This window comes from Vipera berus (assembly GCF_964194415.1).
Source record: "Vipera berus genome assembly, chromosome: 2".
Lineage (NCBI taxonomy): Eukaryota > Metazoa > Chordata > Lepidosauria > Squamata > Viperidae > Vipera > Vipera berus.
Genome location: NC_138203.1, coordinates 275,494,076 through 275,638,254, shown reverse-complemented (window position 1 = coordinate 275,638,254; position 144,179 = coordinate 275,494,076). Strand labels below are relative to the sequence as shown.

Sequence of the window (144,179 nt, the reverse complement as noted above, 5' to 3'; positions counted from 1 at the left end):
CAGGAGAGAAACCGTACGAAAGGATTGTGGGAAAGATTTCAGTACTAGGTCTAGTCTTTTTAAGTCATTTAGGTTTACGCAGGGAGAAACCTTTCTGATGTCCGGTCTGTAGACATTATTTCAGGCGTAATTCATCCCTTATTGCACATAAGGAAATCCACGAGGCAAAAATCAGATGAGTTTAGAAAAACGTTGAATTTCATTTCTGATCTCCCATTTCTGATCTCCCAATGAGAAATTGACTGTTTGAAATTTGGCGTGATTGTTTCTAGTGAAAGATGTCACTGGGTTAGACTTGTACGTGGAGAGAGAAAAATGGAAAATTTATTGATTGATTGATAAAGGCTAGCTACCTGTTTTTGATTATTAGCAGTAGTTACTGGATATTTCCTTCTGTAGAAGCTGTGGAGTTTCGCAAAAAGACATTTGTGTGGTGTTTTTTGTACATTGATTGTGGAAATCCAACATCTGGAGTTTCAGATTTCTACCTTGGTGTCCTCTAGATTTTGAGCGCAAAATTCCTGAGCCAACGTACAAGTAGTCCTTGAGATATAACTGCAATGAGGCCTGGCAACTACAGCTGCATATTGCAACAATTGTTAAGCAAGTCTACCCCGACTCCCTACTCTCCGTTAAGCAATTAAAAGAAATGTGTGAGCTGGTAAGCAGAACCCAGGGTTGAGGGCATAGCCCAGGCCTAGGCTTGCCTTTCGAAGGCCTCCCCTATCCCAACCTTTTCCAACAGGGACCCCTCAGGCTTTTCTCCACTCCCACTAGATCCCTGCAGTCCTTAGGCCTGAATTCCACCCCATCAGGCCTCACAGCCTCCTCCGCCTTACCTTTTGAAATTTCTGAAGCTCATGTTGGAGAAGGAGGGCAGGACATGCATCCCTGGGCCGCATGACTGGGTCCTGGAAGCAGTGGTTATTTTCATTGTGCCCAGGATTCATCCCAGGGCCACGTGGTGGACTTCTGGAAGCGGCTGCCATTTTGCCATACCTGCCTCATGGCCAAAATGGTGGCTGCTTCTTGATCACTCTTGTGTGGGAATAGAATTAGAATAGAATAGAATAGAATAGAATAGAATAGAATAGAATAGAATAGAATAGAATAGAATAGAATAGAATAGAATAGAATAGAATAGAATAGAATAGAATAGAATAGAATAGAATAGAATAGAATAGAATAGAATAGAGCTGGAAGTGACCTTGGAGGTCTTCTAGTCCAGCCCCTTGCTCAAGCAGGACTACCTATACCATCTCAGACAAGTGACTGTCTCTAGCCTCTTCTTAAAAATCTCCAGTGATGGAGTGCCCATGATTTCTGAAGGCAAAGCTGTTCCACTGGTTAATTGTCCTCACTGTCAGGAAGTTTCTCCTTAAATTCCAGGTGGTTTCTCTCTTTGATCAGTTTCCAACCATTGTTTCCTGTCCTACCCTCTGGTGCTTTGGTGAATAACATGACCGCCTCTTCTCGGTGGCAGCCCCTCAAATACTGGAATACTACTATCATGTCTCCCCTATTTCTTCTTTTCTTTAGACTAGCCAAACCCAAGTCCTGCAGCCATTCTTTATATGTTTTAGTCTCCAGGCTTTTAATCATCTTAGTTGCTCTTCTCTGATTTTTTTCCAAACTCTCAACATCTTTTTCTGATATGGTGAACAAAATTGGCTGTCCAGGTGTAGTCTTACTAGGGTTCTATAAAGCGGTACTAATACTTCGCGTGATCTTGTATTAGCTTTTTTCGCTGCTGCTGCCATTACGGAAACGTTGGGATGAAACCCAGAAATGGAACACACAGCTAGAGGGATTTAAATTATTTAAAAGAAACAGACCAAATAAAAGAGGAAGTGGAGTTGCTCTCTAAATAAGAAATAACTACATCTCTACAGAAATAGAGCACAACAATGATGAAAACTGTCTTGAATGTATTTGGGTCAACATAAAAGGGGGACAAAATGACATTGGCATAGGTCCGTGGAGGTGAACCTATGGCATGCGTGCCACAGGTGGTACGCAAAGCCCTCTGGAGGCATGTGTGCCATCGCCCCAGTCCTAGGCCTTCAGCTGGGTTTTATAAAACCTTTTCGCTTTAGGCCTCCGCTGCCGTGTGCAAAAAAAAGGTTCAATCAATTTCAACTTCTTACGGGGAAAAAAGATCTCGCAAAGTTGGAATTGATTGAACTTTTTAGTCCTACCCAGTCTGCCATTACCACCGCAACCACGCCCACCCAGTGGGCCATGCCCACACGGCACCCAACAATACATAAGTGGGTTTTGGGTTGCAGTTTGGGCACCTAAAAGGTTTGTCATCACTGCCATAGGTGTATACTATAGGCCATCCAACCAACCAGAGGAAATAGATGAACTTTTTACTAGTCAGCTAACTAAGGTATATTGTTGTGATTCAGGATCAGCCTGTGGGTTCGGCAGTTGGGTCGGACGATTCAGAGGAGGAGGAGGGGGGTGTTGGAGAGCTTGCTGTGGATAGCCTTGAGGCTCCGCAGAGCCCTCAGCCAGGTTCCTCCCATCTGGTTACGATGCAGACCCAGCTGTGTGAGCCTGACAGCATGGATGAAGATGACCCACAGCTGGCCTTGTTCAAGGACGCCCGACGCAGGAGGTAGTCAATCAGGAGTAAACAGAGGAAGGCAATGGGGCACCTCGGAAAGAGGCAGAGAGAAGCCACGCCTTGAACTATTTAAAAGGGGAATGTGTGGGAGGGCTGGTTTGCTGAAGGCAACCTTTGAATAGCTCCTGTTTCATGGTTTGTGTTTTGTTTTGCTCTGTTTTCTGTCCATAAATTTGGCAGGCTTAGTTCCAGCCTCTTGCCTTCTTGTAAAGGGGTTGTCCCTGCCTTTTCTGCAGGGCCGGTAGTAGGCTGGTACAGAACATATATAGGAAGCACATCATAATCGTAATGGGGGACTTTAATTACCCTGACATCAACTGGGAGACAAACTGCACCAAGTGGAAGATCAAATAAATTCCTGACAAACCTAGCAGACAACTTTGTCTCCCAAAAAGTAGAGAAGGGAACTAGGGGATTAGCCATATTGGATCTAATCCTCACTAACAGAGATGAAATGATAGAAGGTGTTGAAGCCACAGGAACCTTGAAGGGAAGTGATCATGCAATTTTGGAATTCAACATTATGGAAGCACAAGCAATAGAACACAGTTAAACCAGAGTCTTGGACTTTAAAAGAGATAATTTCTATAAATTTGGGGGACTTGAGAAGGATACTATGGATGGGAATCCTCAAGAGGAAAACAACTCAATTTAGTCACTTTATCAAGGAATGAAATAAGATTGGTTTGGCAGGATCTGTTTTGCTACCTTAAGCCTGTGCAGACCATATTAAGGTGTGTGGGGAGTAGGCCCAAGCTCAGTGAAAAAAGCGGGGTAAAATTTCACATGTAAAGGCTGTTCTGCCTTGCAGATGAAGCTGATGGAGAAAAGCTGTAGGAATATTAATTTGAGGAGAAAAGGGATTGTGGCTTTGATCACAGGATCTCCAGGTTTGTTAGCAATTCGTTTTGTGATCTCGTTTTCTTAGAGCTGCTTGCTTGTTTCCCTTTGATGGTTGCTCCGTGATAGCAGCACTAAGATGCTAACGTATTCGTTGCATCCTCCTTGGTATTGGCGATGTGAGAAAAAATGCACATCTTGCAACTGCTTTAGGTAGAGACGGAGCAACGTGATTTTCAGCTTCACGACACTAGATGGCGCACTATAGATAAGCTCCAGGCAACTCGTCACTGCAAGTAGAGCATCGGCAATTGAGGCGAAAGGAAACATTCGAATATTAGATTGCTAGAGAGGATTTGGAGGAGAGGAGGTCAACAGTCCCTTTGGCTGGCCATTCCAGGTCGGCCCAGACCAAAGTCCAATGAAGAAGCAAAGCTAGCACACTGGCTGCCTTGGTCGGGTTGACTTTCCCCATCAGGGGACCCATGTTGCACTCCCGGACTGTGTCCGTCTATGACCACTGATATTCTTTAATTCTCAAGGACATCAAATGGTATAGGGCCTCCTGCTTGAGCAGGGGGTTGGACTAGAGGACCTCCAAGGTCCCTTCAGCTCCATCCTGATCGAATAGAAAGCAGACACTGTAATTCAGCAGGCAGCCTCTGGTTTATTTTAAAGGAGTTAAAACCATAGAGTACTGCATTTCTAGAAAGGATGAGAAGAGAAGGGCAAAGGAACTTCCTTTTCCGGATCACTGACGGGAGGAAGGTGGTGTGCAGAGCGGCTTTTGTGCTCTTCCAAGGATGGAAGCAGCAGCTGGGAGGTGAGTGGAGGGCAGGTCGGAGGAGAAGCCGGGAGCAAGAGGGGCTGTTTGGTTTCCTCCACTGCGTGGAAGCGGAGAAGCAACTCGGCTGAAGCAGGTCAGTTGCTGCTGCAAATCCTTTTCCTTCCCAACTTTTAAATCTACTGGTGCTGCACGCTGTTAAACTGGTGGCTGCAATTTTCTGCCCGTAGGAAGATTTTAAAAAGTCTCTTTCAAGTGAAGGTTGATTCTTTGGGAATGGCTTCCCTCCAGAGGTTGGGGGTACTCCGTCACTCGAGGCTTGTAACAGAGTTGGAAGGAACCTTACAGGTCTTCTGTTCCGACCCCCTGTTCAAGCAGGAGACCCTATACCATTTCAGACACATGGCTGTCCCGTCTCTTTAACAGCCACCACTGATCGTGCATCCACAACTTCGGAAAGCAAACTGGTCCACTTGCTAATTCTTCTCAGGGTCAGGGAATTTTCCCTTAGTTGTAGGTTACTTCTCTCCTTGATTAGTTTCCATCTACTGCTTGTCTTTCCTTCTGGTGCTTTGGAAAATGAGTTGACCCCCCTCTTCCTGCCCCCTCAAGTATTGGAACATGTCACCCCTAGTCCTTCCTTTCACTAACTAGACATACCCAACTCCTGCAGCCATTCTTTATGTTTTATCCTCCAGCCCCCTAATCATCCTTGCTGCTTTCTCTTTGCTCTTTATAGAATCTCAACACTTTTTTATATTGTGCTGACCAAAACTGGATGCAGTATTCCCAGTATGGTCTTACCATAGCATTATAAATTGGTGCTAACACTTCATGTGATCTTGATTCTGTGCCTCTCTTTAGGCAGCCTAGGATTGCGTTGGCTGTTTTGGCCACTGCATCACAGTGTTGGCTCACATCTAAGTGATTGTCCAGTAAAACCTCAAGATGTCATAAAACTGAGTTCAGGCCACTCAAGTGAAGTTTTCCAGTAGTTCTTTTATTCTTGTGTTATTTGGACAAAAAGCAAGACAGGCATGGTTAATTAGTTCCTTTATATTTATGCATATACTTGTCTAATTTTAAAGTTATTTTACTACAGTAAGTTATTCCCAACAAGGCTCTTCAGGTTACTATGCCCAACAAGGCTACTCAAGTTGCTGTAAGTATTGCTGCCCAACTAGGCTACTCAATCACACAATACTCACATATCCTTTCAAAACAGGTGATCAGGCTACGTTAGAGTGGGCTGGAAAGCTGATCCAGGGTGTCCCCTGCTCCAACAAAGCTGTCTCAAAATGTGGGGTCTGATTCATCCCAGTCTTCTCTTTATACCCAACTTGTTTACTCAGAATCTATGTGTATGACAATCTTGCCCCAGCCATATCAGGAACTTTACATCCTCATGCTTTGGTCCAAGACTCCATTAAAAAATGCAACCTCCTACACTCCTTATGCCCACTAATGTTTTACCTGCTTTCACCAATAATATATCGATCATACATGCACTCAGAATCTTTCCTTATCAGTAGTACACACATTCCAGCAACGTGAGTTTCCCCAATGCGATCTCAAGAAAAGGCTAACTATGGTTGCATTACGGGCCCTCTATATTCATAACTTACATTTGTGATATATTCATAACGTATGACATAAAATATGTAACAAAGATCCTTCTCCCATTTATTGCTATTGATCCATGTTCCACGTATTCTGTACCTTGATATTTGCTTTTTCTTGGCTAAGAGGAAAGCCTATTTTTTGTCCTCCATTGAATTTCAATTTTTTAGATGGGGTCCCAGAGTTCAAATATATAAAGATTCTACTGTATCTTGAGCTTGTCTCCTGGGTGTTGGCTATTTCTGCCAGCTTAGCGTCATCTCCAAATTTGATACATTCTTCTATTCCCTCATCTAAATTTTTTATGAAAATATTGAAGAATATTGAAGATAGAGCCTTGGGGTACCCTGCTACTTACAACGCTTCATATTGATGTAGTTCCATTAAGAACTAATCATTGGGTGTGGTTTGTCAGCCAATTACAAATCCATCTAATGGTGATTAAATCAAGTCCAAAGTCCGCAAGAAGCATCTGATGTTCTGAGTTGAAAAAAAACAGTTCAAAGTCCAAAAGATGGGATCTGGCACAGCTGGGAAGATGCACATCAGAAAAAGCACTGCCCTTCTGATGGGAGGGGGACCTTGGCAGCTCTCCTGTGATATCTTTAGCTTTGCTTTGGTTTGCTGTGTTCCTCTTTGCTTTGGTGTGCCTTTCTGGGGACTGTAAAGGGAAGGGAATCGCCTGAGGCCATCTGCTTCACTTCACCAAAGAAAAGAGGCCCGGGAACATCTTATCTGCAGTCTCTCCCCCCCCCCCCCCCCCCGGAGTTCTCACACAACGTGTTCGCACCTCTGAATTGGCTACTATGGACTTGGCAGTTGGGAGGGGTTTTAAACAATAGGTTTTAGCCTAACGATTTCATGCAGGAACTTCAGATCCTGCCTTCCTTCCCTTGCTTTCACGAACTCTCAATAAAAGTTCCTTTTCAAATGCTGCCAGTTTCAAGAGTTCTTCTTAATTCAGAGATTCAGCTGAGGCAGGGCCTTACACCTTCCATGTGTCAAATGAATTATAATTAATGTAAGAAGTTATTCTAGCACTGTGGCATGTTTGCTTTTTCGTTGTAATTATAGATTTTGCTTTCTTTCACATCTGCAATCATTTTATGCACCATTAAACTTTAAATTTAAACTTTGGGCTCAGTTGTGGTCGTACATTGAGGGCTATCTGTATTTAAACTTGGATCTTGGTAGTCTTCCATGTGTCAAATGAATCATGATTAATGTAAGAGGTTATTGTAACATCGTAGTATGGTTACTTTTTATTTTAATGTATACTTTTTCATATTTTCTACAACAATTTTATAAACAATTAACATTACACTTTTCTTTAAATCCCATAGGCAAAGAGGATGGCAATAAGAGCAACTGGAAACTCTGAATTAGAAGCAACGTTGAAAGAAAATCAATCCAGAAATCAAAATATTTTCCATTTCCTTCAGCAGCTAATAGACAAGAGAGAAAACTAAGAAATATTTCAAGCTGCAATAAGTAGAGCATATGGAACTCAAGAATACATTACGTGAAAAGGCAAGGGAGATTATTCTTTATTCAGTAACAATGAAATATCTGGAAGTCACTGAATAGGAAAAAGTCACTTGGAGAGCCACCTAGGGCAGACAGTGATGCAAGCTGTGCTCTGGGAGGAAAAAAAGAGCTTTAATTAAAAAAATCCACTAAAAACGGTATCACACGTTTTTGACCTCCAGAATATAATTGGTGGAAAAGCTCAATATATTTGCTTACTGTGGGAAAGATACAACTTGCAAATCACAGCTGATTTGCATGACAAGACCCATAAAGGAGAGAAGCCATAAACGTTCTCCCAATGTGGTAAATACTTCAGTGAGTGTGGCACTGTGGTGATGCATCAAAGGACTGACACCACGTATAACTGCCCGGATTATGTGAAAGTTTGATTGGAAATTCCCAATATCATGAGGCAAGAGAGCACTCACACAGCAGAGAAATCCTTTAAATGTGTTGATTGTGGTAAATGTTTCACTCAGAATTACTACCTTGTGAGACACCAGAGGATTCACACAGGAGAGAAAACCTTTGAATGTCCTGATTGCGGTAAAGGTTTTATTCACAATTCCAGGCTGGTAACACACCAGAGAACTCACACAGGAGAGAAACCCTTTGAATGTCCTGATTGTGGGAAAAGTTTCAGCCAGAATGCCCACCTTGTGATACACCAGAGGATTCACACAGGAGAGAAACCCTTTGAATGTCCTGATTGTGGGAAAAGTTTCAGCCAGAATGCCCACCTGGTGGTACACCAGAGGACTCACACAGGAGAGAAACCCTTTGAATGTCCTGATTGTGGGAAAAGTTTCAGTAACAATTCCCACCTGGTGATACACCAGAGGACTCACACAGGAGAGAAACCCTTTGAATGTCCTGATTGTGGTAAAGGTTTCAGTGACAGTTCCAGTCTGGTGAAACACCAGAGGACTCACACAGGAGAGAAACCCTTTGAATGTCCTTATTGTGGTAAATGTTTCAGTGAGAATTCCACCCTCATGACACACCAGAGGACTCACACAGGAGAGAAACCTTTTGAATGTCCTGATTGTGGGAAATGTTTCAATAACAATTCCAGCCTGGTAACACACCACAGGACTCACACAGGAGAGAAACCCTTTGAATGTCCTGATTGTGGGAAAAGTTTCAGTAAGAATGCCCACCTGGTGATACACCAGAGGACTCACACAGGAGAGAAACCCTTTGAATGTCCTGATTGTGGGAAAAGTTTCAGCCAGAATGCCCACCTGGTGGTACACCAGAGGACTCACACAGGAGAGAAACCCTTTGAATGTCCTGATTGTGGGAAAAGTTTCAGCCAGACTGCCCACCTGGTGCAACACAAGAGGACTCACACAGGAGAGATACCCTTTGAATGTCCTGATTGTGGTAAAGGTTTCAATTACAATTCCAGCCTGGTGCAACACAAGAGGACTTACACAGGAGAGAAATCCTTTGAATGTCCTGACTGTGGTAAAGGTTTCAGTAACAGTTCCACCCTGTTAACACAGCAGAGGACAGGAAAGAATCCTTTTTAATGTCCTGATTGTAGTAAAGGTTTCAGTCAGAATTCGAACCTAGTAGTACAACAGAGGACTCATATGAGGGAGAAACCTTTCAAATGTCCCTTTGAATGTGCAGATTGTGGAAAAAGGTTCATTAGAAAGTCCCATCTCATTAGACACCAGAGGATTCACACAGGGGAGAAACCTTTCAAATATCCAGTCTGTGCATGTAATTTCATTCATATATCATCCCTTATTGCTCACAAAGAAATCTGTATGAGGCAAAAGTAGAAGAGTTTTAGAGAAGGCTTGAGTTTCATTTTGATGTCCCATTGAAAGTGTAGGTGAGAAATTGAAATATTTCTCAGGATTGTAGGTGGAGAGGAAAGGAAAATGATTAATTACCTCTCTGATTATCAGTGGAACGTTCTGGATATTTCCTTTTGCAGTAGTACTGGAATTCATGAAATAGGCTTTTGCGTGGTGTTTTTGAATATTGATTATGCAATTCCAACATCTGAAATTTCAATCTTCTGTCTTGTTTTCCTCCAGATTTTGAGCCCCAGAATTCCTTAGCCACCGTACAAGAGGTCCTCAAGATACAAATGTCATGGCCTTGCAATTACATTTGCACGTTGCAGCGGATGTCAAGTGGTACTGCTTTCCGTAACTCCCCGCATTCTGCTGCTCTCCCTTGAGGCAGCCATTAATTGAATGTGTGAGTCGCTAAGCGGAACACTGGCTACCTCAGGTTTAGGGAAAACTCTTGGTCTAGCACAGGGCTTGCCTGCTGTAGATATCCCTAGGCCTCCCCCACAGTAGATAATGTTTTATTTTTAAAAATGTGTTTTGTTAAAATTGTCAGTAGCTTTTGACAAGGGAAAAAAATGGGTATTTTCAATGTTGCCATGAAAATTATGGCAAGGCAAGTCGCTCAAAGTTGTTTCAAACGGCGTCATGAGCAGCTATTATAGTTTAATAAATAAATGAATTTAATAATAAAAAGTAATGTAAAGCTCATTTCCCAATTCTTGTTCAGTGATGAGGACTCCACACATAACAGTGGGTTTCTAACACAGTACAATTGTTAACTTGTAATCTATCTCTTGTGCATTCTACCTCTCTATGACCAATCTATTTTCCTGCTTTCCTTCCCTCTTCATTATAAATTTAAAATTACAGTTTCAGTCATACATCAGTCCAGCCTCTCTGTGCCTCTGATGATGTGAGCTGAAAGTAGGCTTAATTTATTTGTTGCGTTTCTATCTGCCCGAGTCTTAAGTTCGATGGAAGTATGACATTTTATTAGGGTTGCGGACTGCTGCACACCCACGGCTATTTTTCATCCTTCCTGAGGACCCTAGTGGGTCCAAGCTGCCCCGGAGAGAGGGCAAAGAAAAGGATGCCTTGGTGACTCTGGAATGAGGGTGGGCGGTCATCTTGGGGAAAACCTAACCCAACAGGAGAAAGGCTGTATTTCACCTATCGGCCCAAGCTACTCGCAACTGAAGTCCAAAAGAACCAGCACAACAGTAAACAGCATGCTTGAAATTGGGTAAGGAATCTGATTTTCCCTTTTCCATTCCACACTTAATTTCCTGGAAAAGATCCCCAAGAAGCAAAATACCAGTATCTCCAAAAGTGAAGGAGGGGGACTTCTGCCCCACCTTTATACTAACAGAAGCCGCTAATTAAAATTTCCATGGAGGATATATGATAGTGAAATAAATGCATAAACTTGAAAGCCAAAATTTAATTTTGGACAAGTTTAAAATTGTTGAGTGGTTAAGACTCATTTTAAAAACCATTGTTCTATATTGAAAACTAAATAGATGGTGACACCTCGTGGTGGTTGAAGATTATGACAGTTATGATCTCCATAGAGAACTTGCCAAAACCTGGCAAAACCTAATCTGTGTTTGTGATCTTCAAAGCTTTAATAACAAAGAACATCTGTGACAAAAAAAATCTGTGACAAAAATCTGGGCTGCAGACAAAGAGAATTATAAACTTTAGGGAAAAAATTTTTTTGAACTCTTTGGATTACAAATATCTGTTTAACCGGGACTCTAAAGCTATTTGCAGATAAGAAGGAAAACTCCCAACTTTTGGCCATCATGGATCAGCCCCTGTGAAGGCTGTTCTGTCTTGCAGGTGACCTTCCTGCAGAAGAGCTGTAAGAATACTTAGTTGAGAAGAAATGGTTTGTGGTTTTGAGCACAGGATGTCCAGGTTTATTCGCATTCCTACTGTGATCTTTGTTTTTAGGGGCCTCCTTTTTAGGCTTTGATGGCTTGGGGGGTGAGAGCAGGACCAAGAGGCTGATAGTTTTGTAGTCTCCCCCTTGGTGGGGAGATGTGAGGAAAAAAAATGTATAGAAGAATTTGCGCTGATTACAAGTGCACCATAAATAGGGCACTTAAGCAGCATGCATACTGGTGCCAGTTGTTAGCCACATCTTGGCATCGCTGCAAGGGGGTACCGTTTTTGCTAAATTAGATTTGGCACAGGCCTATCAGCAGTTACCTGTGGACGAGGCCACAGTGGCTGCACAAACCATTGTGACACACGGGGGCTTTTAAAGTCAAACGCCTCCAATTCGGGGAGTTATGGAGTGTACACTCAAGAGCAATCCGGGCGTTTGCCCCTATTTCAATGATGTGCTCATCGCCGGTGAGTCTACTGAGGTGCTTGCAAGGAGGCTAAAAGCTGTCTTTCAATGGTTCCACGCAGTGGGACTTAAAAAAATGAGTGTAACATTGGGGTCCCTTCCACTGACTTCCTGGGATTCCGTATTGATGCTGAAGGCATCCACCCTACCAAGTCCAAGCTGAAGGCCATTCAGCTGGCTCCAAGCCCCAGGTCAAAAGGAGAGCTTCAGGCATTCCTGGGTCTCCTTAATTTTTTACCATGCATTCCTTCCTAACAAGGCTGCAGTGGCAGGGCAATTTCTCTGGCTCTTAGACAAAAACACCCCTTGGAAGTGGACCAAGGTTCACGAAAACAGTTTAAAGGCAGTAAAATCACTACTGTCCTCCAATTCAGTGCTTACTCACTTTAATGAATCATTGCCTGTATGCATTGCATGTGACGCATCCCCTTATGGGGTGGGGTCTGTTCTAAGCCATTTGTCAAGTGATGGGACTCAAGTTCCCATTGCCTATTATTCAAGGACATTGTCCTCAGCTGAGCGCAATTACGCTCAGATTGATAAAGAGGCCTTGGCCATTGTGGCCGGGGTAAAGAAATTCCATGATTACTTGTATGGCAAGGAATTCACAGTCTTCACTGACCACAAGCCACTGTTGGGATTATTTACTACAGATAGGCAGACGCCTCAAATACTGTCCCCTAGAATGTTAAGATGGTCCATTTTTATGTCAGCCTACAGCTACAGGCAGGTTCACAAACCCAGAAAAGACATGGGTCACACAGACGGCCTTAGCAGATTGCCATTGCCACAGGTAGAGCCAGATCCGGCTCCAGCAGCTCGCATTTTGTCAGTTCAGGATTTGCCTGAATTTCCCCTCCATGCTGGGGATGTGGCTGCAGAAACTGCTGCAGACAAGGTTTTAAGTACAGTTTTGTCAATGGATTCACACTGGGTGGCTGGAAAATAGCCCAGGACCCGAGTTCCAGAGCTACTTCACACGTAGACACGAGCTTTCAGCTCACAAGGGCTGCATCTTATGAGGGAGCAGGGTTATTGTCCCCAGTTCTTTAAGGCACTGTCTCTGCATGAGGGACATCCAGGCATAGTCCGGATGAAGGCATTGGCAGGTAGCTACCTATGGTAGCCAGGGTTAGATAAGGCTATCAAGGTCCAAGTACACGGGTGTTACACATGTCAACAGTTCAGACCAGAAATGCCACATGCTCATGTCCACATGGGAGGAAAATCATACACCATGGTCAAGAATTCATATTAACTTCGCTGGGCCCTTTCAGGGACAGATATTTTTGATAATGGTCGACTGCCACTCTAAATGGTTGGAAGTAATTCCTATTTCAACTATGACTACTGCTAGGACCACCCAGGTGTTTAGAAAGCTTTTTGCACACACAGGTTATCGGACGTCGTAGTCTCAGACAACGGGGCCCAATTCACAGCAGCAGAGTTTCAAGCCTTCTTGAGGACTAACCTCATAAGGCATGCAACATTGGCTCCCTTTCACCCCTCGACTAACGGGCAGGCTGAACGCATGGTGTACACAACAGGAGTCACCCAACCGCATAGTGACTGGAGAGTGGCACCATAGGCTGGCTGATTTCTTGCTTTGCCAGCACACTACGCCTTGCACAGCAACGAGCAAGAGCCCAGCAGAGCTTCGCTGGGGAAGAAGACTCATCATGAAACTGGATAGGTTGCATCCGGACCGGGTGGCAGCAGACACCTCTCGCCCAAAGACTCCCAGGGGGTTGCAAGTGGGTGATGGGGTGTGGGCCTGGAACTATGGGCCTGGGAACTTGTGGGTGCCGGGTAAAATTCTCAAAATCTTGGGTCCTCTTTTATATGAAGTGACTCTGGATGGGGGGGGGGCGAGTCGTTCGCCACCATATTGATCAGCTGCGGAAGCGTTTCGCAGAACAGCCACAAAGCCAGGACCTCACGACGGGTCCGCTCCTAGAGCCAGAAACCAGCAACGTAACAGAGCAGTTCACACGCTCTGAGGACTCATGCAGTCAGTACAATGGGGAGGTGGTCATAGACGGACACAGTCTGGGAGTGCAACATGGGTCCCCTGATGGGGAAAGTCAACCCGAACAAGTGCTAACTGTGCTAACTTTGCTTCTTCATTGGACTTTGGTCTGGGCCGACCTGGAATGGCCAGCCAAAGGGACTCGAGTCAATCTGACTCTCGGGAACTCATGAGTTCTGGTCTACCCAGCCCGGCGGGCAAACTGGTGGACTGGGAGTTGCTTGGATCCCCCAGGTGGTCTGCAAGATTGCGCAGACCGCCACCATATTTGCAAGAGTTTATTCTCAATAATAATGTGTGTACATTCTAGGGGGGAGGGGTGTAATGTATTGGGATTTTACTTGAACTACTTTCACATGTCTTTTGAATGCTGCTTAAGGTTGCTCAATTGGGGTGTCTGTGTAACAGTCACTGACTACCCAGTCATGCAGTCTCCAAGATTATCATTGGATGATTTGGGGTGAGAATGAGTTCCTTTAAACCTATTGGCCACCGCCTAGTAGCCAACCATATAATTAACTGCGCAGAAGCCTCTGTTCTAGTTCTGTTCCTGTTTGCCTCCATAAAGCAACGTTCCTGTTTGCAACCTCTGGTCTCACTTCCTGCCTCCAAAGAACTCACTGCACAACAATTGTTATTCAGCATATGCTTGACCACAAGCTGAGTCACATCGCATTTTATTATTGCGCTTGGCTCAGTTGCAAAGGTCGGTTGCTTAAAGCCGAAGACTCCTTGATAGCATGTAATCAGTGAAAACATCTTGCAAACGCCTTCGGTGGAGATGAGACAAGCTTGGTTTTTTTTCTGCTCCCTAGTGGGAGAAGGCAGTCAATAGGTTTTCTCAAAATAGGTTTCTAAGAAGAGACTGGACAACCACCTATCTGAAATGGTATAGGGCCTCCTGCATGAGCAGGGGGTTGGACTAGAGGACCTCCAAGGTCCCTTCAGCTCCATCCTGATCGAATAGGGAAAATCTGTGTCTAGAAAACAGACACTGTAATTCAGTAGGCAGCCTCTGGTTTATTTTAGTTAAAACCATAGAGTACTGCATTTCTAGAAAGGATGAGAAGAGAAGGGCAAAGGAACTTCCTTTTCCGGATCACTGACGGGAGGAAGGTGGTGTGCAGAGCGGCTTTTGTGCTGTTCCAAGGATGGAAGCAGCAGCTGGGAGGTGAGTGGAGGGCAGGTCGGAGGAGAAGCCGGGAGCAAGAGGGGCTGTTTGGTTTCCTCCACTGCGTGGAAGCGGAGAAGCAACTCGGCTGAAGCAGGTCAGTTGCTGCTGCAAAACCTTTCCCTCCCCAACTTTTAAATCTACTGGTGCTGCACGCTGTTAAACTGGTGGCTGCAATTTTCTGCCCGTAGGAAGATTTTAAAAAGTCTCTTTCAAGTGAAGGTTGATTCTTTGGGAATGGCTTCCCTCCAGAGGTTGGGGGTACTCCGTCACTCGAGGCTTGTAACAGAGTTGGAAGGAACCTTACAGGTCTTCTGTTCCCACTCCCTGCTCAAGCAGGAGATCCTATACCATTTCAGACACATGGCTGTCCCGTCTCTTTAAAAGCCACCACTGATGGAGCACCCACAACTGCGGAAAGCAAACCGGTCCACTTGCTAATTCTTCTCAGGGTCAGGGAATTTTCCCTTAGTTGTAGGTTACTCCTCTCCTTGATTAGTTTCCATCTACTGCTTGTTTTTCCTTCTGGTGCTTTGGAAAATGAGTTGACCCCCCTCTTCCTGCCCCCTCAAGTATTGGAACATGTCACCCCTAGTCCTTCCTTTCACTAACTAGACATACCCAACTCCTGCAGCCATTCTTTATGTTTTATCCTCCAGCCCCCTAATCATCCTTGCTGCTTTCTCTTTGCTCTTTATAGAATCTCAACACTTTTTTTTATATTGTGGTGACCAAAACTGGATGCAGTATTCCCAGTATGGTCTTACCATAGCATTATAAATTGGTGCTAACACTTCATGTGATTTTGATTCTGTGCCTCTCTTTAGGCAGCCTAGGATTGCATTGGCTATTTTGGCCACTGCATCACAGTGTTGGCTCACATCTAAGTGATTGTCCACTAAAACCTCAAGATGTCATAAAACTGAGTTCAGGCCACTCAAGTGGAACAACCTGCCTCCAGAGGTGGTGAATGCTCCAACACTGGAGGTTTTTAAGAAGAGACTGGACAGCCATTTGCCTGAAATGTTATAGGGTTTCCTGCCTGAGCAGGGGGTTGAACTAGATGACCTCCAAGGTCCCTTCCAACTTTATATATATTATTATTATAAGTGAAGTTTTCCAGTAGTTCTTTTATTCTTGTGTTATTTGGACAAAAAGCAAGACATGCATGGTTAATTAGTTCCTTTATATTTATATTTATACATATACTTGTCTAATTTTAAAGTTATTTTACTACAGTAAGTTATTCCCAACAAGGCTCTTCAGGTTACTATGCCCAACAAGGCTACTCAAGTTGCTGTAAGTATTGCTGCCCAACTAGGCTACTCAATCACACAATACTCACATATCCTCTCAACACAGGTGATCAGGCCATATCAGGAACTTTACATCCTCATGCTTTGGTCCAAGACTCCATAAAAAAAATGCAACCTCCTACACTCCTTATGCCCACTAATGTTTTACCTGCTTTCACCAATAATATATCGTTCATACATGCACTCAGAATCTTTCCTTATCAGTAGTACACACATTCCAGCAACGTGAGTTTCCCCAATGCGATCTCAAGAAAAGGCTAACTATGATTGCATTACGGGTCCTCTATATTCATAACTTACATTTGTGATATATTCATAACGTATGACATAAAATATGTAACAAAGATCCCTCTCACATTTATTGCTATTGATCCATGTTCCACTTATTCTGTACCTTGATATTTGCTTTTTCTTGGCTAAGAGGAAAGCCTATTTTTTTTCCTCCATTGAATTTCAATTTTTTAGATGGGGTCCCAGAGTTCAAATATATCAAGATTCTACTGTATCTTGGACTTCCTCATGGCAAGGCTCCGTTGACGGCAGCCATTTCGGCTGTCAGCCCCGTTGTTTCTGTAGAGCCGCCAAAAACAGCGACGATCAGCTGTTTGGCGGCTCGGAAGCCCGCTCCTCAGGAGAAGAGGAGGGGGTGAGCGCCCAGGCAGGGGTAGAGCTCTCCCAGACCGCCACAGTTGAAACTCTGGTGGTTGAAGGATTGAGCCCCCCCGAAGCCTGAGTTTGCTCCGGACTTCGGGACGCCTCTGCTCCAAGGCTTTGGAGCAGATCAGGACGCTGCAACCATCCCTGCCAGCGAGAGTGAACTTTGGATTACTTGGATGCAGGCAGAGCTGTACAGGAGAATGTTGTCAGAGCAAGTATATGAACTTTAACTCAGTAGATTTTGTGGAGACTTTTAAAAGTGAAAGTGCGCAACAGAATTAAGTGGGTGAAAATGGCTGCCAAATCATCTAAAGTTCCTAGAAGCGCGGGGGCTTCGCCAGTTCAGCAATCTTCATTACAGGCTTTAATGCCCTCCCCCCGGCACCTGCACCCGCACCAGCCTTGACAATAAAAGATCTGCAGGATGTTTTGCAAGAGGCTTTGAAAAAGCAATCCCAGCAATTAGCTGAACTTATTGGGGAGAAGAATACAGAAATAAGGGCAGACATCTTACTTGCACTTCAAGGCATGGCTGTTTGTATTGAACGTTTGGATGAGAGAGTGGAAGAACTTAGCCAAAATTTAGATGCCAAAATAACGGATGCTGAAACGGTGATGGAAAAGATTGATGACGATTTATTATTGGTTCAGCATAGAGAGATGGAATTTGCTGTGAGAATTAGAGGGATGAAGGAAGACCCTAAGGAAAATTTGACAAAAGTAGTTTCAGAAGCCCTCGAAGAGGTTTTGGGGCGCTCAGCAGAAGATATTATGGTGGATATAGATAAAATATTTCGTGTTAATTCCTGGATTGCAAGACAAAGGAAACTACCTAGAGATGTGGTGGTTTATTTCACAAAGAGAGCAATTAGAAATGAGGTTATTCAAGCCTTTTATAATAGCAAATTTGCAGTTGCAGAGCAAGAAGTTTTAATTTTAAAAGAGATCCCTCCAAGAATATGGTGGACTTGTAAAAAGGTTAAAGCTTTTTGGATTAAAATTTGGTGGAATATGCAAAAGATATTTAAGAAAAGGATAAAGTTTTCTCCGCAATTGTTTTATTGGGTTTTATTACAGATACTACTGTTATAGATACAAAGTTGATGTTGAATTTAATTACGGCAGCGAGACATTTAGTAGCACAACATTGGAAGAAGGAAGAACTGCCGACTATAGAAGAGTGGACTTTAAAAGTTTCTAATTTTGCGGAAATGGCAAAGATTTCAGCATATTTGACCATTCGCAACAGAGATACATTGTGGAATGGAGAAGATGGATTGAATATATTCAGAATAAATATGGGGGGTTGGGGAGGGGGAGGAGGGGTTTTTTTTGTACTCAAAAATGTATTGTAAAACTTTTCAATAAAAAGATTCTACTGTATCTTGAGCTTGTCTCCTGGGTGTTGGCTATTTCTGCCAGCTTAGCGTCATCTCCAAATTTGATACATTCTTCTATTCCCTCATCCAAATTGTTCATGAAAATATTGAAAAATATTGAAGATAGAGCCTTGGGATACCCTGCTACTTACAGCGCTCCATATAGATGTAGTTCCATTAAGAACTAATCATTGGGTGTGGTTTGTCAGCCAATTACAAATCCATCTAATGGGGATTAAATCAAGTCCAAAGTCCGCAAGAAGCATCTGATGTTCTGAGTTGAAAAAAAAACAGTTCAAAGTCCAAAAGATGGGATCTTGCACAGCTGGGAAGATGCACATCAGAAAAAGCAGGTGTTCCTGAAAAACACATCTTCACCAAGCAGCTAGTTAAATCATCCTTCCCCAGTTGTTCGTTTTGAGGATGGGAGGGGCTGCTGCTGACTCCTTTGTGCCTCCCATTGCTCTGCTGTCCTCACCTGTGAATCGAACTGGAGGCACAATTGACAAATGCCAATTGTGGTCAGTAAGTGAGGACTGCTTGAATTGGGGTGTTGTCAGAATGGTTATTGACAGTATTTTCTCTCCTTATTTGGACTTCCATGAGCAAAACGGGTGCTTCACATCTTGCAGAAGCTTTAGGTATCATTTCATTAATTAAGCCCCACATCTCTGAAATTAGCTCAGAAGGTTTGGGGGCATTTTTTCAGGCTTGAAAGACATCATTTCCCCACATTCTATAGTTTATGGGTGTATTTATATTTGTTTATGCATATATCTACAATTGTATAATCTATCCTCATCACTTCCCGGTATATTTGATGATACACCTTTGCAGTGCTAAGAATTTGTGATTGGCCCAAATCAACAAGAGAATTTCATGAATGAATGGATACGTGAACTTGGATCTGGGTAGTCTTCTGTCTACCATGATGATCCATGATGGTGCACTGCCCTTCTGATGGGAGAGGGACCTTGGCAGCACTCCTGTGATATCTTTAGCTTTGCTTTGGTTTGCTGTTTCCCCTTTGCTTTGGTGTGCCTTTCTGGGGACTGTTAGGGGGGGAGGGAATCGCCTGAGGCCATCTGCTTCACCTCACCAAAGAAAAGAGGCCTGGGAACATCTTATCCTGTAGTCTCTCTCCCCCCCCCTCCGAGTTCTCACACAACATCTTCGCACCTCTGAATCGGCTCCTATGGACTTGGCAGTTGGGAGGGCTTTTAAACAATGGGTTTTAGCCTAACGATTTCATGCAGGAACTTCAGATCCTGCCTGCCTTCTCTTGCTTTCACTAACTCTCAATAAAAGTTCCTTTTCAAATGCTGCCAGTTTCAAGAGTTCTTCTTTCTTCAGAGATTCAGCTGAGGCAGGGCCTTACATCTTCCATGTGTCAAATGAATTATAATTAATGTAAGAGGTTATTCTAGCATTGTGGCATGTTTGCTTTTTCGTTGTAATTATAGATTTTGCTTTCTTTCACATCTGCAATCATTTTATGCACCATTAAACTTTAAATTTAAACTTTGGGCTCAGTTGTGGTCGTACGTTGAGGGCTATCTGTATTTGAACTTCGATCTTGGTAGTCTTCCATGTGTCAAATGAATCATGATTAATGTAAGAGGTTATTGTAACATCATAGTATGGTTACTTTTTATTTTAATGTATACTTTTTCATATTTTCTACAACAATTTTATAAACAATTAACATTACACTTTTCTTTAAATCCCATAGGCAAAGAGGATGGCAATAAGAGCAACTGGAAACTCTGAATTAGAAGCAACGTTGAAAGAAAATCAATCCAGAAATCAAAATATTTTCTATTTCCTTCAGAAAGCCACACCATTCTCCTCCAGCAGCTAATAGACAAGAGAGAAAACAAAGAAAGATTTCAAGCTGCAATAAGTAGAGCATATGGAACTCAAGAATACATTACATGAAAAGGCAAGGGAGATTATTCTTTATTCAGTAACAGAGTGAAATATCTGGAAGTCACGGGATAGGAAAAAGTCACTTGGAGAGCCACCTAGGGCAGACAGTGATGCAAGCTGTGCTCTGGGAGGAAAAAAAAGAGCTTTAATTTAAAAAACCCACTAAAAAAGGGATCAAACATTTTTGACCTCAAGGATATAATTGGTGGAAAAGCTCAATATATGTGCTTATTGTAGGAAACATACGACTTGCAAATCACAGCTGATTTGCATGACAAGACCCATACAGGAGAGAAGCCATAAAAGTTCTCCCAATGTGGTAAATACCTCAGTGAGCGTGGCACTGTGGTGATACATCAAAGGACTGACACCATGTATGACTGCCCGGATTATGTGAAAGTTTCATTGGAAATTCCCAATGTGATGAGGCAAGAGAGCACTCACACAGCAGAGAAATCCTTTAAATGTGTTGATTGTGGTAAATGTTTCACTCAGAATTACTACCTTGTGAGACACCAGAGGATTCACACAGGAGAGAAACCCTTTGAATGTCCTGATTGCGGTAAAGGTTTTATTCACAATTCCAGGCTGGTAACACACCAGAGAACTCACACAGGAGAGAAACCCTTTGAATGTCCTGACTGTGGGAAAAGTTTCACTAACAGTTCCAGCCTGGTAACGCACCAGAGGACTCACACAGGAAACAAACCCTTTGAATGTCCTGATTGTGGAAAAGGGTTCAGCCAGAATTCCAGCCTGGTGAAACACCAGAGGACTCACACAGCAGAGAAACCCTTTGAATGTCCTGATTGTGGGAAACGTTTCAGTAAGAATGCCCACCTGGTCATACACGAGAGGATTCACACAGGAGAGAAACCTTTTGAATGTCCTGATTGTGGGAAATGTTTCAATAACAATTCCAGCCTGGTAACACACCACAGGACTCACACAGGAGAGAAACCCTTTGAATGTCCTGATTGTGGAAAAGGTTTCAGTAACAATTCCAACCTTATAACACACCAGAGGACTCATACAGGAGAGAAACCTTTTGAATGTCCTGATTGTGGGAAAAGTTTCAGTAACAATTCCAGCCTTATAACACACCAGAGGACTCACACAGGAGAGAAACCCTTTGAATGTCCTGATTGTGGGAAAAGTTTCAGTAACAATTCCCACCTGGTGATACACAAGAGGACTCACACAGGAGAGAAACCCTTTGAATGTCCTGATTGTGGTAAAGGATTCAGTGACAGTTCCAGTCTGGTGAAACACCAGAGGACTCACACAGGAGAGAAACCTTTTGAATGTCCTGATTGTGGTAAAGGATTCAGTGACAGTTCCAGTCTGGTGAAACACCAGAGGACTCACACAGGAGAGAAACCTTTTGAATGTCCTGATTGTGGGAAAAGTTTCAGTCGTATTTCCAGCCTGGTGACACACCAAAGGACTCACACAGGAGAGAGACCTTTTGAATGTCCTGATTGTGGGAAAAGTTTCAGTAACAATTCCAGCCTGGTAACACACCAGAGGACTCACACAGGAGAGAAACCCTTTGAATGTCGTGATTGTGGTAAATGTTTCAGTCAGAATTCCAACCTGGTGACACACCATAGGACTCACACAGGAGAGAAACCCTTTGAATGTCCTGATTGTGGTAAAGGTTTCAATTACAATTCCAGCCTGTTGCAACACAAGAGGACTCACACAGGAGAGAAACCCTTTGAATGTCCTGATTGTGGGAAAAGTTTCAGTAAGAATGCCCACCTGGTCATACACGAGAGGATTCACACAGGAGAGAAACCTTTTGAATGTCCTGATTGTGGGAAATGTTTCAATAACAATTCCAGCCTGGTAACACACCACAGGACTCACACAGGAGAGAAACCCTTTGAATGTCCTGATTGTGGAAAAGGTTTCAGTAACAATTCCAACTTTATAACACACCAGAGGACTCATACAGGAGAGAAACCTTTTGAATGTCCTGATTGTGGGAAAAGTTTCAGTAACAATTCCAGCCTTATAACACACCAGAGGACTCATACAGGAGAGAAACCTTTTGAATGTCCTGATTGTGGGAAAAGTTTCAGTAACAATTCCCACCTGGTGATACACAAGAGGACTCACACAGGAGAGAAACCCTTTGAATGTCCTGACTGCGGTAAAGGTTTCAGTTACAATTCCAACCTGGTGACACACCAGAGGACTCACACAAGAGAGAAACCCTTTGAATGTCCTGATTGTGGGAAAAGTTTCAGCCAGAATGCCCACCTGGTGATACACAAGAGGACTCACACAGGAGAGAAACCCTTTGAATGTCCTGATTGCGGTAAAGGTTTCAGTGACAGTTCCAGTCTGGTGAAACACCAGAGGACTCACACAGGAGAGAAACCCTTTGAATGTCCTTATTGTGGTAAAGGTTTCAGTGACAGTTCCAGTCTGGTAAGACACCAGAGGACTCACACAGGAGAAAAACCCTTTGAATGTCCTGATTGTGGGAAAAGTTTCAGTCATATTTCCAGCCTGGTGACACACCAAAGGACTCACACAGGAGAGAAACCTTTTGAATGTCCTGATTGTGGGAAAAGTTTCAGTAACAATTCCAGCCTGGTAACACACCAGAGGACTCACACAGGAGAGAAACCCTTTGAATGTCGTGATTGTGGTAAATGTTTCAGTCAGAATTCCAACCTGGTGACACACCATAGGACTCACACAGGAGAGAAACCCTTTGAATGTCCTGATTGTGAAAAAAGTTTCAGCCAGAATTCCTCCCTGGTGAAACACCAGAGGACTCACACAGGAGAGAAACCCTTTGAATGTCCTGATTGTGGGAAACGTTTCAGTTATAATTCCAAGCTTGTGAAACACCAGAGGACTCACACAGGAGAGAAACCCTTTGAATGTCCTGATTGTGGGAAAACTTTCAGCCAGAATTCCACCCTGGTGATACACCAGAGGACTCACTCAGGAGAGAAATCCTTTGAATGTCCTGACTGTGGTAAAGGTTTCAGTAACAGTTCCACCCTGTTAACACAGCAGAGGACAGGAAAGAATCCTTTTTAATGTCCTGATTGTAGTAAAGGTTTCAGTCAGAATTCCAACCTAGTAGTACAACAGAGTTCTCATACGAGGGAGAAACCTTTCAAATGTCCCTTTGAATGTGCAGATTGTGGAAAAAGTTTCATTAGAAAGTCTCATCTCATTAGACACCAGAGGATTCACACAGGGGAGAAACCTTTCAAATATCCAGTCCGTGCATGTAATTTCACTCATATATCCTCCCTTATTGCTCACAAAGAAATCTGTATGAGGCAAAAGTAGAAGAGTTTTAGAGAAGGCTTGAGTTTCATTTTGATGTCCCATTGAAAGTGTAGGTGAGAAATTGAAATATTTCTCAGGATTGTAGGTGGAGAGAAAAGGAAAATGATTAATTACCTCTCTGATTATCAGTAGAACGTTCTGGATATTTCCTTTTGCAGAAGTACTGGAATTCATGAAATAGGCTTTTGCGTGGTGTTTTTGAATATGTAATTCCAACATCTGAAATTTCAATCTTCTGTCTTGTTTTCCTCCAGATTTTGAGCCCCAGAATTCCTTAGCCACCATACAAGAGGTCCTCAAGATACAAATGTCATGGCCTTGCAATTACATTTGCATGTTGCAGCGGATGTCAAGTGGTACTGATTTCTGTAACTACCCGCATTCTGCTGCTCTCCCTTGAGGCAGCCATTAATTGAATAATTAAGCGGAACACTGGCTACCTCAGGTTTAGGGAAAACTCTTCGCCTAGCACAGGGCTTGGCTGCTGTAGATATCCCTAGGCCTCCCCCACACTAGATAATGTTTGATTTTTAAGGTTTTCTCAAAATAGGTTTTTAAGAAGAGACTGGACAACCACCTATCTGAAAAGCTATAGGGCATCCTGCTTGAGCAGGGGGTTTGACTAGAGGACCTCCAAGGTCCCTTCAGCTCTATCCTGATCGAATAGGGAAAATCTGTGTCTAGAAAGCAGACCCTGTAATTCAGCAGGCAGCCTCTGGTTTATTTTAAAGGAGTTAAAACCATAGAGTACTGCATTTCTAGAAAGGATGAGAAGAGAAGGGCAAAGGAACTTCCTTTTCCGGATCACTGACGGGAGGAAGGTGGTGTGCAGAGCGGCTTTTGTGCTCTTCCAAGGATGGAAGCAGCAGCTGGGAGGTGAGTGGAGGGCAGGTCGGAGGAGAAGCCGGGAGCAAGCGGGGCTGTTTGGCTTCCTCCACTGCGTGGAAGCGGAGAAGCAACTCGGCTGAAGCATGTCAGCTGTTACTGCAAATCCTTTCCCTCCCCAACTTTTAAATCTACTGGTGCTGCACGCTGTTAAACTGGTGGCTGCAATTTTCTGCCCGTGGGAAGATTTTAAAAAGTCTCTTTCAAGGGAAGGTTGATTCTTTGGGAATGGCTTCCCTGCAGAGGGTGGGGGTACTCCGTCACTCGAGGCTTGTAACAGAGTTGGAAGGAACCTTACAGGTCTTCTGTTCCGACCCCCTGCTCAAGCAGGAGACCCTATACCATTTCAGACAAATGGCTGTCCCGTCTCTTTAAAAGCCACCACTGATCGAGCACCCACAACTTCGGAAAGCAAACCGGTCCACTTGCTAATTCTTCTCAGGGTCAGGGAATTTTCCCTTAGTTGTAGGTTACTTCTCTCCTTGATTAGTTTCCATCTACTGCTTGTCTTTCCTTCTGGTGCTTTGGAAAATGAGTTGACCCCCCTCTTCCTGCCCCCTCAAGTATTGGAACATGTCACCCCTAGTCCTTCCTTTCACTAACTAGACATACCCAACTCCTGCAGCCATTCTTTATGTTTTATCCTCCAGCCCCCTAATCATCCTTGCTGCTTTCTCTTTGCTCTTTATAGAATCTCAACACTTTTTTTTTTATATTGTGGTGACCAAAACTGGATGCAGTATTCCCAGTATGGTCTTACCATAGCATTGTAAATTGGTGCTAACACTTCACGTGATCTTGATTCTATGCCTCTCTTTAGGCAGCCTAGGATTGCGCTGGCTGTTTTGGCCACTGCATCACAGTGTTGGCTCACATCTAAGTGATTGTCCACTAAAACCTCAAAATGTCATAAAACTGAGTTCAGGCCACTCAAGTGAAGTTTTCCAGTAGTTCTTTTATTCTTGTGTTATTTGGACAAAAAGCAAGACATGCATGGTTAATTAGTTCCTTTATATTTATACATATACTCGTCTAATTTTAAAGTTATTTTACTACAGTAAGTTATTCCCAACAAGGCTCTTCAGGTTACTATGCCCAACAAGGCTACTCAAGTTGCTGTAAGTATTGCTGCCCAACTAGGCTACTCATTCATACAATACTCACATATCCTCTCAACACAGGTGATCAGGCTATGTTAGAGTGGGCTGGAAAGCAGATTCAGGGTGTCCCCTGCTCCAACAAAGCTGTCTCGAAATGTGGGGTCTGATTCATCCCAGTCTTCTCTTTATACCCAACCCTCCATTGAATTTCAATTTTTTAGATGGGGTCCCAGAGTTCAAATGTATCAAGATTCTACTGTATCTTGAGCTTGTCTCCTGGGTGTTGGCTATTTCTGCCAGCTTAGCGTCATCTCCAAATTTGATACATTCTTCTATTCCCTCATCAACTTCCTCGTCAACTTCCCTCCGCCCAGTACGCTCCCACAGAGAGGGCCTCCTCAGGGTGCCACCGGTCAAAGAATGCCGACTGGTGGCCCCCAGGGGGAGGGCGTTCTCTGTGGGCGCGCCGGATTTATGGAACCATCTTCCGGTCAAGCTCCGGATGGTGCCTGATCTCCGCTCCTTCCGGCGCGATCTTAAAACCTACTTTTTTGAACAAGCTGGCCTGGCCTGATGGGATGGGGTTGGGTTTTATAAATTGATCTTAACTTTTAATCTGTATTAATTTATTACGGGCATTGCTGTTTAATTATTTTTTAATTTTTGTATCTTGTTTTTTATTATGTATTGCCCTGTTCACCGCCCTGAGTCCTTCGGGAGAAGGGCGGTATAGAAATTAAATTAATAATAATAATCTAAATTGTTTATGAAAATATTGAAGAATATTGAAGATAGAGCCTTGGGGTACCCTGCTACTTACAGCGCTCCATATAGATGTAGTTCCATTAAGAACTAATCATTGGGTGTGGTTTGTCAGCCAATTACAAATCCATCTAATGGTGATTAAATCAAGTCCAAAGTCCGCAAGAAGCATCTGATGTTCTGAGTTGAAAAAAAACAGTTCAAAGTCCAAAAGATGGGATCTGGCACAGCTGGGAAGATGCACATCAGAAAAAGCAGGTGTTCCTGAAAAACACATCTTCACCAAGCAGCTAGTTAAATCATCCTTCCCCAGTTGTTCGTTTTGAGGATGGGAGAGGCTGCTGCTGACTCCTTTGTGCCTCCCATTGTTCTGCTGTCCTCACCTGTGAATCGAACTGGAGGCACAATTGACAAATGCCAATTGTGGTCAGTAAGTGAGGACTGCTTGAATTGGGGTGTTGTCAGAATGGTTATTGACAGTATTTTCTCTCCTTATTTAGACTTCCATGAGCAAAACGGGTGCTTCAAATCTTGCAGAGGCTTTGGGTATCATTTCATTAATTAAGCCCCACATCTCTGAAATTAGCTCAGAAGGTTTGGGGGCATTTTTTCAGGCTTGAAAGACATCGTTTTTCCACATTCATATAGTTTACGGGTGTATTTATATTTGTGTATGCATATATCTACAATTGTATAATCTATCCCCATCACTTCCCTGTATATTTGATGATACACCTTTGCAGTGCTAAGAATTTGTGATTGGCCCAAATCAAGAGAATTTCATGAATGAATGGATACGTGAACTTGGATCTGGGTAGTCTTGTGTCTGGTCTCTGTAGATCCCTGATGGCGCACTGCCCTTCTGATGGGAGGGGGACCTTGGCAGCTCTCCTGTGATATCTTTAGCTTTGCTTTGGTTTGCTGTGTTCCTCTTTGCTTTGGTGTGCCTTTCTGGGGACTGTTAAAGGGGAGGGAATCGACTGAGGCCATCTGCTTCACCTCACCAAAGAAAAGAGGCCTGGGAACATCTTATCCACAGTCTCCCCCTGGAGTTCTCACACAACATCTTCGCACCTCTGAATTGGCTCCTATGGACTTGGCAGTTGGGAGGGGTTTTAAACAATATGTTTTAGCCTAACGATTTCATGCAGGAACTTCAGATCCTGCCTGCCTTCCCTTGCTTTCACTAACTCTCAATAAAAGTTCCTTTTCAAATGCTGCCAGTTTCAAGAGTTCTTCTTAATTCAGAGATTCAGCTGAGGCAGGGCCTTACACCTTCCATGTGTCAAATGAATTATAATTAATGTAAGAGGTTATTCTAGCATTGTGGCATGTTTGCTTTTTCGTTGTAATTATAGATTTTGCTTTCTTTCCAATCTGCAATGATTTTATGCACCATTAAACTTTAAAATTAAACTTTGGGCTCAGTTGTGGTCGTACGTTGAGGGCTATCTGTATTTGAACTTGGATCTTGGTAGTCTTCCATGTGTCAAATGAATCATGATTAATGTAAGAGGTTATTGTAACATCGTAGTATGGTTGCTTTTTATTTTAATGTATACTGTTTTCATATTTTCTACAACAATTTTATAAACAACATTACACTTTTCTTTAAATCCCATAGGCAAAGAGGATGGCAATAAGAGCAACTGGAAACTCTGAATTAGAAGCAACGTTGAAAGAAAATCAATCCAGAAATCAAAATATTTTCCATTTCCTTCAGAAAGCCACACCATTCTCCTCTAGCAGCTAATAGACAAGAGAGAAAACTAAGAAAGATTTCAAGCTGCAATAAGTAGAGCATATGGAACTCAAGAATACATTACATGAAAAGGCAAGGGAGATTATTCTTTATTCAGTAACAGAGTGAAATATCTGGAAGTCACTGGATAGGAAAAAGTCACTTGGAGAGCCACCTAGGGCAGACAGTGATGCAAGCTGTGCTCTGGGAGGAAAAAAAAGAGCTTTAATTAAAAAAACCACTAAAAAAGGGATCACACGTTTTTGACCTCAAGAATATAATTGGTGGAAAAGCTCAATATATGTGCTTATTGTAGGAAAGCTACAACTTGCAAATCACAGCTGATTTGCATGACAAGACCCAAACAGGAGAGAAGCCATAAAGGTTGTCCCAATGTGGTAAATACTTCAGTGAGTGTGGCACTGTGGTGATACATCAAAGGACTGACACCACGTATGAGTGCCCGGATTATGTGAAAGTTTCATTGGAAATTCCCAATATCATGAGGCAAGAGAGGACTCGCACAGCGGGGAAACCCTTTGAATGTCCTGATTGCGGTAAAGGTTTTATTCACAATTCCAGCCTGGTGAAACACCAGAGGACTCACACAGGAGAGAAACCCTTTGAATGTCCTTATTGTGGGAAACATTTCAGACGGAATTCCGCCCTGGTGAGACACCAGAGGACTCACACAGGAGAGAAACCCTTTGAATGTCCTGATTGTGGGAAAGGTTTCAGTAAGAATGCCCACATGGTGATACACCAGAGGACTCATACAGGGGAGAAACCTTTTGAATGTCCTGATTGTGGGAAAAGTTTCAGTAAGAGTTCCAGCCTGGTAACGCACCAAAGGACTCACACAGGAGAGAAACCCTTTGAATGTCCTGATTGTGGGAAAACATTCAGCCAGAATTCCAGCCTGGTGACACACCAGAGGACTCACACAGGAGAGAACCCCTTTGAATGTCCTGATTGTGGGAAAAGTTTCAGTAAGAATGCCCACCTGGTGATACACCAGAGGACTCACTCAGGAGAGAAACCTTTTGAATGTCCTCAGTGTGGGAAACGTTTCAGTAAGAATACCCACCTGGTCATACACGAGAGGATTCACACAGGAGAGAAACCTTTTGAATGTCCTGATTGTGGGAAAAGTTTCAATAATAATTCCTGCCTGGTAAGACACCAGAGGACTCACACAGGAGATAAACCCTTTGAATGTCCTGATTGTGGGAAAAGTTTCAGCCAGAATTCCCACCTTGTGACACACCAGAGAACTCATACAGGAGAGAAACCTTTTGCTTGTCCTGATTGTGAGAAAAGTTTCAGTAACAATTTCAGCCTTGTAACACACCAGAGGACTCACACAGGAGAGAAACCCTTTGAATGTCGTGATTGTGGTAAAGGTTTCAGTGACAGTTCCAGTCTGGTGAAACACCAGAGAACTCACACAGGAGAGAAACCCTTTAAATGTCGTGATTGTGGTAAAGGTTTCAGTCAGAATTCCACCCTGGTAACACACCAGAGGACTCACACAGGAGAGAAGCCCTTTGAATGTCCTGATTGTGTGAAAAGTTTCAGCCAGAATGCCCACCTTGTGATACACCAGAGGACTCACACAGGAGAGAAACCCTTTAAATGTCATGATTGTGGTAAAGGTTTCAGTCAGAATTCCACCCTGGTAACACACCAGAGGACTCACACAGGAGAGAAACCCTTTGAATGTCCTGATTGCGGTAAAGGTTTCAGTTACAATTCCAACCTGGTGACACACCAGAGGACTCACACAGGAGAGAAACCCTTTGAATGTCCTGATTGTGGGAAAAGTTTCAGCCAGAATGCCCACCTGGTGATACACCAGAGGATTCACACAGGAGAGAAACCCTTTGAATGTCCTGATTGTGGGAAAAGTTTCAGCCAGAATGCCCGCCTTGTGATACACCATAGGACTCACACAGGAGAGCAACCTTTTGAATGTCCTGATTGTGGGAAAAGTTTCAGTACTAATGCGCACTTGGTGATACACCAGAGGATTCACACAGGAGAGAAACCCTTTGAATGTCCTGATTGTGGGAAAAGATTCAGCCAGACTTCCACCCTCGTGACACACCAGTGGACTCACACAGGAGAGAAACCTTTTAAATGTCCTGATTGTGGGAAATGTTTCAGTAACAATTTCAACCTGGTAACACACCAGAGGACTCACACAGGAGAAAAACCCTTTGAATGTCCTTATTGTGGGAAAAGTTTCAGTCGTATTTCCAGCCTGGTGACACACCAAAGGACTCACACAGGAGAGAAACCTTTTGAATGTCCTGATTGTGGGAAAAGTTTCAGTAACAATTCCAGCCTGGTAACACACCAGAGGACTCACACAGGAGAGAAACCCTTTGAATGTCATGATTGTGGTAAATGTTTCAGTCAGAATTCCAACCTGGTGACACACCATAGGACTCACACAGGAGAGAAACCCTTTGAATGTCCTGATTGTGAAAAAAGTTTCAGCCAGAATTCCACCCTGGTGACACACCAGAGGACTCACACAGGAGAGAAAACCTTTGAATGTCCTGATTGTGGGAAACGTTTCAGCCAGAATGCCCGCCTTGTGATACACCAGAGGACTCACACAGGAGAGAAACCCTTTAAATGTCATGATTGTGGTAAAGCTTTCAGTCAGAATTCCACCCTGGTAACACACCAGAGGACTCACACAGGAGAGATACCCTTTGAATGTCCTGATTGTGGTAAAGGTTTCAATTACAATTCCAGCCTGCTGCAACACCAGAGGACTCACACAGGAGAGAAACCCTTTGAATGTCCTGATTGTGTGAAAAGTTTCAGCCAGAATGCCCACCTTGTGATACACCAGAGGACTCACACAGGAGAGAAACCCTTTAAATGTCATGATTGTGGTAAAGGTTTCAGTCAGAATTCCACCCTGGTAACACACCAGAGGACTCACACAGGAGAGAAACCCTTTGAATGTCCTGATTGCGGTAAAGGTTTCAGTTACAATTCCAGCCTAGTGCAACACAAGAGGACTCATACAGGAGATGAATCCTTTGAATGTCCTGACTGTGGTAAAGGTTTCAGTAACAGTTCCACCCTGTTAACACAGCAGAGGACAGGAAAGAATCCTTTTTAATGTCCTGATTGTAGTAAAGGTTTCAGTCAGAATTCCAACCTAGTAGTACAACAGAGGATTCATATGAGGGAGAAACCTTTCAAATGTCCCTTTGAATGTGCAGATTGTGGAAAAAGGTTCATTAGAAAGTCCCATCCCATTAGAAACCAGAGGATTCACACAGGGGAGAAACCTTTCAAATATCCAGTCTGTGTATGTAATTTCACTCATATATCATCCCTTATTGCTCACAAAGAAATCTGTATGAGGCAAAAGTAGAAGAGTTTTAGAGATGGCTTGAGTTTCATTTTGATGTCCCATTGAAAGTGTAGGTGAGAAATTGAAATATTTCTCAGGATTGTAGGTGGAGAGGAAAGGAAAATGATTAATTACCTCTCTGATTATCAGTGGAACGTTCTGGATATTTCCTTTTGCAGAAGTACTGGAATTCATGAAATAGGCTTTTGCGTGGTGTTTTTGAATATTGATTATGTAATTGCAACATCTGAAATTTCAATCTTCTGTCTTGTTTTCCTCCAGATTTTGAGCCCCAGAATTCCTTAGCCACCATACAAGAGGTCCTCAAGATACAAACGTCATGGCCTTGCAATTACATTTGCACGTTGCAGCGGATGTCAAGTGGTACTGCTTTCCGTAACTCCCCGCATTCTGCTGCTCTCCCTTGAGGCAGCCATTAATTGAATGTGTGAGTCGCTAAGCGGAACACTGGCTACCTCAGGTTTAGGGAAAACTCTTGGCCTAGCACAGGGCTTGCCTGCTGTAGATATCTCTAGGCCTCCCCCACAGTAGATAATGTTTCATTTTTAAAAATGTGTTATGTTAAAATTGTCAGTAGCTTTTGACAAGGGAGAAAAATGGGTATTTTCAATGTTGCCATGAAAATTACGGCAAGGCAAGTCGCTCAAAGTTGTCTCAAACGGCGTGATGAGCAGCTATTATAGTTTAATAAATAAATGAATTTAATAATAAAAAGTAATGTAAAGCTCATTTCCCAATTCTTGTTCAGTGATGAGGACTCCACACATAACAGTGGGTTTCTAACACAGTACAATTGTTAACTTGTAATCTATCTCTTGTGCATTCTACCTCTCTATGACCAATCTATTTTCCTGCTTTCCTTCCCTCTTCATTATAAATTTAAAATTACAGTTTCAGTCATACATCAGTCCAGACTCTCTGTGCCTCTGATGATGTGAGCTGAAATTAGGCTTAATTTATTTGTTGTGTTTCTATCTGCCCGAGTCTTAAGTTCGATGGAAGTATGACATTTTATTAGGCTTGCGGACTACTGCACACCCACGGCTATTTTTCATCCTTCCTGAGGACCCTAGTGGGTCCAAGCTGCCCCGGAGAGAGGGCAAAGAAAAGGATGCCTTGGTGACTCTGGAATGAGGGTGGGCGGTCATCTTGGGGAAAACCTAACCCAACAGGAGAAAGGCTGTATTTCACCTATCGGCCCAAGCTACTCGCAACTGAAGTCCAAAAGAACTAACCAGCACAACAGTAAACAGCATGCTTGAAATTGGGTAAGGAATCTGATTTTCCCTTTTCCATTCCACACTTAATTTCCTGGAAAAGATCCCCAAGAAGGAAAATACCGGTATCTCCAAAAGTGAAGGAGGGGGACTTCTGCCCCACCTTTATACTAACGGAAGCAGCTAATTAAAATTTCCATGGAGGATGAAAATATATGATAGTGAAATAAATGTATAAACTTGAAAGCCAAAATTTAATTTTGGACAAGTTTAAAATTGTTGAGTGGTTAAGACTCATTTTAAAAACCATTGTTCATATTGAAAACTAAACAGATGCTGACACCTCGTGGTGGTTGAAGATTATGACAGTTATGATCTCCATAGAGAACTTGCCAAAACCTGGCAAAAGCTAATCTGTGTTTGTGATCTTCGAAGCTTTAATAACAAAGAACAGCTGTGACAAAAAAAATCTGGGCTGCAGACAAAGAGAATTATAAACTTTAGGAAAAAAATTTTTTTGAACTCTTTGGATTACAAATATCTGTTTAACTGGGACTCTAAAGCTATTTGCAGATAAGAAGAAAAAAAGAAAGTGTCAGCATTTCTATAAACATGGGAGACATTTTCTGTTCTTTCTCTTCTCTCCTAGGGCTCCTTAATTATTTTCAAAAATTTATTGTTCAAATAAAGAGAGGGACATTATTTGAAGCAGTGAAATGACATTTTAGCTATGCAGACAGATTATTCTTATTGTACTGGGATTGGAAGATACCAAAAATTCCACGATTGTTTATTTCACCAACACAATTCGAAAAGACAGTTTAGAATTTTTTTTTTAGTAGATCACATGCAATGTGAAGGACACTCTGTGACCAGGAGCATATAATACTATGAATGTGACAAAAACCTTGGTCAGAATAGCTCCCTTGAGATTCATAGAAAGACCTACACAGGACAGATGCCCTATAAGTGTTCCCAATGTGGTAAATGTTTTAGCAAACATGGCAACGTGGTGATACATCAGAGAACTCGCACCAGGGAGAAACCATATGAGTGTCCAGTTTGTGGGGAAAGTTTCATTGCAAATTCCCACCTGGTGATACACCAGAGGACTCATACAGGAGAAAAGCCTTTTGAATGTTCTGATTGTGGAAATAGTTTCAGTTGGAATTATGACCTGGTGACACAAAGAGGACTCACAGGACAGGAGAAAAACCTTTTGAATATCCTGATTGTGGGGAAAATTTCAGTTGGAATTATGACCTGGTGACACACCAGAGGACTCACAGAAGAGAGAATCTATAAGTGTCCAGAGTCTAGAACAAGTTTCATTTAATTTGCAGTCTGGTGAGATACCAGGGCATACATACAGGGCAAGTGTCCATATTGTAGGTAAAATTTTAGTGCTCTTCTGTCCTTGTGAAACACCGGAGGACATATACAGGAGAGAAACCGTACGAAAGGATTGTGGGAAAGATTTCAGTACTAGGTCTAGTCTTTTTAAGTCATTTAGGTTTACGCAGGGAGAAACCTTTCTGATGTCCGGTCTGTAGACAGTATTTCAGGCATAAATCATCCCTTATTGCACATAAGGAAATCCACGAGGCAAAAATCAGATGAGTTTAGAAAAACGTTGAATTTCATTTCTGATCCCCCATTTCTGATCTCCCAATGAGAAATTGACTGTTTGAAATTTGGTCTGATTGTTTCTAGTGAAAGATGTCACTGGGTTAGACTTGTACGTGGAGAGAGAAAAATGGAAAATTTATTTATTGATTGATAAAGGCTAGCTACCTGTTTTTGATTATTAGCAGTAGTTACTGGATATTTCCCCTTCATGGATTACTGCCTTGTCGTGGCGAAGGGGCTTGCGTAATTCAATGAAGCTATGAGCTATGCCGTGCAGGGCCACCCAAGACGGAAAGGTCATAGCAGAGAGTTCTGACAAAACGTGATCCACTGGAGAAGGAAATGGCAAACCACTCCAGTATCTTTGCCATGAAAACCCTATGGACAGTACCAAAAGGCAAAACGATATGACGCTGGAAGATGAGCCCCTCAGGTCGGAAGGCATCCAATATGCTACTGGGGAAGAGCAGAGGGCTAGTACTAGTAGCGCCAGAAAGAATGAAGCGACTGGGCCAAAGCCGAAAGGACGCTCAGCTGTGGATATGTCTGGTGGTGAAAGGAAAGTCCAATGCTGTAAAGATTTTTTCTCCATAGGAACCTGGAATGTAAGATCCATGAATCAAGGAAAGCTGGACGTGGTCAAACAAGAGATGACAAGACTAAACATTGACATCTTAGGTATCAGCGAACTAAAATGGACAGGAATGGGTGAATTTAATTCAGATGACCATCAGGTATACTACTGCGGGCAAGAATCCCTCAGAAGAAATGGAGTAGCCTTCATAGTCAATAAAAAAATAGGAAAAGCAATACTGGGATACAATCCTCAAAATGACAGAATGATCTCAGTTCGAATCCAAGGCAAACCATTCAATATCACAGTAGTCCAAGTCTATGCCCCAACCACCGGTGCTGAAGAGGATGAAATTGACCGGTTCTATGAAGCCCTACAGCACCTTATAGAACTAACACCCAAAAATGATGTCCTTATCATCATGGGGGATTGGAATGCTAAAGTAGGAAGCCAAAAGATTACTGAAATAACAGGCAAGTTTGGCCTTGGAGTACAAAATGAAGCAGGGCACAGGCTGATAGAATTTTGTCAAGAGAATACGATGGTCATAGCAAACACTCTTTTCCAACAACCCAAGAGACGGCTTTACACATGGACATCACCAGACGGTCAACACAGAAATCAGATTGACTATATGCTCTGCAGCCAAAGATGGAGAAGCTCTATACAGTCAGTAAAAACAAGACCAGGAGCTGACTGTGGCTCAGACCATGAGCTTCTCCTTGCAAAGTTTAGGCTTAAACTGAAGAAAGTAGGGAAAAGCACTAGGCCACTCAGGTATGAATTAAATCATATCCCTGTTGAATATACAGTAGAGGTGACAAATAGATTTAAGGAATTAGATCTGATAGACAGAGTGCCTGAAGAACTATGGACAGAGGTTCGTGACATTGTACAACAGGTAGCAACCAAAACCATCCCAAAGAAAAAGAAATGCAAGAAAGCAAAATGGCTGTCTGAGGAAGCTTTGCAAATAGCTGAGGAAAGGAGGGAAGCGAAAGGCAAGGGAGAAAAACATAGATATGCCCAATTGAATGCAGAATTCCAGAGAATAGCTAGAAGAGATAAGAATGCCTTCTTAAATGAACAGTGCAAAGAAATAGAAGAAAACAATAGAATAGGGAGGACCAGAGATCTTTTCAAGAAAATTGGAGAGATGAAAGGAACGTTTCATGCAAAAATGGGCATGATAAAGGACCAAAATGGCAGGGACCTAACAGAAGCAGAAGAGATTAAGAAGAGGTGGCAAAATTACACAGAAGAACTATACAAGAATGAGCTTAACGTCCCTGATAATCACAATGAGGTGGTCACTGACCTCGAGCCAGACATCCTAGAATGTGAAGTGAAGTGGGCCTTAGAAAAGCTGAGCAACAACAAAGGTAGTGGAGGTGACAGTATTCCAGCTGAGCTATTCAAAATCTTAAAAGACGATGCAGTAAAAGTGCTACACTCAATTTGCCAGCAAATTTGGAAAACTCAACAGTGGCCACAGGATTGGAAAAGATCAGTTTACATTCCAATTCCAAAGAAAGGCAGTGCCAAAGAATGTTCAAACTATCGCACCATTGCTCTCATTTCTCATGCTAGTAAAGTTATGCTTAAAATTCTACAAGCTAGACTCCAGCAGTATGTGGATCGAGAACTACCAGAAGTACAGGCAGGATTTCGAAGAGGCAGAGGAACTAGAGATCAAATTGCTAACATACGCTGGATCATGGAGAAAGCTAGAGAGTTCCAGAAAAACATCTACTTCTGCTTCATTGACTATGCTAAAGCCTTTGATTGTGTGGATCATAACAAACTCTGGCAAGTCCTTAAAGAGATGGGCATACCAGACCATCTTATTTGTCTCTTGAGAAATCTATATGCGGGCCAAGAAGCAACAGTGAGAACTGGACACGGAACCACTGATTGGTTCAAAATTGGAAAAGGAGTCCGGCAAGGCTGTATACTGTCACCCTGCCTATTTAACTTATATGCAGAGCACATCATGAGAAAGGCAGGTCTAGATGAATCAAAAGTTGGAATTAAGATTGCCGGAAGAAACATCAACAACCTAAGGTATGCAAATGATACCACTCTAATGGCAGAAAGTGAAGAAGAACTAAAGAGCCTCTTGTTGCGGGTGAAGAAGGAGAGTGCAAAAGTTGGGTTGAAACTAAACATTAAGAAAACCAAGATCATGGCATCCGGCCCTCTCAGTTCCTGGCAAATAGATGGGGAAGAAATGGAGGTAGTGACAGATTTTATTTTCCTGGGCTCCAAGATCACTGCAGATGGGGACTGCAGCCAAGAAATTAAAAGACGCTTGCTCCTAGGGAGGAAAGCCATGGCAAATCTAGACAGCACACTAAAAAGCAGAGACATCACCCTGTCAACAAAAGTGCGTATAGTCAAGGCTATGGTCTTCCCAGTTGCAATGTATGGCAGTGAAAGCTGGACCATAAGAAAGGCTGAGCGCCAAAGAATTGAAGCCTTTGAACTATGGTGCTGGAGAAGACTCCTGCGAGTCCCTTGGACTGCAAGGCGATCAAACCGGTCAGTCCTAGAGGAGATCAACCCTGACTGCTCTTTAGAAGGCCAGATCCTGAAGCTAAAACTCAAATACTTTGGCCACCTAATGAGAAGGAAGGACTCACTGGAGAAGAGCCTAATGCTGGGAAAGATTGAGGGCAAGAGAAGAAGGGGACGACAGAGAATGAGGTGGCTGGATGGAGTCACTGAAGCAGTAGGCGTGGGCCTAGATGGACTCCAGAAGATGGTAGAGGACAGGAAGGCCTGGAGGAACATTGTCCATAGGGTCGCGATGGGTCGGACACGACTTCACAACTAACAACAGCACTGGATATTTCCTTCTGTAGAAGCTGTGGAGTTTCGCAAAAAGACATTTTTGTGGTGTTTTTTGTACATTGATTGTGGAAATCCAACATCTGGAGTTTCAGATTTCTACCTTGGTGTCCTCTAGATTTTGAGCGCAAAATTCCTGAGCCAACGTACAAGTAGTCCTTGAGATATAACTGCAAGGAGGCCTGGCAACTACAGCTGCATATTGCAACAATTGTTAAGCAAGTCTACCCCGACTCCCTACTCTCCGTTAAGCAATTAAAAGAAATGTGTGAGCTGGTAAGCAGAACCCTGGTTACTTCAGGGTTGAGGGCATAGCCCAGGCCTAGGCTTGCCTTTCGAAGGCCTCCCCTATCCCAACCTTTTCCAACAGGGACCTCTCAGGCTTTTCTCCACTCCCACTAGATCCCTGCAGTCCTTAGGCCTGAATTCCACCCCATCAGGCCTCACAGCCTCCTCCGCCTTACCTTTTGAAATTTCTGAAGCTCATGTTGGAGAAGGAGGGCAGGACATGCATCCCTGGGCCGCATGACTGGGTCCTGGAAGCAGTGTTTATTTTCATTGTGCCCAGGATTCATCCCAGGGCCATGTGGTGGACTTGTGGAAGCGGCTGCCATTTTGCCACACCTGCCTCATGGCCAAAATGGTGGCTGCTTCTTGATCACTCGTGTGAGAATAGAGAATTAGAATTAGAATTAGAATTAGAATTAGAATAGAATAGAATAGAATAGAATAGAATAGAATAGAATAGAATAGAATAGAATAGAATAGAATAGAATAGAATAGAATAGAATAGAATAGAATAGAATAGAATAGAGCTGGAAGGGACCTTGGAGGTCTTCTAGTCCAGCCCCTTGCTCAAGTAGGAGGACCTATATCATCTCAGACAAGTGACTGTCTCTAGCCTCTTCTTAAAAATCTCCAGTGATGGAGTGCCCATGATTTCTGAAGGCAAAGCTGTTCCACTGGTTAATTGTCCTCACTGTCAGGAGGTTTCTCCTTAAATTCCAGGTGGTTTCTCTCTTTGATCAGTTTCCAACCATTGTTTCCTGTCCTACCCTCTGGTGCTTTGGTGAATAACATGACCGCCTCTTCTCGGTGGCAGCCCCTCAAATACTGGAATACTACTATCATGTCTCCCCTATTTCTTCTTTTCTTTAGACTAGCCAAACCCAAGTCCTGCAGCCGTTCTTTATATGTTTTAGTCTCCAGGCTTTTAATCATCTTAGTTGCTCTTCTCTGATTTTTTTCCAAACTCTCAACATCTTTTTTCTGATATGGTGAACAAAATTGGCTGTCCAGGTGTGGTCTTACTAGGGTTTTATAAAGCGGTACTAATACCTCGCGTGATCTTGTATTAGCTTTATTCGCTGCTGCTGCCATTACGGAAACGTTGGGATGAAACCCACAAATGGAACACACAGCTAGAGGGATTTAAATTATTTAAAAGAAACAGACCAAATAAAAGAGGAGGGTGGAGTTGCTCTCTAAATAAGAAATAACTACATCTCTACAGAAATAGAGCGCAACAATGATGAAAACTGTCTTGAATGTATTTGGGTCAACATAAAAGGGGGACAAAATGACATTGGCATAGGTCCGTGGAGGTGAACCTATGGCATGCGTGCCACAGGTGGTACGCAAAGCCCTCTGGAGGCATGTGTGCCATCGCCCCAGTCCTAGGCCTTCAGCTGGGTTTTATAAAACCTTTTCGCTTTAGGCCTCCGCTGCCGTGTGCAAAAAAAAGGTTCAATCAATTTCAACTTCTTACGGGGAAAAAAGATCTCGCAAAGTTGGAATTGATTGAACTTTTTAGTCCTACCCAGTCTGCCATTACCACCGCAACCACGCCCACCCAGTGGGCCATGCCCACACGGCACCCAACGATACATAAGTGGGTTTTGGGTTGCAGTTTGGGCACCTAAAAGGTTTGTCATCACTGCCATAGGTGTATACTATAGGCCATCCAACCAACCAGAGGAAATAGATGAACTTTTTACTAGTCAGCTAACTAAGGTATATTGTTGTGATTCAGGGTCAGCCTGTGGGTTCGGCAGTTGGGTCGGACGATTCAGAGGAGGAGGAGGGGGGTGTTAGAGAGCTTGCTGTGGATAGCCTTGAGGCTCCGCAGAGCCCTCAGCCTGGCCCCTCCCATCTGGTTACGACGCAGACCCAGCTGTGTGAGCCTGACAGCGTGGATGAAGATGACCCACAGCTGGCCTTGTTCAAGGACGCCCGACGCAGGAGGTAGTCAATCAGGAGTAAACAGAGGAAGGCAATGGGGCACCTCGGAAGGAGGCAGAGAGAAGCCACGTCTTGAACTATTTAAAAGGGGAATGTGTGGGAGGGCTGGTTTGCTTAAGGCAACCTTTGAATAGCTCCTGTTTCATGGTTTGTGTTTTGTTTTGCTCTGTTTTCTGTCCATAAATTTGGCAGGCTTAGTTCCAGCCTCTTGCCTTCTTGTAAAGGGGTTGTCCCTGCCTTTTCTGCAGGGCCGGTAGTAGGCTGGTACAGAACATATATAGGAAGCACATCATAATTGTAATGGGGGACTTTAATTACCCTGATATCAGCTGGGAGACAAACTGCACCAAGTGGAAGATCAAATAAATTCCTGACAAACCTAGCAGACAACTTTGGCTCCCAAAAAGTAGAGAAGGGAACTAGGGGATTAGCCATATTGGATCTAATCCTCACTAACAGAGATGAAATGATAGAAGGTGTTGAAGCCACAGGAACCTTGAAGGGAAGTGATCATGCAATATTGGAATTCAACATTATGGAAGCGCAAGCAATAGAACACAGTTAAACCAGAGTCTTGGACTTTAAAAGAGATAATTTCAATAAATTTGGGGGACTTGAGAAGGATACTATGGATGGGAATCCTCAAGAGGAAAACAACTCAATTTAGTCACTTTATCAAGGAATGAAATAAGATTGGTTTGGCAGGATCTGTTTTGCTACCTTAAGCCTGTGCAGACCATATTAAGGTGTGTGGGGAGAAGGCCCAAGCTCAGTGAAAAAAGCGGGGTAAAATTTCACATGTAAAGGCTGTTCTGCCTTGCAGATGAAGCTGATGGAGAAGAGCTGTAGGAATATTAATTTGAGGAGAAAAGGGATTGTGGCTTTGATCACAGGATCTCCAGGTTTGTTAGCAATTCGTTTTGTGATCTTGTTTTCTTAGAGCTGCTTGCTTGTTTCCCTTTGATGGTTGCTCCGTGATAGCAGCACTAAGATGCTAACGTATTCGTTGCATCCTCCTTGGTATTGGCCATGTGAGAAAAAATGCACATCTTGCAACTGCTTTAGGTAGAGACGGAGCAACGTGATTTTCACCTTCACGACACTAGATGGCGGACTATAGATAAGCTCCAGGCAACTCGTCACTGCAAGTAGAGCATTGGCAATTGAGGTGAAAGGAAACATTCGAATATTAGATTGCTAGAGAGGATTTGGAGGAGAGGAGGTCAACAGTCCCTTTGGCTGGCCATTCCAGGTCGGAAGTCCAATGAAGAAGCAAAGTTAGCAAAGTGGCTGCCTTGTTCGGGTTGACTTTCCCCATCAGGGGACCCATGTTGCACTCCCGGACTGTGTCCGTCTATGACCACTGATATTCTTGGATTCTCAAGGACATCAAAAGGGACTCGAGTCAATCTAACTCTCGTGAACTCATGAGTTCTGGTCTACCCAGCCCGGCGGGCAAACTGGTGGTCTGGGAGTTGCTTGGATCCCCCAGGTGGTCTGCAAGATTGCGCAGACCGCCACCATATTTGCAAGAGTTTATTCTCAATAATAATGTGTGTACATTCTAGGGGGGAGGGGTGTAATGTATTGGGATTTTACTTGAACTGCTTTCACATGTCTTTTGAATGCTGCTTAAGGTTGCTCAATTGCGGTGTCTGTATAACGGTCACTGACTAGCCGGTCATGCAGTCTCCAAGATTATCATTGGATGATTTGGGGTGAGAATGAGTTCCTTTAAACCTATTGGCCACCGCCTAGTAGCCAACCATATAATTAACTGCGCAGAAGCCTCTGTTCTAGTTCTGTTCCTGTTTGCCTCCATAAAGCAACGTTCCTGTTTGCAACCTCTGGTCTCAAATCCTGCCTCCAAAGAACTCACTGCACAACAATTATGTTATTCAGCATATAGTTGATCACAAGCTGAGTCACATCGCATTTTATTATTGCGCTTGGCTCAGTTGCAAAGGTCGGTTGCTTAAAGCCGAAGACTCCTTGATAGCATGTAATCAGTGAAAACATCTTGCAAACGCCTTCGGTGGAGATGAGACAAGCTTGGTTTTTTTCTGCTCCCTAGCGGGAGAAGGCGGTCAATAGGTTTTCTCAAAATAGGTTTTTAAGAAGAGACTGGACAACCACCTATCTGAAAAGCTATAGGGCATCCTGCTTGAGCAGGGAGTTGGACTAGAGGACCTCCAAGGTCCCTTCAGCTCTATCCTGATCGAATAGGGAAAATCTGTGTCTAGAAAGCAGACCCTGTAATTCAGCAGGCAGCCTCTGGTTTATTTTAAAGGAGTTAAGACCATAGAGTACTGCATTTCTAGAAAGGATGAGAAGAGAAGGGCAAAGGAACTTCCTTTTCCGGATCACTGACGGGAGGAAGGTGGTGTGCAGAGCGGCTTTTGTGCTCTTCCAAGGATGGAAGCAGCAGCTGGGAGGTGAGTGGAGGGCAGGTCGGAGGAGAAGCCGGGAGCAAGAGGGGCTGTTTGGCTTCCTCCACTGCGTGGAAGCGGAGAAGCAACTCGGCTGAAGCATGTCAGCTGTTACTGCAAATCCTTTCCCTCCCCAACTTTTAAATCTACTGGTGCTGCACGCTGTTAAACTGGTGGCTGCAATTTTCTGCCCGTGGGAAGATTTTAAAAAGTCTCTTTCAAGGGAAGGTTGATTCTTTGGGAATGGCTTCCCTGCAGAGGGTGGGGGTACTCCGTCACTCGAGGCTTGTAACAGAGTTGGAAGGAACCTTACAGGTCTTCTGTTCCGACCCCCTGCTCAAGCAGGAGATCCTATACCATTTCAGACACATGGCTGTCCCGTCTCTTTAAAAGCCACCACTGATCGAGCAACCACAACTTCGGAAAGCAAACCGGTCCACTTGCTAATTCTTCTCAGGGTCAGGGAATTTTCCCTTAGTTGTAGGTTACTTCTTGATTAGTTTCCATCTACTGCTTGTTTTTCCTTCTGGTGCTTTGGAAAATGAGTTGACCCCCCTCTTCCTGCCCCCTCAAGTATTGGAACATGTCACCCCTAGTCCTTCCTTTCACTAACTAGACATACCCAACTCCTGCAGCCATTCTTTATGTTTTATCCTCCAGCCCCCTAATCATCCTTGCTGCTTTCTCTTTGCTCTTTATAGAATCTCAACACTTTTTTTTTATATTGTGGTGACCAAAACTGGATGCAGTATTCCCAGTATGGTCTTACCATAGCATTATAAATTGGTGCTAACACTTCATGTGATTTTTTTTTTATTGAAAAGTTTTACAGTACATTTTATCTTTAACAATCCCCCCTCCCCCCACCCCTACCTAACCCTCCCTATCCCTCCCCCCATTCCCCCCCCTCCCCCCCGACTTCTCAGAGCTAAGTACAAGGTATAAAAACAAAGAACAATCATAAACATCCATATGCTAAAAACAATAAACTATTAATTCTATCGCCCTCTAGCTCATATAAAATGACTACAAGCAATACTAATGTTACATATAAAAAGAAAAAAAAGAAAAAAGAAAAGGAAACTTATTCAAATGCTAAATGAAACTTTTTAGTCCCATATTTGTTCTGAATATAATCAATCCACTTTTTCCACTCCATAATATAACGTTCTTGCGAAATCTTTGCCATTTCCGCCAGGTCAGAAACCTTTAGAGTCCATTCTTCTATAGTCGGCAGTTCCTCCTTTTTCCAATATTGACCTATTAAGAGTCTTGCTGCTGTAATTAAATTCAGCATCAACTTAATGTCCACAACAGTAGCATCTGTAATTATGCCCAGCAAAAACAATTGCGGACAAAACTTTATCCTTTGCTTAAAGATCTTCTGCATATTCCACCAAATTTTTATCCAAAAAGCCTTAACCTTTTTGCAGGTCCACCATATATGAAAATACGTTGCATCTTCACCACCACATCTCCAACATTTAGGTTGATAATTCGGATACATACTTGCAAGCTTTTTAGGATCTAAATGCCATCTATAAAACATTTTATAAAAGTTCTCTCTTAGCTTTTGGGCTTGCGTGAATTTTACGTTCCTCACCCAGATCTTTTCCCAAGTATCCATTGTAATAACTTCTTGGATATTCTGGGCCCATTTTATCATACAGTCTTTAACAAGTTCTGTTTCTGAGTCAATATCTATCAACGCAAGATAAATCCGTTTAATATGTGCTGGACCCTGATTTCTAATTTGCTTTATCAAATTTTCATCAGTCATTGAGAAACCAATTTTCTGGTCTTCTTTCCACCTGGCACGTAATTGAGTATATTGGAACCAAGTTTGAACAATCTTCTCATCTCGCAAGAGATTGTACGGCTTCAAACACCAGACGTTCCTTTCCAAACTTAAGATCTTATACGTAGTCACATCATGTTTGAAGCCTACATTTATGTTTTCTATTGCATGTTTCGGGATTGCCCACAACGGCATCTTGCAGTCTAACTTATGTCTATACTTCTTCCAAACTCTCAACAATGCCTGTCTTAAAATATGCACTTTAAATACATTATCTACCTTCTTATCATACAACAAATATGCATGCCAGCCAAATAACAAGTCGTGGCTCTCAAGATTTAATAATCTCCCTTGTGTCAAATTAATCCAATCACTTATTCCTGACAACGCAGCAGCTTCATAATATAATTTAAGATTAGGCATTTTAAGACCACCTCTTTCACGAGTATCCTGCATAATCTTAAGTTTAATTCGTGGCCTTTTCCCTGCCCACACAAATTTATTGATACCCCGTTGCCATTCTTCCAAATTAGAATCTTTTTTAAGAATCGGTATCATTTGGAATAAAAATAAAAATTTAGGCAGGACATTCATTTTCACTGCTGCAATTCTTCCCAGTAAAGACAATTGCAATTTTTCCCAACTCTCCAATTCTTTTTGAATTTTTCCCCATAACCTTTCATAATTATTTTTATATAACTTTGCATTTGAGGGTGACAGATACACCCCCAAATATTTAACCCTTTTAACAATCTCAAATCCAGTTAATCCTTCTAAAAGGGCCTTTTGCGGTATTGTCATATTTTTGGCCAAAATTTTTGTTTTTTGTACATTAACCTTAAATCCAGAAACCTTCCCATATTGCATTATTATCTCCATCAGGTCCACAACAGAGCTTTCTGGCTGAGTCACCGTAACAACCAGATCGTCTGCAAACGCCCTCAATTTATAATCCTGATCTCTAATTTGAATACCCTTAATTTTTTCCGAATTCCGTATTTTTATCAATAATATCTCCAATGTTAAAACAAATAATAAAGGTGATAACGGACACCCTTGTCTTGTTCCCTTCTCAATATTGCATACTTCAGTCAGACTATTGTTAACTATTATTCGGGCAGTTTGTTTTTGATATAATGCCCTAATTGGTTGTAAAAATTTATCCCCAAAATTCATTTTATCTAAAACTTTCATCAAAAATTGCCAATTCAATTGATCAAAAGCTTTTTCAGCATCTAAGAAAATTAGCGCCGCAGGGATCTGGTTGTTCCTTTCCAAAAACTCCACCACATCAACTATATGCCTCACATTATTTTTCATTTGTCTACCACTAATAAACCCGGTTTGATCCCCATGAATCATCTGTTGCAAAACCCTCATCAATCTATTAGTTAATACCTTAGCAAATATCTTGTAGTCTGTATTTAAAAGTGATATTGGTCTGTAGTTTTTTACTTGAGTAGCATCTTGATCTTCCTTCGGAATCAAAGAAATAAAAGCAGTTCTCCAAGACGGAGGCACCTTTCCCCCTTCTGAATTGTCTGAAACAATTCCCTTAATGGCTTTATCAGCTCCAATTGTAGATGTTTGTAGTAGACCGCAGTCACACCATCCGTACCTGGCGCTTTATCCAACTTCAATTCCTTAATTGCTATAAAAATTTCTTCTTCTGTTATCAATTGATTAATCTCCTCCTTTTGTTCCTGTGTAAGAACCGGGATGCTAGCATTCTTCAAATATACATCAATATCTGTTTCATTAATCTTCTCCTTAAAATATAGTTTAGAATAAAAATCCACAAAGGCTTCCTTGATAAGATCCTGTTGAAACACAACCTTTCCTTTGTATTCAATTTTATCTATGTTAGAGGCCCTTTGTTTTTTCCTTAACCTGTAAGCTAGCCACCTACCTGGTTTATTGGCATTGCAAAAAGTGTTATGCCTAGCAAACCGTAAGTTAGTTGCCACCTGATCAGCCATCAACTTATCAAATTGTCCTCTTAACAAGTTAATAACCTCTTTAATCTTCACATCCGATGGATTCAAAATTAGGGCCTTTTCTTTTTCCCTAATTTCATTCTCCAGTTCTTTCCTCCTAATTTCCATATTACGTCTTTATTTATTATTCATATATATTAACACCCCTCTCATATAAGCTTTGCTAGCATCCCACACCATGTCCATAGAAGTATCCTTGTTCATATTAATTTCAAAAAAGTCTTTCATCTGCTTTTTGCATTCTTCCACATTTCTCTGATTTCTAAACAAATTCTCATTTACGCGCCAGGAGCGCCTATCTCTATTGTCCTTATTGATCTCTAACCAGACTGGACTATGGTCAGATATAGTTCTTGCACAGATCTTTATCTTTTTAATCCTAGAAAAAAAATCATTAGTCAGTAATATAAAATCAATCCTAGAAAAAGATTGGTGTCTATCAGAAAAAAAAGTATAATCCTTTTCATGTAAATGTGTTTCACGCCAAATGTCTCATAATTCCAGATCATCCTTCATTTCAAAAAAAGATTTAGGCAGTCTAGCATGACTCGGGGCATGTTTAAAAAAACCTGATTTGTCCAGCTGTACATCCAAGACACCATTCCAATCTCCCATAAAAATAAAAGATTTATAATCCAACTGGGTAATCTTTGTATGTAGTGAACTATAAAAGTCAGCTTGTTGTTGATTTGGAGCATACAGTCCAACTAAAAGCGTTTTTTTGCCTTCTAACAGCAAATCTATCATAACATATCTTCCTTGCTTATCTACTTCAATTAGTTCCGCTGTCAGAGTATTCTTAACATAAATAACCACTCCATTTTTCTTATTCATTGCAGAAGCAATAAATTGCGTACCCAACCTTGAATTCAACAAGTACTTTTGGTCCATAACCCTAATATGCGTTTCTTGCAAGCAAATAACGTCAGTCTTAAATTGTTTTAAATATTGAAAAACTTTCTTTCTCTTCTGTGGTGAATTTAATCCATTAACATTCCAGGTTAGGAACTTAGTCGCCATTCTTGGCATCCCGAAGCTTCTGGAGCACGTCTGCCAGGACCCCTTTAACTTCCTTAGGCCGCGCCCCTCCCACAGCTTCACTGTAAGTACGCTTTGGAGGTTCCATAACTTTCTGCTGATCTTGTTCTTGCTCTTGTCTCACTCGTCTTAAAGTGGCACGCGTCATCCTCTGCTCTCCAGCAGCTACCGATGAAACTGTAATTTGATCCCCTCCAGCACCATTCTCCTCTGTCTGTGTTCCATCAGCATCTTGAGGCTTTCCCTCGCCATATCCCTTTACAGCTTCCAGAAGTGATAGAGGGGTTGCTTTTAAAACTTTGCTGTAAAAATCACGTGCCTGAGTCACTGTAACCAGATGGTGTCTTTTACCTTCATGCATCACCACCATGCCCACTGGGATCTCCCATCTAAACTTGATGTCACATTTCTTACGTTCCTGTGCTAGGAAGGCAAAATCTTTCCTTCTCCTTAAAATCTTTGGAGGAATCTCTTTTAAAACCAGAACTTCTTGCTCAGCAACCACAAACTTAGTATCATAAGCAACTTGAATAACTTCATCCCTAATTGCTCTCTTTGTAAAGTAAACCACCACATCTCTAGGTAACTTCCTCTGCCTTGCAATCCAGGAGTTCACACGAAAGATTTTATCTATACTTCCCTCAATTTCAGCTGCTGATTGGCCCAGTATCACGTCCAAAGCCTCGGAGATCAGCTGCTTTAAATCTTCTTTAGGATTCTCTTTTAAGCCCCTGATTCTGATAGCAAACTCCATCTGATGGTACTGGACCAGACTCAAGTCTCCATCCATTTTATCCCTTATATTTTCATTCTCTAATACTTTTACTTCTAATATAGAGTTCTTTTGACTAAGATCCTCCACTTTTTCATCCAAGCTTTGCACACAAACAGCCACATTTTCAATTGTAGACAAGATGTCTGCCCTCATTACTCTAAACTTCTCTTCCAACTTCTCTTCCATTTTCTCCTCCAATTTCTCCTCCAGCTTTTCCATCATATCTGACATTAATTGTGTTTGCTTTTCAAAGGCATCCTGTAAATCTTTAAGAGTCAGTGCCGGAGCAGGTGCGGGAGGGAGCAAAGCTTGCAACGAAGTCTGTTGCACCGGGGAAGCCCCCGCACTCCGAAGAACTTTAGAGGCTTTCGTCGCCATCTTCCCCCACTTTCACTTGTTGCGCACTTTCACTTTTAATCCATAAAATCCATTGAGCTAGAGAGTAAAGATAAAAGTCCACTTCACCTTGACCTCCTGTACCGCTCTGCCTGCGTCTTGATACTCAAGAGTCTTTCCTTCTGGCAGGGGTGGTTGCTAACGCTTGGCTCTGCTCCAAAAATCACAGAGTAGAGACGCTGCACAGCCCGGAGCAAACCCAGGCTTCGGGGGGGCTCGATCCTTTAGCCGCCCAAACTTAAAGCTCAGGCGGCCCCGGAGAGCTCAACCCCTACCTGGGGCCTCACCCCCTCCTCTTCTCCCGGGGAGGGGGCTTCCGAATCACCAAAACAGCTGATCGGCGCTGTTTTTCAGTGATTCAACAAAGCTGCGGAGCGGACAGCCCAGAGATGGCTGTCTTCAGCGTCGCATCACCACCGGAAGCCACTTCATGTGATTTTGATTCTGTGCCTCTCTTTAGGCATCCTAGGATTGCATTGGCTGTTTTGGCCACTGCATCACAGTGTTGGCTCACATCTAAGTGATTGTCCACTAAAACCTCAAGATGTCATAAAACTGAGTTCAGGCCACTCAAGTGAAGTTTTCCAGTAGTTCTTTTATTCTTGTGTTATTTGGACAAAAAGCAAGACATGCATGGTTAATTAGTTCCTTTATATTTATATTTATACATATACTTGTCTAATTTTAAAGTTATTTTACTACAGTAAGTTATTCCCAACAAGGCTCTTCAGGTTACTATGCCCAACAAGGCTACTCAAGTTGCTGTAAGTATTGCTGCCCAACTAGGCTACTCAATCACACAATACTCACATATCCTCTCAACACAGGTGATCAGGCTACGTTAGAGTGGGCTGGAAAGCTGATTCAGGGTGTCCCCTGCTCCAACAAAGCTGTCTCAAAATGTGGGGTCTGATTCATCCCAGTCTTCTCTTTATACCCAACTTGTTTACTCAGAATCTATGTGTATGACAGTCTTGCCCCAGCCATATCAGGAACTTTACATCCTCATGCTTTGGTCCAAGACTCCATAAAAAAAATGCAACCTCCTACACTCCTTATGCCCACTAATGTTTTACCTGCTTTCACCAATAATATATCATTCATACATGCACTCAGAATCTTTCCTTATCAGTAGTACACACATTCCAGGAACGTGAGTTTCCCCAATGCGATCTCAAGAAAAGGCTAACTATGGTTGCATTACGGGCCCTCTATATTCATAACTTACATTTGTGATATATTCATAACGTATGACATAAAATATGTAACAAAGATCCCTCTCACATTTATTGCTATTGATCCATGTTCCATTCTGTACCTTGATATTTGCTTTTTCTTGGCTAAGAGAAAAGCCTATTTTTTTTCCTCCATTGAATTTCAATTTTTTAGATGGGGTCCCAGAGTTCAAATATATCAAGATTCTACTGTATCTTGGACTTCCTCGTGGCAAGGCTCCGTTGACGGCAGCCATTTCGGCTGTCAGCCCCGTTGTTTCTGTAGAGCCGCCAAAAACAGCGACGATCAGCTGTTTGGCGGCTCGGAAGCCCGCTCCTCGAGAGAAGAGGAGGGGGTGAGCACCCAGGCAGGGGTAGAGCTCTCCCAGACTGCCACAGTTGAAACTCTGGTGGTTGAAGGATTGAGCCCCCCCGAAGCCTGAGTTTGCTCCGGACTTCGGGACGCCTCTGCTCCAAGGCTTTGGAGCAGAGCAGGACGCTACAACCATCCCTGCCAGCGAGAGTGAACTTTGGATTACTTGGATGCAGGCAGAGCTGTACAGGAGAATGTTGTCAGAGCAAGTATATGAACTTTAACTCAGTAGATTTTGTGGAGACTTTTAAAAGTGAAAGTGCGCAACAGAATTAAGTGGGTGAAAATGGCTGCCAAATCATCTAAAGTTCCTAGAAGCGCGGGGGCTTCGCCAGTTCAGCAATCTTCATTACAGGCTTTAATGCCCTCCCCCCGGCACCCGCACCAGCCTTGACAATAAAAGATCTCCAGGATGTTTTGCAAGAGGCTTTGAAAAAGCAATCCCAGCAATTAGCTGAACTTATTGAGGAGAAGAATACAGAAATAAGGGCAGACATCTTACTTGCACTTCAAGGCATGGCTGTTTGTATTGAACGTTTGGATGAGAGAGTGGAAGAACTTAGCCAAAATAGTGTGAGATTAGATGCCAAAACGACGGATGCTGCATAGAGAGATGGAATTTGCTGTGAGAATTAGAGGGATGAAGGAAGACCCTAAGGAAAATTTGACAAAAGTAGTTTCAGAAGCCCTCGAAGAGGTTTTGGGGCGCTCAGCAGAAGATATTATGGTGGATATAGATAAAATATTTCGTGTTAATTCCTGGATTGCAAGACAAAGGAAACTACCTAGAGATGTGGTGGTTTATTTCACAAAGAGAGCAATTAGAAATGAGGTTATTCAAGCCTTTTATAATAGCAAATTTGCAGTTGCAGAGCAAGAAGTTTTAATTTTAAAAGAGATCCCTCCAAGAATATGGTGGACTTGTAAAAAGGTTAACGCTTTTTGGATTAAAATTTGGTGGAATATGCAAAAGATATTTAAGAAAAGGATAAAGTTTTCTCCGCAATTGTTTTTATTGGGTTTTATTACAGATACTACTGTTATAGATACAAAGTTGATGTTGAATTTAATTACGGCAGCGAGACGTTTAGTAGCACAACATTGGAAAAAGGAAGAACTGCCGACTATAGAAGAGTGGACTTTGAAAGTTTCTAATTTTGCGGAAATGGCAAAGATTTCAGCATATTTGAAAGACCATTCGCAACAGAGATACATTGTGAAATGGAGAAGATGGATTGAATATATTCAGAATAAATATGGGACTAAAAAGTTTCATTTAGCATTTGAATAAGTAGTGGATTTTTATGACGTATATTTAGTTAGTAGTTATTTTATTAATAATTTGACTATGGAGAGTTAAAGTGTGATAGAATTTAATGTTTTATTGTTGTTGTTGGCATATTTTAGATTATGCTTGTTTGTATTATTATACCCTGTATTCAGCTCTGGGAAGTCGGGGAGCGGAGGGGGGGAGGGTTGGGGAGAGGGGAGGGGGAGGAGGGGGGTTTTTTGTACTCAAAAATGTATTGTAAAACCTTTCAATAAAAAAAAGATTCTACTGTATCTTGAGCTTGTCTCCCGGGTGTTGGCTATTTCTGCCACCTTAGCGTCATCTCCAAATTTGATACATTATTCTATTCCCTCATCTAAATTGTTTATGAAAATATTGAAGAATATTGAAGATAGAGCCTTGGGGGTACCCTGCTACTTACAGCGCTCCATATAGATGTAGTTCCATTAAGAACTAATCATTGGGTGTGGTTTGTCAGCCAATTACAAATCCATCTAATGGGGATTAAATCAAGTCCAAAGTCCGCAAGAAGCATCTGATGTTCTGAGTTGAAAAAAAACAGTTCAAAGTCCAAAAGATGGGATCTGGCACAGCTGGGAAGATGCACATAAGAAAAAGCAGGTGTTCCTGAAAAACACATCTTCACCAAGCAGCTAGTTAAATCATCCTTCCCCAGTTGTTCGTTTTGAGGATGGGAAGGGCTGCTGCTGACTCCTTTGTGCCTCCCATTGCTCTGCTGTCCTCACCTGTGAATCGAACTGGAGGCACAATTGACAAATGCCAATTGTGGTCAGTAAGTGAGGACTGCTTGAATTGGGGTGTTGTCAGAATGGTTATTGACAGTATTTTCTCTCCTTATTTGGACTTCCATGAGCAAAACGGGTGCTTGACATCTTGCAGAAGCTTTAGGTATCATTTCATTAATTAAGCCCCACATCTCTGAAATTAGCTCAGAAGGTTTGGGGGCATTTTTTCAGGCTTGAAAGACATCATTTTCCCACATTCTATAGTTTATGGGTGTATTTATATTTGTTTATGCATATATCTACAATTGTATAATCTATCCTCATCACTTCCCGGTATATTTGATGATACACCTTTGCAGTGCTAAGAATTTGTGATTGGCCCAAATCAACAAGAGAATTTCATGAATGAATGGATACGTGAACTTGGATCTGGGTAGTCTTCTGTCTACCATGATGATCCATGATGGTGCACTGCCCTTCTGATGGGAGACGGACCTTGGCAGCACTCCTGTGATATCTTTAGCTTTGCTTTGGTTTGCTGTTTCCCCAACAACTTTTATTGATTAGCCCTTGGGCCATATCAAAGTACAAAGTTCCAGCAACAAACCATCACCAAAACTAGATAAAAGCAATCCGAAATGGAATTTGATAAAATACAATTTAAAATGGAATTAAAATACAATTTAAGTTAAAATAGTAATAAAATGCAAATTTAAGATATAGATAAAATATGGAAACATTATATTTCGGAGTCGCCCTTACAATCTACCCCAATCAGTCCCACATATGCAGATCTTAACTGGATCATTTTGTTCAAATACTGTGCTACGTTGGATGTTATTTTCAAGTTCTGGCCGGACATAAGGTAAGTTATTTTGATATGGGGATCCCAATGGGTCATTCGTTTGGTATATAGACCAAGATACCTGTCTCTCACCCTCTTATACAAACAACAGTCAAATAGGATGTGAGCCAGGTCCTCTACCTCTGCCGCTCCGCAAATGCAGAGACGCTCATTGTACGGTATAGCATGAAATCTCCCACATCTGACCATTGTGTCCAGCTGTTCAAATCTTGCTCTCGTAAATATCTCCCTAAGATGTTTTGGGAGTTGTGACTTCAAATAACTGTCCACTTGAAAAGTACATTTGTATTTACTCAGCCATTTCAAGTTACCCACCTTACTAAGGATAGCTATATCAGTTTGTGCTTCTATATCCTTAATTCTTTGGGCAACTCTTTTTTTAGATTGTTCTCCTGTTACTCAAGAAACAGGAAGGCCACAGCTTCTTACAAAATTTGTTAGTTTGGTGATCCAGGAGATTTGTGATTGTAGTTTTATTTGCTCTAGTAGGCATAATTTGGGGAGTCTATCAGTCTCCATTTCATTAACTTTGCACCAGTAGTTATAAGCTCTAATTTTAGATAATGCCTGAATTGTATGAATTCCCAATTCAGCTCTAACTGCTGCAGCAGATGTTCTTGGATCTACACCCAAAATGCATCTCAGATGCTGGGACTGTGTTCGTTCTAAAGCTGTGGTTGAATAAAGACCCCAAATTTCTGCTCCATACAAGAGCATTGTCGTAACCTTAGCCTTATAAACTTTGAGTAGTGGAGCTAGGGACCCTGGGTAACTATGATTCTTTAGTTTGAGCAATAAATTCAAACGGGCTTTTGCTCTAAATGTACTTCGTTGATGATGGCAGGCCCAAGATCCAGTCTTGGAAAAAGTTACTCCCAAATATACAAAGGTATTAACCTGTTCAATTGGTTCACCGTCTAATTGCCACTTATGTCTCTGATGGTTTCTTCCAAACACCATTATTTTCGATTTGGATTTGCTAATAATTAGGGAGTTATCCTGGCAATAAGAGCTGAATCTTCTTAATAGCCTACGTAATCCTACTTGTGAGTATGATAATAAAATCATATCATCAGCATAAAGCAAGCTGTTACAGTAAGTATTTAGGATCATCGGCATGTGTACCATGGTATCCTTCATTAACCCTGGCAAATCATTGATGTATAAATTAAATAATAATGGGGCCAGGATACACCCTTGCCTTATCCCTTTATTTGTGTGAATCCTATTAGTCAGGGCCCCATTAACCCCATACCGCACCCTCAAACAGGTACTTGTGTAAAGGGCTTTAATCAAAGCCAGAAGTCTGGGTTCTATTTTAAGAGATATCAATTTACTCCATAGTACGTCTCTATTTACCATATCAAATGCTGCTGTAAGGTCTATAAAAGCAGCAAACAGGGGTCTCCTCTTATAGGCATATTTGGCAATTAGATGGTTCAAAACAAAGCAGTTATCAATAGTAGATCTGTTCTGTCTAAAACCTGCTTGTTCTTCTGTGAGGATGTTGTTTTCCTCTACCCAGATTTCAATTCTGTTCAAAAGGTACCTAGCATATATTTTTGCTACAATGTCAATCAGGCTGATGGGCCTATAATTACTAGGATCCTTTTTATTCCCTTTTTTATATATAGGGACAACTATTGCCATCTTCCACCCATCTGGTATATGGCAGGTGTTATTTATGTGTGTAAAAAGACCTGCTAATACAGGGCCCCACCAGTTGGGAAATTTCTTAAATAATTCTGGTAAAAAATCCTCGCCTGGGGCTTTATTGCTCTTTAAGCTTTTAATGATGGACTGTATCTCCTTTTCTGAAACTGGTGGCCAAGGGGGGAGGGTTCTAGGATTTACCAAATCACTGTTTAAAAATAATTTCTTTACCGGTTCGGTGGGGGCAAACAAGTACTGATAATAATTCTCCCAGTCCGCAGCAGAGATTGGTATGTCAAATGCAAATCTCCGTTCCTTCAGAATACCTGCTACTGAGTGCCAAAATAATACTGAATTATGACTTCTGGCAGCCAACTCAAGTTCTGACCAGATTGAAATGGCAAAACGTTTTTTCTTTAATGTTATAATTTTTTTATATTCCCTTCTTGTGTGCAGCATCTTAGCTTGTATATGGGCAGTAGGATTCCTCTGGGCAAGCCTCATGGCTGCCTTCAATTTCTTTTTCTGTCGCTGGCAATCAGGATCAAACCAGCGAGGTCTACCCACTTGGGCTCTTTTTGTAGTAGGTTTAGCTGTTAGGTGCTTCTTCAGTATGTTACACAGATTGGAGAATGCATTGAAGGCTGACATCCAGTCAGTAGTAGGTGACTGTATTGTTCTAGCCCACTTAGTAGCATTCTCTGTTTTAAGGCATTCTAATATTGCCTTAGTATCAACTTTGGCCCAAATTAACCTTTTATTTTGGGTCACCTCTACCTTTTTGGTGAGCCATCTGTCAGCCATGTTATATGGTCTTAAATCTGAGCGGCCTCGCAATGTCACACTTACAGGCTGATGGTCGCTATTGTCGCTAAGGTGTACTGTGACCTCTGAGAAGAGGTCAGCCTTATCTCTAGACACACAAAAGAGATCCAGTACACTACTTGAATTGGCTGAGTGGTATGTATAAGGGTATGTATAATTCTTGTCCTTGCCTCCCAAAATTTGGAGATTACCCTTAAAAATTAAGGAGACTAGGAGCAGGCCAGCGGCATTACTTTTACAGTCTCTTGAGAGCCACTGAGGATGGTTATCAAAGAACTCCCCTGGGATTCCCTTCTTCTGGGCAAGCTCATACAGAGAGGGACCCAGTCTAGCGTTCAGATCTCCTAATAATACCACTATGGACTGAGGGTACAATATAGATAAATCTTCTAAGATAACTTCCAAGCCCATCCAATATTCAAAATTATAGTGCTGGGATGTGCTTGGAGGAATGTACACATTTACCAATATTAACTCAAACTGGTCATATTCAAATTTGACAGCTAGAAAGTACGGATACTTATCTTCGTTATATAATTTCTCTCCCTGCCATTGCAACTCTTCCTTTATAAGAATGCATAGCCCACCAGAGGGTCTCCCTTTGTTCTTTGTTTTTAGGGCTGGGGAGGCCCATCCCTGAAAGCCTGGCAATTGTACTGGTTCATCCACTTCGGTTAGCCAGGTTTCTTGAAAGGCTATTACGTCAAATCTAGAAAGAAAGCTCAGTCCACTATCAACCATCCTTTTCCAGCCAGCTATGTTCCAGGTCATCAACTGTATGGGGTTCTCAGAAGCAACGTGGTCTGACTTGGTTGATTGGCTAGATGGTGGAAATGCCAGATGTCAACTTGACAATGGAGCTGGGTCAATATCATCTAAGCTTCCCATATAAACACAGTTGTTGTGAGGTTCGATATTTCTCCTCGTGGGTTGCAGAACTTGTTGTTGCTCCTCTATATCTCGGTTGCCAGTGTGCCTCTGCTCTTGCTCCAAGAATGATTTTTTCCCAAAGAGCAGGTACTCTGGCTTAAGTCTATAAATGTAGATTTATGTCCATTTTTGGAGGGGCATGGCTGAGGGTTCATCTTGTGGAGAGATGTTGTGGGAACTTCTAAATCAAATGAGGATGGAAGCTGGATTATGTCCTTAGTGTTTGTCAGCTTAGGGGGCACTGTGTGATGAAGCCCTTTGTCTTTCAGTTGTTTCTCAGAGGCTGGGTAAGTCAGTGCAGTTACTCCACTCTCAGCCTGTGTGACAACACCTTTTTTTACTGTTGAGGTAAAGGCAGATTGTTGATTAAATATCTTGTCACAAGGTTGCGTGTTTAGTGGATCCAAATTAAATAGAGGCTTTGCTGTAGATTGGGTTGTTATCAGTGCCTCTTTTAGGTCGTCCAATCTTTGAATGATGTTAACTTGCTCAGGTTCTGGCAATGCACTGAATAGGTCAATCAACATTTCCTCTGGCACATCCTCAGCAGTTCCTGCAGCTGTGGGTAACACAGTTCGTATATTGCTTCTTTGCTTTCTCAGGGTCAGTTCAGTTGCAGCAGCATCAGGCTTAGTAGTGTGAGGGCTGTTGCAGCCTAGATTTAAAGCGACAGTTCCCTCTTGGTGACGCTGTTTCAGGAGTGGGCACACTTTTTCTGAGCAAAAGACCCTTATTGGAAATATAGAGAAAAAGCTCAAAAAGGGCTTCATTCTGAAGAGCATGGAGGGAATTGTGGGCTGCTTGAATGATAGGAGAATTCTCATACATTGTGTTCTTGCTGGCAGCCACTCTACATGTAGTAGATCTATCAGAGTGGATTCACAGCGGAGCAGCTGGCTCAGGGACAGCCTAATAGCTTTTCTATTGCTCCAACGCCCTCTATTTACTCTCTTGTCATAAATTTGCAAAGTAACCTGGTTAGTTTGCAGACTGTAGTTATATTGGTCATCTCTTAGACCTTTGCCTGATTGAGTGTTTTCTCTGTAGGTGTTCAAATTTTTGGGAGGAGAACAAGGTCCTTCTCTACTTTCACCTTCTGTGTTAGCCATCTCATGTCTGTCCATGGTTATCCTCCCAAGTCCTTCCACAGTATTTGGGTGGCTCCTAACAAACTCTGCAAAAGACTCTTTCAGACAATCAACCTTATCCATGACAATTGACAAGAGATTATATATTGAGTTTACAGTTTGGGCTGTAAGCAAACATTGTCTAGAGAGGAAGTCTGTCACATTTTCCCCCTTCAAATTTGCTACATCTCCCTCCTGTGTAAAAGAGGCTGTTGCCAGATTCCAAGGAGGGGAGCCATTCTCCAAGAGGGAGGAGGACAACTCCACACGCTGTCTGCTCTCCAGTTCAGTTTGTAAGTCCCATTCCGATGAGTCACATAAATTAAATTTATCTGATAAGGTGCCTGCGAATGAGTTACTTACTGGAGCAGACTGTCTGTTTGCAATATAATCCTCCATTTTCTGCTGCTTCAAAGGCTTGGATATACTTTCTGCTGCAGAGTGCTGTCTCTTCCTTCTTTTCCCCATTCAGGTTTGTTAAAACAGGTTTAAAAATAAGTTTAAAATTTTGGAGGAGCTCTTTACAGCCTTTGCTGCCTCTCCACCATCTTGGCTCCGCCTTGCTGTTTCCCCTTTGCTTTGGTGTGCCTTTCTGGGGACTGTTAGGGGGGGAGGGAATCGCCTGAGGCCATCTGCTTCACCTCACCAAAGAAAAGAGGCCTGGGAACATCTTATCCTGCAGTCTCTCTCCCCCCCCCCCCCCGAGTTCTCACACAACATCTTCGCACCTCTGAATCGGCTCCTATGGACTTGGCAGTTGGGAGGGCTTTTAAACAATGGGTTTTAGCCTAACGATTTCATGCAGGAACTTCAGATCCTGCCTGCCTTCTCTTGCTTTCACTAACTCTCAATAAAAGTTCCTTTTCAAATGCTGCCAGTTTCAAGAGTTCTTCTTTCTTCAGAGATTCAGCTGAGGCAGGGCCTTACATCTTCCATGTGTCAAATGAATTATAATTAATGTAAGAGGTTATTCTAGCATTGTGGCATGTTTGCTTTTTCGTTGTAATTATAGATTTTGCTTTCTTTCACATCTGCAATCATTTTATGCACCATTAAACTTTAAATTTAAACTTTGGGCTCAGTTGTGGTCGTACGTTGAGGGCTATCTGTATTTGAACTTGGATCTTGGTAGTCTTCCATGTGTCAAATGAATCATGATTAATGTAATAGGTTATTGTAACATCATAGTATGGTTACTTTTTATTTTAATGTATACTTTTTCATATTTTCTACAACAATTTTATAAACAATTAACATTACACTTTTCTTTAAATCCCATAGGCAAAGAGGATGGCAATAAGAGCAACTGGAAACTCTGAATTAGAAGCAACGTTGAAAGAAAATCAATCCAGAAATCAAAATATTTTCCATTTCCTTCAGAAAGCCACACCATTCTCCTCCAGCAGCTAATAGACAAGAGAGAAAACAAAGAAATATTTCAAGCTGCAATAAGTAGAGCATATGGAACTCAAGAATACATTACATGAAAAGGCAAGGGAGATTATTCTTTATTCAGTAACAGAGTGAAATATCTGGAAGTCACGGGATAGGAAAAAGTCACTTGGAGAGCCACCTAGGGCAGACAGTGATGCAAGCTGTGCTCTGGGAGGAAAAAAAAGAGCTTTAATTAAAAAAACCCACTAAAAAAGGGATCAAACGTTTTTGACCTCAAGGATATAATTGGTGGAAAAGCTCAATATATGTGCTTATTGTAGGAAACATACAACTTGCAAATCACAGCTGATTTGCATGACAAGACCTAACTAGGAGAGAAGCCATAAAAGTTCTCCCACTGTGGTAAATACTTCAGTGAGCGTGGCACTGTGGTGATACATCAAAGGACTGACACCATGTATGACTGCCCGGATTATGTGAAAGTTTCATTGGAAATTCCCAATGTGATGAGGCAAGAGAGCACTCACACAGCAGAGAAATCCTTTAAATGTGTTGATTGTGGTAAATGTTTCACTCAGAATTACTACCTTGTGAGACACCAGAGGATTCACACAGGAGAGAAACCCTTTGAATGTCCTGATTGCGGTAAAGGTTTTATTCACAATTCCAGGCTGGTAACACACCAGAGAACTCACACAGGAGAGAAACCCTTTGAATGTCCTGACTGTGGGAAAAGTTTCACTAACAGTTCCAGCCTGGTAACGCACCAGAGGACTCACACAGGAGAGAAACCCTTTGAATGTCCTGATTGTGGGAAAAGTTTCAGTAAGAATGCCCACCTGGTCATACACGAGAGGATTCACACAGGAGAGAAACCTTTTGAATGTCCTGATTGTGGGAAATGTTTCAATAACAATTCCAGCCTGGTAACACACCACAGGACTCACACAGGAGAGAAACCCTTTGAATGTCCTGATTGTGGAAAAGGTTTCAGTAACAATTCCAACCTTATAACACACCAGAGGACTCATACAGGAGAGAAACCTTTTGAATGTCCTGATTGTGGGAAAAGTTTCAGTAACAATTCCAGCCTTATAACACACCAGAGGACTCACACAGGAGAGAAACCCTTTGAATGTCCTGATTGTGGTAAAGGTTTCAGTGACAGTTCCAGTCTGGTGAAACACCAGAGGACTCACACAGGAGAGAAACCCTTTGAATGTCCTGATTGTGGTAAAGGTTTCAGTGACAGTTCCAGTCTGGTGAAACACCAGAGGACTCACACAGGAGAGAAACCCTTTGAATGTCCTGATTGTGGGAAACGTTTCAGTTATAATTCCAAGCTTGTGAAACACCAGAGGACTCACACAGGAGAGAAACCCTTTGAATGTCCTGATTGTGGGAAAACTTTCAGCCAGAATTCCACCCTGGTGATACACCAGAGGACTCACTCAGGAGAGAAACCTTTTGAATGTCCTCAGTGTGGGAAAAGTTTCAGTAAGAATGCCCACCTGGTCATACACGAGAGGATTCACAAAGGAGAGAAACTTTTTGAATGTCCTGATTGTGGGAAATGTTTCAATAACAATTCCAGCCTGGTAACACACCACAGGACTCACACAGGAGAGAAACCCTTTGAATGTCCTCATTGTGGGAAAAGTTTCAGTAAGAATTCCCACCTGGTGATACACCAGAGGACTCACACAGGAGAGAAACCCTTTGAATGTCCTGATTGTGGTAAAGGATTCAGTGACAGTTCCAGTCTGGTGAAACACCAGAGGACTCACACAGGAGAGAAACCCTTTGAATGTCCTGATTGTGGGAAAGGTTTCAGCCAGAATGTCCACCTGGTGAAACACCAGAGGACTCACACAGGAGAGAAACCCTTTGAATGTCCTTATTGTGGTAAATGTTTCAGTCAGAATTCCAGCCTGGTGACACACCAGAGGACTCACACAGGAGAGAAACCCTTTGAATGTCCTGATTGTGGGAAAGGTTTCAGCCAGAATGTCCACCTGGTGATACACCAGAGGACTCACACAGGAGAGAAACCCTTTGAATGTCCTGATTGTGGTAAAGGTTTCAGCCAGAATTCCAGGCTGGTAACACACCAGAGGACTCACACAGGAGAGAAACCCTTTGAATGTCCTGACTGTGGGAAAAGTTTCACTAACAGTTCCAGCCTGGTAACGCACCAGAGGACTCACACAGGAAACAAACCCTTTGAATGTCCTGATTGTGGTAAAGGTTTCAGTGACAGTTCCAGTCTGGTGAAACACCAGAGGACTCACACAGGAGAGAAACCTTTTGAATGTCCTGATTGTGGGAAAGGTTTCAGCCAGAATGTCCACCTGGTGAAACACCAGAGGACTCACACAGGAGAGAAACCCTTTGAATGTCCTTATTGTGGTAAATGTTTCAGTCAGAATTCCAGCCTGGTGAAACACCAGAGGACTCACACAGGAGAGAAACCCTTTGAATGTCCTGACTGTGGTAAAGGTTTCAGTAACAGTTCCACCCTGTTAACACAGCAGAGGACAGGAAAGAATCCTTTTTAATGTCCTGATTGTAGTAAAGGTTTCAGTCAGAATTCCAACCTAGTAGTACAACAGAGGACTCATATGAGGGAGAAACCTTTCAAATGTCCCTTTGAATGTGCAGATTGTGGAAAAAGGTTCATTAGAAAGTCCCATCTCATTAGACACCAGAGGATTCACACAGGGGAGAAACCTTTCAAATATCCAGTCTGTGCATGTAATTTCACTCATATATCATCCCTTATTGCTCACAAACAAATCTGTATGAGGCAAAAGTAGAAGAGTTTTAGAAAAGGCTTGAGTTTCATTTTGATGTCCCATTGAAAGTGTAGGTGAGAAATTGAAATATTTCTCAGGATTGTAGGTGGAGAGGAAAGGAAAATGATTAATTACCTCTCTGATTATCAGTGGAACGTTCTGGATATTTCCTTTTGCAGAAGTACTGGAATTCATGAAATAGGCTTTTGCGTGGTGTTTTTGAATATTGATTATGTAATTCCAACATCTGAAATTTCAATCTTCTGTCTTGTTTTCCTCCAGATTTTGAGCCCCAGAATTCCTTAGCCACCATACAAGAGGTCCTCAAGATACAAACGTCATGGCCTTGCAATTACATTTGCACGTTGCAGCGGATGTCAAGTGGTACTGCTTTCCGTAACTACCCGCATTCTGCTGCTCTCCCTTGAGGCAGCCATTAATTGAATGTGTGAGTCGCTAAGCGGAACACTGGCTACCTCAGGTTTAGAGAAAACTCTTCGTCTAGCACAGGGCTTGCCTGCTGTAGATATCCCTAGGCCTCCCCCACAGTAGATAATGTTTCATTTTTAAAAATGTGTTTTGTTAAAATTGTCAGTAGCTTTTGACAAGGGAAAAAAATGGGTATTTTCAATGTTGCCATGAAAATTATGGCAAGGCAAGTCGCTCAAAGTTGTTTCAAACGGCGTGATGAGCAGCTATTATAGTTTAATAAATAAATGAATTTAATAATAAAAAGTAATGTAAAGCTCATTTCCCAATTCTTGTTCAGTGATGAGGACTCCACACATAACAGTGGGTTTCTAACACAGTACAATTGTTAACTTGTAATCTATCTCTTGTGCATTCTACCTCTCTATGACCAATCTATTTTCCTGCTTTCCTTCCCTCTTCATTATAAATTTAAAATTACAGTTTCAGTCATACATCAGTCCAGCCTCTCTGTGCCTCTGATGATGTGAGCTGAAATTAGGCTTAATTTATTTGTTGTGTTTCTATCTGCCCGAGTCTTACGTTCGATGGAAGTATGACATTTTATTAGGGTTGCGGACTGCTGCACACCCACGGCTATTTTTCATCCTTCCTGAGGACCCTAGTGGGTCCAAGCTGAAATGGATGCCATGGTGACTCTGGAATGAGGGTGGGCGGTCATCTTGGGGAAAACCTAACCCAACAGGAGAAAGGCTGTATTTCACCTATCGGCCCAAGCTACTTGCAACTGAAGTCCAAAAGAACTAACCAGCACAACAGTAAACAGCATGCTTGAAATTGGGTAAGGAATCTGATTTTCCCTTTTCCATTCCACACTTAATTTCCTGGAAAAGATCCCCAAGAAGCAAAATACCGGTATCTCCAAAAGTGAAGGAGGGGGACTTCTGCCCCACCTTTATACTAACGGAAGCCGCTAATTAAAATTTCAATGGAGGATGAAAATATATGATAGTGAAATAAATCTATAAACCTGAAAGCCAAAATTTAATTTTGGACAAGTTTAAAATTGTTGAGTGGTTAAGACTCATTTTAAAAACCATTGTTCTTATTGAAAACTAAATAGATGCTGACACCTCGTGGTGGTTGAAGATTATGACAGTTATGATCTCCATAGAGAACTTGCCAAAACCTGGCAAAAGCTAATCTGTGTTTGTGATCTTCAAAGCTTTAATAACAAAGAACAGCTGTGACAAAAAAAAATCTGTGACAAAAATCTGGGCTGCAGACAAAGAGAATTATAAACTTTAGAAAAAAAATTTTTTTGAACTCTTTGGATTACAAATATCTGTTTAACCAGGACTCTAAAGCTATTTGCAGATAAGAAGGAAAACTCCCAACTTTTGGCCATCATGGATCAGCCCCTGTGAAGGCTGTTCTGTCTTGCAGGTGACTTTCCTGCAGAAGAGCTGTAGGAATACTGAGTTGAGAAGAAAAGGATTGTGGTTTTGAGCACAGGATCTCCAGTTTTATTCGCATTCCTATTGTGATCTCCTTTGTTTTTAGGGGCCTCCTTGTTAGGCTTTGATGGCTTGTGGGGTGAGAGCAGGACCAAGAGGCTGATAGTTTTGTAGTCTCCCCTTTGGTGGGAGATGTGAGGGAAAAAAATTATATAGAAGATAATGTTTCATTTCTAAAACAACATTGATTAAGAATCAGTCACAGATTTTGAGAAAGAAGAAAAAAAGAAAGTGTCAGCATTTCTATAAACATGGGAGACATTTTCTGTTCTTTCTCTTCTCTCCCAGGGCTCCTCCTTAATTAGTTTCAAAAATTTATTGTTCAAATAAAGAGAGGGACATTATTTGAAGCAGTGAAATGACATTTTAGCTATGCAGATAGATTATTCTTATTGTACTGGGATTGGAAGATACCAAAAATTCCACGATTGTTTATTTCACCAACACAATTCGAAAAGACAGTTTACAATTTTTTTTTTAGTAGATCACATGCAATGTGAAGGACACTCTGTGACCAGGAGCATATAATACTATGAATGTGACAAAAACTTTGGTCAGAATAGCTCCCTTGAGATTCACAGAAAGACCTACACAGGACAGATGCCCTATAAGTGTTCCCAATGTGGTAAATGCTTTAGCAAACATGGCAACGTGATGATACATCAGAGAACTCGCACCAGGGAGAAACCATATGAGTGTCCAGTTTGTGGGGAAAGTTTCATTGCAAATTCCCACCTGGTGATACACCAGAGGACTCATACAGGAGAAAAGCCTTTTGAATGTCCTGATTGTGGGGAAAATTTCAGTTGGAATTATGACCTGGTGACACACCAGAGGACTCACAGAAGAGAGAATCTATAAGTGTCCAGAGTCTAGAAAAAGTTTCATTTAGTTTGCAGTCTGGTGAGATACCAGGGCATACATACAGTGCAAGTGTCCATATTGTAGGTAAAATTTTAGTGCTCTTCTGTCCTTGTGAAACACCGGAGGACATATACAGGAGAGAAACCGTATGAAAGGATTGTGGGAAAGATTTCAGTACTAGGTCTAGTCTTTTTAAGTCATTTAGGTTTACGCAGGGAGAAACCTTTCTGATGTCCGGTCTGTAGACAGTATTTCAGGCATAAACCATCTCTTATGGCACATAAGGAAATCCATGAGGCAAAAATCAGATGAGTTTAGAAAAACGTTGAATTTCATTTCTGATCTCCCATTTCTGATCTCCCAATGAGAAATTGACTGTTTGAAATTTGGCCTGATTCTTTCTAGTGAAAGATGTCTCTGGGTTAGACTTGTACGTGGAGAGAGAAAAATGGAAAAATTATTTATTTATTGATAAAGGCTAGCTACCTGTTTTTGATTATTAGCAGTAGTTACTGGATATTTCCTTCTGTAGAAGCTGTGGAGTTTCGCAAAAAGACATTTGTGTGGTGTTTTTTGTACATTGATTGTGGAAATCCAACATCTGGAGTTTCAGATTTCTACCTTGGTGTCCTCTAGATTTTGAGCGCAAAATTCCTGAGCCAACGTACAAGTAGTCCTTGAGATATAACTGCAATGAGGCCTGGCAACTACAGCTGAATATTGCAACAATTGTTAAGCAAGTCTACCCCGACTCCCTACTCTACGTTAAGCAATTAAAACAAATATGTTAGCTGGTAAGCAGAACCCTGGTTACTTCAGGGTTGAGGGCATAGCCCAGGCCTAGGCTTGCCTTTCGAAGGCCTCCCCTATCCCAACCTTTTCCAACAAGGACCCCTCAGGCTTTTCTCCACTCCCACTAGATCCCTGCAGTCCTTAGGCCTGAATTCCACCCCATCAGGCCTCACAGCCTCCTCCGCCTTACCTTTTGAAATTTCTGAAGCTCATGTTGGAGAAGGAGGGCAGGACATGCATCCCTGGGCCGCATGACTGGGTCCTGGAAGCAGTGGTTATTTTCATTGTGCCCAGGATTCATCCCAGGGCCATGTGGTGGACTTGTAGAAGCGGCTGCCATTTTGCCATACCTGCCTCATGGCCAAAATGGTGGCTGCTTCTTGATCACTCTTGTGTGGGAATAGAATTAGAATTAGAATTAGAATGAATAGAATAGAATAGAATAGAATAGAATAGAATAGAATAGAATAGAATAGAATAGAATAGAATAGAATAGAATAGAATAGAATAGAATAGAATAGAATAGAATAGAATAGAGCTGGAAGGGACCTTGGAGGTCTTCTAGTCCAGCCCCTTGCTCAAGCAGGACTACCTATACCATCTCAGACAAGTGACTGTCTCTAGCCTCTTCTTAAAAATCTCCAGTGATGGAGTGCCCATGATTTCTGAAGGCAAAGCTGTTCCACTGGTTAATTGTCCTCACTGTCAGGAAGTTTCTCCTTAAATTCCAGGTGGTTTCTCTCTTTGATCAGTTTCCAACCATTGTTTCCTGTCCTACCCTCTGGTGCTTTGGTGAATAACATGACCGCCTCTTCTCGGTGGCAGCCCCTCAAATACTGGAATACTACTATCATGTCTCCCCTATTTCTTCTTTTCTTTAGACTAGCCAAACCCAAGTCCTGCAGCCGTTCTTTATATGTTTTAGTCTCCAGGCTTTTAATCATCTTAGTTGCTCTTCTCTGATTTTTTTCCAAACTCTCAACATCTTTTTTCTGATATGGTGAACAAAATTGGCTGTCCAGGTGTGGTCTTACTAGGGTTTTATAAAGCGGTACTAATACCTCGCGTGATCTTGTATTAGCTTTTTTCGCTGCTGCTGCCATTACGGAAACATTGGGATGAAACCCAGAAATGGAACACACATCTAGAGGGATTTAAATTATTTAAAAGAAACAGACCAAATAAAAGAGGAAGTGGAGTTGCTCTCTAAATAAGAAATAACTACATCTCTACAGAAATAGAGCACAACAATGATGAAAACTGTCTTGAATGTATTTGGGTCAACACAAAAGGGGGACAAAATGACATTGGCATAGGTCCGTGGAGGTGAACCTATGGCATGCGTGCCACAGGTGGTACGCAAAGCCCTCTGGAGGCATGTGTGCCATCGCCCCAGTCCTAGGCCTTCAGCTGGGTTTTATATAACCTTTTCGCTTTAGGCCTCCGCTGCCGTGTGCAAAAAAAAGGTTCAATCAATTTCAACTTCTTACGAGAAAAAAAGATCTCGCAAAGTTGGAATTGATTGAACCTTTTAGTCCTACCCAGTCTGCCATTACCACCACAACCACGCCCACCCAGTGGGCCATGCCCACACGGCACCCAACGATACATAAGTGGGTTTTGGGTTGCAGTTTGGGTACTCAAGCCTCTAAAAGGTTTGTCATCACTGCCATAGGTGTATACTATAGGCCATCCAATCAACCAGAGGAAATACATGAACTTTTTACTAGTCAGCTAACTTAGGTATATTGTTGTGATTCAGGGTCAGCCTGTGGGTTCGGCAGTTGGGTCGGACGATTCAGAGGAGGAGGAGGGGGGTGTTGGAGAGCTTGCTGTGGATAGCCTTGAGGCTCCGCAGAGCCCTCAGCCAGGTCCCTCCCATCTGGTTACGACGCAGACCCAGCTGTGTGAGCCTGACAGCGTGGATGAAGATGACCCACAGCTGGCCTTGTTCAAGGACGCCCGACGCAGGAGGTAGTCAATCAGGAGTAAACAGAGGAAGGCAATGGGGCACCTAGGAAGGAGGCAGAGAGAAGCCACGCCTTTAACTGTTTAAAAGGGGAATGTGTGGGAGGGCTGGTTTGCTGAAGGCAACCGTTTGAATAGCTCCTGTTTCATGGTTTGTGTTTTGTTTGCTCTGTTTTGTGTCCATAAATTTGGCAGGCTTAGTTCCAGCCTCTTGCCTTCTTGTAAAGGGGTTGTCCCTGCCTTTTCTGCAGGGCCGGTAGTAGGCTGGTACAGAACATATATAGGAAGCACATCATAATCGTAATGGGGGACTTTAATTACCCTGACATCAACTGGGAGACAAACTGCACCAAGTGGAAGATCAAATAAATTCCTGACAAACCTAGCAGACAACTTTGTCTCCCAGAAAGTAGAGAAGGGAACTAGGGGATTAGCCATATTGGATCTAATCCTCACTAACAGAGATGAAATGATAGAAGGTGTTGAAGCCACAGGAACCTTGAAGGGAAGTGATCATGCAGTATTGGAATTCAACATTATGGAAGCACAAGCAATAGAACACAGTCAAACCAGAGTCTTGGACTTTAAGAGAGATAATTTCAATAAATTTGGGGGAACTTGGGAAGGATACTATGGATGGGAATCCTCAAGAGGAAAACAACTCAATTTAGTCACTTTATCAAGGAATGAAATAAGATTGGTTTGGCAGGATATGTTTTGCTACCTTAAGCCTGTGCAGACCATGTTAAGGTGTGTGGGGAGTAGGCCCAAGCTCAGTGAAAAAAGCGGGGTAAAATTTCACATGTAAAAGCTGTTCTGCCTTGCAGATGAAGCTGATGGGGAAGAGCTGTAGGAATATTAATTTGAGGAGAAAAGGGATTGTGGCTTTGATCACAGGATCTCCAGGTTTGTTAGCAATTCGTTTTGTGATCTCGTTTTCTTAGAGCTGCTTGCTTGTTTCCCTTTGATGGTTGCTCCGTGATAGCAGCACTAAGATGCTAACGTATTCGTTGCATCCTCCTTGGTATTGGCGATGTGAGAAAAAATGCACATCTTGCAACTGCTTTAGGTAGAGACGGAGCAACGTGATTTTCAGCTTCACGACCCTAGATGGCAGACTATAGATAAGCTCCAGGCAACTCGTCACTGCAAGTAGAGCATTGGCAATTGAGGCGAAAGGAAACATTCGAATATTAGATTGCTAGAGAGGATTTGGAGGAGAGGAAGTCAACAGTCCCTTTGGCTGGCGATTCCAGGTCGGAAGTCCAATGAAGAAGCAAAGTTAGCAAAGTGGCTGCCTTGTTCGGGTTGACTTTCCCCATCAGGGGACCCATGTTGCAGTCCCGGACTGTGTCCGTCTATGACCACTGATATTCTTGGATTCTCAAGGACATCAAAAGGGACTCGAGTCAATCTAACTCTCGTGAACTCATGAGTTCTGGTCTACCCAGCCCGGCGGGCAAACTGGTGGACTGGGAGTTGCTTGGATCCCCCAGGCGGTCTGCAAGATTGAGCAGACCGCCACCATATTTGCAAGAGTTTATTCTCAATAATAATGTGTGTACATTCTAGGGGGGAGGGGTGTAATTTATTGGGATTTTACTTGAACTGCTTTCACATGTCTTTTGAATGCTGCTTAAGGTTGCTCAATTGGGGTGTCTGTGTAACGGCCACTGACTAGCCAGTCATGCAGTCTCCAAGATTATCATTGAATGATGTGGGGTGGGAATGAGTTCCTTTAAACCTATTGGCCACCGCCTAGTAGCCAACCATATAATTAACTGCGCAGAAGCCTCTGTTCTAGTTCTGTTCCTGTTTGCCTCCATAAAGCAACGTTCCTGTTTGCAACCTCTGGTCTCACTTCCTGCCTCCAAAGAACTCACTGCACAACAATTATGTTATTCAGCATATGGTTGACCACAAGCTGAGTCACATCGCATTTTATTATTGCGCTTGGCTCAGTTGCAAAGGTTGGTTGCTTAAAGCCGAAGAGTCCTTGATAGCATGTAATCAGTGAAAACATCTTGCAAACGCCTTCGGTGGAGATGAGACAAGCTTGGTTTTTTTCTGCTCCCTAGCGGGAGAAGGCAGTCAATAGGTTTTCTCAAAATAGGTTTTTAAGAAGAGACTGGACAACCACCTATCTGAAATGGTATAGGGCCTCCTGCTTGAGCAGGGGGTTGGACTAGAGGACCTCCAAGGTCCCTTCAGCTCTATCCTGATCGAACAGGGAAAATCTGCGTCTAGAAAGCAGACCCTGTAATTCAGCAGGCAGCCTCTGGTTTATTTTAAAGGAGTTAAAACCATAGAGTACTGCATTTCTAGAAAGGATGAGAAGAGAAGGGCAAAGGAACTTCCTTTTCCGGATCACTGACGGGAGGAAGGTGGTGTGCAGAGCGGCTTTTGTGCTCTTCCAAGGATGGAAGCAGCAGCTGGGAGGTGAGTGGAGGGCAGGTCGGAGGAGAAGCCGGGAGCAAGCGGGGCTGTTTGGTTTCCTCCACTGCGTGGAAGCGGAGAAGCAACTCGGCTGAAGCAGGTCAGTTGCTGCTGCAAATCCTTTCCCTCCCCAACTTTTAAATCTACTGGTGCTGCACGCTGTTAAACTGGTGGCTGCAATTTTCTGCCCGTGGGAAGATTTTAAAAAGTCTCTTTCGAGTGAAGGTTGATTCTTTGGGAATGGCTTCCCTCCAGAGGTTGGGGGTACTCCGTCACTCGAGGCTTGTAACAGAGTTGGAAGGAACCTTACAGGTCTTCTGTTCCGACCCCCTGCTCAAGCAGGAGATCCTATACCATTTCAGACACATGGCTGTCCCGTCTCTTTAAAAGCCACCACTGATCGTGCACCCACAACTTCGGAAAGCAAACCGGTCCACTTGCTAATTCTTCTCAGGGTCAGGGAATTTTCCCTTAGTTGTAGGTTACTTCTTGATTAGTTTCCATCTACTGCTTGTCTTTCCTTCTGGTGCTTTGGAAAATGAGTTGACCCCCCTCTTCCTGCCCCCTCAAGTATTGGAACATGTCACCCCTAGTCCTTCCTTTCACTAACTAGACATACCCAACTCCTGCAGCCATTCTTTATGTTTTATCCTCCAGCCCCCTAATCATCCTTGCTGCATTCTCTTTGCTCTTTATAGAATCTCAACACTTTTTTTTATATTGTGGTGACCAAAACTGGATGCAGTATTCCCAGTATGGTCTTACCATAGCATTATAAATTGGTGCTAACACTTCATGTGATCTTGATTCTGTGCCTCTCTTTAGGCATCCTAGGATTGCATTGGCTGTTTTGGCCACTGCATCACAGTGTTGGCTCACATCTACGTGATTGTCCACTAAAACCTCAAGATGTCATAAAACTGAGTTCAGGCCACTCAAGTGGAACAACCTGCCTCCAGAGGTGGTGAATGCTCCAACACTGGAGGTTTTTAAGAAGAGACTGGACAGCCATTTGCCTGAAATGGTATAGGGTTTCCTGCCTGAGCAGGGGTTTGAACTTGATGACCTCCAAGGTCCCTTCCAACTTTATATATATTATTATTATAAGTGAAGTTTTCCAGTAGTTCTTTTATTTTTGTGTTATTTGGACAAAAAGCAAGACATGCATGGTTAATTAGTTCCTTTATATTTATATTTATACATATACTTGTCTAATTTTAAAGTTATTTTACTACAGTAAGTTATTCCCAACAAGGCTCTTCAGGTTACTATGCCCAACAAGGCTACTCAAGTTGCTGTAAGTATTGCTGCCCAACTAGGCTACTCAATCACACAATACTCACATATCCTCTCAACACAGGTGATCAGGCCATATCAGGAACTTTACATCCTCATGCTTTGGTCCAAGACTCCATAAAAAAAATGCAACCTCCTACACTCCTTATGCCCACTAATGTTTTACCTGCTTTCACCAATAATATATCGTTCATACATGCACTCAGAATCTTTCCTTATCAGTACACACATTCCAGCAACGTGAGTTTCCCCAATGCGATCTCAAGAAAAGGCTAACTATGATTGCATTACGGGCCCTCTATATTCATAACTTACATTTGTGATATATTCATAACGTATGACATAAAATATGTAACAAAGATCCCTCTCACATTTATTGCTATTGATCCATGTTCCACTTATTCTGTACCTTGATATTTGCTTTTTCTTGGCTAAGAGGAAAGCCTATTTTTTTTCCTCCATTGAATTTCAATTTTTTAGATGGGGTCCCAGAGTTCAAATATATCAAGATTCTACTGTATCTTGGACTTCCTCATGGCAAGGCTCCGTTGACGGCAGCCATTTCGGCTGTCAGCCCCGTTGTTTCTGTAGAGCCGCCAAAAACAGCGACGATCAGCTGTTTGGCGGCTCGGAAGCCCGCTCCTCAGGAGAAGAGGAGGGGGTGAGCGCCCAGGCAGGGGTAGAGCTCTCCCAGACCGCCACAGTTGAAACTCTGGTGGTTGAAGGATTGAGCCCCCTCGAAGCCTGGGTTTGCTCCGGACTTCGGGACGCCTCTGCTCCAAGGCTTTGGAGCAGATCAGGACGCTGCAACCATCCCTGCCAGCGAGAGTGAACTTTGGATTACTTGGATGCAGGCAGAGCTGTACAGGAGAATGTTGTCAGAGCAAGTATATGAACTTTAACTCAGTAGATTTTGTGGAGACTTTTAAAAGTGAAAGTGCACAACAGAATTAAGTGGGTGAAAATGGCTGCCAAATCATCTAAAGTTCCTAGAAGCGCGGGGGCTTCGCCAGTTCAGCAATCTTCATTACAGGCTTTAATGCCCTCCCCCCGGCACCTGCACCCGCACCAGCCTTGACAATAAAAGATCTGCAGGATGTTTTGCAAGAGGCTTTGAAAAAGCAATCCCAGCAATTAGCTGAACTTATTGGGGAGAAGAATACAGAAATAAGGGCAGACATCTTACTTGCACTTCAAGGCATGGCTGTTTGTACTGTATTGAACGTTTGGATGAGAGAGTGGAAGAACTTAGCCAAAATTTAGATGCCAAAATAACGGATGCTGAAACGGTGATGGAAAAGATTGATGACGATTTATTATTGGTTCAGCATAGAGAGATGGAATTTGCTGTGAGAAGTAGAGGGATGAAGGAAGACCCTAAGGAAAATTTGACAAAAGTAGTTTCAGAAGCCCTCGAAGAGGTTTTGGGGCGCTCAGCAGAAGATATTATGGTGGACATAGATAAAATATTTCGTGTTAATTCCTGGATTGCAAGACAAAGGAAACTACCTAGAGATGTGGTGGTTTATTTCACAAAGAGAGCAATTAGAAATGAGGTTATTCAAGCCTTTTATAATAGCAAATTTGCAGTTGCAGAGCAAGAAGTTTTAATTTTAAAAGAGATCCCTCCAAGAATATGGTGGACTTGTAAAAAGGTTAAAGCTTTTTGGATTAAAATTTGGTGGAATATGCAAAAAGATATTTAAGAAAAGGATAAAGTTTTCTCCGCAATTGTTTTTATTGGGTTTTATTACAGATACTACTGTTATAGATACAAAGTTGATGTTGAATTTAATTACGGCAGCGAGACTTTTAGTAGCACAACATTGGAAGAAGGAAGAACTGCCAACTATAGAAGAGTGGACTTTGAAAGTTTCTAATTTTGCGGAAATGGCAAAGATTTCAGCATATTTGAAAGACTATTCGCAACAGAGATACATTGTGGAATAGTGAAGATGGATTGAATATATTCAGAATAAATATGGGACTAAAAAGTTTCATTTAGCATTTGAATAAGTAGTGGATTTTTATGACGTATATTTAGTTAGTAGTTATTTTATTAATAATTTGACTATGGAGAGTTAAAGTGTGATAGAATTTAATGTTTTATTATTGTTGTTGGCATATTTTAGATTATGCTTGTTTGTATTATTATACCCTGTATTCAGCTCTGGGAAGTCGGGGAGGGGAGGGGAGGGAGGGTTGGGGAGAGGGGAGGGGGAGGAGGGGGTTTTTTTGTACTCAAAAATGTATTGTAAAATCTTTCAATAAAAAAAAGATTCTACTTTATTTTGAGCTTGTCTCCTGGGTGTTGGCTATTTCTGCCAGCTTAGCGTCATCTCCAAATTTGATACATTCTTCTATTCCCTCATCTAAATTGTTTATGAAAATATTGAAGAATATTGAAGATAGAGCCTTGGGGGTACCCTGCTACTTACAGCGCTCCATATAGATGTAGTTCCATTAAGAACTAATCATTGGGTGTGGTTTGTCAGCCAATTACAAATCCATCTAATGGGGATTAAATCAAGTCCAAAGTCCGCAAGAAGCATCTGATGTTCTGAGTTGAAAAAAAACAGTTCAAAGTCCAAAAGATGGGATCTGGCACAGCTGGGAAGATGCACATCAGAAAAAGCAGGTGTTCCTGAAAAACACATCTTCACCAAGCAGCTAGTTAAATCATCCTTCCCCAGTTGTTCGTTTTGAGGATGGGAGGGGCTGCTGCTGACTCCTTTGTGCCTCCCATTGCTCTGCTGTCCTCACCTGTGAATCGAACTGGAGGCACAATTGACAAATGCCAATTGTGGTCAGTAAGTGAGGACTGCTTGAATTGGGGTGTTGTCAGAATGGTTATTGACAGTATTTTCTCTCCTTATTTGGACTTCCATGAGCAAAACGGGTGCTTCACATCTTGCAGAAGCTTTAGGTATCATTTCATTAATTAAGCCCCACATCTGGTTTGGGGGCATTTTTTCAGGCTTGAAAGACATCATTTTCCCACATTCTATAGTTTATGGGTGTATTTATATTTGTTTATGCATATATCTACAATTGTATAATCTATCCTCATCACTTCCCGGTATATTTGATGATACACCTTTGCAGTGCTAAGAATTTGTGATTGGCCCAAATCAACAAGAGAATTTCATGAATGAATGGATACCTGAACTTGGATCTGGGTAGTCTTCTGTCTACCATGATGATCCATGATGGTGCACTGCCCTTCTGATGGGAGAGGGACCTTGGCAGCTCTCCTGTGATATCTTTAGCTTTGCTTTGGTTTGCTGTTTCCCCTTTGCTTTGGTGTGCCTTTCTGGGGACTGTTAGGGGGGGAGGGAATCGCCTGAGGCCATCTGCTTCACCTCACCAAAGAAAAGAGGCCTGGGAACATCTTATCCTGCAGTCTCTCCCCCCCCCCCCCCCCGAGTTCTCACACAACATCTTCGCACCTCTGAATCGGCTCCTATGGACTCGGCAGTTGGGAGGGCTTTTAAACAATGGGTTTTAGCCTAACGATTTCATGCAGGAACTTCAGATCCTGCCTGCCTTCCCTTGCTTTCACTAACTCTCAATAAAAGGTCCTTTTCAAATGCTGCCAGTTTCAAGAGTTCTTCTTTCTTCAGAGATTCAGCTGAGGCAGGGCCTTACATCTTCCATGTGTCAAATGAATTATAATTAATGTAAGAGGTTATTCTAGCATTGTGGCATGTTTGCTTTTTTGTTGTAATTATAGATTTTGCTTTCACATCTGCAATCATTTTATGCACCATTAAGCTTTAAATTTAAACTTTGGGCTCAGTTGTGGTCGTACGTTGAGGGCTATCTGTATTTGAACTTGGATCTTGGTAGTCTTCCATGTGTCAAATGAATCATGATTAATGTAAGAGGTTATTGTAACATAATAGTATGGTTACTTTTTATTTAAATGTATACTTTTTTCGTATTTTCTACAAGAATTTTATAAACAATTAACATTACACTTTTCTTTAAATCCCATAGGCAAAGAGGATGGCAATAAGAGCAACTGGAAACTCTGAATTAGAAGCAACGTTGAAAGAAAATCAATCCAGAAATCAAAATATTTTCTATTTCCTTCAGAAAGCCACACCATTCTCCTCCAGCAGCTAATAGACAAGAGAGAAAACAAAGAAATATTTCAAGCTGCAATAAGTAGAGCATATGGAACTCAAGAATACATTACATGAAAAGGCAAGGGAGATTATTCCTAATTCAGTAACAGAGTGAAATATCTGGAAGTCACGGGATAGGAAAAAGTCACTTGGAAGAGCCACCTAGGGCAGACAGTGATGCAAGCTGTGCTCTGGGAGGAAAAAAAAGAGCTTTAATTAAAAAACTCACTAAAAAAGGGATCACACGTTTTTGACCTCAAGGATATAATTGGTGGAAAAGCTCAATATATGTGCTTATTGTAGGAAACATACAACTTGCAAATCACAGCTGATTTGCATGACAAGACCCATACAGGAGAGAAGCCATAAAAGTTCTCCCAATGTGGTAAATACTTCAGTGAGCGTGGCACTGTGGTGATACATCAAAGGACTGACACCATGTATGACTGCCCAGATTATGTGAAAGTTTCATTGGAAATTCCCAATGTGATGAGGCAAGAGAGCACTCACACAGCAGAGAAATCCATTAAATGTGTTGATTGTGGTAAATGCTTCACTCAGAATTACTACCTTGTGAGACACCAGTGGATTCACACAGGAGAGAAACCCTTTGAATGTCCTGACTGCGGTAAAGGTTTTATTCACAATTCCAGGCTGGTAACACACCAGAGAACTCACACCGGAGAGAAACCCTTTGAATGTCCTGACTGTGGGAAAAGTTTCACTAACCGTTCCAGCCTGGTAACGCACCAGAGGACTCACACAGGAAACAAACCCTTTGAATGTCCTGATTGTGGTAAAGGGTTCAGCCAGAATTCCAGCCTGGTGAAACACCAGAGGACTCACACAGCAGAGAAACCCTTTGAATGTCCTGATTGTGGGAAAGCTTTCGGCCAGAATTCCACCCTGGTGACACACCAGAGGACTCACACAGGAGAGAAACCCTTTGAATGTCCTGATTGTGGGAAAAGATTCAGTAAGAATGCCCACCTGGTCATACACGAGAGGATTCACACAGGAGAGAAACCTTTTGAATGTCCTGATTGTGGGAAATGTTTCAATAACAATTCCAGTCTGGTAACACACCACAGGACTCACACAGGAGAGAAACCCTTTGAATGTCCTGATTGTGGAAAAGGTTTCAGTAACAATTCCACCCTTATAACACACCAGAGGCCTCATACAGGAGAGAAACCTTTTGAATGTCCTGATTGTGGGAAAAGTTTCAGTAACAATTCCACCCTTATAACACACCAGAGGACTCACACAGGAGAGAAACCCTTTGAATGTCCTGATTGTGGTAAAGGTTTCAGTGACAGTTCCAGTCTGGTGAAACACCAGAGGACTCACACAGGAGAGAAACCCTTTGAATGTCCTTATTGTGGTAAAGGTTACAGTGACAGTTCCAGTCTGGTGAAACACCAGAGGACTCACACAGGAGAGAAACCCTTTGAATGTCCTGATTGTGGGAAACGTTTCAGTTATAATTCCAAGCTTGTGAAACACCAGAGGACTCACACAGGAGAGAAACCCTTTGAATGTCCTGATTGTGGGAAAAGTTTCAGCCAGAATTCCACCCTGGTGATACACCAGAGGACTCACTCAGGAGAGAAACCTTTTGAATGTCCTCAGTGTGGGAAAAGTTTCAGTAAGAATGCCCACCTGGTCATACACGAGAGGATTCACACAGGAGAGAAACCTTTTGAATGTCCTGATTGTGGGATATGTTTCAATAACAATTCCAGCCTGGTAACACACCACAGGACTCACACAGGAGAGAAACCCTTTGAATGTCCTCATTGTGGGAAAAGTTTCAGTAAGAATTCCCACCTGGTGATACACAAGAGGACTCACACAGGAGAGAAACCCTTTGAATGTCCTGATTGTGGTAAAGGATTCAGTGACAGTTCCAGTCTGGTGAGACACCAGAGGACTCACACAGGAGAGAAACCCTTTGAATGTCCTGATTGTGGGAAAGGTTTCAGCCAGAATGTCCACCTGGTGAAACACCAGAGGACTCACACAGGAGAGAAACCCTTTGAATGTCCTTATTGTGGTAAATGTTTCAGTCAGAATTCCACCCTGGTGACACACCAGAGGACTCACACAGGAGAAAAACCCTTTCAATGTCCTGATTGTGGGAAAGGTTTCAGCCAGAATGTCCACCTGGTGATACACCAGAGGACTCACACAGGAGAGAAACCCTTTGAATGTCCTGATTGCAGTAAAGGTTTCACTAGAAATTCCCACCTGGTGATACATCAGAGGACTCACACAGGAGAGAAACCCTTTGAATGTCCTGATTGTGGTAAAGGTTTCAGTTACAATTCCAGCCTAGTGCAACACAAGAGGACTCATACAGGAGATGAACCCTTTGAATGTCCTGACTGTGGTAAAGGTTTCAGTAACAGTTCCACCCTGTTAACACAGCAGAGGACAGGAAAGAATCCTTTTTAATGCCCTGATTATAGTAAAGGTTTCAGTCAGAATTCCAACCTAGTAGTACAACAGAGGACTCATATGAGGGAGAAACCTTTCAAATGTCCCTTTGAATGTGCAGATTGTGGAAAAAGGTTCATTAGAAAGTCCCATCTCATTAGACACCAGAGGATTCACACAGGGGAGAAACCTTTCAAATATCCAGTCTGTGCATGTAATTTCACTCATATATGATCCCTTATTGCTCACAAAGAAATCTGTATGAGGCAAAAGTAGAAGAGTTTTAGAGAAGGCTTGAGTTTCATTTTGATGTCCCATTGAAAGTGTAGGTGAGAAATTGAAATATTTCTCAGGATTGTAGGTGGAGAGGAAAGGAAAATGATTAATTACCTCTCTGATTATCAGTGGAACATTCTGGATATTTCCTTTTGCAGAAATACTGGAATTCATGAAATAGGCTTTTGCGTGGTGTTTTTGAATATTGATTATGTAATTGCAACATCTGAAATTTCAATCTTCTGTCTTGTTTTCCTCCAGATTTTGAGCCCCAGAATTCCTTAGCCACCATACAACAGGTGCTCAAGATACAAACGTCATGGCCTTGCAATTACATTTGCACGTTGCAGCGGATGTCAAGTGGTACTGCTTTCCGTAACTACCCGCATTCTGCTGCTCTCCCTTGAGGCAGCCATTAATTGAATGTGTGAGTCGCTAAGCGGAACACTGGCTACCTCAGGTTTAGGGAAAACTCTTGGCCTAGCACAGGGCTTGCCTGCTGTAGATATCCCTAGGCCTCCCCCACAGTAGATAATGTTTCGTTTTTGAAAATGTGTTATGTTAAAATTGTCAGTAGCTTTTGACAAGGGAAAAAAATGAGTATTTTCAATGTTGCCATGAAAATTATGGCAAGGCAAGTCGCTCAAAGTTGTCTCAAACGGCGTGATGAGCAGCTATTATAGTTTAATAAATAAATGAATTTAATAATAAAAAGTAATGTAAAGCTCATTTCCCAATTCTTGTTCAGTGATGAGGACTCCACACATAACAGTGGGTTTCTAACACAGTACAATTGTTAACTTGTAATCTATCTCTTGTGCATTCTACCTCTCTATGACCAATCTATTTTCCTGCTTTCCTTCCCTCTTCATTATAAATTTAAAATTACAGTTTCAGTCATACATCAGTCTAGCCTCTCTGTGCCTCTGATGATGTGAGCTGAAATTAGGCTTAATTTATTTGTTGTGTTTCTATCTGCCCGAGTCTTAAGTTCGATGGAAGTATGACATTTTATTAGGCTTGCGGACTACTGCACACCCACGGCTATTTTTCATCCTTCCTGAGGACCCTAGTGGGTCCAAGCTGCCCCGGAGAGAGGGCAAAGAAAAGGATGCCTTGGTGACTCTGGAATGAGGGAGGGCTGTCATCTTGGGGAAAACCTAACCTAACAGGAGAAAGGCTGTATTTCACCTATTGGCCCAAGCTACTTGCAACTGAAGTCCAAAAGAACTAACCAGCACAACAGTAAACAGCATGCTTGAAATTGGGTAAGGAATCTGATTTTCCCTTTTCCATTCCACACTTAATTTCCTGGAAAAGATACCCAAGAAGCAAAATACCGGTATCACCAAAAGTGAAGGAGGGGGACTTCTGCCCCACCTTTATACTAACGGAAGCAGCTAATTAAAATTTCCATGGAGGATGAAAATATATGATAGTTTAGTTTAGTTTTAGTTTTACTGAATTTTTATACCGCCCTTCTCCCGAAGGACTCAGGGCGGGGAACAGGGCATATAAATAGAAATACAAAAGTTAAAAAAGGATTAAATTATTGCCCAATTAAAACAATCAAAATATAAAAACATTAAAACCCTAACATTCCCCCATCAGGCCAGGCCAGCTTGTTCGAATAGATGGGTCTTTAACCTGCACCGGAAGGAGCGAAGATCCGGTGCCATCCGGAGCTCAACTGGCAGTTGGTTCCATAAAGCCGGGGCGCCCACAGAGAAGGCCCTCCCCCTGGGGGCCACCAGCCGGCATTCTCTGACCGGAGGCATCCTGAGGAGGCCCTCTCTATGGGAACGCACAGGGCGGAGGGGAGTCGACGCCGGCAGCAGGTGGTCCCCGAGGTATTCCGGACCCATGCCATGTAAGGACTTAAAAACCATCACCAAGACCTTGAATAGTGAAATAAATGTATAAACGTGAAAGCCAAAATTTAATTTTGGAAAAGTTTAAAATTGTTGAGTGGTTAAGACTCATTTTAAAAACCATTGTTCTTATTGAAAACTAAATAGATGCTGACACCTCGTGGTGGTTGAAGATTATGACAGTTATGATCTCCATAGAGAACTTGCCAAAACCTGGCAAAAGCTAATCTGTGTTTGTGATCTTCAAAGCTTTAATAACAAGGAAACAGTTGTGACAAAAAAAAATCTGTGACAAAAATCTGGGCTGCAGACAAAGAGAATTATAAACTTTAGAAAAAAAAAATTTTGAACTCTGGATTACAAATATCTGTTTAACTGGGACTCTAAGGCTATTTGCAGATAAGAAGAAAAAAAGAAAGTGTCAGCATTTCTATAAACATGGGAGACATTTTCTGTTCTTTCTCTTCTCTCCTACGGCTCCTTAATTATTTTCAAAAATTTATTGTTCAAATAAAGAGAGGGACATTATTTGAAGCTGTGAAATGACATTTTAGCTATGCAGATAGATTATTCTTATTGTACTGGGATTGGAAGATACCAAAAATTCCACGATTGTTTATTTCACCAACACAATTCGAAAAGACAGTTTACAATTTTTTTTTAGTAGATCCCATGCAATGTGAAGGATACTCTGTGACCAGGAGCATATAATACTATGAATGTGACAAAAACTTTGGTCAGAATAGCTCCCTTGAGATTCACAGAAAGACCTACACAGGACAGATGCCCTATAAGTGTTCCCAATGTGGTAAATGCTTTAGCAAACATGGCAACGTGGTGATACATCAGAGAACTCGCACCAGGGAGAAACCATATGAGTGTCCAGTTTGTGGGGAAAGTTTCATTGCAAATTCCCACCTGGTGATACACCAGAGGACTCATACAGGAGAAAAGCCTTTTGAATGTCCTGATTGTGGGGAAAATTTCAGTTGGAATTATGACCTGGTGACACACCAGAGGACTCACAGAAGAGAGAATCCATAAGTGTCCAGAGTCTAGAAAAAGTTTCATTTAATTTGCAGTCTGGTGAAATACCAGGGCATACATACAGGGCAAGTGTCCATATTGTAGGTAAAATTTTAGTGCTCTTCTGTCCTTGTGAAACACCAGAGGACATATACAGGAGAGAAACCGTACAAAAGGATTGTGGGAAAGATTTCAGTACTAGGTCTAGTCTTTTTAAGTCATTTAGGTTTACGCAGGGAGAAACCTTTCTGATGTCCGGTCTGTAGACAGTATTTCAGGCATAAACCATCCCTTATGGCACATAAGGAAATCCACAAGGCAAAAATCAGATGAGTTTAGAAAAACGTTGAATTTCATTTCTGATCTCCCATTTCTGATCTCCCAATGAGAAATTGACTGTTTGAAATTTGGCCTGATTGTTTCTAGTGAAAGATGTCACTGGGTTAGACTTGTACGTGGAGAGAGAAAAATGGAAAATTTATTTATTGATTGATAAAGGCTAGCTACCTGTTTTTGATTATTAGCAGTAGTTACTGGATATTTCCTTCTGTAGAAGCTGTGGAGTTTTGCAAAAAGACATTTGTGTGGTGTTTTTTGTACATTGATTGTGGAAATCCAACATCTGGAGTTTCAGATTTCTACCTTGGTGTCCTCTAGATTTTGAGCGCAAAATTCCTGAGCCAACGTACAAGTAGTCCTTGAGATATAACTGCAATGAGGCCTGGCAACTACAGCTGCATATTGCAACAATTGTTAAGCAAGTCTACCCCGACTCCCTACTCTCCATTAAGCAATTAAAACAAATATGTTAGCTGGTAAGCAGAACCCTGGTTACTTCAGGGTTGAGGGCATAGCCCAGGCTTAGGCTTGCCTTTCGAAGGCCTCCCCTATCCCAACCTTTTCCAACAGGGACCCCTCAGGCTTTTCTCCACTCCCACTAGATCCCTGCAGTCCTTAGGCCTGAATTCCACCCCATCAGGCCTCACAGCCTCCTCCGCCTTACCTTTTGAAATTTCTGAAGCTCATGTTGGAGAAGGAGGGCAGGACATGCATCCCTGGGCCACATGACTGGGTCCTGGAAGCAGTGGTTATTTTAATTGTGCCCAGGATTCATCCCAGGGCCATGTGGTGGACTTGTGGAAGCGGCTGCCATTTTACCACACCTGCCTCATGGCCAAAATGGTGGCTGCTTCTTGATCACTCTTGTGTGGGAATAGAATAGAATAGAATAGAATAGAATAGAATAGAATAGAATAGAATAGAATAGAATAGAATAGAATAGAATAGAATAGAATAGAATAGAGCTGGAAGGGACCTTGGAGGTCTTCTAGTCCAGCCCCTTGCTCAAGCAGGAGGACCTATATCATCTCAGACAAGTGACTGTCTCTAGCCTCTTCTTAAAAATCTCCAGTGATGGAGTGCCCATGATTTCTGAAGGCAAAGCTGTTCCACTGGTTAATTGTCCTCACTGTCAGGAAGTTTCTCCTTAAATTCCAGGTGGTTTCTCTCTTTGATCAGTTTCCAACCATTGTTTCCTGTCCTACCCTCTGGTGCTTTGGTGAATAACATGACCGCCTCTTCTCGGTGGCAGCCCCTCAAATACTGGAATACTACTATCATGTCTCCCCTATTTCTTCTTTTCTTTAGACTAGCCAAACCCAAGTCCTGCAGCCATTATTTATATGTTTTAGTCTCCAGGCTTTTAATCATCTTAGTTGCTCTTCTCTGATTTTTTTTTCCAAACTCTCAACATCTTTTCTCTGATATGGTGAACAAAATTGGCTGCAGTATTCCAGGCAGTGCTTTTTTTGTAAAAGAAAAAGGTGCCAGAACTCACACATCATACAACCCGCCTTGCCTACCCTATAAGGTTCCATCCAAAAAAGGTGCCGGAACTCCGTTCTGAGCGTTCTATGAGAAAAAAAGCCCTGATTCCAGGTGTGGTCTTACTAGGGTTTTAGAAAGCGGTACTAATACCTCGCATGATCTTGATTCTATGCTTCTGTTTATTCAACCCAGGATTGTATTAGCTTTTTTCGCTGCTGCTGCGCACTGGTGGCTCATACCTGAAGGCAGATATTATACTGTTGCCATTATGGAAACATGTTGGGATGAAACCCACAAATGGAACACACAGCTAGAGGGATTTAAATTATTTAAAAGAAACAGAATAAATAAAAGAGGAAGTGGAGTTGCTCTCTATATAAGAAATAACTAACATCTCTACAGAAATAGAGCATAACAATGATGAAAACTCTTGAATGCATTTGGGTCAACATAAAAGAGGGACAAAATGACATTGGCATAGGTCCGTGGAGGTGAACCTATGGCATGCGTGCCATAGGTGGTACGCAAAGCCCTCTGGAGGCATGTGTGCCATCGCCCCAGTCCTAGGCCTTCAGCTGGGTTTTATATAACCTTTTCGCTTTAGGCCTCCGCTGCCGTGTGCAAAAAAAAAAGGTTCAATCAGTTTCAACTTCTTACGGGGAAAAAAGATCTCGCAAAGTTGGAATTGATTGAACTTTTTAGTCCTACCCAGTCTGCCATTACCACCGCAACCACGCCCACCCAGTGGGCCATGCCCACACGGCACCCAACGATACGTAAGTGGGTTTTGGGTTGCAGTTTGGGCACTCAGTCTCTAAAAGGTTCATGATCACTGCCATAGGTGTATACTATAGGCCATCCAACCAACCAGAGGAAATAGATGAACTTTTTACTAGTCAGCTAACTAAGGTATATAGGAAGTGTCACGACGTCCTCTGCCAGGAAATAAAAGCACTTCCAAAGGAACGGGCAACAAGGTTTATTCCTTCTCCAAAACAAACCGCGGTAAAGTCAGCGTTGAGGCTCCTAGCCTCACCGCTCTTTTAACATTGTACCACACCCTAACCCCACCCCTTCAAAGCAAACCGGCATCCGCCCGCCTCCCCATAAAAACCCCACCCATCACCGTGCATAGCCACCACCCACCGTGTGCGCTGCTGCAGCCTGTCAAGCCCCCTTCCAGGTAAGTATTGTCCTTCCGCTCCCTCGCGAGCCCCATGCCGTGCTGGCGTTGCGGTCGTTAAGCCCCCCCCATGTCCAGTAACAGAGCGTGGCAAAACAGGCACAGTCGCACCCCCCTCCACAGTAAGCTGGGGCGGGCCCAACTGCTGGGGCGTGCCCATCTGCTGGGGCGGGTCCAACTGTTCGTTGGGTGCAGCCTGTTGCCGCCCGGGCGCCATCCGCAGTCCAGGGTCCGGCTGCCGCAGTCCAGGGTCCGGCACCGGGCCGGTGGGCGCTTGGCGTCGTCCCCGGTGACGAGGTGAACGCGCGCCCGCCGACCGTCCGGGGCCGGGCGCGCTAAACAGCTGTGCGCCGGGCAGCTGCTCGGCGGAATCGCGGCAGCGCGCTTCGCGTAGCCCGGACGAAGCCACGCCCTCCAAGGTCCGGGAAAGGTGCTGCCTGGGCGCGCCGGTCAGCCGAGGACTGGCCAGCTGTTCGGCGGAGCTGCGGCGGCTCGATGTGGCGGAGGATGAAGCCACGCCGTCCAGGGGAGGAGGGGGGTGCCGCTCGGGCGCGCCGATCAGCTGGGGACCGGCCAGCTGTTCGGCGGCGCTGCGGCGGCTCGATGTGGAGGAGGATGGAGCCACGCCGTCCAGGAGAGGAGGGGGGTGCCGCTCGGGCGCGCCGATCAGCTGGGGACCGGACAGCTGCTCGGCGCGGCTGCGGCTGCGGCGGCACAGCCAGCGTTGAGGCCCGAGCGGACGGGAGGCCGGCGGGGCTCGACAGTCGGCTCCCCCTACCATCTGTCCTCCTGCAAAAGAAGAGCGACAAGACAGACCCCCACGTATACAAGCCGCTGCGTCCCCGGTGCTACCCCCCGGTTTGGAGGGATGTGTGCGGTGAAACGCCGTGACCAAACGTTCTGCTTGAACATCCCCTTTGCTTACCCATGACGCCTCGGCCAAGGGATACCCTTTCCACATTACGAGATACTGTACCTGGCCCCTCCGTACCCGGGAATCTAAAATTGCCTGTATTTCATACTGATCCCCGTGCACAGGCCCCGGAGCGTTCTCACCCGCCTTTTCTGTTGTTCCCCTAGCGGGCTTTAGTAGGCTGCTATGGAAGACAGGGTGGATTTTCCCTAGGAATTTTGGCAACCGTAAACGGACGGTCACGGGGTTGATCACTTGAATCACTTGGAAAGGGCCAAGGAACTTGGCGCCTAGCTTCTTGCTTGGTACCCGTAAGCGCAGATATTTGGTTGACAGATACACCCACTCCCCGACCTTGGGGGTGGCGAAGGGCTCCCTTTTCCTGTCTGCCTGCTCCTTCACCCGTGCCTGCGCTTTCACCATCGCCTCCCTAGCGGTTTTCCAGGCGGCCCCCATGTGGTGCATCCACTCCTCAAGCCCGGTGGGTGTCGCCGATCCCTGTCCACACTCCGGAACAGGGACAAAATCATACCCCGCCACCACTCGGTATGGTGTCAAACCCGTGCTGCTATGCACGGCGTTATTGTGGGCGACTTCCGCGAACACCAGGAGGTCTGCCCAGTCTGTTTGCTGAAACGACACATAGCTCCTGAGTAACCTTTCCACCGTGGCGTTGGCCCTTTCAGCGGCCCCGTTGGTGCTTGGGTGGTAACCGGAGCTGAGGCCCTGGGTAGAGCCGATGTGTCGTAGAAACTCTCGCCAGAACCGTGCTGTAAACTGGACCCCGCGGTCCGAAATAATCCGTCGGGGAACCCCGTGCAGCCGATAGATGTGAGTCATGAACAGTCGTGCCAACCGTTTGGCGGACGGCAACCCCTTGCAGGGAACGAAGTGCGCCTGTCTGGAAAAAAGGTCGATGACCGTCCAGATTACTGAATACCCTCTGCTGTCCGGCAGCCCGACAATGAAGTCCATGGCGATGTCTTGCCATGGTCGTACGGGGTCCGAAACCGTCTGTAGCAAGCCCAATGGCTTCCCAACGCGGGGTTTTGCTGTGGCGCATACGTGGCATCCCTGAACGTGGTGTTCCACGTCCGCCTTCATGCACGGCCACCAGAATTGACGGCGTGCTAAGTGTAACGTTTTCAGGAAGCCGAAGTGACCGGCCTGCCTGGCGTCGTGACAACGGCGCAAAATGGCGGGGCGTAGTGCCTGAGGCACATACAGCTTATCCCCGTGCCAGGCCAAGCCGTCACGCATAGTCAGAAGTCCAGGATGCTCCTTCAGCCAGGCGTCTGTAGCTAAGGCCTCGTCCATGGCACGGGACAAATCGTCCCCCACGCTGCAGACTGCCTGGGACACGCTCGGGGATGCACTGGGCGGAATGAGTTCTTGTATAACCGCTTCTCGTTTGGTGTCGTATTGCGGCAGCCGTGAGAGTGCGTCAGCAAGGAAGTTCCGCCCCCCCGGTACGTACTTCAGGACGAAATTAAAGCGCCGGAAAAAGAGAGCCCATCTGACGTGCTTGGGCGCCAGTTTCCTCGGGGACTGCAGAACCTCCAGGTTCTTGTGGTCTGTCCAGACCTCGAAGGGATGGACAGCCCCCTCCAGAAGGTGTCGCCACGTCTCCAAGGCCGCGCGCACAGCGAACGCTTCCTTCTCCCAGATCGCCCATGAACGTTCCGCCGATGACAGTTTTTTGGAAGAATAGGCACAGGGTTGCAACACGCCCTTCATGTTCCGTTGCAACAGCACAGCCCCTACCGCGACATCGCTGGCGTCAACTTGGACCACATACGGACGGCCGGGATCAGGATGTACCAACACCGGCTCCTTCGCAAACAGGGCCTTCAATGTCTCGAACGCCCGTTGACACGTGGTGGTCCATGCCAGCTGCAACCCTGGACGTGGTTTCACCCCGGAGTCCCGCGTCCGCAACAGGTCCGTCAGCGGCAGGGCTGTTGCTGCAAAACCTGGAATAAACTGGCGGTAAAAGTTCGCGAACCCCAGGAAACTCTGAAGCTGTCGCCGCGTCCGCGGCGCCTGCCATTGCAGGACGGCTTCCACCTTGCGAGGGTCCATTTCTATGCCGCTCGCCGACACGCGGTACCCCAGATAATCCAGCCTCGTCTTGTGGAACTCGCACTTGGTGAGCTTCACATAGAGGCGGGCAGCCAGCAGCTTTCGAAGCACCTGGCGCACGAGGGCAACGTGCTCCTCCATAGTCTTAGTGTATATCAGAATGTCATCCAGGTACACTAACACCCCGCGGTACAGGTGCTTGTGAAGCACCTGGTTTATCATCTGCATAAAAACGGCTGGGGCCCCCTGGAGTCCGAACGGCATGACACGGAACTGGAAACTGCCCAGCGGACAGTTAAACGCCGTTTTCCACTCATCCCCAGCTTTGATCCGCACCCGGTAATACGCCTCCCGTAGGTCTAGCTTCGTGAAGATGCGTCCCGTCGACAGGTGTGCCAGAAGATCTTTCATGAGTGGCAGCGGATACAGATGTTCAACGCAGACCGCGTTGACGCCTCGGAAGTCGACACACAAGCGAAGCGTGCCATCCTTCTTCTCCCGAAACAGTATTGGCGCCGCTATCTTGGATCGGGCAGGTTGGATAAACCCCCTCGCGAGGTTTTTGTCGACGTAACGACGTAGCTCCTGCATCTCGCGAGGCGTCAGCGCGTACATGCGCGGTTTCGGCAGTTTTACGCCCGGCTCCAGCTCGATAGCACAATCCGTCGTTCGGTGGGGAGGCAGAGTGTCGCACTCTTTTTCGTCGAAAACCTCTGCTAGGTCGGCGTACACCTGTGGGAAGCAGGCTTCCGCCACCCCCTCTGCCCCTTGGACCCGCTCACCACCAGGCCGCTCTGCAGGGCCCACATATGCGTGAGGTGGTGGTTGTGGCCCTGTCCCCAACCGCAAGTGCCGGCAACCCTCCCCCCACCAGATTGTGGGACCCCACTTGTCGAGCCATGTCAGTCCCAGAATCACCGTCTCCGTCATTGATGGTACGACAAGGAAGCGCAAAGTCTCCCAGTGGGTCCCCATCTCTAATCGAATAGGACCCGTCACCCGAGTGACTGGAGCCCCCCCCAAAAGGGATCCGTCCACTTGCTGGAAACGAAGAGGAGTTGGCAGGCGGCGTACCTCCAATCCCAGCCGAGCAACCACCACTTGGCTGATAAGGCACCGGGTGCTGCCTGTGTCGATCAGTGCTGGGCAAGCCTCCCTACGTCCCGTACGCGGGTTGATGAGTACGACCGGTACTGTGAAGGGCACCACTGGGTCACTCACCATAGGGTCCTCCTCCTCCTCCAGGCTCTCGTAGGGCTCTGGGTCGATGGCCTCGGGTGGTTCTGTGCCGATTGCCGCTGTGGTCATCAGGGATGCCAGCTGGTGAGCTGCTCTTGATCGCTCCAGCGACCTCCGTGCGGTAGGGCCTTTTCCGGTGGGAGTTGCTGCGGCGGCACGAGGAGCCGGCAGGGGGCAAGCGGCCACTCGGTGCCCCGGCTGATCGCACCGGAAACACCTTATAGCCGGTCTTGGAGGCGGCACAGGTGGGCTAGCCGTTGGGGCCACGGCCTTTCGGCCCTCCTCCTTCGGCCTTTCGGGGGTCCTACGGGTCCCGACCACCCCCTCCGCCTTACCCCTGCATTCGCGCAGCCGGACGTCCAGTTCCACGGTGACCCGGTACCACTCCAGCAGTCGCTCGGGCACTCCACGCACCACGCACGCCCTCCGCAGCGCGCCGTCCAGCCCCGACTGGAAGTGGTGAACCAGCAAGCGTTCCGGCCAAGAGCGGAGCTTACGAGCCACCCGGCGGAACTCAGCGACATACTCTGCTGCGGGCCTGCCTTGTTGTCGCAGCCCCACCACCTCCGCCTCGGCTCTGTGGGTACGGGCCACATCCTCGAACTGCGTCCGCAGTGACTCCAGGAACAACCCGACGTCAGCAAGCTCCCGGGCATGCTCGCCGTACAGGTCAGCCGCCCATGCCGCGGCCTCTCCCTGCAGGCTTGCTGTGATGGCCACCACCATGGCCCATTGGGAGGTATAGGCTGCACCGTACTGGTCCAGGTGGTGGATGGTGTGGCTTAGGAACATGGCAAGCCGGTCAGGATGGCCGTCGTACGTAACCGGCAGTGGTGGAGGGCCCCAGAACACTCCCGGGCCCCAGGGGTCCCCCTGGGCCCTGGGCCCCCTTGTACCTGGCGCTTGGTGCCGCCCGCTCCATGGCCGGGCGGAAGCCCCGGCCGTTGTTGCCCACCTGGTGGCCTCTGCCCGGTCTGACACCCCGGGGCGTTGTCGTTCGGCCTGAACAGCTCCCACCTCCGTCAGCCGTGATGGCGGGGCCCGAAACCTTGGGCCTGCCAGGCGGAAACTGGGCTGGCCCGCCTGGCCGGGTGTCAGCCTCTGTAGTGACCAGCGCCGCGACTCCTGAGCCGGTCCCGCAGGTGACCAAGGTGCAGTGTCTTGATAGCCAAACTCCCCAAAACGGTCCCGCAACACGTCCATCGTGTAGGCCCCTGGGGCCGTAGAGTAGCTCCACTCCTCGCCTTCCTCCTCCGTCAGCCGCCGTTCCCTCCAAGCCGGCACACCGGCCCGTGGACGGCCCTCACCACGGTCTTGGTCCCAACGCTCCAAGGGAGGGCTTTGCCACCCTCCCCCGCTTTGAGCCAGAGACCCTACCTCCCAGCTGTCACCAGCTTCAGCCGAGGCTATAACCCCCTTGGTCTTCGGCCGCACTGCTGGCCCCTCTGGCTCGCCGGGATCAGGGGGAGTTACATCTGCAGCCCCAACAGCCCCTTCCTCCTCGGCTGCCAGATCAAGCCCCGATGGATCCTCTGCCATGCCCAAAGCGTGAGTAACAGCAGTAGGTATCCTAGAACAACGCTGACTTACTGTCACGACGTCCTCTGCCAGGAAATAAAAGCACTTCCAAAGGAACGGGCAACAAGGTTTATTCCTTCTCCAAAACAAACCGCGGTAAAGTCAGCGTTGAGGCTCCTAGCCTCACCGCTCTTTTAACATTGTACCACACCCTAACCCCACCCCTTCAAAGCAAACCGGCATCCGCCCGCCTCCCCATAAAAACCCCACCCATCACCGTGCATAGCCACCACCCACCGTGTGCGCTGCTGCAGCCTGTCAAGCCCCCTTCCAGGTAAGTATTGTCCTTCCGCTCCCTCGCGAGCCCCATGCCGTGCTGGCGTTGCGGTCGTTAAGCCCCCCCCATGTCCAGTAACAGAGCGTGGCAAAACAGGCACAGTCGCACCCCCCTCCACAGTAAGCTGGGGCGTGCCCAACTGCTGGGGCGTGCCCATCTGCTGGGGCGGGTCCAACTGTTCGTTGGGTGCAGCCTGTTGCCGCCCGGGCGCCATCCGCAGTCCAGGGTCCGGCTGCCGCAGTCCAGGGTCCGGCACCGGGCCGGTGGGCGCTTGGCGTCGTCCCCGGTGACGAGGTGAACGCGCGCCCGCCGACCGTCCGGGGCCGGGCGCGCTAAACAGCTGTGCGCCGGGCAGCTGCTCGGCGGAATCGCGGCAGCGCGCTTCGCGTAGCCCGGACGAAGCCACGCCCTCCAAGGTCCGGGAAAGGTGCTGCCTGGGCGCGCCGGTCAGCCGAGGACTGGCCAGCTGTTCGGCGGAGCTGCGGCGGCTCGATGTGGCGGAGGATGAAGCCACGCCGTCCAGGGGAGGAGGGGGGTGCCGCTCGGGCGCGCCGATCAGCTGGGGACCGGCCAGCTGTTCGGCGGCGCTGCGGCGGCTCGATGTGGAGGAGGATGGAGCCACGCCGTCCAGGAGAGGAGGGGGGTGCCGCTCGGGCGCGCCGATCAGCTGGGGACCGGACAGCTGCTCAGCGCGGCTGCGGCTGCGGCGGCACAGCCAGTGTTGAGGCCCGAGCGGACGGGAGGCCGGCGGGGCTCGACAGGAAGCACATCATAATCGTAATGGGGGACTTTAATTACCCTGACATCAACTGGGAGACAAACTGCACCAAGTGGAAGATCAAATAAATTCCTGACAAACCTAGCATACAACTTTGTCTCCCAAAAAGTAGACAAGGGAACTAGGGGATTAGCCATATTGGATCTAATCCTCACTAACAGAGATGAAATGATAGAAGGTGTTGAAGCCACAGGAACCTTGAAGGGAAGTGATCATGCAATATTGGAATTCAACATTATGGAAGCACAAGCAATAGAACACAGTCAAACCAGAGTCTTGGACTTTAAGAGAGATAATTTCAATAAATTTGGGGGAACTTGGGAAGGATACCATGGATGAGAATCCTCAAGAGGAAAACAACTCAATTTAGTTACTTTATCAAGGAATGAAATAAGATTGGTTTGGCAGGATCTGTATTGCTACCTTAAGCCTGTGCAGACCATGTTAAGATGTGTGGGGAGTAGGGCCAAGCTCAGTGAAAAATGCGGGGTAAAATTTCACATGTAAAGACTGTTCTGCCTTGCAGATGAAGCTGATGGAGAAGAGCTGTAGGAATATTAATTTGAGGAGAAAAGGGATTGTGGCTTTGATCACAGGATCTCCAGGTTTGTTAGCAATTCGTTTTGTGATCTCGTTTTCTTAGAGCTGCTTGCTTGTTTCCCTTTGATGGTTGCTCCGTGATAGCAGCACTAAGATGCTAACGTATTCGTTGCATCCTCCTTGGTATTGGCGATGTGAGAAAAAATGCACATCTTGCAACTGCTTTAGGTCGAGACGGAGCAACGTGATTTTCAGCTTCACGACACTAGATGGCGCACTATAGATAAGCTCCAAGCAACTCGTCACTGCAAGTAGAGCATCGGCAATTGAGGCGAAAGGAAACATTCGAATATTAGATTGCTAGAGAGGATTTGGAGGAGAGGAGGTCAACAGCAGAGAAACTTCCTCTTCCGCTTCTCCGCTGGGAAGACGGAGGCGGGGAGGCCGGTTCTCCTGGTCTTCCCAGGGTGGAAGCAGCAGCTGAAACGTAAGCTGAGGACAGGTGGAAGAGAGGCAAGTAGGGCTGCTTGGATTTCCCCAGGGTGTAAAAGCAGAGAAGCAACGAGGTTGAATCATGTCAGCTGCAACACATTCCTCCCCCCCCGCCCCCCAGATTTTATTCCATTGATGGTGCATGCTTTAAAAAGTCTCCTTTGTGTTAGGGTTGACTCCTTGTGATTTTATGGACGTGTTTTTTTTTCTTGGCAACAATTTGAAACTGATCTGCCAGTGCTGTGTTCGGGGATTTTGTTTTTACTTCCATATCTAGCAAACAAACATGGGATTTCCTGGTGGTGTGCCATCCATGTATTAACCTGGCACAACCCTGAACTTTTTTTAAAAAAAATCGTTATTGGGCCCATTTGAGATGTTCGGTTTTATGGGTAACCCTACCTTATTGCTTAGCAGTCTTCAGTGCTACAGTAGTGATGAAAAGAAGACTTTAAACTATTCCTCAAAGTTGTAGCTATCACAGTTATCTGGGGGTGACACTGGCTTGTATTTATGACAGTTGTAGAGTCCCACACATTTGGAGCGTTCATAACTGACTTCTAATAAACAAAATGAATTGAAAATTGACAGGAAGTTGCAAGTCACAGTTATGTGACATTACACTGAACAGACCACACTGATTCACTTAATGACCACAGCCAGAATGGATGTTGTAAGTTGGCATGGTTAACTGATGTCATAGTTAATGACCAAGTCATTTAGGAATGGACTTGCTGGTCCCAATGGCTGTCAGTAAGTGAGGACTACCTGAATTGGGATGTCATCAGCACCGTTGTAGGCAGTATTTCTTGTCTTTTTCTTATTTGGAGTGGGCAAAAATGGTCCTTTAAGTGTTGCTAAGGCTCTTGGGATCATTTCATAAGTTTCCCACCCACCCACCGACCACCATCGCTCTAAAATTAGGCCAAACAATGTGAGTGTAGCCACATATATTTGTATATTAAATTAAATTAAATTAAATTAAATTAAATTATATATATAATGTGTCCCCAGCACTTTCAGATGATTGTTGTTGTTGTTAGTTGCGAAGTCGTGTCCGACCCATTGCGACCCAATGGACAACGTTCCTCCAGGCCTTCCTGTCCTCTACCATCTTCTGGAGTCCATTTAGGCTCACGCCAACTGCTTCAGTGACTCCATCCAGCCACCTCATTCTCTGTTGTCCCTTTCTTCTATTACCCTCAATCTTTCCCAGCATTAGGCTCTTCTCCAGTGAGTCCTTCCTTCTCATTAGGTGGCCAAAGTATTTGAGTTTCAACTTCAGGATCTGGCCTTCTAAAGAGCAGTCAGGGTTGATCTCCTCTAGGACTGACCGGTTTGAATGCCTTGCAGTCCAAGGGACTCACAGGAGTTTTCTCCAGCACCAGAGTTCAAAGGCCTCAATTCTTTGGCGCTCAGCCTTTCTTATGGTCCAACTTTCACTGCCATACATTGCAACTGGGAAAACCATGGCCTTGACTATACATACTTTTGTTGGCAGGGTGACGTCTCTGCTTTTTAGTATACTGTCTAGATTTGCCATAGCTTTCCTCCCCAGGAGAAAGCGTCTTTTAATTTCTTGGCTACAGTCCCCATCTGCAGTGATCTTGGAGCCCAGGAAAATAAAATCTATCACTACCTCCATTTCTTCCCCATCTACTTGCCAAGAATTGAGGGGGCCGGATGCCATGATCTTGGTTTTCTTAATGTTGAGTTTCAAGCCCACTTTTACACTCTCCTTCACCCACATCAAGAGGCTATATTTGATGATAAGTCTTTGCAATTCTATGAACTCATGATTGATCCACGTTAATAAGTAAATTTCATAACTGAATGGGTATTTGAAAACTTGGTTCTCACTAGACATGTATACTGAAAATGAATCATAATTAATGTAAGAGGTTAAGTTAGCATTTTGGCATCTTTGTTTTTTATTGTAATGTATGCTTTGGGATCTGTTTTTTTCCAAATGCTGTGCAGCCATTTTATAAGCAATAATTATACTAACCCTTTTATGTGAATGTTACAGGCAACAGAATGCCAAAGAGAGGACTATGGAGAACTGAGAATCACAAGCAGCATTAAAATGCAAAGCAAACCAAGGCAGAAGTCAAAATCTTAGTTCCTCTGGAAAACCCCAAAACTCTTCTTACCTAGCAGGTGACAGCAAGGAAAAGAGTTTTGAGCTGGACAAAATAGAGTATGTGGAAGAAAAATATCAAAATATCGAGGGGAATCATTTCCTAGTTCAGAAAAAGAGGGAAATGTTTGGAAGTCACTGAGAAGGAAAAAGTCACTTGGACAGCCACATAAGACAGAGAGTAATGCAGGCCTCGTCCTGTGATAAAGGAAACAGTAGTTTGAATCAAAGCTCCATCCAACAAGGGATTCAGAGTATTTTTGATGTCCTTGAGAATCCAAGAATATCAGTGGTAGAAAAGATCCAGGGATGTGCCTATTGTGGGAAAAGCACACATTGTAGATCACAGCTGAATATTCATGAGAGGATCCACACTGAAGAAAAGCCATATCGATGCTCCCAATGCAGCAAAAGCTTTGGTCAGAACAGCTCACTTTTGTTTCATGGAAGGACTCACAACAGACAGGAGACCTACCAGGGCTCCCAATGTGGCAAAAGCTATAGTGAGTCGGGCAAGCTGATAATACACCAGAGAACTCACACTGTGGAGAAACTGTTTGAGTGTCCGGATTGTGGGAAAGGTTTCAGTCAGAATTCCTACCTTGTGATACACAAGAGGATTCACACAGGAGAGAAACCTTATAAGTGTCCGGTTTGTGGGAAAAGTTTCAATCGGAATTTTGAGTTGGTGATTCACCAGAGGACTCACACAGGAGAGAAACCGTATGAATGTCCAGATTGTGGGAAAAGTTTCAGTCAGAATTCCAATCTCGTGATACACCAGACAACACACACAGGAGAGAAACCATATGAATGTCTGGTTTGTGAAAAAAGTTTCCGTCGGAAGTCCCACCTGGTGATACACCAGAAAACACACACAGGAGAGAAACCGTATGAGTGTCCAGATTGTGGAATAAGTTTCACTCAGAATTCTGATTTGGTGAGACACCAGAGTACCCACACAGGAGAGAAACCATATGAATGTCCAGATTGTGGGAAAAAATTTAGTCGAAATTCCAGCCTGGCAATACACCAGAGGACTCACACAGGAGAGAAGGCATATGAGTGCTTAGATTGTGGGAAAAGTTTCAGTCAGAATTCTCACTTGATGACACACAAGAAGATTCACAAAGGAGAGAAACCATATGCATGTACAGATTGTGGGAAAAGTTTCATTCGGAATTCAGACCTGGTGATACACCGGAGAAGTCACACAGGAGAGAAACCATATGAGTGTCCAGATTGTGGGAAAGATTTTAGTACTAGGTCTAGTCTTATCAATCATGTAGGTATTCATACAGGGGAGAAACCATTCAGATGTCTGGACTGTGGACGGTGCTTCACAAAAAATTCCTCCCTTACTGCGCACAAGAAAATCCACATGATGCAGGAGGTGATAAGTTTAGAGAAGTCTTGAAATTCATTTCCGGTCTCATTGGAAATCCAGATGAAAAACTGATTACTTACTTTGTGGCCTGAGTTAGTCAAATGTTTCATCATGAGACATCAAGGATAAGAGAGAGAAAAATGGAAAATGTTAGTTTGATTAAAAACCAACAATACGTATCTGGCCATCAGCGGGAGTTAATGTATATTATTTACCTTAGCAGAAATAGCGCAATTGGCAAATTGAGCATTATAGAACATAGGAAAGCAACTTGCAGATTTTCAGCCTTCTGCACCAAGGGTGTCTTCCAAATTTTGAGGCCAGAATTTCCCAGCCAGCATATTCTTGGAACAAAATGTCTGTGAGTCATAAGCAACGTTTCTGAGTGGTCCCAGTAAAGTTGCTGAAGCTTCTAAAAATACATTGTTAAACAAAAGATGCACCCAGACTTTTATTAGAGATTGAAGCTTGAGGAGAAAAAACATTGTGGCTTTGAGCACAGGGTCTGTAGGTTTATTAACAACTCCTGCTGTGCTCTTGTCTTCTGGGAGATGTTTGCTTGTTAGCCAATTGGTACCAGCACAAAGATACTGACAAATTTGTTGGAGCTGTGAGAAAGAAATATGATGGGAAATGTTTTATTTCTTAAAAAAAAACATTGTGTGGCTCTTTAAGTAGCTTTTGAGAAAGAAAAAAATGGGTTTTGTCAGCATTGCTGTGAATATGGGGGTAAGAGGATGTAAAGTTGTTTCCATTTTTTTTCATTCTTTCAGGGCTTCTTTTTAAAATTTTCCAAATAATTCCTACAAGTAAAGAGAGGTGTAATAATTGGAGCAGAGAACTGGAATATAGCTGTGCAAATAAATAATCCTAATTTTGCTGAATTTAGAAGAGACTAAAGAATTGCGGACGCGGTGGCTCAGTGGGTTAGGATGCTGAGCTTGTCGATCAGAAGGTCGGCAGTTTGGCGGGTCGAATCCCGAGTGCCGCGTAACAGAGTGAGTGCCTGTTACTCGTCCCAGCTTCTGCCAACCTAGCAGTTCGAAAGCACATAAAAATGCAAGTAGAAAAATAGGGACCACTAAAGTGGGAAGGTAACAGCATTCCGTGCGCCTTTGGCGTCTAGTCATGCCGGCCACATGACCACAGAGACGTCCTCGGACAAGCGCTGGCTCTTCGGCTTTGAAACAGAGATGAGCACTGGCCCCTAGAGTTGGAAACGACTAGCACGTATGTGCGGGGGAACCTTTACCTTTTACCTTTTTAAAGAATTGCAGGTTTGTTCATTTCACTAACACAATTCAGAGAAAGTGGTTATATATTTTTTTTTCTAGTGAGTCACTTTGCATATGATCTGTCTGCAAACAGAAATCCACAACCAGGGCCAGGTGAGGGGTGAGGAGGAACCAAGAACCTATTTTGGCCTGAACCTCCAGCTCCAGGTAGCTTCAAATTTAAAGATGTTGAAAGTTTCTAAATTTTAAATCATTAAAATTATATTTAATGTTTCATTTTTGCTGCCATTTTTTTTGCACAGCTGTCATCATGTCTCATTATGGAGTAGGAGCTAAAAACCCTTGAAATGGCCAAAGCCTCTGAATCTTTTACAGCGCTATATTGTAGCCCAGGGATCTTCAAACTTGGCCCTTTTATGACTTGTGGACTTCAACTCCCAGAATTCTCAGCCAGCATGCCTGGCTGAGGAATTCTGGGAGTTGAAGTCCACAGGTCATAAAAGGGCCAAGTTTTAAGAGCCCTGCTGTAGTGCATAATCGTGTATTCTAAAATAATGTTCAGAATCCACCTGTGAGGAAAAATTATTGGCCATGGATTTCTGATTTCTTCAGGGAATAAAGTGGGACACTAAGACAGGCAACAGAAGACAACTTGGATGACTTTATGGCTTTGCTGTCTACTGCAAGAGTTCACTGCAGAGTGTGACTTTTTTTATCTTGGAGATCTCTTTTTTAAAATATATTTTATTAATTTTGTACAATGACATTCTTTAGTGCTTAGTAAACAAAGTGTTGTCTGGGTTCAGAAATTTTTTAAAAACCATCAATAATAATTTCTATAGTTCCATAATCAATATATTAATGATATATTTCTTTGATCTTCTCTTGGTCCAGCAGTATTATCAACATTAAATTCTTAAAATTCAATACATATAAAGTTAGATATAAACCTTTTTCTTGTGTTTGTACAAATAACAGTAACCTCAGCATATAACATATTTTTGCATTAGCTTATATTTCAATTATATTTATAAAAGTCATCTTATTAAATCACTATATGTCCTATTTTCAAGATTCTTATTTAAGCTTAATTTCCCCTGTATTCAAACCATTGTTATCAGTCATAATTTTCTCAAATAACCTTTAAATACATCCAACCTTTTCATTCACTTATACACCATCCCAATATTTTTACATTTCATATATTATAAAAAATACTATACTACTTGTATATCTTATCTCTTTTACTGTGAGGCCCTTTTATATCCATAATTTATTCTTTTAATCATATTCAAACAAGTGTTTAATCATATAGTTACTCCATCTGGTAAATCGCATCAAATCTCTTAGACTTAATTCTAGCCTTCTTCTTTTGCCAGATAGATTTTGATCTCCATTGAGAGTCACCCCTAAGCAAGTTGAAAGTTGATTGTGTAATTCTATAAAACCTTCATGAACTTTTAGGGCTCTGCACATAGATGCTCTTCAGAAGCTAAGTAGCATCACATCTCATTATTTCAGTTGCAAAGGTCGCTTGCTAGCAGTCAAAAACAAAGCTGATAGCATTTAATCAGTGAAAATATCTTGCAAACGCCTTAGGGCCAGGCAGAGAAGAGACAAGAATGTTTTTCTACCACCTATCCGGGCATGGCGGTCACATAGGCAACCTCTGCGCCTGCAAAGCGGACGATACATCACGCGCCGTCTGTGGTTGAGCTTAAAGGAGTTAAAATCATCGAGTAGTGCATTGCTAGAACGGAGGGGAGGAGAGAAGAAGTGGAAAGGAACTTCCTCTTCCCGATCACTCACGGGAGGAAGGTGGTGTGCAGAACGGCTTTTGTGCTCTTCCCAGAGTCGAAGCAGCTGAAAGGTGAGTTGAGGGCAGGTTGGAGAAAAAGCCGGGAGCAAGTTGGGCTTTTTGGTTTACTCCACTGCGTGGAAGTAGAGAAACAGCTGGGCTGAAGCATGTCAGCTGCTGCTGCATGTTCCTTTCCTGCCCAACATTAATAATAATAATAATAATAATAATAATAATAATAATAATAGTTGGAAGGGACCTTGGAGGTCATCTAGTCCAACCCCCTGCTCAGGCAGGAAACCCTATACCATTTCAGACAAATGGCTGGCCAGTCTCTTCTTAAAAACTTCCAGTGTTGGAGCATTCACCACTTCTGGAGGCAGGTTGTTCCACTGGATAGTTGTTCTGTCAGGAAATTTCTCCTTAGTTCTAGGTTGCTTCTCTCCTTGATTAGTTTCCATCCGTTGCTTCTTGTCCTGCTTTCAGGTGCTTTGGAGAATAGCTTGACTCCCTCTTCTTTGTGGCAGCCCCTGAGATATTGGAACACTGCTATCATGTCACCCCCTCGTCCTTCTCTTCGTTAAACTACACATACCCAATTCCAGCAACCGTTCCCTATATGTTTTAGCCTCCAGTCCCCCGCTGGTGCTGCACGCTGTTAAACTGGGGGCTGCAATTTTCTGCTGGTGGGAAGATTTAAAGTCTCCTTCAAGTGAAGGTTGATTCCTATCGGAATGGCTTCCCTCCAGAGGTTGTGGTTGCTCCATCAGTGGAGGTTTGTAACAGTAACAGAATTGGAAGGAGGTCGTCTGTTCTAATCCTTTGCTCAAGCAGGAGACCTAATATCATTTCAGACAAATGGCTGTCCAGTCTTTTCTTAAAAGTCTCCAGTGATGGAGCACCCACAACTTCTGAAGGCTGTTCCACTGGTTAATTGTTCTCGCTGTTAGGAAGTTTCTCCTTAGTTCTAGGTTGCTTCTCTCAATTAGTTTCCATCCCTTCTTCCCACTGTGTCCTACTGTTTGCTTTTGTATTTTTGTGTTTTATTCGACAATTTAATATTAATGTTACAAACTGGGGAAAAAGAAGAAAAAAAATTTCTTTGGTGGGGGTTCCTTTGCTGAATCACCTTCCCTTTGCACTGACAAATGTATGATGAATTTCTCCATATTTATTAATATGCACCGCTACCTTGGTGGTCAGCTGACCGGTCGGCCCTGTTTCCTCCCTCCCTGCCCTCTTTCTCCTCAGCCTTCACTTGCAAAAGCCCCTCCCCTCTCTCTCACACACACTACTCTCCACAAAGTTTTCCTCCCCCTCCCTCTCACTGCTTTTCAGACAAAAGTCTTTTATCTTCTGACTCTTTCTCCAATGTATTTTTTTCCATCTCTCCCTGTCCTGCCAAAATTGCCTCCTTTTATCTCCTCTCCTGTCTCCACACCTCTCCTCCCTTCTCAGGTGGGAGGTCCCAGCCTTTGTCTCGCCCCAGCAGCCCTGAAGGACTCACTGTCAGGGCAAGTCCGTGTAACCCCGGCCAGGTGCCAACGTACCACTGGTTGAAAAGCCCTGCTTGATATGTTTTAGCCTCCAGCACCCTAACCATCCTTGCTACTCTTCTCTGTGCTCTTTATGGAATCTCCTTTTTAATACTGTGGCAACCAAAACTGGATGCAATATTCCAAGCGTGGTCTTACCAAAGCATTATAAATTGGTACGAACACTTTGCATCATCTTGATTCTATCTCTCTGTTTCAGCAGCCTAGGATTGCATTGGCTTTTTTGGCCATTGCATCACACTGATTAAGTGATAGTCCACTAGGACGTCAAAATCCTTCTCACAGTTGCTGCTATTAAGCCAGGTTCCATCTATTCTGTACCTTGACATTTGGATTTTCTTGGCTGACTGAGTGTAAAACCTAATTTTTCTCCATTGAATTTCATTTTGTTAGATAGGGCCCAGTGTTCAAATCTATCCAGATTCTTCTGTATCTTGAGGCTGTCTTCTAAAGAGTATTGGCTGGTCCTGGTTCCAACTCATCCTCCTCTTCCTCCGAACTGGGATCCGTCGAAGCCATACCAATCAGCTTTTTTCCAGTCCACTGGCAGTTCCCAGGTATTCGAGGAGCTTTGAAAGATAGTTCAATGGTTCTGAGATCAGGTCTGTCAGTTCCTTCAAACTCTGGAATGTAATGAATCTAGTCCTGATGATTTGATTTTTTTACCATTTTCTTGCCTATTTTAATTTGTATTCCTAGTTTGTCTTTTACAGTTCTGTTTTTGGTGGATTGAACTATTTTTCCTTTTTGTGTGAAAACAGATGCAAAGAATGAATTAAGCAGCCCCACTTTCTCCCTGCTGCCAGTCACTTCCTTTCCATCTTCTCCCATTAGTGAGCCAATTGTTTCCTTAACTTTTTTTCTTGTATTTTACTTGTTGAAAGAAACTTTGAAAATTATTTTTGACATTTGTAGCAGGTCTTCATTCATTCTGAACCTTAGCTTTTCTGATTTCATTTTTGTAGATTCGGGCTATATGCTGGTATTCTACCTTAGTTATGTGTCCCTCTTTCTATTTTTGATACTTATACTTTTGTTTTTCAGTTTATCGAAAGGACTCACTTCTTTAGATTTCTTATTTTTCTTTTCCATAAGTATTTTGCTGGACTGGGCTTTTGTAATGAGATTTTTCAGTTTCCTAAGCTTCTTGAGTTGTTTTCTCCTCTAAGATTTTCATACATGGAGTCCTTCCCAAGCTGCCTCTAGGTTTGTTAAAATCAGCTCTTCTAAAGTCTAAGACACTAGATTTTGTCCTGTTGCTTGTGTCTTCATTACATTGAATTCCAATATAACATGGTCTTGCTCCCCCAAATTTCCTGAAACTTCAACCTCCTCTATCATTTCATCTTTGCTAGTAAGAATTTAGGTCAGTGTAGGAGACCCCTAGTTCCTTCCTCTGTCTTTTGGATGACAAAATAGCCATCTATGTTCATCAGAAACCTTTAAGATAAGATTGGACAGCCATTTCTTCGGAATGGTAATAGGGTCTCCTGCTTGAGCAGGGGATTGGACTAGAAGACCTCCAACATCCCTTCCAACTCTGTTATTCTGTTATGGACTTGCTATTTTCTTGGCAAAAAGATAGTACTGACTTTGCCACTGGTGTATATTTTTTTTACTTCCATGTCTTGCCAATAAGCACAGAATTTCTTGTTGGTGCCCCATCTGTGTATTTACTAGGTTCAGCTGTACTTAATCCAACAGTTTTTTAAAAATAGCTATTGAGGACCTTTGGGATGTTCAGTTGTATAAGTAGTTCTCACTTACCACTTGTTCCCTGAGCCTTCTAAGTTATTATCGTACTGTAAAAGTAGATGTATGGCTGGTCCACAAATTTGTACTCATTGTAGCACTTGTTCAGTGACCCCACATCAGCATTTCATGTGGTTATGAAGGTGCAAGTAAAGGAGATGCACCAATTTGAGTGCACATATGTGATGGCTGCAGCATCCCACAATCATGATCCCCATTTGTGACTTTCCCAGCTAGCTCCTGACAAGCAAATCAGTGGAGATACCAGCAGGAATTTGCAATTCACAATCATGTGAAATTCCCTTTAACAACCCATAGTGATTTGCTTAACAACTGCAGAGGAACTGATGTAAGTTGGCTCTTTCATTTGACATCATGCTCATGATCGGGCTGCTTAGTGACCAGATACCAATCCCAATTGCAGTCAGTAAGTGAGGAATTTTTGAATTGAGCAGTTGTGGACAGTATTTTCTGCCCTTATTTAGAGCTGAGCAAAACGGGTGCAGAGACTTTAGGCAAAGATTTCATCAGCTAAAGCCCCACATATCTAAAATTAGCTTAGAAGGATTGAGTGTAACCATTTTGGGAGATTTTTCAGGATTGAAGGTCATGAATTTTCCACATATTTACATTTGCAAGTGTCTGTATTTGTCTCTGTATAAATATATTTGCAAATCTATAATCTATCCCCAGCACATACAGATATATTTGATGATAACCCCTTTGCAAGGCTAAGAATTTGTGATTGATCCAAGTCAACAAGAGAATTTCATGATTGAATTGATATCTGCACTAGGATCTTGATAGTCTTCCATATGTCAAATGAATCATTAATAATGTAAGAGATTGTTCTAATATTGTGGCTTGTTTGCTGTTTCGTTGTAATGTATACTTTTTTCTTTTTTCACATCTTCTGCAACCATTTTATATGCAATAAAGTTACACATTTCTTTGAATCTTATACATAAAGAGGATGGTAATAAGAGCACTTGGACAACTGAGAATAACAAGCAACATAGAAAAGGAAAGAAAATTGAGCCAGAAATCAAAATATTTTCCATTTCCTTCAGAAAACCACACAAGTCTCCCTCCCTAGCAGTTGACAAGACAAAAGAGAGAAAATTAAGAAGGATTTCAAGCTAGAATAAATAAAGCATATGGAACTCAAGATACATTGTAGGAATAATTGAAGGAGATTATTTTTCATTCAGCAAAAGAGGGAAATACCTCGAAGTCAATGAGGAGGAACAGATCACTTGGATAATCGTGTAGGTGATGCAGACGTTGCCATAGAAGGAAGAAAATGGCTTGAAACAAAGCACCACTAAACAAGGGATTACACATATTTTTGACCTCAATAATATCAATGGTGGAAAACCTCCACAAATGTCCCTATTGTGGGGAAAAAACAAATTAGAAATCACAGCTCATTATGCACAAGAAGATCCATACAAGAAAAAAATATATCTGAACGTGGCAAAAGCTTTGGTCACAGCAGGTCCCTTGTGGTTGATGGAAGGACCCACACAGGAGAGAAGCCATACAAGTGTTCCCAATGTGGTAAATACTTTAGTGAGCATGACAACTTGAGGATACATCAAAGGACTCAAATCATGTATGATTGTCCAGACTGTGAAAGTTTCATCGGAAATTCCCAGCTCATGAGACAACAGAGGACTCGCATAGGAGAGAAACCCTTTGAATGCCCTATCTGTGGGAAACGTTTCAGTCACAATTACAGCATGGTGAACCACCAGAAGACTCACACAGGAAAGAAACTGTTTGAATGTCCTGATTGTGGAAAAAGTTTTATTAGAAATTCTCATCTCTTGAGACACCAGAGGATTCACACAGGAGAGAAACCCTTTGAATGTCCAGACTGTGAAAAACGTTTCAGTCAAAATTCCAACCTGGTGATACACCAGAGAACTCACACAAGAGAGAAACACTTTAAATGTCCTGATTGTGGGGAATGTTTCATTAGAAATTCCTACCTCATGAGACATCAGAGGACTCACACAGGAGAGAAAGCCTTTGACTGTCCTGATTGTGGGGAAAGTTTCAGTAAAAATTCCCACCTCATTAGCCACCAGAGGATTCATACAGGAGGGAAGCCCTTTAAATGTCCTGACTGTGGGAATAGTTTCAGTCAAAATTCCTACCTCGTGAGACACCAGAGGACTCACACAGGAGAGAAACCCTTTGAATGTCCTGATTGTGGGAAAAGTTTCAGTCGGAATTTCAGCCTGGTGATACACCAGAGGACTCATACAGGGGAGAAACCATATGAGTGTCCAGACTGTGGGAAAGATTTCAGTACTAAGTCTAACCTTATAAATCATGTCCGTATACACACAGGGGAGAAACCATTTAAGTGCTCCGAGTGTGGACAATGCTTCAGGAAACATTCCACCCTTATCACACACAAGAAAATCCACATGAGGGTCATATGATGGGTGTAGAGAAGGCTTGAATTTCATTTCTATTGTCCCGTTGTATGTCCAGGTGAGAAATTGACTATTTAATTTGACTATAAAGAATTTGCCTGATTTTTTGTAGTCAGATATGTCATGGTATAAGATGGGAAGGATGAAAGAAAAAAATGGAAGATGTTAGTTTGATAATGACTATCAGGCCAGCAGCGGGGGAGACTCAGCAGGTGACTGGCAGGCATCTGCAATTGCAAGGGTAGGGGCAGTGGTGGGATTCAGCCAGTTTGCACTACTACGGCAGAACCGGTAGCTAATTTTTTGTTGCCCAGGCCCAGAATGGACTTGCGGAAGCAGTATCCACACAGAGAATCAGTTGTTCACATATTTGAATCCCACTGGGTAGTGGGGCTTGGGGGGGGATGCTCAGGCAAACGATGATAGGCCTTAACTTCTGGCGGGGGGGACACATGGGTGCACAGGCAAACGGCAGGGCTGGCATGGCTTCTGCATTTGCGGGGAAGAGTTGTCAAGCCAGCTGCCCCACCCCATTCTGTCCAATGCTGCCAGCATGACACCGAACTGGCAATTGGCCTGCTGCCTTCCTCCTGCCAGAAGTTGCGGCCCATCGTCATTCACCTGCACACTCAATTCCCCTGTCCCTGCAGTTGCAGTTGCAGAAGCCGTGCCAGCCCTGCCATTCACCTGCTGAGCCTCCCCCCCTCCTGCAACACCAGAATCCGTGTTGGCCTTGTTCCTCTTTCCTTCTTTCATTTGAGTTGTAAATCAAGCTGTCTTTGTAAAGCCCCTTTGAGGCACCCTTCCCTCCCTTGCTGGTTCCCCCCCCAACACAGATTCACCTGTCTGACCCCCAGTGGCCCTGGAGGCTACTATTCCCACCACCATCCTCCCTCTGGTCCTGGTGATTGAGCTGCAAGTCTCCAAAATCTGCATAGCAGCCGCAGCACTTTTTTTAAAAAAAGTCTTGCATTGCACACTGCCCCAGCCCCTTCGATCATCCATTGCACACTGCTCCCCACAGCACCATGGCTTCTGCCTGCCACCCAATTGGCTGCCGACTATTTGTCCCATGCAGCCAAAGGCCCAGGACAAAGGGTGCCTCGGTGAATGGGCTGGGGCCAAAGGGCGCAGAGCAGAGGGCCAGCTGAGGAGGAAAGCGGGATGTAAATAGGCAGAGGCTGGAGGCAAAGGAGGCATGGCCAAGAGTCTGTGCCTAAAGGTCCTGTTCTGTCCATGACTGAGTGGAGAAGACAACTTGTATCTCCCTGCTCTTAGCCTAGCATTGTCATCCACCATATCCTTTGCCTAGAGGGCCCATTGCAAAGACTGAAAAAAATGGCCTTGGAAGATATACAAATGCCACTTCTAAAGAGACGAGGGGAAAACATCGCAAGTCTGCAACACACTGATCCTATTCAAAGGGACTCAGACAATCACCTCCCTAAGTCACAGGAGTATAAGAAGGAGAGGGACTGTGATATTCAGGTTCTGAGGTTTTGCTGGTAAAAAATACAGGAAACCAGAAGTTGCCTTCAAGCTTTACGTTTCTATTCAGCTGAACAAAAAAACTGGCTCTTCTAAAAGGGAGCAGCCCCGAAAGACAAGAAATCCTTGTATTTATTCCTTCTGGTTACATAAGCAAGCCATCCAGTAAAGCTGACATTCGTACGATAAAGATTTCACCCAGTAAGTCTGGCATACTATAGATAAGAGAGCAGAAGTAACTAAACATGTTCCTTTTGGGGTGTTTCCCTAAAGATATTGTATGTTCTTGGGTTAGGACATTGGGTGTTTTCCTTGTTGACCTTTCATGACCCTGCATCCAGGCAAGAGCCCAAAGACAGTAGGGCCATCTGCACATTGACAATTGATATTTCCTATACTGTTCCCTAATTCCGGGTCAACAATAGTACGAAGAAGATATTTTGCATGTTTTCACCCAAAAAGAAAACACGACTCAACTTATTAAAATCAGAACCATAAATGACAGGTTAGGAATGCAAATGTAAAATATGCAAAAATAAGGTAAGAGAACACCTGTTGGCTTCAGACCACTTCAAATCACTGAGTCTGGATGGACTACATCCCAGAGTTCTGAAGGAACCAGCTATATTTTGGGGGGAGGAAGAAGATCCAGTTTGATGTAGTGAAGGCACCAGGTTAGAGATTGGGAAATGCTCGGTCCTAGTCTCACCTTAATTGCAAAGCCATTTTGCAATTTTGGCCAGTCCTATCAGGCCTATGAGGCAGAAAAGGGGGAAACCACTTGACTGACTTGAAGGCACCAAAAACAAGCATGCAGTGTACGGCTCAATGATGGAAAGTCACAAGTTCTAATTCAGTGTTATACATAAAGGAGTTCTGGAATATTGAGAGCCAAAAAGTATGTCTTGGGAGATATGGAAGCTGTCCAGGGGCCATTTACCCTGTAAATTTACAGCATGCCACACATAGTTTTGTATGCCATCATGAGTTCCTAAATGCAAAGGAAATAAAATTTTGGAGTTATATTATTCCAGATTCCTCCACATAACAGAGCTTACAGCCAATAACTGAAATGGCCACTATCACCACCCAATCTGCCTCTGTTAGACCCCTTTTTCTAGGCATTGTTCTACACCAGGGGTGTCAAACTCAATTTCATTGAGGGCTGCATCAGCATTGAGGTTACCTCAGGGGGCTGGGTGGGCGTGGCTAAAGTGCGTATGGCCTACTGGGTGGGCATGGCCAGCTCTACATCGTTCGCATCAAGGGTGCCTATGAGGGCCTGGGCAGGAGTGGGACAGATCTGAGGGTCTCTGGCAGAAGGAGGGTCTCTGGGCCAGGGCCAAGGCAGTGGGGGCTGTTTCCTGGATGGCTTCATGGGCCACATGAAACCTTCGCGGGCCTTGTGTTTGACATGTCTGTTCTACACTTTTCTCTCTCAGTGATCTAATTGAAACTTCCATGCAGGCAAATTTACAGAAGCACATGGCATTTAGCATAAGTAAAATTTCCTCCTTCAGGAATGAAGCTGACATACTGGGTGCTCTTGGATGTAGCCCTGACCAACAAGAGTGAAGTTGGCTTCCACAGAGCATCTCACCTGATGATGCTGCCATGTCATAAATCCTTGGGAGCCACAGAAAATCAGTCTTAAAGTTTTGAGATGTAGAGAGGTTTTGATCTCCACTGAGAGTCACCCCTAATAAAGTTGTGTAATTCTGTAAAACCTTGAACTTTTAGGGCTGTGCACATAGATATCTATATATAGATCACATGGTGTAACAAGATGGTGGGTTTGTTGTCACTGTGAGTTGTGGAAGGGGCACGAAGGGAGGCTCAGCCAATCTCAATGTATACATAGTTGTTCATTCAGAGAGAGAGAGAGAGAGAGAGAGAGAGATGGTATATATGTATATAGAATGTGAATATGTGTGTTATGTATGTTTATGGATATATATATATATATATATATATATATATATATATATATATATATATATATATATATATACTTTCTCTTGAGAGCAGACAACAGAATTTCCTTTTTAATGTGGCCACTGTGCTTCCAGTAAAAAAAATGACAATAAAAGTTATCTTATTAATAGAGGTGCTACTTAAAGGTTACCTTGCCAGAGTGACTTGGGTCAGAACACTGATATAGTTCCCATCTTCAATAAAGGGGGAAAATTCACAAAACTACAGACCAATCAGCCTGCCATCAATGCCTGAGAAGATCCTGGAAAAGATAATCAAGCAAAAGATCTGCAAACACCTAGAAGGAACCAAACCTATAACCAGAAGGCAACATGGGTTTGTCAAAAAAGATCATGCCACACAAATCTTATTTCTTCTTTGATAAAGTGACTAAATGCCAGCAGGAATTTGCCTTTACCAACCCACAGTGATTTGCTTAATAACTGCAGAAGCTCAGATGTAAATTGGCACTTTCATGTGACATTATGTTCATGATGGGGCTGCTCAGTGGCCTGATACCAGTCCCATTTGAGGTCAGTAACTGAGTAGTAGTTAGTTGAATTGGGATATAACCAGAGTAGTTGTGGACAGTATTTTCTGCCCTTATTTGTAGCTGAGCAAAATGTGTGCTTTAAATCTTGCACAGCCATTAGGCAATATTTCATTGGTTAAAGCCCACATCTCAAAAATTAGCTCAGAAGGTTTGACTCTAACCATTTTGAGACATTTTTCAGGTTTGAAAGACATGGACTTTCCACGTATATATATTTGTAGGTGTCTGTAATCTGTATTTGTCTATGCATATATCTGCTATTGTATAATCTATCCTCAACACATCCAGATATAGTTGATGATAACAATTTGCAGTGCTAAGAATTTGTGATTGACCCAAATCAACAAGAGTATTTCATGATTGGATATTTGAACATGGATGTCAGTAGTCCCATGTGTCAAATGAATCATAAATAATGTAAGAGATTATTCTAGCTTTGTGGCATGTTTGCTTTTTCGTTGTAATGTATACGTTTTTCCCCCCACATCATCTCTAACCATTTTATATACAATTAAAGTTACACTTTTCTTTGAATCTTATAGACAAAGAGGATGACAATAAGAACGCTCTGGACAACCGAGAGTAATAAGCAACATTGAAAAGGAAAGAAAATTGAAATCAAATCGAAATGTTTTCCATTTCCTTTAGAAAACCACACAATTCTCCTTTTCCAGCAGCTGATAGACAAAAGAGAAAATTAAGAAGGATTTCAAGCTGGAAGAAGTAGCGCATATGGATACATTATATGAATACATTACATGAAAAGTCAAGGGAGATTATTTTTCCATTCAGCAAAACAGGAAAATATCTGCAAATCATTGAGGAGGAAAATGTTATTTGGAAAGCCATTGATGCAGTGATGCAGCCCTCGCTCTGGGAGGAAAAAAAACTGCTTGAATCAAAACATCACTAAACAAGTGATCATTGTGGAAAAGCTCCATAGATGTGCCTATTTCGGAAAAAGCACATATTTCAAATCATAGCTACACAAGGATCTACAGTGGAGAAAACCCCCAGAAGTGTTCCCAATGTGGCAAATACTGTAGTGAGCATGGCAATGTGGTGATACATCAGAGGACTCAAATCACGTATGAATGTCCAGATTATTCATTGGAAATTCCCACCTCATGAGACAACAGAGGACTCGCATTGGAGAAAAACCGTTTGAATGCCCTATCTGTGGGAAAAATTTCTGTCACAATTACAGCCTGGTGAACCACCAAAGGACTCATACAGGAGAGAAACCCTTTGAATGTCCTGATTGTGAAAAAAGTTTTAGTCAAAATTCTAATCTGGTGAGACACAAGAGGACACACACAGGAAAGAAATCCTTTGAATGTCCTGAGTGTGGGAAAAAATTCATTAAAAATTCCCACCTCATTAGCCACCAGAGGACTCACACAGGAGAGAAACTGTTTGAATGTTCTGATTGTGGAAAAAGTTTTATTAGAAATTCCCACCTTGTGAGACACCAGAGGACTCATACAGGAGAGAAACCTTTTGAATGTCCTGATTGTGAAAAACATTTCAATCAAAATTCCAACCTAGTGATACACCAGAGGACTCATACAGGAGAGAAACACTTTGAATGTCCTGATTGTGGGAAAAGTTTCATTAGAAATTCCTACCTCGTGAGTCACCAGAGAACTCACACAGGATTGAAACCCTTTGAATGTCCCGATTGTGAGAAAAGTTTTACTAAAAATTCCCACCTCATTAGCCACCAGAGGATTCACACAGGAGGGAAACCCTTTAAATGTCCTGACTGTGGGAATAGTTTCAGTCAGAACTCCCATCTTGTGAGACACCAGAGAACTCACACAGGAGAAAAACCTTTTGCATGTCCTGATTGTGGGAAAAGTTTCACTCGGAATTCCAGCTTGGTGATACATCAGAGGACTCACACAGGAGAGAAACCTTTTGAATGTCCTGATTGTGGGAAATGTTTTAGTGAGAATTTCAGCCTGGTGAAACACCATAGGACTCACACAGGAGAGAAACCATTTGAATGTCCTGATTGTAGTAAACGTTTTGGTCAGAGTTCCCAGCTTGTGATACACCAGAGGACTCACACAGGAGAGAAACCTTTTGAATGTCCTGATTGTGGGAAAAATTTCAGTAACAATTCCAGCCTGGTAACACACCAGAGGATTCACACAGGAGAGAAACCCTTTGAATGTGCTGACTGTGGGAAAAGTTTCAGTCGGAATTATGATCTGGTGATACACCAAAGAACTCACACAGGAGAGAAACCCTTTGAATGTCATGATTGTGGTAAAAGTTTCAGTAAAAATTCCAACTTGGTGAAACACCAGAGGACTCACACAGGAGAGAAACCGTTTGAATGTTCTGATTGTGGAAAAAGTTTCAGTGAGAGATCCCATCTTATTGCACACCAGAGAACTCACACAGGAGAGAAACCATTTGAATGTCCCGATTGTGGGAAAAATTTCAGTCAGAGTTCCCAGCTCATTATACACCAGAGGACTCACACAGGAGAGAAACCGTATGAATGTCCAGACTGTGGGAAAGATTTCAGTACTAGGTCTAACCTTATAAATCATGTGCTTATACACACAGGGGAGAAACCATTTAAGTGCCCCGAATGTGGACAGTGCTTCAGGAAACCATCCACTCTTATCACACACAAGAAAATCCACATGAGGCCCAAAGTGATATGTTTAGAGAAGGCTGAATTTCATTTCTAATGTCCCATTGAGAAATTGACTATTTAATTTGACTACAATAGATTTGCCTGATTTTTTTGTAGTCAATTATGTCATGGTATTAGATGGGAAGGAGGAAAGAAAAAATTGGAACATATTAGTGTGATAATGGCTATCTGGCCATCAGCAGTAGAAGGTGCTGGCTATGTATTTTTACAGAAATTGGAAAAATCTGTAAAAGTCTTTTGGGGAGTGTTCTTTGCATTTTTATCTTGATAAAAGATAGAAATGCCATATCCCAGCCTCAGGGAAGGAGGCTCAGTCAATCTCAATGTATACATGGTTGTACTTTGACAATAAAGGTTCATTCATTTTCTCCCTGGGTGTCCTCGAGATTTTTAGCCCCACAATTTCCCAGCCACCATCTCTTCAGGAGTACTCAGACAATAAAGATTGTACTTCTTCATAAGAAAGGAATAGAGTAGAGTATAGAATAGAATACCCATTGCTCCCCTTTCTTGTCTTCTGGGCCTTTGGTTGTACACATCAGACATCTCCAAGAAAAAAAGTTACACTCTTTGCAATGAACTCTTGCGATAGCCAGCAAAGCTATAAACTCTTCCAAGTTCTTCTGCTCCCTGTCTTAGTGTCCCACTTTATTCCCCAAAGAAATCAGAAATCCATGGCTGATAAATATAATTTGTCCTCACTGGGGTAGATTCTGAACATTGTTTTAGAATGTATGATTATGTTCTACAAAATAGCCCTGTTAGAGATTCAGAGGCTTTCACCCATTTCAAGTGTTTTTAGCTCCTAAACATGATACATGATGACAGCTATGCAAAAAGAAAAAAAAGGCACCCAAAATGAGAGAAAGGAAATAGGAAAATATATGTGTATGTTACCCACTGCTTAAATTGTTGAAACACTTGTTTTGCTTTTTAGTAAATAACACAACCCATACCTAGAGAAATCAATCATTACCAAAGCAAATATGGGCCCTCCCATTGATGGGAATAGAGGGCCAATTAAATCAGAATGTACTAATAGAAAAATTCTGTCAGATTTCCTATTACTTCTTTTGTTGACAGGATATATCTCTCTAAGCTTCAAAAAATCTTATTTTGCTTTTTCTTTGTTTGCCAACAGATGCAGATGGTAGGGGAGATCATTGGAATGTGTTTGGAGCAGGTTAGTCTAGGAAGCAAGGTCATGCAAGATAGTTGCTAGGAAACAGAGTTTTCTCATAACAATTATCTAGTGCTTCATTTGGGGAATGTGACTTGCACTGTCAGGGGGAAGGGGAGTTTCAGTTTACTGTTCTGGCACCAAATTATCAGAGCTGTTTTTTTCATTCATCAGTGCCGGTATGCCATGCTTAATAAAGTTTTGCATTAGAGATTGGAATGTCTCAGCTGTGCTTACTTTGTTGGGATCATCAACCGGAACCATTACAAACAGCACAATCAAATAGTTGTCACAACCATTTACAATCAAACCCACAGCCAGGTCAGGCATTCTCCATAATACTTTAAAACTTGCATGACCCAGCCTTCTGTGTAATAAATGAGCACACTCATGCTTTGGTTCATTTCAATTGTCTGCACAATTTCCTTGTGGTTCAAAAGATATAAATTGTTCAGTTTCCAACCTTTTGTACACACCTTGTTAGTCTTTGACTTTGCACATAGCCTTTGCAAAAATTACCTCATACCCTGCATTGTCTAAGCAAGATACACTCGGCAAATTGTCATGTAAATCTGGTACACACAAAACCTTATCAAACAACTTACCAATACATGGTACATAAACTGGTGCTTGCCCTTGTACAAAATAATGATCACCATTTACCAGGCTTACAAATTCCTGGGCAGCTGGTCCTAGACTGGAAAAAAGTTTTGGGTTATTTACAAGATGCTCACTTGCCCCATTGTCCAACAACCAAATGTCTTTAGTGTCTTTGCTGGTTGCTGTCCCCACAGAAATCTGTGTGTCTTCCTTCTTCCACTGTTGTGTTGTATTTTTTTAATCTTCTTAGTGGGCAGTTTCTCTGGATATGTTGAACAGATCCATATGCAAAGCAGGATATTACTATACAGACTTTCTCTCCCACCTTGTTAGCACTCTGGAATGGAGTTCCTTTTTGATTCACAGTTGCCTGTCTCGTCTTTTCTGTTCTTCCAAAAGCTTCCCAGTTACCTAACTCATAGTTAAATCATGCTTGTTCATGGGCTCAAGGCTTGTTACTAACACATCCCAAACATCAAGGGAATTAAGCACAACATACATTTTGGGTGCTTCTGAAAACAACATTCCTCACTCTTCTAATTCAAGGAATGTTTTCCTCATAACCTGGAGGTGATCTGACATACTTAATCCAAACTTCAGCCTTGCTCTATAAAGTTTTCTGGTGAGAGGTACTTTCCTACTTGTCGTTTCTCATACATAAATTCTGCTTTAGGCCAGCCAGCATTCTCTCTAGCAGATATAAGCCCACACACATGTACCACCTGACTATCTTCCAAGCATAAAATGCTGGCTAGTGCTTCCTTATCTTCCCTTCACCTCTCCTCATTGAGATCTGCTGGAGAATTGCTTACAGCTGTTCACAAATCCTCCCTCCGCAGAAACATCTCCATGAGAAATAATTCATCTCAAGGGGAGCTACAGGAAATCCTCCTTCCATTCCTGTAACAGATAGCATCGTATTGTCTTTACAGGCCAATCATCCTCAATCTACCTCAGGTTCATGAAGAAATTTTTACCTCAGAAAAACTTTACCTCTGGCTCTTCAGGGTACTTCTGGGTCCATAACCTGTTAGGGATTTGCACAGCCTGTGTCCAAAGATGCTGACGTGAACTGGTAGTTTTAAATAAACAAATATATTTTACAACCGTACATACAGTAAACTAGATAGGAGCGTCATCAGGTAAATCAACAAAGCAGAAACCCCATGAGGTAAATTACAGAAAAAACGTACAGCGCTCAAGAGAAAAAGAGGCGGGGAAACAAGGAAATTCCCACTTTAACCCTCAGAGCAACCAATCACATCTTAGATTGCCTCAGGCAGTTAGCCAGCTCTCTTCAACCAATTAGCCATAACTTCGTGTGCTTATTAATTGTCCGACCCTGTTCCAGCTATTAAATTAAATATACTTAACAAGCTGGCTCCCCTGGAGCATCTAGCCTGAAGATCTGGGAAGTAGAGGTTTTGATCTCCATTGAGAGTCACCCTTTAAAAATCTTATTCTGTAATTCTGAAAAACCGTCATGAACTTTTAGGGCTCAGCATACAGCTAATCTTCACAAGCTAAGTAGCATCACATCTCACTATTTCACATGGCTCAATTGTAAAAGTCAGTTGCTAGAAGTCAAAAACTACTTGGTAGCATTTAAATCAAACGCCTCAGGTACAGACAAAACAAGCGGATTTTTCTGCGTCCTATTCAGCGATGGTGGTCAAATAGGCCACATCTGTGCCTAGAAAGTGGACAGTTCAGCGGGTAGCATCTGCGTTTGAGTTTAAAGGAGTTAAAACCATAGAGTTCTGTATTGCTAGAAAGGATGGGAGGCGTGAAGAAGCACAGAGGAACTTCCTCTTCCGCATCACTCACGGGGGTGGGTGGGAAAGGAGGGATGCAGAGCGGTTTTTGTGCTGTTTCCAGGGTGGAAGCAGCAGCTGGAAGGTGAGTTGAGGCGAAGCCGGAAGCAAGTAGGGCTGTTTGGTTTCCTCCACGGCGTCCAAGCAGAGAAGCAACTCGGCTGAAACATGTCAGCTGCTGCTGCTGCAAATCCTTTCCCTCACCAACTTTAAGTCCACTGGTACCGAAAGCTGTTAAACTCGGGACTGCAATTTTCTGCTGGTGGGAAGATTTAAAAACTATTTCAAGTGAAAGTTGATTCTTTAGAAAAGGCTTTCCTCCAGAGGTTGTGGATGCTCCATCACTCCAGGTTTGTAACAGAGTTGGAAGGAACTTTGTAGGTCTTCTGTTCCATCCCTTGATCAAGCAGGAGACCCTGTACCAGGGGTAGACAACCTTGTTCTTTTATGACTCGTGGACTTTAACTCCCAGAATTCCTAAGCAAGCAAGGTTGCCTACCCGTGCCCTATACCACTGCATACAAATGGCTGTCTAGCACCCAGAATTGTTCTCAATTAGTTCTCACTTTCTCCTTAGTTCTAGGTTGCTTTTCTCCTTATTAGTTTCCATCCATTGCTTAATAGAAGTAGTACTATTAAGGTTTACACATTGAATGTGGTTTTTCAGCCAGTTATGAATCCATCTGTGAAGATGGATGTATCTGTCCCACATTTTACCAAGAAGTAGATTATGGTGTATTTTGTCAAATGCCCTACTGAAATCCAAGTATACTATGTCCACAGCATTTTGCTGGTCCACTATTGAGTCATTTTGTTAAAGAATGAAATAAGATTTGTTTGGCATGGTCTGTCTTTGACAGACCCATGTTAACTTCTGGTTATAACTTCTGGCTACTATCAGGGCTAGGAAGCAGGAAAGGGGAAACCCCTTGACTGACTTAGGCCCCAAAAACAAACATCTGGTTTAAGGCTAAGGGCGCTGGATGGAAAACTATGAGCTGTACCTCAGCGTTAAATTAGAAGCTATGGAATACTCAGAGGCAAAAAGTATGTCTCAGTAGGTAGGCAGGATGTTTGGGGGCATTTAGCCTGTAAATCACAGCTTGCCACACAGGAAGTGCTTTGTATGTCATCTTGAGTTCCTGAATGAAAAGGGAATCAATAAAATATATGGTGGGGTTATTTTATTTCAGTGTCCTCCATGCAACAGAGCTTAGAGCCAAGTTGAAATTGCCACTATCACCACCCATTCTTTACTAAATTTAGATTACAAATGGCAGTGCAGGGTATCCCACTAAAAAGGTTAGCCTGGCTTTGATGGGATATTCTATTTTTCCCTTTTGTTTTTTTAAATAATGTTTTCTGCAAACATTTCATTCTATCATATATTGGCAATCACCCCCTCTTTCTTAGTAACCATTTTCTAGGCCCTGCTGCATATTCTTCCCATGACCTAATGGAAACCTCTGCCAGCAAATTTACAGAAACACGTGGCATTTGGCATTTAGCAGATATAAAATTTCCTCCTTCAGGAATGAAGTGAAGTGGGGAGTGCTTCTCAATGCAGCCTGACCCACAGGAGTGAAGATGGCGCCCCTGTAGCATCTCCCCTGATGGTGCTGCCATGTCCTAAAATCCTTGGGAACCACAAGAAATCAATCATAAAAATTTGGGATGTAAAGAGCCTTTGATTTCTAGTGAAAGTCACACCTGAGAAAGCTGATTTTGTAGTTCTGTAAAAACATCTTGCAGTTTTAGGGCTTAGCACATAGCTAAGTTTCATAAAGTAAGTAGGATCACATTTCACTATTTCACTTGGCTCAGTTGCAAAAGCCAGTTGCTAGAAGTCAAAAACTACTTGGTGGCATTTAATCAGTGAAAACATCTTGCAAACGCCAGCATATTTTTCTGTGTCCTATCCAGCGATGGCGATCAAATAGGCCACATATGTGCCTAGAAAGTGGACAATACAGCAGGCAGCATCTGTGGTTGAGTTTAAAGGAGTTAAAACCATTAAGCTCTGTATTGCTAGAAAGGATGGGAGATGAGAAGAAGCACACTTTTTAGAAGTCAAAAATGACTTGATAGCATTTAATTAGTGAAAAGATCTTGTAAACGCCTTAGGTAGAAATGGGACAAGCATGTTTTTCCGCCACCTATCAAGAAATAGCAATATTAATAGCACTTAGACTTATATACCGCTTCACAGTGCTTTACAGCCCTCTCTAAGCAGTTTAGAGAGCATATTGCCACAACAATCTGGGTACTCATTTTACCAACGTCAGAAGGATGGAAGGCCGAGTCCACCTTGAGCCGATGAGAATCGAACTGATGGCAGCCAGCAGAAGTAGCCTGCAGTACTGCATTCTAACCACTGCACCAACACATTTCAAAGCTGTCAAATCTGCCTAAAAAGCAGTATAGTAGGTGGCAGTGTTAAATGAGTTAAAACCATCAAAAACTATTCCTAGAAAGGGGAGGAGAGTAGAAGAAAGTCCAGTTACTCTTGAAAAAGCACCTTTGGGACAACAGAACTTCCTCTACTGGATCACTCATGGGAGGAAGATGGTTGGCCGAGTGGCATTTGTGCTTTTCCAAGGATCAAAGCAGCAGCTAGAAGGTGAATTGAGAATAGGTCAGGATAGGTTGGGAGCAAATAGGTCTGTTTGGTTTCCTCCATAGCATGGAAGCAGAGAAGCAGTTAGGGTGAAGCATGTCAGCTACTGCTTCTGCATGTTCCTTCCTTCCTCAAATTTAAGTCCAATGGAGCTGCATGGTTTGAAACTCAAGGCTGCAATTTTCTGCTGGTGGGAAGATTTAAATAGTCTCCTTCAAGTGAAGATTGATTCGTTGGGAATAGCAAGCTTCTAGAACAGACATGTCAAACTCGCGACGTCACGTAATGTGCAATGTATCAGGATGATTTTGCCATTGCCGGCAATGGGGTGGGTGCGGCTGCCGGATGACGTGTGCGGCCTGTGGGCCGGCAGTTTGACACCCCTGTTCTAGAAGTTGTTGGTGCTTCATTGCTGGAGGTTTGTAACAGAGCTAGAAGGGACCTTGGAGGTCTTCTAGTCCAACTACCTGCTCAAGCAGGAGACCCAATATCATTTAATATGGAGGCTGTGTTCACCCCAGCTCTGGCAATGCAAAAAAAAGTCATGACACGTGATGTGGCGAATTTGACACCTGTGATTTAAGGCAAATGGCTGTTCAGTCTCTTCCTAAAAGCCTCCAGTGATGGAGCACCCATAATTTCTGAAGGCAAGCCATTCCACTGGTTAATTGTTCTCACTGTTAGTAAGTTTCTCCTTAGTTCTAGGTTGCTTCTCTCCTTGATTAGTTTCCATCCATTGCTTCTTCTCTTGCCTTCTGGTGATTTGGAAAATAAGTTGACCACCTCTTCTTTATGGCAAATCATCAAGTATTTGAACACTACTGTCATCCATAATTCCTCTTTTCACTAGACTAGACTACCCAATTCCTGCAACCATTCTATGTCTTAGCCTCCAGCTCCCTAATCATCTTAGTCAATCTTCTCTGCAGACTTTTTAGTGTCTCAACATCTTTTTTATAATATGGTGACCAAAGCTGGATACATTATTCCAAGTTTGGTTTTACCCAGTGCTTTCCAGCACCTTTTTTTGAATAGAAGTACCGGTTCTTCTAAGCTGCCAGTGCAAGTACAGGTAATCCCTGAGTTATCTGCATTCACTTAACGCTCTCACGCTTCTCCCTCCCTGCTGCGCAAGTCTCCTCTCTGCCACACTTCCTGCTGTCACTCCGATCTGAGGCCACAGCCCCCCCCCGTGGCCCAATCCATCTCTGGAGGCCTGGAAAAAACCTCTTCCACCCTGATCTATGGCCATGGAGCGATTTTGCAGGCGCCCCTGCGGTCTGATCCAGACTCTGGAGGTCTTTTCTAAGCTTCCAGAGCTCGGGGCTATGGCCACGGAGCGATTTTGCGGGGGCCCCCAGCGGCCTGATCTGGGCTCTGGAGGCCTGCAAAAGACCTACCGAGCCCAGATCTATGGCCGCGGAATGATTTTATGGCCCCTTGTGGCCCAATCCGGGCTCCGGAGGCTTTTTCCAAGCCACTGGAGCCCAGATTGGGCCACGGGGGGCTGTGGACAAATCCCCTGGCCTCACATTGGAGAGGCAGCAGGAACCGCAGCAGAGAGGAGACAGACTTTTTCCAGGTGAGTCATGTGCGGCAGGAAGGGAGGGGGAAGCATGAGGTATCTTAGTGGTTGGGGAGGCCTTGGGGGGCCTGTTCCATCAGGCCCTCCATGGCCTTCCCCACCTGAGATACCTCATCTTTACTTAATGAGCCACATGCATTTTAATGAGCCAGAGAACGATCTCGCTAAAAGAACGAGATTCACTCTACAAGTTTTCGAGTTGCAAATGGAATGGGCAGGCTCCATTACACTTGTAATTCAAGAACTACCTGTAAAGCTCTGGCTCGGTGAAAGGAAGCTGCCTGGGGAAATCGGGGGCATTGAAGGTCGACCCGGAAACACTTCCACGGCCCTGAAAGCAGACCTTCTTCTCTGCCTGTCCTCACCCCCATGTTGGCCACCAAGGACCAGGATTGACTCCTGGAGTGAATCTCTTTGAGGGACCAGGCGCGCTCCCAAAGCAGCAGTGCCGCTGCTGCCTTGGTCATTCTGGCTCCGAAGGAAGCCTCTGTGTCATCAGAGGCGGAGGAGGATGAGGTGGCAGAAAACATGCTGGCTCTGAACAAGCGCCCTCTCAAAAGCCGTGGCAATGGTGTCTGTCAGCTGACACTGCTCACATGATCTGAGCCTTGGAAGCTCCCTAAAGTGGTCCCCCCCCCCCCCCGCTCTGTAAAGGGCTTTTGACTGGAGCTGGAGCAGTGTATGAGTTCTGGCACTTTTTTTTTTTACAAAAAAAGCACTGGTTTTATCAATGCATTATAAAGTGATATTAACACTTCAGGTGATCTTGATTCTATCCCTCTGTTAATGCACCCTAGGATTACATTGCCTTTTTTGTCCACTGCATCACACTGCTGACTCATATTTCAGTGATTGTCCACTAGGACTTCAAGATCCCTCTCACAATTACTGCTATTGAGCCAGGTTCCACCTATTCTTTGAGTTTTTCTTGCCTATGTATAAAACATTTTTTCTCTCCATTGGATTTCATTTTGTTAGATAGGACTTGGTGTTCAAATCTATCAATATTCTTCTGTATCTTGGCTATTCCTGCCAGCTTGGTGTCATCTTCATATTTGATTTCTCCTTCTATTCCCTCATCTAAATGGACCTAAAACAGAATCTTGGGGTACCCCACTGATTACTTCCCTCCATATAGATGTAGTTCCATTAAGGAATACACTTTGAGTGCAGTTTGTCAGCCAGTTATGACATCCATGTGTGTGGATGGATGTGTCTGTCCCACATTTTTCTAACTTACCAAGATGTAGATTATGATCTACTTTGTCAAATGTCTTACTGAAATCCAAGTATACTACGTCCATAGCATTTGGCTGATCCACTAATTTAGTCACTTTGTCAAAGAATGAAATAAGATTTGTATGGCATAATCTGTTTTTGAGAAACCCATTTTCGCTTCTGGTTATAACTTTGCTTGTTTTTTAGGTATTTGCAGATGTTGCTTGATTATCTTTTCCATAATCTTCTCAGGATTGATGTCAGGCTGATTGGTCTGTAGTTTTGTGGACCCATTTTTCCCCCTTTTTTGAACATGGGAACTACATCAGTTCTTTTCCAGTCCACTGGTAGTTCCCTGGTGCTTGAAGATCTTTGAAAGATATGGTTCAACGGTTCTGAGATCACGTCTGCCAGCTCCTTCAGAACTCTGGGAGGTAATATGTCTGGTGCTGGTGATTAGAACTAGTGTAGAGTGGGCAGGCATTCTCTTATTTTCTTGCCTATTTTAATTTGTAATCCTAGTTTATTTTTTATGGTTTTGTTTTTTGGTAGATTGAGCTATTTTTTCTATGTGCATGAAAAAAGATGCAAAGAATGAATTTAAGCAGCTCTGCTTTGCCTCTACGGCCTGTTACTTCCTTGCCATCTTCTCTCTTTAGTGGACTGACTGTTTTTTTGACTTTTTACTTGTTACTTATATGTTGAAAAAAACTTTTGTTATTACCTTTGACTTCTGTTGCAAGTCTTAGTTCTGTCATGGTTCCGACTAATGAGACAGATCAAAGGACATTGCATGATTGTTTATTCTAAAAAAGTCTATAATAAGAATGAAGCATCGGCACTCATGGATGAATGCCAGAGTCTGAATTCTCTTCCCCTTAACACATCATATCATACAGAATTTCCTCCCTTAATTACATGTCATGAATCACATTCACCAATTAGTTTAACACACAAAGTTTCACTTCCCTTCTGAATCCCGCTATCCCTTATCTTCTCAAAACATCCGGGTTGAATTCCTCCCGCGCTTTAGTTATTCAAAGCCAAACAGTTAAAGCAAAAGGCTGCCTCCTATATTGTCAGTGCAAAAACATGTCAGTGTTTGCAGCATTGACAAGTTCATTCTGAGCATGAGCTTTCCTGATTTCATTTTTGCAGATTTGGGCTATATGCTGGTATTTTGCCTTAGTTATGTGTCTCTTTTTTCATTTTTTATACTTATCCTTTTTGTCTTTCAGTTTATTGGAGAGCTTTTTTGCAACCCTCTTGTTTTTTGTGGATTTCTTATTTTTCTTTTTCAGTAATATTGTGTTGCACTGGGCTTTTGTAATCATATTTTTCAGTTTGCCAAGCTTTTTGAGTTGTCTTCCCCTTTAAGATTTTCATCCAATGAAATCCTTCCCAACCTGTCTCTAAGTTTGTTGACACCAGCTCTTTTAAATTCTAATACACTAGTTTGATTTTTTTCTGTTCTTGTGGTCTGCATTACATTGACTCCCAGTATGACATATTTACTCACCCTCCAAAGTTTGTGACATTTCAACATCCCTCTATCATTTCATCTCTGCTAGTAAGAATTTAGATCACGATAGGAGACCCCTAGTTCCCTCTTCTATCTTTTGCATGACAAAGTTGTCACATAGATTTGTGAGGAGATTGGAGAGCCATTAGTCCAGAATGGTATGGGGTCTACTGCGTGAGCAGACTAAAAGACCTCCAAGGTCCCTTCCACTTCTGTTATTCTATTGTGGACATGCTGTTTTCGTGGCAACAATATTATACTGATCTGGCACTGGTCTTTTCTGGGATTTTTGTTTTTCACTTCCATGTATCGCCAACAAGCACAGAATTTCATATTGGTGCCACATCCATGTATTAACCAGGTTCAACTGTTCTTAACCCAGCACTTTTTTAAAAATAACTATTGAAGACCTCTCAGGATGTTCAATTTTATAGGTAGTCCTCTCACCATTTGTTCCCTGAGCCTTCAAAGTTACAATGTCAGTGTAAAAGCAGACTTACACCTGGCAACACAAATTAGTGGTCATCATTGCTCTTGTTCAGTGAGCACACATCAGCAGTTGTTATGATTATGAAGTTGCAGGAAAAGGAGTTGCACTAATCTGAGTTTTGCCAACTGGGGCACATTTATGAAGGTTGCAGTATCCCACACTCATATTCCCTATTTGTGACCTTTCCAGCTAGCTTCTGACAAACAAAATCAGTGGGGATGCTGGGAGGATAACAATGGCAGAGGAACAGATGTAAGTTGGCTCTGTCATGTGACATCATGCTTAATGATTGGGCTTCTTAGTGACAGATATCAGTTCCAAATGTGGTTTGTAAGTGAGCACTGCTTGAGTTGGGATGTCACCAGAGTACTTGTGGACAGTATTTTCTGTCCTTATTTGCAGCTGAGGACTTCCATGGGCAAAACTGGTGCTTCAAATCTTGCTGAGGCTTTAAGCATCATTTCATCAGCTAAAGCCCCCACATCTCTAAAGTTAGGAGGTTTGACTGTAACCATTTTGGGACATTTTGTCAGGCTTAAAAGACATAGATTTTCTTCATATACACATCTGTAGGTTGGTGTATCTGTATTTGTCTCTCTATGCATGTATCTACAAGTGTATAATCTATCCCCAGCATTTCCAGATATATTTGATGATAATCCTTTGCACTGTTAAGAATTTGTGATTGACCCAAGTGAACAAGAGAATTTCATGATTTAATTGATATTTGAACTTGGATCTTGGTAATCTTCCATGTGTCAAATGAATCATAATTAATGTAAGAGGTTATTCTAGCATTCTGGCATGTTTGCTTTTTTGTTGTAATGTATACTTTTTCTTTCTCCTATCTTCTGCAACCATTTTATAAACAAAGATACACTTTTCTTTGAATCCTGTAGACAAAGAGGATGGCAATAAGAGCACTCTTGACAACTGAGACTAACAAGCAACTTTGAAAAGGAAAGCAAATTGAGTCAGAAATGAAAGTATTTTTCATTTCCTTCAGAAAAACAATCCTTCTCCTTCTCCAGCAGCTGAAGAGAAAATTAAGATTTCAATTGGAATAAGTGGAATATACAGAACTCAAGGATACATTACAGGAAAAAGTCAAGGGAGATTATTTATCATTCAGCAAAAGAGGGAAATATCTGGAAGTCATTGCAAAGGAAAAGTTAGATTGGACAGCCATGTTGGGCAGACAGTAATGCAGGTCTCACTCTGGGAGGAAGAAAACAGCTTGAATCAAAGCATGACTAAACAAGGGATCATCCATATTTTTTACCTCCTCAAGAATATCAGTTGTGGGAAGGCTCCATAGATGTGCCTATTGTGGGAAAGATACAACTTGCAAATCTCATTATGCATGAGAGGATCCACACTAGAGAAAAGCCATACAAATAATCCAAATTTGTGAAAAGCTTTGGTCAGAATAGCTCCCTTGTGGTTCATGGAAGGACCCACACAGGAAAGAAGCTCTACAAGTGCCCCCAAGGTGGTAAATGCTTCAGTGAGCATGGCAAATTGGTGATACATCAGAGGACTAATACAGGAGAAAAAATGTTTGAATGTCCTGATTGTAGGAAAAGTTTCAGTCAGAATTCTAACCTGGTGAGACACCAGAGGACTCACACAGGAGAGAAACCTTTTGAATGTCTTTTTTGTGGGAAATGTTTCATTAGAAATTGCCATCTTGTGAGACATCAGAGGACTCATACAAGAGAGAAGCACTTTGAATGTCCTGATTGTGGGAAAAGTTTCATTAGAAATTACCACCTTGTGAGACACCAGAGGACTCATGAAGGAGAGAAATCCTTTGAATGTCCTGATTGTGGGAAAAGTTTCAGTCAGAATTCCAACCTGCTGAAACACCAGAGGACTCATGGAGGAGATAAAACATTTAAATGTCCTGATTCTTGGAAAACGTTGAGTCATGATTCGAGCCTGGTAATAGACCAGAAGACTCACACAGGAGAGAAACTCTTTCAGTGTTTCAGTCACAATTCCAGCCTGGTGATAGACCAGACAACGCACCTAGGGAAATCCTTTGAATGTCCTGATTGTGGAAAAAATTTCAGTCAGAATTCCCACCTTGTGAAACACCAGAGGACTCACACAGGAGAGAAACCCTTTGAATGTCCTATCTGTGGGAAATGTTTCAGTCAGAATTCCAGCCTAGTGAACCACCAGAGGACTCACACAGGAGAGAAACCCTTTGAATGTCCTGATTGTGGAAAAAGTTTCAGTCACAATTCCAACCTGCTGATACATCAGTGGACTCACACAGGAAAGAAACCCTTTGAATGTCCTGATTGTGGGAAAAGTTTCAGTCGGAATTCCAGCCTTGTGATACACCAGAGGACTCACACAGGAGAGAAACCCTTTGAATGTCCTGATTGCAGGAAAAGTTTCAGTCAGAATTCTCACCTTGTGAGACACCAGAGGACTCACACAGGGGAGAAACCATATCAGTGTCCAGATTGTGGGAAAGGTTTCATTACAAATTCCCACCTTATGAGACACCAGAGGACTCATGGAGGAAATAAACCCTTTGAATGTCCTGATTCTGGGAAAGCTTTTAGTCAGAATTCCAGCCTAGTAAAACATCAAAGGGCTCACAAAGGAGGGAAACTCTTTGAGTGTCCTGATTGTGGGAAAAGTTTCAGTTGTAATTCTGACCTGGTGATACACCAGAGGAATCACACCGGAGAAAAACCATTTAAATGTCCTGACTGTGGGAAAAGTTTCAGTCGTAATTCGAGCCTGGTGAAACACCAGAGGACTCACACAGGAGAAAAACCATTTGAATGTTCTATCTGTGGGAAAAGTTTCAGTCACTTTTTCAGCCTGGTGATACACCAGAGGACTCACACAGGAGAGAAACCGTATCATTGTCCAGGCTGTGGGAAAGGTTTCAATTGTAATTCTGACCTGGTGAAACACCAGAGGACTCACACAGGAGAAAAACCTTTTGAATGTCCTGACTGTGGGAAAAGTTTCAGTCGTAATTCCAGCCTGGTGATACACCAGAGGACTCACACAGGAGAAAAACCCTTTGAATGCTCTGATTGTGGGAAACGTTTCAGTGAAAATTTTAGCCTGGTTAAACACCAGAGGACTCACACAGGAGAGAAACCCTTTGAATGTACTGAATGTGGTAAAAGTTTCATTCGTAATTCTGACCTGGGGATACACCAGAGGACTCACACAGGAGAGAAACCCTTTGAATGTCCTGACTGTGGGAAAAGGTTCAGTCGTAATTCCAGCCTGGTGAAACACCAGCGGACTCACACAGGAGAAAAACCCTTTGAATGCCCTGTCTGTGGGAAAAGTTTCAGTGAGAATTCAAGCCTGGTGAGCCACCAGAGGACTCATACAGGAGAGAAACCGTATCAGTGTCCAGATTGTGGGAAAAGTTTCAGGCAGAATTCCAACCTATTGATACACCAGAGGATTCACACAGGGGAAAAACCTTTCAAATGTCCAGTCTGTGCACGTTACTTCAGGCATAAATCATCCCTTATTGCACACAAGGAAATCCATATGAGGCAAAAGTAGTTGAGTTTAGAAAAGGCTTTGAATTTCATTTGTGATATCTCGTTGAAAATGTAGGTGAGAAGTTGACTATTTGAATTCTGGCCTGATTCTTTCTAGTGAAGCATATCTCAGGATTAAACTTGTAGGTGAAGAGAAAATGGAAAAGTCCTACTACCAGTTTCTGTTTATCAGCAGCAGTTACTGGATATTTCCTTTTGCAGAAGTTGTGGAATTCTTTAAAGAGGCTTTCAGGTGGTGTCTTTGTATATTGATTATTGTATTCCTAAATGTGGAGTTTCAATCTTCTACCTTGGTTTCCTCCAGATTTTGAGCCCCAGAATTCACCAGCCAGCATACAAGAAGTTCTCAAGATACAACTGTCATGGGTCTTGCAATTATGGTTGCATGTTGCAATGACTTTGAGCTTTCGTTAACTACCCTGATGTCCCTGTTGCAGCCATTAATTGAATGTTTGAGTCACTAAGCGGAACACTTGCTACCTCAGGGTTGGGGAAAAACATTGGAGTTCTAGTGCATGGTCAGGCTTGCCTGCTGTAGGTATCCCTAGGCCTCCCCCACTGTGTTTCCCAACCGTTGTATCCTCCTGGCCTTTCCCTTGACAAAATCTCCCCAGGCCTCACTTTCCCCACAGTGTCTCCACAGACTTTTTCCTACTCCCACTGGGTCTCTGCAGTCCTTAGACCTGACTCCCACCCCACCAGGCCTCATACCTTCCTCCTCTTTTCCTGTTGAAGATATCTGATCCTCATTGTCAACGCTGCTAACATCGAATGTTCTTGCTTTGACAAAAAATGAAGAAGTAGCTATTATTTTAAACTTGTGCATTACTTTAAGGCAGAGGAGGTGGAGCAACCACAAAGAGACAACTCCTACAAATTGCATTCCCCAGACCTGTGGGGAGCTGCCAGGCCATCAGAGATTGAATACTCGGGTGAGTGGAAATATCCATCTGCACCCCATAGCCAATCAATTGACTATCTAGTGGAAATATTTGAAGAGCTAGAAGTGAGAAGCGCAGAACAGCTCCTGCCGAGAGAGGCCCCCAGCCCCCCCTTTCACAGAGCTAACAGCCCTCCAACCCCTGGAGTTCCCTGCTAGGGCCTCCAGTCCCACAGCGCAAGAGAACCTAGAGCCCCCACAGTAGTGGAGAATATGGCAACCCCCACAGAAGGAGGGGCAGCAACCTTTGGGCCTAAATCAGCTAATAGAGGCCTTGCAACAGCTTGGGGTGATGCAGAAGCCTGGAGAACAACAGCTAGTTGGAGGCGACAACTCCATGGAGGCTGGTCACCCTCCCCGAGCGCCAAGCAACCACTGAGGGGCCCGCAATTGAAGGAGGCGCCACAGCACTTGAGGCTAACATGTCTCCTAGTAGATTAGCAGCAGAGGGTGCCACAATTCCCTGCAGTCCAAATCCAGAGTAGACGACAGCAGCCCCCATCTATCCAACAACCATTGAGGGGCCTACAGCAGCAGGTGGTACCATGACTTCCCGCCGGATGACAGCAGCCTCCCCTCAGACAACCACAGCAAGGGGAGCAGGGCCCAAACGTGCAACCCTTGGTTACATCCCCCACCCAGGAGGACATTGGCCCACCAACTGGACCCTCCACCACTCTACCCGGCTTTTGACAGCGATGATGAAGGGGAGAACGACCTGATGGTGAGTCGACATGTCCCACCTTTTCCATTGCCTGCTAAACTCATAATCCCTAAATCAGGCACAAGTAGACTTGAAAGTGCTAGTCGATACTGGCTGCTCCCAATGCATCATTAGCCTGTCATGTGCCCTGAGACTGGGCATACGGGCTAAGCCGCTCTCCAAACCTGTGAGGTTTGAGCAAGCCGATTGCTCCCTAATGGGAGGGACTTTAGTCATGCAATTAATGGAGCCCTTACGCCTAGAAATAGGCGAGTACTGGGAGTTTCTTCGCTTCTTGGTGGCTCCAAAAATGACAGACTGTGATCCTAGGACTAGCCTGGCTAGACAAATGGAAGCCATTTATCTGGTGGGAGAAAGGAATGAGAACTGTGAGACTGACTACCCATAGGGCCCGATCCCCCCATTGATTCAACAGATGTTACAGGGGATTTTAGCCCACCCAATGAGCGAGCGCACATGGCTGCCTTACGGCCACCAGGCAAGCTACTTCTCTCCAGTGAGTACCGAGACCTAGCGGAGGCATTTAGTGAGAAAGAATGCGATACCTTGCCTCCTCACCAACCCAATGTTTGTTCCATTGAAATGTTGCCGGGGCCCAAACTTCCCCAACCAAGAATGTACGCTATGTCCCCCCTTGAAATGGAGGAGATGCAGCGATATGGGGATGCAAACCTAGCGAGGGGATTCATTGAATGGGCCAAGTCTACCGTGGGAGCCCCTGTGTTGTTCAAAGAAAAAAAAGATGAGTCTCTTCATCTCTGCGTAGAATATAAGGGGCTTAACGCTGTGAGCGTGGAAAATAAATACCCTCTCCCCCTCCTGAAAGACTTACTAACCCACCTGGTGAAGGGGAGTGCCTTCACTAAATTAGACCTAAGAGAAGCAAATTACTGAGTGAGAATAAAGGAGGGGGATGAGTGGAAAACGGCCTTCAACTGCCCCTTGGGAAGCTACCAATTCAATTGAATGCCAAACTTTATGTCAAATTGTTGAAATGTGAATTTCACCAAACCCGATTAGATTATCTTGGCTATAGAATTTCCAATGAGGGCATTGAAATGGACCCAGCCAAAGTGAAAGCTATAATTGAATGGCAGCACCCAAAGACTCGCAAACAGCTCCAGAGCTTCCTACAGTTTGCCAACTTCTACTGTCAATTCATTCCCTCTTTTGCCAAGATTGCTCTACCCCTTACAGAACTACTCAAAACGAGCAAGGGAGGGGGAAAACCATGACCTGGCCAACCACTAGCATGGACTATGAGTTGTCAGAAAGCTTTTGAGAATTTGAAAAGACTATTTGCTGCTGAACTGATTCTAAAGCACCCCTGCCAAGGGGAGCCCTTCATAGTTCAGGCAGATGCCAGTGACGTGGCAGTCGGAGCTGCATTACTGCAAAAGAATAAAAGTGGGGTCCTGCAACCTTGTGCCTACACTTCTAAGAAATTCATTGAAAGCGAGAAGAGATGGACAGTCTGGGAGAAGGAGGCCTTCGCAATTAGGTGGGGGCTATTAAACTGGCAACACTATTTAGAAGGGAGCAAGGTGCCTTTTGAAGTATGGACAGATCACAAAAATTTAGAGGTACTAAAAACTCCCCACAAATTGTCCCCAAAGCAAGTGCGATGGGCACAGTACTTTAACCATTTTAATTTTACTCTAAAGTACATACTAGGAAGGAAAAACTTCCTAGCTGATGCATTATTGAGATTGCGCCAGTACAAAAGTGAACGCGAAGAAGTTAACGAGGCATTTATCTCCAGTCCACAAACTGCTGCCCAACTCACACCTCACAGGACCCCTAATCCTGGTCATCCTGGGGTAAAGAAAATAAACAAGAACTCCTCACCGATCAATGGTTCAAAGGTAATCAGACATCCCTAACATGCAGTCTGGTCTGGCTTACAAGGTGGGGAAATTGTACTTGCCTGAAGCTCTCCATCTTAACACTCTCAAACACAGCCATGATGTCAAACAGGCTGGACACTTTGGATATCTAAAAACTCTACATCCGCTGGCAATTCTGGTGGCCGGGACTAAAACGAGACATGGAAAACTATGTCAGGAGTTGTACTTTATGTGCCACCATGAAAAGAATCCCAGGGAAAACCCCTGGGTTACTGCAAATAGTGGCCAACCCTTCTCAACTATGGGAAGAAATAGCTATGGACTTTATAGTAGACCTACCTGAGAGTAGAGAAAATACTGTCATCTGGACTGTGATAGACCTGTTTCCAAAATAGGCTCATTTTATCACCTGCAAAGGACTCCTGTTGGCCCAACGGCTGACTAAGTTGTTCCTAAAAGATATCTACCGGCTACATGGTGCCCCTAAGCGAATAATTTCAGACAGAGGGGTGCAGTTCACAGCAAAATTTTGGAGGAATTTTCTTAAATTAATTGGATCATCTCAAGGCCTATCAACTGTTTTTCACCCGGCTACTAATGGGGCCACAGAATCTGGCAACAAAATGGTGGAACAATATCTTAGGTGCTACGTTTCTTACCAACAAACAAACTGGACCGACCTCCTCCCTTTCGCAGAGGTGGCTTACAATAATTCAGCACATAGCAGCACTGGCTACACTCCTTTCCAGGTAGCCACAGGGAAAGAATTCAACCCCATACCGGAATACCCTCAGTTGCCCTCCGCTTCCCAGACACTTGAGGGGTTGGGAAGAAGTTTGGAAAAATACAAAGATGGCCTTAAAAAAGACTTTTGAGACTTACAAAAAGTAGACTGATAAAAAGAGAGCTCCAAAAAGGACATTCCATGTTGGGGAAAAGATTTATTTGTCAACCAAATACTTATGCCTTAAACTACCCAACAAGAAATTAGGACCAAAATTCTTGGGGCCTTTCCCCATTGTGAGAATCATCAACCCGGTCACAGTAGAATTGAAACTCCCTAGACTTTTGGGAAAAATTCACCCGGTTTTCCATTGTAGTTTGCTGAATCCTTTTCGGACCTCCACTTTAAGACTTCCCCTAAGAAGGCACCCGGACCCCTCGTAGTTGCGGGTCAGACCCATTATGAAGTGAAATGTATTCTTGACTAGAGGAAAATTGCAGTACCTAGTACAATGGAAGGGATACCCATTGTCTGAAGCCATTTGGGTGAAATCTAGTGATGTGAAAGCTGACAGACTTGTCAAAAAGTTTTATCTCATAAAACCCCAACAAACCAAAAGCCAGCTCCTAATTTGTGTTTTGTTTACATTATAGGATCTCTCCTTTTTGTAAGGAGGGCCGGATGTCAACACTGCTAACATTGAATGTTCTTGCTTTGACAAAAGATGAAGAAGCAGCTATTTCTTATTTTAAACTTGTGCATTACTTTAAGAGCTATAATCAGTTAATGATGGGGAGGGAGGAGGAAGAATGTCTCTCAAGGCGGTCTCGAAATAAGAGAAGATAAGAATTTGGCAGGTTGTCTAACAGAAGGGAAAACTAACCCTTCAAAGTAATTGGAGAATGTGATTTATGACAGCAATGAAAAGGAGGAGAATTGTGTTTAACATATTGTGCTAAGGGAAGGGGAATTCAGATTCCAGCTTCAACTAGCAAGCTTTGTCGGTTATAGGGCTCTAATAATAAAAGACTTTTAAGGTAAACAATGCCTCAGAGTCATTTGAAAGAGCTCATCCGTCAGAAACTTGACACTCGTGTTGGATAAGGAGGGGAGGGCGTGCATCCCTCGGCCTCACGACTATGTGCTGGAAGCAGCCATCATTTTCAGTGGGACCTGCATTCGTCCCTGGGCCAAGCAGTGGACTTGCTGAAGCGGCTGCCATTTTGCCACACTGTCCAAAGTGTCACGCAGAAGAAGGACAATCTCTCTGTTTAGGCACCATTTAAAAATTCAAGTGTTTAAACTGGACCTATTTGTTTGACATTCTTCTGAGATTCAGGGATGGTCTTCTACATCAGGTGTCCCCAACCCCTGGTCCATGGACTGGAGATGAATTTCTTTAGTATAAGAAGAACTTGGCTGATCAATTTGAAAAGTGGTACCGAGTGTGGCACTTGGGGCATTTGAAGGTGCCTGTGACCCCCTCTTGGTTCTTCTGGGCTCTGTGCCCCCTGATTTGATTCTTTCTTTTAAAAGATTGAGAATTTCACAAGTTATGTAATTAAAGCACAATTCTGTTTCTGTTTCCACTGATGGTTCTGGGGAAACAGAAATGATGGGCAGCTGTAAATGAAGCCAGAATGGATTTCTTAAAAACCGATTGTGCCAGACAAACATTATTGCCATTTTTGATGAAGTATCTAAATTAGTGGATCTGCAAAATGTTGTGGAGATAGTATACTTGGACTTTGACAAGGTAGAACACAATTTACTTCTTGGTAAGATAGAATGACGTGGGATAGACAAAACCAGCACTAGGTGGATTCGCAATTGACTGACAAACTGCATTCAGTTGATATTCCTCCATAGAGCTACATCTACATGGAGAGAAGCATGCAGTGGGGTACCTCAAAGTTCGTTCTTGGGCCCAGTATTCTTTGACATCTTCATAAATGATCTACAGGGGGGATAGAAGAGGACCTTATGAAATTTGTAGATGACACCAAATTGGGGGGGGGAAGCCAATATTATAAAAAAATAGACTCAAGATCCAGAAGGATCTTGACACATTTGAGCATTGGGCCAACAAAATGCAGCTCAGTGGTTAATAAAATAAGGTCCTACACTTAGGTAGGAAAAATCAGGTTCACTGGTAAGAAATAGGAAGTACGTGGGTCAACAGTAGTAAGAGAGGAATGGAATGGACTCGTGGACAAGTATGAGCCAGCAGTGTGCTCCAGCGGTCAAAAAAGCCAATGCAGTCCTATATGCATCAACAGAGGGATTGTGTCAAGACAGCAGGAATTAATAGTACTGTTTCACACTATGCTAGTGACACCACACTTAGAATACTGCATCCAGTTCTGGTCAAAAGAATACAGAACAGATGTTGAGACACTGGAAAGTTCAGAGATGAACAAAGATGACAAATGGTTGATGCTAAATCATATGATGGTCAGTTGAGGAAGCAAGGATAACTAGGCTATCAAAGAGAAGGATTAGAAGGAACCAAGTTAAGGGGGCTTTGAAGAAGTGGCTGTGCTCCCCGTGGCAGCCACTTGGGAAGAGCTCAGCTCACAAAGCCATCCATTTGGGAGGAAGCCATCCATTTGTGTGTGCTTATAATGCCAAAGGCCTCCATCAGAGCAAAAATGTTTTTTACTCACCATGATCCTTTACATCTTTCTAGATAATCCACCAGCTGAATACAACAAATTTCCTCGCTATGAGGCTTCCAGGAAATGGCATCCACTACAAATGGCTTTTTTCTCGATTTAATATAGATAGTCCACTCACTTTCCATTTGCCTCGTTTAGTAACCATTCCAGATTATGATGGTTATAACCATTTGGCAAATAATCCTTGGATTTATAGCTATAACATTGTCTCCTGATCCTGTGATGGTCATTAGCAATCTTCCCAACAAGCTTAAGGCAAACAAAATCCATGTAGATAGAAGACAGAAATAAGTAGCAATCATTTGATGTCTCACTTAATGTCCATGTTGATCCATTTGATGATCAAAGGGAAGTCAGGTGAAAAACCTGCTGCAATAAAATGACTTATTGGAACTCCCAGTCATAACTGTGGTCACTAAGCGAGGACTACCCACCTTTCATTCATCACCACCCTTCTTCCTGCAGTGGATGGGAAGGAGGCCAAGTTGCAGTAGGGAGTCTCTCTGGATGGCTTTCCTTTTAGAGAGCTGGTGAGCTGCAGGGGTGAAGGTGCTGTTGCTGAGTGGAGACAAGGGGGAGACAAGGGGGCATTGAAAAACTTGCTGTGCTCCCCGTGGCAACTACTTGGGAAGAACTCAGCTCACAAAGCCATCCATTTGGGAGGGAGCCATCCATGTGTGTGGGCTTATAATCCCAAAGGCCTCCATCCGTCCCAGAGCAGAAAAGTTTTTTCTCACCATGATCCTTCACATCCTTCTGGATAATTCACCAGCTGGGTACAATAATCATTTCCTCCCTGTTATGCTTCCAGCAAATGATGGCAGATGGTGTTTTTTTCTGGGTGTAATACAGATAATCCTCATATACCATTCCAGATTACGATGGTATAAAAAAACAGTTTGGCAAACGATCCTTGCATTCACATTGTCCCCCGATCCTATGATAGCCATTACCATCCTTCCCAACAAGCTTAAGACAAACAAAATCCATGTAGACAGAAGACAGAAATAAAATCACAAGTAGCAGTCATTTGATGTCTCACTGAATGTCCATGTTGCTTCACTTGATGACCAGAATGGAAGTCAGGTCAAAAACCTGTTGCAATAAAATGATTTATCAGAAGTCCCAGTCATAACTGTGGTCACTAAGCGAGGACTACCCACCTTTCATTCATCACCACCCTTCTTCTTCCTGCATTGGATGGGGAGGAGACCAAGGTGCAGTAGGGAGTCTCTGGATGGCTTTCCTTTTAGAGAGCTGGTGAGATGCAGGGGTGAAGGTGCTGTTGCTGAGTGGAGACACCCGAATTCCAGCCCCTCCTCAGCCATGAAAGGAAGACTCCAACACTGTTATTTTTTATTGAGACTGAAGGTAATAAAATCTTGCAAGTCTGATTGTGTTGGACCTCCCACCCCAAACCTCTTACACTGCTGTAAATTAGGGAGGAGTTTGAGCCTCTTTGTAAAATTTGTTTGTTTTGTACCTTACTTTAAAAATGTCAAATTAAAAAAGGCATGCATTTCCAACAAAGGACTATGGCAACATTTCATAGTTTTTTCCATGTACTTTTACAACCTTTTGAAATGTCTCTAATCTGGCAATTATTTACGGACTTTGCACACAAATAAGCTCTTCATGAGCTTTTGAGGCCCAGAGCCTACCTACTTTTGAAAAGCTAAGTAGGGCCAAGCCTCCATCTTCAAGCTTCTCTGTCTTGCAAAACTAAGTGTTCATGAGTTGTCCTGCACGGCACCCCCCAAGAGAAATAACTGGCTGGAGGAGTCTTCACCGAGCCTTAAGGGAGGTGTGCTTGACTTCTGTATGCATATAGTTCCCCCCTTCTTTCCCTTGGTGTAGTTCTTCTTGCATGGGAAGCTTCTTGCTCTGTTCCTGTGGTGATCAGTGAATCCACGGGAGGCCTGATAGAACAAGTTAGGGATAATCATCATGGGGAAAGTCTATCGATGCGATCCCTGGAGTCGAAAACCACTTGACGTCACATAATCAATAAAAATGAATCTGGCAACTGTCTTAGGTAGAGACGGAGCAACATGATTTTCAGCTTTATGTCACTAGATGGCGTACTACTGATAGACTAGAGTCGCTAGACCACTCTCACTGCAAGTATAGCATTGGTAACTGAGGCAAGCCAAGTTGAAACATTCAAATCTTAGGTTCCTAGAGAGGATGTGGAGGGAAAGAGAACAACAGCAAAGGAACTTCCTCTTCCGGCTCTCCGCTGGGAGGATGGAGAAGGTGAGGTTAGTTCTGGTCTTCGCAGGGTGGAAGCAGCAGCTGAAAGGTGAGCTGAGGACAGGTGGAGGAGAGGCTGGGAGCAAGTAGGTCTGTTTAGGTTTCCTGGGTCACGGGTCGGCAACCTGTGGCTCCAGACCCACATGTGGCTCTTTCAACCATCTCCTGCGGCTCCCAGTGCTACGCCATGTGCAGTCTAAAAAAAAGGGGGGGACTAAAAAAGTTCAACCAATCAATTCAAACTTCTCACGGAAAAAAAAACTTGCGAAGTTTGAATTGATTGGTTGACGTTCTTTGGTTTGTGGGACTGCCCACAAACCTCTTCCTCGGACTTCATGTGGTGGCAGCGGAGGAAGAGACAAGAGGACTGCTGGAAAGGTGAATGGGTCGGTCAGATGGGGCGTGCAGGGAGGGGGGGTTGTGTGTGTGCGCGCGCGCGCGTGTGTACAGCACCTACAAGTCCGTTCATTCCCACGGTTTCTTAACAGTGAGGAGGGCCCACTAGAAAGAGGAGATTTAGCAGCTTGGTTGGTCAGCCTATAAGCTTTCTCTTACTAGTTTTGCTAGATGCAATCCCCTTTCCCGATCTGTACCTCCCCTAATACCCATTGGGCACCACTGTGTCCATTAGAAGGAAAGAAACCAAAAGCCACCCCTTTCACGTTCTGCCTTCCAAGCAGGGAACCTTTTGGGGGAGGAAAGGGTGAAGCAAACGCACTCCTCCCCCAACAATTCCTTGCAGAAGAAACTAAGACTGATCAGCTGCATTTATTAGGAAGCGGCCCCTCTATTCTGGAGAACCAGCAGTGCCCCTGCTTTGCTTTTCCTACATCAGCAGGGCTGGCACTCCCTTAGTCTGGAAAAAGAAGAGTAAAAAACTCAAAAAGATGGTTCTTGCTAGCGGCAGGGAGCTGTGAAGGTTGGTGACTCGGGGGGGGGAAGGTGGTGTCAGAAGAAAGGGATAAAAGGAAAGCTTTTATCTCGCTCTCTCATTCACACGTTCCTCGCAAAAGCTTCTCTTGCTCTCATTTTCTCACATTTTGCTCTAAAAAGCCTCTTTCACACACTCATTCACTCACAATTGCTCAAAAATGCTTCTCTCTCACTCTCATTCACTCACCGACTCGAAAGGCCAGCCACAGTGCCTCCATTGACTTCCATGGGGACACTTGGCAATGAAGGAGACAATCGAAACCACTAGTGCTGCTACTGCTAACTTTTCCACGCTGCTTGGTTCCTATGAAACCGAAGAATCCCAGGATGCCACTGCTGGGGATGGAGGAGGCTGCCTGGGTTCGGCTATAACGGAAGCTGACAACAGTAGCAGCGGAGGCAGTGCCGAGACAGACGCTGGAGGTCCACCACATCTCCATCAGCTTCCACCTCCCTCGCAGAAACAAATGCCCGTGCCGGCCCCATGGTAGCAACAGGCCCCAAGAGCCAAGCAATCGCTCCAGTGGCAACGGCTGCTGTTCGGGTGGCCTAGTGCCCTTGCCGAGAGATGCTGGAGGTGCTCCAGGCCCGGCATGGGAGCCGTTGTGCTCGCCGTTTTTGGTGGCTGTGGCAGCAGGAGCAGCAACCCCTGCCTGCCAGGCGGAAACAACAGGAAGGCAGCACTGGCTGCTGCTGTTGCAGCAGCCTAGTGCCCTTGCCAAGACACACTGGAGGTGCTCCAGGCCCAGCATGGGGGCTGCTGCACTTGCCGTCTTTGGCAGCTGTGGTGGCAGGAGCAACTCTGCCTGCCTGCCGGGCAGAAGCAACAGGAAGGTGGTGGTGGCTGTTGGGGCAGCCTAGTGCCTGGCAGGCAGTACTCGGCAAGTGGGCATGGACGATGCGCCAGCAGCTCCCACACCTCCAAGTACCAGGCAGTGCCGCCCGAACACACCGCTACTCCTGCTGCCACAGTCACCAAAGATGGCGAGCGCAGCAGCTCCCACACCTGCCTGGAGCACCTCTAGTGTCTCTTGGCAAGGGCACTAGGCTGCTACAACAGCAGCTGCCGCCTTCCTTTTTGCTTTTGCCTGGCAGGCAGGCGGTGCTGCTCCTGCCGCCACAGCTGCCAAAATCGGCGAGCGCAGTGGCTCCCATGCCGGGCCTGGAGCACCTCCAGCGTCTCTCGGCGAGCGCACTAGGCCATCCCAACAGCAGCTGCCGGCGCCGGAGCAATTGCCCGGTCCTTGAGGTCAACTGCTGCCATGGGGGCCGGCACGAGAATTTGTTTCTGCAGAGGAGGCGGAGGCTGACAGAGATGCGGCGGACCTCCAGCGTCTCTCTCGCCACCACCTCCACCGCTACTGTCATCGGCTTCCGCTATGGCTGAACCCAGGTAGCCTCCTCCACCCCCAGCAGTGGCATCCAGGGATTCTGCTGCCGGCATCAAGCTCCCTTCGTCCAGTGCGCTCCCACAGGGAGGGTCTTCTCAGGGTGCCACCGGTAAGAGATTGCCGGCGGACGACACCCAGGGATAGGGCCTTCTCAGTGGGTGCACCTGCCCTGTGGAACCAGCTGCCAGTGGAGCTTAGGACTGCCCCCGACCTCCGTTCATTCCACCAGGACCTGAAGACCTGGCTCTTCGAGCTCTCTTGCCCAGGCTGAGAATTTTAACTTTAGTCTTAATTTTAATTTTAACTGGGGTTTTATGCAGGGATGAATATAATTTTTTTTAATCTGTTTTTAACTTTTGTATTTTTGTTTTTAATTACCCTGTAAACCGCCCTGAGTCCTTCGGGAAAGGGCGATATATAAATGTAATAAAATAAATAAAATAAAATAAATAAATTCTCCGGTTTCATTGGAACCAAGGAGCAAGTGGAAAAGTCAGCAGTAGCAGCACTGCTTCTCTTTGCAGATCCTCTCCAAGTCATTAAGGTTTCAAGGTTGACGTGTGGCAGCTTGAACTTTCAGCTCCCTCAAGAGATTGTCTATGGGATTAAAGTCTAGAGACTGCCTAGGCCACTCCAGGACCTTAATATGCTTCTTCTTTAGCCACTCTTTTGTTGCCTTGGCCGTGTGTTTTGGGTCATTGTCATACTGGAATACCCATCAATGACCCATTTTCAATGCCCTGGCTAAGGGAAAGAGGTTCTCACCCAAGATTTGACTGTACATGGCCCCATCCATCGTCCCTTTGTTGCAGTGAAGTTGTCCTGTCCGCTTAGCAGAAAAACACCCCCAAAGCATAATGTTTCCACCTCAATGTTTGACAGTGGAGATGGTGTTCTTGGGGTCATTGGCACCATTCCTCCCAGGTGCCTTGAGATCACTGACAAGATCCTCCCATGTAGTTCTGGGCTGATTCCTCACCATTCTCATGATTATTGAAACTCCACGAGATGAGATCTTTCATGGAGCCCCAGACCGAGGAAGATTGACAGTTATTTCTTCCATTTGCAAATAATTGTACCAACCTTTGTTATCTTCTCACCAAGCTGCTTGGCGATAGTGTTGTAGCCCCTTCCAGCCTTGTATAGGTCTACAATCTTGTCCCTGACATCCTTGGACAGTTTTTTTATTTCTATTTTTTATTAGTTTTGTAATATTACAATAGTATCTTTAAAAAGCAATGTGGTGTCTGGGTTACAATAGTTCCATTTCAGACAATACATATTATTACAAATCTCCAAATTGTTGTAACCAATACTTCCTCTCACTTATTTCCTTTAATACATACTATGTCTTATCTAAACTAACATACTTCTCATTGCTATCCATCAATCATTTAATAGTTTTCTTATACTTGTCAGTACTTTAGTATATTTTAGGGTTAGGCGATAGTCTTGTAGCCCCTTCCAACCTTGTATAGGTCTACAATCTTGTCCCTGACATGCTTGGACAGTTCTGTGGTCTTCACCATGGTGGAAAGTTTGGAATCTGATTGATTGATTGCTTCTGTGGAGAGGTGTTTTTTTATACAGGTAACCCTATAAGAGAGTGCTCCTAACCTCAGCACGTTTCCTTGTATAAAATGCTCCTGGGAGCCCCAAATTTTGCTGATTAATAGGGGATCAAATACATATCTCAGTCATTAAAATGCAAATAAGTTTATAACTTTTTTTCAAATGTGTTATTCTGGATGTTTTTCTCGTTATTCTGTCTCTCACTATTAAACCTACAATTAAAATTATAGACTGATCATTTCTTTGTCAGTGGGCAAACGTACAAAATCAGCAGGTGATTAAATATTTTTCCCCTCACTGTAGTTAAGTGATTCATACTTAACAATCACACCATTTATGAATGGACTTGCCAGTCCCAACGGCTTTTGGTAAGTGAGGACTACCTGAATTGGAATGTCATCAGTGTGGTTCTGGACAAAATTTCTTCCCTTTATCTTATTTGGAGTGGTTGACTTCTATAGGAAAAATAGATCCTTTAAATCTAGCCAAAGATCTTGGGATCATTTCATCAATTAACCCCCCACCCATCACTCTAAAATTAGGCCAAAAAATGTAAGTGTACCCATATATATGTGTATATGTACAGTATACTCTGTCCCCAGCACTTCCAGATATATTTCATGATAACTCTTTGAAAATCATGACTGACCCAAGTCAATAAGTAAATTTCATAATTGAATAGGTATTTGAACTTGAATCTTACTAGACATGTATATTGAAAATGAACCATAATTAATGTATATTTGCTTTTTATTGTTAAAGTATGCTTTTGGATCTGGTTTTTTTTAAATGTGCAGCCATTTTTTAAACTAACCCTTTTATGTGAATCTTACAGGCAACACAATGCCAAAGAGAAGACTCTGGAGAACTGAGAATCACAAGCAGCATTAAAATGCAAAACAAACCAAGACAGGAATCAAAATCTTATTAGTTCCTCTGGAAAACCCCAAAACACTTCTTCTTCCCCAGCAGGTGACAGACAAGGAAGAGAAAACCAGGAAAAGAGTTTTGAGCTGGACAAAATAGAGTATACAGAAGAGAGATATCAAAATATCAAGGGGGATCATTTTCTAGTTCACAAAAAGAGGGAAACCTCTGGAATTTCATTGGAAGAAAAAGGTCACTTGGACCACAATGCAGGCCTCGCCCTTTGAGCGAGGAAACAGCTTGAATCCAACCTCCATCCAACAAGGGATTCAGAGTGTTTTTGAGGTCCTTGAGAATCCAAGAACATCAGTGGTGGAAAAGATACAGAAATCTGCCTATTGTGTGAAAAGCACAGATATCAGTGCTCCCAATGCAGCAAAAGCTTTGGACAAAACAGCTGACCTTTGGAGAACTCACACTGTGGAGAAACGATTTGAGTGTCTGGCTTGTGGGAAAGGTTTCAGTCAGAATTCTTACCTGATAATACACCAGAGGATTCACACAGGAGAGAAACCATATGAGTGTTCACATTGTGGGAAACGTTTCAATCATAATTCGAGCCTGGTGAAACACCAGAGGACTCACACAGGAGAAAAACCATTTGAATGTTTTATCTGTGGGAAAAGTTTCAGTCACTTTTTTAGCCTGGTGATACACCAGAGGACTCACACAGGAGAGAAACCCTTTGAATGTCCAGTCTGTGGTAAAAGTTTCAGTCAGAATTCCAGCCTTGTGAAACACCAGAGGACTCACACAGGAGAGAAACCCTTTGAATGTCCTGTCTGTGGTAAAAGTTTCAGTCAGAATTTCAACCTAGTGATACACCAGAGGACTCACACAGGAGAGAAACCCTTTGAATGTCCTCTCTGTGGTAAAAGTTTCCGTGAGAATTCCCACCTGGTGATACACCAAAGGACTCACACAGGAGACAAACCCTTTGAATGTCCTGATTGTGGGAAAAGTTTTAGTCGCATTTCTAACTTGGTGAGACACCAGAGGACTCACACAGGAGAGAAACCCTTTGAATGTCCTGATTGTGGGGAAAAATTTAGTCGCATTATTAACTTGGTGATACACCAAAGGACTCACACAGGAGAAAAACCATATGAGTGTCAAGATTGTGGGAAAACTTTCAGTTATAATTCTGACCTGGTGAAACACCAGAGGACTCACACAGGAGAGAAACCCTTTGAATGTCCTGTCTGTGGTAAAAGTTTCAGTCAGAATTCCATCCTTGTGAAGCACCAGAGGACTCACACAGGAGAGAAACCCTTTGAATGTCCTGATTGTGGTAAAAGTTTCAGTCAGAATTCCAACCTGGTGATACACCAGAGGACTCACACAGGAGAGAAACCCTTTGAATGTCCTGTCTGTGGTAAAAGTTTCCGTGAGAATTCCAAACTGGTGATACACCAGAGGACTCACACAGGAGAGAAACCCTTTGAATGTCCTGATTGTGGTAAAAGTTTCAGTCAGAATTCCAACCTGGTGATACACCAGAGGACTCACACAGGAGAGAAACCCTTTGAATGTCCTGATTGTGGTAAAAGTTTCAGTCAGAATTCCAACCTGGTGATACACCAGAGGACTCACACACGAGAGAAACACTGAATGTTTTGTCTGTGCTAAAGGTTTCAGCCAGAAACACCACAGGATTCACACCAGAGAGAAATCCTCTGACTGTTCTCTCTGTGAGAAACGTTGCAGTTGTTATTCTGAACTGGGGAAACAGCAGAGGACTCACACGGAGGAGAAACCTTACAATGTCGAGTCTGTGGCTTTTACTTGTGGGAAAGATCGTCCCTTATTGCACACAAGGAAATCCACATGAGCCCAAATTAAATGATTTTAGAGAAGGTTTGAATTTCATTTGTGATATCTCATTGAAAGTGTAGGTGAGAAATTGACTATTTCAATTCTGGCCTGATTTTTTTTACTCAAACATGTCTCAGGATTAGACTTGTCAGTGCAGAGAAAAGGAAAGTGGAAAAAGGCTAAGTACCAGTTTCTGGTTATCAGCAGCAGTTACTGGATATTTCGTTTTGCAGAAGTGGTAGAATTCCTCAAAAAGGTTTGTAAGGTTTTACACTGAGCCTCACAATTGCCCCAGCATTAATCAGGAATTTAAAAGAGCCAAAGAAACTCCTGAGCCGAGGTTTCAACCACCAAACAACTTTTATTTTGATCAAAATAAAGTTGGGTGGCCACATCTTTCTTTGTGGCTGGTAGAGAGATGAAGGCAATAACCAAGAAAGATGTTTTCCACCTTTTATGCCAGGGCTTTTCAACCAGTGGTACTGGTGTTCTGTTCCAGCCTATGACCGGCCCTGTTCGAATGTCAGGGACAACCCCTTTTTATAGTCAATAGGCTGGAAAAAACCCAATTAAATTTATTGACAAAGAAATCAAAAGTTCAAACAAGAGTTAAACAAAAAATTCAAACAAGAGTTAAACCAAAAGTTCAAACAAGAGTTAAACAGGAATAAAAGACCAGGACTCTAGCAGAAGATCTTCAAACGGTTGCCTTCAGCAACCAGCACCTCCCACACCTTCCCCTTTTATCAGCAGTCCCAAGGTGTGGCTTCTCATTTCCTTCTCCAAAGTTGCCTCATTGCCTTCCTCTGTTCTGCTCTGCTAGATTGCCTCCTAGCATCCCTGAACAGAGCCAGCTGTGGATCATCTTCCAATACCTCGTGGTCACATGGCTGAGTCTGATGAGGAACAAGACAGGAGGGGCCAGGCTGAGAGTACTGCAGTGCATCAGAACCTCCCTCTGACACCCAAAGCTCTCCAAACCCCTCCTCCTCCTCCTCTTCAGAATCATCAGACTCAGCTGCCGGAACCACAGACTGACACTGAATCACAACACTTGGCAGGTAGTACATGACCATCCTAGAAAAGTGGTAGTGGGGGAGGGGAATGAGCTGAAGTGGTCGCAATACTGCATAAGCCTGAGTGAGAGATGGCTGGAGCTGCAAGGCTGTCAGAATTCAGCGGAAGTGGCAGGATCAGTGCCAGGCTCCAGCTGGAGCTTGGCGCTGATCCTGGTGCTTCTGCTGAGCCCAGAAGAAGCACCGATCAGCTGGAATGTTGCAGCATCTCCAGGGTCTTCTGATTTACATCAGGGCTTTTCATCCTTTTGATGCCTTGTGAGAATTGTAGTCTGTTTAGTGAATACCATTCCAGTTTCAAAGCAGGCAGCTACCCCTGGCACCCACTTGTGGCACGTGCCTGAAATACAAGCATTTAACATTAAACTGCTTGTGGTCCTGGAACATCATAAGAAGCCCATACATGGCGGCCTCTAGTGGCAACCTGCAAAGCAACAAGCCAACATGTATGTTACCTGCAACTGAAGCCTAAAGCAAAGCAACTCTACCCAGTTCCTCTAGTTCTAAACAAGGGAACAAGGAGCAAATTGACCTTCATTAAAGGCACAGTTTCACGGCCTATGGTTGAAGCTCTTAACATGGGCAGGCAGTTCCTTAGGAGTTCCAGACCAGCTTACAACTTGTTCCAGACAGCTACAACAAGCAACTTCTACTCCTCCTTCAACCAAGGAGCCCCAGCATGGCTCCAAAGAGCGCCCTGAGACGCTCGGCAAGGTCAACTGCACATCAGCATGTAGCGACTCGCCATTACCAAGTGCACCCCCAAGAGAAGAGACACCTTTCACAACGTGCACTGTGCGACAGAGCACGGCAGGGAGAAAGGACGCTGAACTCTGCATCCAGTCATTAGATGGGAGCTCACAGATCCTACCATCGCCATTGGCAGTCGCTGAACTCCGCAACCAGTCACTAGATGGGAGTCAACAGATCCTACGTTGCCATTGCCAGTCACTGAACTCCGCATCCAGTCGCTAGGAGTCCACAGTTCCTACTGTCGCCATTACCAAAATGGGAGGCCTCACAAAACGATCGTAGTCAAATTCCAACACCAGAGGTAACACGTACCATACCACACCTGAAGCACATGGATGATCACCTTCCTGAACACCTAAATCCTGAGGCTGAAATCTTGCCTCTGTTGAGAGTAGACGCACCTGACACCTTTGCCTACCACGGAATGGTCAGAGGCCCAACAAGTCCCCCGATTGCCTTTGGGATGGAACCTGCATGGTCCATCCCAAGAATGGTCTTTGTTAACCAAATGCAAACTCCAGCCCAGGTGAATATCTCAATGACGTTCATTCTCAGTAATGGGAGAGCAATCCACCTGAAACTGTACCAAGAACGCTTCATGCTTGTGATTCTTAGTAATGGGAGAGCATCCCATGTCTTCATGCTTAGAACCCCGGCAAAAGACAATGCTTTCATAAGAAGAGGAGTCTTGTCTACAATAAACAGCCTGTTTGACCCTTTAAGTTTTGCCACAACAGTCCAAGGAAAGCTGCTTCTACGCTCACTCTCCCAACACATCTTGGACTGGGACAAGCCGCTCACAACAGGAGCAAGAGTGGGAGAGGTGGCGTGGATCCCTAAGTTGTCTCCAAAGCGCCCACGTACACAGCACACATGTTCCCATCTCAATTGCAACTGCAACAAACAAAGAGCTGCTCATGTTCTCAGGTGCTGCAAAGAAGACAATAGCAGCTGTAGGATACATCAAAGTCTACAGCGGGGAGAGTTGCGACGTCGGTTTCGCCTTTGGAAAGGCGAAGCTGGGACCGCTACAAGGTCACACAGTCCCCAGATTAGAACTCCGCGGCACTGTTTTTGCCATAGAAACAGCAGACTTGATAACTAAAGCAATGAACTTTGAGTTTCAATCCATCACCTTCTACACAAACAGCAAGGTGGTGCTGTACTACATCTACAACCAAAGCAGACACTTCTACGTCTATGCAAACAATAGAGTAGAAAAGATTAAATGATCTCCAATCCCTGAGCAGTGCCAACATGTGCCAACAGATCAGAACCCTGCGGACCATGCTAGGTGGTCCATTTTGGCAGACTCAGTATGGCTAAAGGTCCTGAGTTATCGGCTCATCCAAACAGCCTGATGTCACCGAGACCAGAACACTACGCGCTAAGACACCCACACTGACGCATGAGGTCCTTGCTACCCTCATGGCAGAAGCTGCAGCCACCATCAATGCTCAGCCTTTGGTTCCAGTTTCTTCTGTTCCTGAAGATCCTTTGGTTCCAGTTTTCTTTGTTCCTGAGATTCCTTTCGTTCCAGTTTCTTCTGTTCCTCAGAACCTTTTGGTTCCAGTTTCTTCTG

At 43.7% G+C, this 144,179-nt stretch overlaps 1 protein-coding gene and 1 long non-coding RNA gene across 2 annotated transcripts; both read left to right on the top strand.

The window, feature by feature from the left end:
* The first annotated feature begins 91,312 nt into the window (after positions 1–91,312).
* On the top strand, positions 91,313–111,771 carry LOC308662388. Its single transcript, XR_014025181.1, has 3 exons — positions 91,313–91,401; positions 93,410–96,349; positions 111,526–111,771. It is a non-coding gene; the product is annotated as an uncharacterized lncRNA (long non-coding RNA).
* A 2,220-nt stretch (positions 111,772–113,991) lies between these two features.
* On the top strand, positions 113,992–143,829 carry LOC308662999 (uncharacterized protein; the record flags this gene model as incomplete). The annotated part of the gene is made up of 3 exons (XM_081319142.1): positions 113,992–114,063; positions 138,862–140,105; positions 143,335–143,829. Exons 2-3 carry the CDS (start codon positions 139,161–139,163, stop codon positions 143,827–143,829), a joined length of 1,440 nt encoding a protein of 479 aa, XP_081175268.1. The 5' UTR covers positions 113,992–114,063; positions 138,862–139,160.
* Positions 143,830–144,179: the final 350 nt, after the last annotated feature.